Source organism: Petromyzon marinus, chromosome 29, assembly GCF_048934315.1.
Source record: "Petromyzon marinus isolate PM22_M1 ecotype Great Lakes invasive population chromosome 29, UKy_Petmar_22M1.pri1.0, whole genome shotgun sequence".
Taxonomy (NCBI): Eukaryota; Metazoa; Chordata; class Hyperoartia; order Petromyzontiformes; family Petromyzontidae; genus Petromyzon; species Petromyzon marinus.
Genome location: NC_133695.1, coordinates 9,395,841 through 9,540,019, shown reverse-complemented (window position 1 = coordinate 9,540,019; position 144,179 = coordinate 9,395,841). Strand labels below are relative to the sequence as shown.

At 44.5% G+C, this 144,179-nt stretch overlaps 1 protein-coding gene across 1 annotated transcript; it reads right to left on the bottom strand.

Moving 5' to 3' along the window:
• Positions 1–43,573: 43,573 nt before the first annotated feature.
• LOC116947095 (uncharacterized) lies at positions 43,574–44,608 on the bottom strand. Its single transcript, XM_076070435.1, has 2 exons — positions 44,074–44,608; positions 43,574–44,009 (listed from the first exon to the last, which is right to left on the bottom strand). The coding sequence occupies exons 1-2, from the start codon at positions 44,391–44,393 to the stop codon at positions 43,574–43,576; spliced, it is 756 nt and encodes a 251-aa protein (XP_075926550.1). The 5' UTR covers positions 44,394–44,608.
• Positions 44,609–144,179: the final 99,571 nt, after the last annotated feature.

Here is a 144,179-nt window from a genome sequence, read left to right as displayed (position 1 = left end):
GAGTAAATTACAAAATAAATAAGTATGCAATATACCTCATACATGTATGTCTCACACAACACATCAGTCACACAGCCTTCCGGGAGTATATATAATTTAAGCAGCATTGTTTGAACACGATAAAAGCTCCGGTCCGGTTTTGACAAAGCGTTTCTTCAGAAGCAGCCCTTCTTGAATTAATGCTAGTGCACTGCCATTCCTACAGGCAAGGACTTCTCCTATTATGCTATGTGGTGCCAGAGTGGTGAAAAATTATGTAATAATGAACTTTAAATAATCATAAAACGTGATTTTGGAAAACATAACAAAATAACTAAGTATACAACACGTCTCCTTTACGTGAAAAAAAATCGCACCTCTGATTAGCACGGTTGGCTATGTACGGTGGGAAAGAAGTTCAATATGCATACATAACATTTTTTAAAATATACACCCACTAAGCTGCACGTCCTTCTGGGAGTGCGTAACTTTCAGCAGCATTGTTGCAAGACCGGCAAAATCTCATCTGTTATAGAATCACCATCAAATATGCTCAATCTGTATGTCCTTACCTGCTAAGAAAGGTGTAGTAATGATCGTATTAATTTGGTGATAAATCGCATACAACGTTTGTCCAAAATCAGTTTTCGTTTGACGAGGTTTTTCCAATCAAAATACTGTTACACGAGTGTGCGCACAAGGCTTAGTTTGAGTGCAGCCAAATCATTTAACTAACATTTAAAACAAATTGTTTATGCACAGTCTGCGGTGTTCCATTCAATGAATGTTTAATTATTACTTTTTTATTTTACCTGCCCTTCTGGCTACAAATGTTTATGATTATGCATGTCTCATATTTAAGGGTGCAGTTTTGCCAAAAATGTTATTTCAAACATTCCTTTCAAAAAATGTCTTTTATGTTCCAAATGGGTGGCCCATGAGGTTAAGATGCGGATCTGGAACCGGATGCAAAAACTCAGTCCCGTGACTTTGAGACCATTCGTTTTGCTGTTGTTATTATAGTAATTATTATTATTTTTAAAAACACAGCACACATACCAAGTTAAGTGATTCAGTCACCATTTCACATGAGGGCCATAGCTGCTCCCTGCTCTAGTGAGCAACAGTAATGGCCCTGAGCCAGCAATGGAAATTACACGTTCCCATGGCACGAGGGAGGCCACGTGTCTTCACAAGACGATCACTGCAGATGTCTGCTCACACATGAGAAGCTGAACAATGCTACAGTGACCACGAACGCCTTTTGCGCAGGCCTCCATTTTTACGTCTATCCGAGTGTAAAGGTGTTCATTAAATGGTCTGTGAAAAGAAGGTGGCAACTCAAACTCAGAGACTAAACCGTGGACTACACAAAGGCTGCCAGCCGCATCTCGCACTGCCGGTAGATGTGCGCAGTGTAAATGAAACGCATCTCGCTGGAGACCCCGAGCGGCGATAGGACGCACAAAGGCAGCGAGAAGGAAGTCGGATCTGGCCATCGGAAGTGGCGATATCCGCACGACGGAATGAATTATTTTTTTCGTCTTTAGTTTCCCGAAGAAAGAAATTAAATGGACAGCGAATGGACGAACACAGGTTGTGCAGGACACCGTGTGGAGCGGGCCGCACCGTTTTATAGTGTGCTGTTAAGAGACAGCTCTCTCATCCGCAGTGTGCTTAGCTCTTACTCGCTCTCGTGTTTAACCTCTGGCGTCATACCTTGTTACACAATCATCTTGCACCGTGTGTCCGTGTAAATGGTATAAGAGCTATAGTGGTCATAGGTTATCTTGGAAATTTGGTCACGTGGCGCTGTGGTTAAAGCGCTGGCAAATCTTAGAAAGGAAACAGCTCAGCCCAATCAGCGCTCTTAGGTCGATCAATTCGTACGACTTTGCGGGAAGTCAACATTTGTCAATACATGGAGTGACTGACTCCTGTAGTAACCTAATGAACGTTAATTGAAGGTAGCTATTTTGACTCTTGACTGTTTTCGTTAACGCTTTACAAAATGGAACGCTTTGGCAGAGTTCCAAAGGATTATCTGGAACTTTTGTGAATAAAACCATTGAATCCATTAAAATATGATCACTGGGGAATGTGTTAACCACTAAGCTTTTCATACATTGATGTTGCTTTATACCATAACATAAAATTATACAATTTGCAGCAATGCACCATCCATTGCTGTATGAATCTGAGTCGCACTCTTGATATAAAACTTAACTCACACTTGGGAGCTTGTACGTTCGAATCTTGGTTTGGGGTATATGCAGCCTCTCATGCATCCCTCCAGGATCAATAAAATCAACAACACTTCATGAACAGTCAACAGTCAACTTCCTAGAGACTTGCGTCTGCCATTGGAATGCAGAATTTCCACCCATGGCTGATAGCTGCCAATGAAGAGGAGCTATCCAATGAACCAAAATTACATTTTCTGGGTTTCCCTTGCAAAAGGTAAAATACATCTAAATGGGATCTCACCTGGTTAAATAAAGATGGGGTTAATGGATCATACAGAGATGCAGCGATCACAAGTGTGAATCACGTGTGAATCACGTGTGAATCACGTGTTTACATGGTAAAATGTGGTGCTTGTCTCCCTCGTCGGTCCTAAAACAGCGAAAAAAAACAAATTCCACATTAAATGTTGATTTAAAGCTTTCGTGACTGCAGTGATTCATATTCTTGGTTCTTTCGGTAAAGTCACGTTGAAGGGAAACAATCAAATTATTGTTTTATATATATTTTATTATTTTATTGTTTCCCTTCAACGTGACTTTACCGAAAGAACCAAGATTATAAATTCCACATTCTCATGGCGCAGGTCAGTTTATCTATAAAGGATGACCAATGTTGACCCCCCTCCCCCCACCCCGCCATGTGGTACTTATTTTATCAACCCTCTAGCGATGATGGGCTAAATTGTTTCTCAACTGTACCCCGGTACAAAACAATTATTAAATGTATCCAAAAATCATACTACTATTTAACATATTCCATGCCTCGCCTCGAGCTTCCTGGATGACTGCTGTCTTGGCCATCGAAGCCAGCTGGGTAACCGGCTAAATGGAATGTTCCGTGTAACAAATAAATATAAAATTGTATTAAAATAACGGAAGACGTTCAGAAGACGTAATAAATTGCGACACTGAAGAGGTGAAAGTAACGGATATATAATGTCTGCTCCTACTAATGCAATTATTTCACCAGAATATCCTTAAAATCCTGAAGACTATGAAAAAAAAAATCACAAGACGTATTGTCATTTTATTTCGTAAAAAGGCAGGTTACTTTTTGTGCTTGAGTACGGAATTGTGAGAAGAGTCTCGCAAATTACGGCTCTTATTTTTTTCCCCTTGAATAGCAATGTGTTCTCTACTGTAACAACAATAACTATGACAACTTGTGAAGTTACATCCCTTTGTAAATTCACCGCCAAATGGCATGCTTCCCCTTGGATGTCGGTCACGGGGGGGTTTTATGACCACGATGGTCAGTGTGGCCTGGTGTCGTGGGGGCACGCCGAGGACCGTTTCAGACATCACTTCACTTGCCACTGATGTCGACCATGCCCGGGCATCTAACTCAGGTTGACCGAGTTCACAGTGTTGTTACGATATGCTGCACCCCACTGTTGTTAATGATGCCAAAACGCGTTCCAGTATCGACTGAAGCTACCGGTGGACCGCAGTGACTCAGTCTGTTATTTATGTCGCATTATAGCATCGCCTATCATTTGTTTTAAAGATGATAACAGAACTGGTGACCTTAAAAGGCAACTTAAAAACTTACAAGCAGCCCTCCCCCCCCTCCTGTTCTGTCGCGTCTTTGTGTGTGTGTTGTTGAGAAGGCCTTATGAATTATGCAACGCTTTTGAATGTGGGGGTGTTGTTTACTTTTGTAGGGTATAAAACAACACGAGCGGTTCCAACGGCCACGGAAGCAAATACGACACGGCGATTTGCACAGGTGCGCGCGTCATTATTTTCGGCCAACAATGAAGCCCTGTTTCCAATCCCAAGTGCCATGACTTCACTCCCGCCGCTCAGGCAGGCCCGGCACGAGGCGTGCACTTACAGGCACCGCCGGTATCAGGTGGTCGAGGAGATGGTTTTAATTTTACTGGGCTGTTTACGTTGGTGTTCCCAGCACGGAAACTTGAAAGTTGACCCACTCCGCTTGGCATCCCTTGAAAGTGTTCTTTTTTTTTCTTCACGTAAAGATCTGCTTTGTTCTATATCCCTGATGCTTCCTGCGTATTACAGTCTTCTGTGAATGCTCTACATATTTCGTGGGGTGGGTTTTTTTCACACTTTCCTGGAAATTGGGGCATTCTGAAGCTGTGTTAAATAAATATGTACATTTTTACGTCGGATCTTTTTTTGGGGGTGGATGGGGGAGATTACAGCCCAGTGGTCTCAACGAAGACAGTCGATGGGAGTGGAATTGCGTTGCATTTATTTCACGATGAAACATCTCTATTTTGTTTCCTACGCCATTAAAGTATTAGACGAAACATTGCATTCGCTCGTCTGTGGTTTCCCACTCCTTCGTGTGAAAATTGCATGCGTTAAAAGTTCTACGGCATTCTGAGATGCAATTTGACACTACGTAAAACATGAATAATAATAATATATTACTGATTTTTGGAGGCAGGAGGTCAGCTCAGCCACAATTTTTAAAGGAATCCGAGTAATCAATCGCAACAAGTATGTTTTTTAACACGTTCGTTTATAGTGTTGCCGCCTTAATTAGAAAAAATATATATAATCGATGACGTTTTGGGCAATGGGTCCTTCTTTGTAACACATAACAAATATTTAGCAAATATTGTATTTTCCTTTCAATGCGGTGTTGTTGGCTTTTGCGTAGTAATTTTTTTTTGGTAATTTGTGCTTGTGCACCACTGCCAACGCAGCATCACTGAATAATTTGTACAAAATGCAAGTTTCATCTTCTTTGGTTCTTTCGGTAAAGTCACGTAGAATGAGAATAAAATAATAAATTGATAAAATAAAATAACACAATAATATTCTCACGACGTTTCGGCCACAACACAAGCGGCCTTCATCAGGTGAAGGGAGCGAGACTGTCTGGTAGGACAGCGCTGGAGTGAGAGAGCCACGTTCAGATCACGGCTTTTAAGCTTAGAGTCGTGATCTGCCGTGATCTGAACGTGGCTCTCTCACTCCAGCGCTGTCCTACCAGACAGTCTCGCTCCCTTCACCTGATGAAGGCCGCTTGTGTTGTGGCCGAAACGTCGTGAGAATATTATTGTGTTATTTTATTTTATCAATTTATTATTTTATTCTCATTCTACGTGACTTTACCGAAAGAACCAAAGAAGATGAATCATTGCAGTCACGAAAGCTTTAAATCGAAATTTAAAAATGCAAGTTTGTTTAACACGGAGGCTTTTTGCGACAAATATTATCTATAATGGAGGTGTTTTGGGTTAGATCATGTAAATATACATGTGTAATTAAACCCGCCACTGCCCGACACAGCTAATTAGTAAGGTTTTCCACGTAAACAAAAAATGCCAACACGTTACTAGATCATCACACCGGTGTGTTGGAGAGTAAACCCACAACATTTACAATTTGAGTACGACGTTTCGCCGGTAGGTAAAAAAAAAATGTGATCATAATATATACATTATTTTCTAACAAGTGACTGAATCAACGAATCGTCCCAGCTCTACTCCCTGACAATGTGCTGACAAGGGAAGTGGTCCAACATGTGACCTGGCATAGGGCCCAGATGCTCGTAATCAGGGCCTCGTCGCCACCTGTGCAAAGTGAAGGTCCGTGGCTGAAGTGCACTTGGTGATTGCGTTTTGGACGGCTGAACAGAGGACGCTCTGTTTCTGCAATGTTTGACGCCTGGTAGCTGTGGAAAAGAGAGCGAGAGAGAGAGAGAGAGAAAAAATCATTATATTGACGCTGCAGTAGTTGCCGGACAATTGTCAGCTTATATTTTGAATGTTTGTTTTGAAGCCTTCTTCATTCGATGGTCCGGAGTATGCACCGCATGTTGATCATGTACCTGGCTGGCAGAGCTGGTTATAATTGCTGAGCTTCTTGGCAGGTGCTTAACCTTAAGGAGTGACTGGTGAAGCCTACTGCATCGGGACACTTTTTATAGAAAGGCATTTGGTTTAGATGGCTTTTTTTTAATAGGCTTGTATTCATTTTAAACTTCCTACAATTTGTAATAGACAGCTAGATGGCACCGTGTCATGAGCGCTCAACTCAATCAGAAGGTTTGCAAGTTGAGATTTCACTTAGCCGTAGGATTGCCACGTGTATCCACAGATCAAACCCGTATATATTTCTCAGACAGCCAAGGTCAATCTGAACTGAGCAGTATACTGGAATAAAATCAATACACTACCGGTACCAGATATTGGCACAAATTAATTCCTGCTCACCAGAGCACAGATCCTAAGTCCCAGGACTGTCCACGTCAAACATGGACAAGTGGCAACTCTAGTGAGGAGACAACTGAGCCAATCATCCCTTCAGGGTTAATACAATAATTACATGGTCGCATGTTTAAAAGTGGTTGTTATTGTGGTGAGCGGTAGTGCAGCGGTTAGCGCTACGCTGCGCTATGAACCCGGCGACCCGAATTCGATTCCCGCTAACGGCCAACACCAGTGACGATTATCTCAACCAGTTCTGGGCCTCCCCTCGGTCGACTCAGCCTCAATTGAGTATCTAGTGGGATGTGTAAACACGTGAGCACTCTAGGGAGACAAAGGCGGCCGGGCGTGGTGCTGGCCACCCACCTCTTCGTGTGCCATTCCGGACTTCATAGGTGCTTGCTAGCAGGACTTTCCCCAACAGTCTGTTAAGGCTATGCTTGGGGGATCTTTGTCTTTGTCATATTTAGGACTTGACTCGGCACCAGAAATTTGGGATTTCCACCACTGGCTCGGGGCAAATGACAGGAGATGAATGCCTCCCGTTGCTTAGTTGAAACACGAGGGGCATCGTGGCTGCGACTTGAATGAAAATGCGCACAGAAGCACGTCGCGCGTGTTATACGAAGGGAACGGCTGGATGGAAATATATATATACGCAAGCAAGTATGTTTGTGCGACGGATCTGATGCATAAATCGTCGGGCAAATGAATTAGAATGCGCACACTCACGTAACTTGGGTGGACTACACAGGGCTGCAGTTTTGGCAAGCAATGTTCATTCCACGGATTGCATCTCTTGATTTATTCTCTATTTATTCACTTTGTACGTTCTTGTGCTGGGACACCTACTTGGAACGCTATGTTGGGCAGTAGGGTACACTTTTAAGAGCAGATTCCTTAAATTATAGGGAATAAATTATAACATTATTGCTGGCAGTAAAGTTCACAATGAATCAAAATCTCAAATTAATTTGTGGGCAAGCGTTTAATTAACTTTTTACATATTGTACCACCACGAGGTATATGTTGTACTTACTTTGCGATACTGTACTTCTCTACGAGGATAGAGTCCTATTATACCTTCAATCGTGCTGTTTGTTGCTGGCATTGAGGCATACGAGCTCTGTGATCAGCAACCATGAGAAAAGAAAATAACTCATAATCAAAAAGTTGCAAGTTCCAACACACACTGACCGGCGTGGTAACGTAAGGTCAAATAACTCACGCAGTGCGGGGAGGCCAACTTATCCAACAGTACTTGTGTATTACAGATAAGTAATTATAATGGGGGTGGTGGTGGGTATGAAGAGCTCTCTTGCACAAGATGATTGTGAGCACACTGATTTACGATGGAGAGATATGTCTTCTGGAAAATAATTATGATTAGCTCATGCTGGTGGTCTCGTGCTCTCGTGGAGGCAATAAAACATATTACATAACGCAACATATTCTCCGGATTATAATATGCACCCCTCAAACTTTTGATAAAAAAATCTAGGGGAAATGTGGATCTTATAATCTGGGTGGTGCACGTGGCCTGGAATCGATCGAACACGGTGGAGGCGAGGTTTGGTGGATCGCATGAATGTTGCGAAACTCATGGTCATTGAGGAGGCGCTTATACTCTGGCTCGCCAGGAGAATGCTGTACAGCAAATGCGAACGCCACCTGTTCCGTCGGTGTGAGACAGAGTGTTGCCCTCTGGCATGTGTGGGTTTTCTCCGGTTGCTCCGGTTTTCTCCCACGTGTAAAGCGCTCATTCTTTGGCTGAAAACATCTTAATATATATAGAGAGAGAGAGAACCGCAGAGCTTGGGCAATTGTTGGAGCTGGCTCACTACGTACAGCTGCTGCCGCCTTCCCGCTTGCCTGTGTGGCTCCTCGCACCGCTGAGAGTCGTTCCCTCCGAGAGCGAGTGGATGCCGCGAGGCACGTTGCAAGCTCGTTATTATTCTTCGTACGATGATTCTTGGAAGACGTGCACTGGGGGATGTAACGGTGACGAGAAGGGGTAGACGGCGCACTTGAACATGCCTGCAACACGTGACTCTACCAAAGCTGAGATAACAAATAATTAGATAAAACATGTTTTGACTGCTGTGCCAAACTTCCACTCGGCCGACAAAACACCGCAGGTTTCGCGTTTACCATGACCACATCTTAAAGGAGGAGCTAAAAATAGCCCCGTGTTCTGTCTTAATATTAGCCGTGCATTTGCTCGATATAGAGATATCTAACGACGTCTAAATACTCGGTGGGTGACACTTATCAAGGATGAGCCGGTCACACAGAGGCGTGCCTTCGCGAGTCACTTTGGCCAAAAAAAACGATGGTAGACAATAGACAAAAGCGTCGAGGAAAAAGTGAAGTGTGCAAACGGCACAGCCGGAGTTTTTGGAACCGGCCTTGTTTTGTATCCACCGCACCGATTTTGGGTGGCCCTGTTTTGTAATACTTCAGTGGACTGCACATTCAGATGGTGGATATCTGGACAGTGGCACCGCAGATGTATCATCGTGGAGAGACCGATTAGGTTATAATCTCGAGCCTATCATTACGCCTCCAGGATCGACCAAAAAAAAGTAACAATTCTTGAGACGTTAAAAGTGGTTTTCCTATTCAACGGTTTTTTTTTAAACTCTCCTACCTTAGGAAGGTATAATTAGCGCCACTGGCTCAGGAAGACCAAGAATATGCCCGTTACTTCACAGCCATTAAGCAGGGAGGACACGTTGACCTCTATATGCGTATTTGTATATATAGCATTTCTCTTGAAAATGTGCGTGCCTGTCCTTTTCTCACAGACGAAGAGTTGATAATACATCGCATGTAACAACAACTCAACGTATGCGTGAGTAGCACTGCTCGAGGGAGTACAACGTAGTTAGTAGACAGCCATTCGGAGCAATGGCTCTGCTTCGTAGCAGCAGGGCCAATGACCAAAAAAAAAACATGTTTTTATTATTTGTGTTTGTACATTATGTGTACTGCCAATGCAGTATAATAAAAAAAATTTTTTATAATATATCAGCCCATCGTAAACAACGTTCGAGCCGGGTCAGAGTGTTTCGAAGTATTTTTATTATTGCTTGTAGTTTCCAAAAATAACTTTGCCGCTTGTGAGTTTAAAATAATTTGGCTTCGTTTTGATGAATGTACGGACGACATTCGTGAACGTTGGAAAGAAAGTGTGCGATAAATGGGGTCCCTCTCCCTGCGTCCACCAATCGCCCTGCAACTGGCCACGTGAGTTTGAGAGCATTTTGCTTTGTTTCAATAAATGTGCCGACAACATTCGTGAAAGTTGTGAAAGTGTGCGATAAATGGGGTCCCTCTCCCTGCGTCCACCAAATCGCTCTGCAACTGGCCACGTTGCAGCCTCGACCACTTTGAAAGCAGCCTCCTTCGTTCCCATGCCGACAAGAGCTGGAAGCCTAAACACTCCCAAGTCAGCACAACCGCGCCCTCCCCAGCGAACTGGCGTGATTTACATAACTTAATTTGGGACTGTATTTTATGAGGACGTCATGCAACCCATACTGCAGTGACTCTTTGGCAGGCTGCACAAATGAGAAAAATAGGTTCATGCCAGTGCTCTGCAATCAATGCAAATGTGTGGCCGCGAGTAAGGCAAGACACTTTGTGGGGTTTATTATGGCCCTGTGTGGATTTACGATGCGGGGGGGGGGGGTGGTTAACGCTGGTGCCTAGCTGGAATTGGGGGTCCCCTACCAATGCTTTGAGTATGGGCTAGTGACAGTTCATCTGGAATTAGTTATGTATAATATAGGAGAGGGTAGTGACCTACGGCCAGTTTATGCTGTACAGCTGAAGAGCACAGTCTCGTGGCTGCTGGTAAGACAGAACCCTTGACGAGGTGTTGGCTCGAGCCACTGATGCACCTTCAAGGATTATTTCCCGATTGTGTCCTCCAGTTCTGCTGTCTGAGGAAGATTCAGCAATCATGTTTTTTCCTATTATAATTTTTTTTTTACAAAAATTAGGAACCCACTGGAGCTATGCGCTTTTAAATCTCTATTGAAAACTCGTTTCTTTAGAACTGCTTGTTGTGATTAGTTTGTTATCCTTCCCCGCACCTCCGATTAGTACTGCTGGCTACGTACGGTGCGAAAGAAGTTCAACATATATGCATGAACCCGTTGGGTCAAGTGAAAAGAAGTCAAATTATCTGATGTGCTGTCGGGTGGTACCGCGTTCTGATCAGTGCGATGCCGTTTCGCTTCACGTGCTTAATAAGCTCCCAGCACGTGGAGCGAAGCGTCGGACATCGTGCCGAACTACATTCGCTAACAACCCTGAAAACAAATCGAACAGAAATACAGCACGACCCACAGTAGTAGCAAGTCTAATGGTCTCCCCCCCCTGTTACACTTATTTCTGCTGATTACCTGGAACCATTCGTGAAAATTCCACATCCCCATGATGGAGGCAGAACTCTTAACAAAGATGAGAACTGCCAAACTGCCATGGAGGGATACTCATGTTGTTGAGCTTGCAATATCGGTTAGGCTGAGTCGACTCCCAAACGGGATTTTGAACTCATGACCTTACGGTCGCTCCAAACAGTGCAGCACTTGACAAGCAACTCATTTTGAGTAAAGCCCACACACAGTGTCGTGCGGGTTCTGTTTTCGTATATTCACATGCAGCACTCCACTTGGAGGAAACAATTTAACTCGGTCCAGATTTTTCAAATTTTCTGTAACAGGTGCGGCCTCAACTGCCTAAACATACCAGTGACGATAGAAAAAAAGATTTCACGTAATAAAAGAACAAATCTGCAGGAAGCAGATCCTTCTCGGTTATCTGAATAATTCAACACCTGTTGCGATAAATGTGAAAACCAGTACATTCCCCCCCTCCCCCCTCTACGATTGTCACTCTGCGATGTTGTATCTAAAGGATCTTCATAGTGAAAGAAGGATGCAGTGTGTGACAGAGCCAAATGCTTCCTCTCAATATCCTTAATGCGTCCAGTAAGGGACACCCAGATATTCAGAGTGGCCCAGGACGGAATATCACATGTGAAAGACAAAGTGATATCCTGCCGAGGCAGTATTCAGCTCCGGTTTACATTCCTAAGCCAGTGATGGAAATTCCACCTTTCTATGATGGGGGAAAAGGATTATCCATTAGACAACCCCCAATTGACTTCCCCACATTGTATCGACCCCTGGAGAGATGATCGGCTGAGTTAACCAGCATTTGAACGAGCAACCTTGTGAGCCATTGCGAGCCGCTCGCTCTATCCCTGACCCACCTGGTCGATCGAGACCATCCACCACGCCAAAACACCTACATCCACATGCCTTTAGACCAGTGGTTCTTAACCTGGGGTGCACGCACCCCCTGGGGGTGCGAGATGCTCTTTCTAGGGGTGCGAGACGTGGAAAGATGATTTTTTAGAAGGTAAATAATCGAAAAACTAATTAAGTACGGGCACGTAAGTGCAACTACTTTTGATTTCAAGCTTTCGTGACTGCAGGGATTCATATTCTTGGTTCTTCCGGTAAAGTCACGTAGAAGGGAAACAATAAAATAATAAAAATATAAAACAATAAAATGTATTGTTTTTTTCCAAATTTTCTTGCTGTGGGTTTCACACCTGATGATGATTGCTTGTGTTGCAGTCGAAACGTCGTGAGAATTTTATTGTTTTATATTTTTATTATTTTATTGTTTCCCTTCTACGTGACTTTACCGAAAGATCCAAGAATATGCAACTACTTTATATCCTTAGCTCTTTCAACTACTTTGTTTCTTTAAACCTATGTATGAATTAACATTATACATCTTTTTTTTACGATTGCAAACCAGAGGGGTGCAAGGCTGCACGAAAGGTTAAGAATCACTGCCTGAGACAAAGACCACTTATTCTATAATTAAACTGCGAGTTGGCTTGTCGCCGCGTCTGTGGCACTGACGAGGCATGGTGCCTGTCGCGGAGTATTTAATCTTCAGCTTTGACCACCTGAACTCAAGAGGAAAGGTTCAACCTCTGTATGCCCTGCCCCTTCTTCTTCAGTCACTGCCCCCCCTCCTCCTCCTTCCTCCTTAGCCTCCCCTCCCCACCCCTTCCTAATTTGGGCCCCCCTTTAATTTTGGCTCCGCACTTTTCCTTTTTAAGACCCCCCCCCTTCTCCCCTCTTCTATAGGTCCTGGCATCTTCCTGTTCAGGCCCTGCCCCTTCCTACGAACACAAGGTTGGGCTTTGTTCGGATGGTAGTAGGCGATTGTATGCATGTAAGTATGTATGCATGCATGTTGAACTTCTTTCGCACCGTACATAGCCAACCGTGCTAATCGGAGGTGCGGAAGGTGGAGGGAGTTTTCGCAAGCAGCAGTAAGGGTGCGGTGGCTTCACCACGTCGACGGCCGAAATTTCTGTTAGAGCAACATAACAATAGACGCATTTATTACAATGCACACATCAGTGGAATTATGGTAATAACGCTTTAAAAAAAAAAAACAGACCCACGGTGTGGACCCTTTCTTGTTTGAGGCCCAGGGAAAATTTACCATTTGGCCAACCCCCCCCCGGCCACGCCACCCCAAACTCTGGGCAGCCCCGTGTGTCCCTGGTCAATACAACAGGAAACCCGCTCAGAAATCCCAGCTGAATGTAATATCCAGTGTCCCACAGCCTGGCCCATTAGCGCTAATGGCAGGGGCATTGCCTGGCCACCGGCACGCAACTGCCGCAAGATCCCCTGAGCACGCATACACATCTCAAAGTTGGATGACAGCTCATTGTTTTTTTTTGGTGAAACGCTGTGCTTTAGGGACATCTGACTCGGAGACAGGTTGTCCTTCCCACTAGACTGGGGGGGTAGGAACATGATGCTTACTGTATACCATCGTCCAAGTCGAGACCTGTTCCAGATTATTATTGCTGCTTCCAATGGGCTAAACCAGCCGGAAAATCAGCCAGTGACCAACAACCGCCAATATGCCACTAAGTAGCGGTGACGCCACCACAGCGCTTGTGCCAGGCTAAGTGCACTTTAAGGCGGTGTGAGGTGTCGAACTCGCGCTTGCAGGAGGTCACGGGACAGACCCAGGTGCCATGGGTTTGACTGACCGAGATGACTGGCCGATGCATCACCTGTGCCCCCTACTGTGTCAGTGACCAGCGACACACACACACACCACTTTCATGGGACCCGAAGATAATGTGGGTGCGGCAGGGGGGGGGGGCAGAGAGAATGGGTATTTCAAATAACGCAGTGAAGTGCAGTCGTTGCATTGCTAATTTAATTTCTGAGCCAAATGCTTCCAAATGTTGTCTTGCTATGAGTGATCAATGGCCAGTGTGGTTGCATAGATTAAAGCAGAATTAATATGCAGTAGGTTTTTTTTTTACAATTGTGCATATTTTTAACGTATTACTCTGTGGTGGGGTCACACTGGACTTGGAATTACGAGGTCGAACGGTGTGATCTCCCAGCAGATGCATTTTGAACTTCGTTCGCACCGTACGTAGCCAACCGTGCTAATCGATATATCAGAATATGTATTTACCCTGGAGAAATCCGATGAGCTATGAAGCTCTTCTCCACAAATGTCCAGTTGGGACGGGGCCATAAAGTTACGACAACAGTTTTGGAAATGGAGCAAGCTCGTTAAATCTCCGTACCTCTGTCCACCAAGCAGGTAAAAGTGAGTTCACTGCAGTTAGTTGATTGGCAATTCACATGCGGTGGGGATAAATTGTGGGTACTCCCACCGCTAACAAGATGTCTGGCCAGCGTGAAAGAGTAGGCCAAAATACCCTCGATTGAGGCACTCGCTGGAGCTCCGTCTCGTGGAGGCCCTTCTGCCAGCAGTGGCATTAGCAAGCAATTTCAGGACTGCTCCCTTAACTTTTAGTCCACTATAGCTCATTTCATACGGCACTTTGCGATCGTCTCGCATGCTGAAACGAAACAAACATAAACTGCCATCGAGAAAGGTTTGGGTAACGCCCATATACATTACTGAGGTGCAGTGTTAATTTCCCATAAATAATACATTCCAAAATCATATGGTGGGGTGTGGCCACAGTCCCCAGGACAATCACTGTTTGTTTGACTTCTCACGAAGTGGTACCCGTGGCTACACACCGAAAACTATATCGCACAACTGGCATGATGATATGCTTTTAATGATGGCCTTCCATGGCATGTTACATGAACCCCTTTGGGATTATTCCTTACAGGACACAGCCATGTATTCCATTTTGCACAGCTTACACAATGCCCCGAGGACGTCACCGCACCGTAATAAGATTAATGTGCAGCTCTGACATCTGTTGCATCTGTTAAAAAAATAAGGGTCACCGCTCACAGCGCGATTTGACAGAAATGCGGAAAAGTATCTGCGAAGGTGATTGGCAAAAACTCATCTGTGGATGGAGTTATTTCACAGGCTCTCCTCCACGCAAGCAGTAACGTGTATTTTTTTTTGTGTTCTCGTGAACTCATGTGGAATGGGGTAAAACGATGATACAACGTGAAGTAATGTTTCCATCGTACTTACACAATGAGGGTTTGTTTGTTTACTTTTTCACTGAAATGACCATCCGTGGTCTTGGCTCGTAACTGCTATTCTCAGAGAGGGTTTTTTTCTATAATTATTATTACACGAAATGAGACAGTAGCCTGATTTTGAGGAAGGCAATTTTGTGGAGGTACACTTTTTTTACGCATTGTTCTTTCGCGGAACAGATAGGAATGAATGTCAATGTTTGGTGACCAAGGGGACATGATGAGTATAAAGGCTAAGCTTAAAATAGGGCGATTATTATGGAGGAAATGCTCATGTTTGGGAATCGCGATGAGGTTCACATTGCCACAGCGTACGTGTGTGAAGCGTGTCTGTGGAAATAAATGGCTTGGAATTCTCTATCCTTGAGAATTTCTAAAATAACATCCTTTAGATATTTTTTTTAAAGACCATTTTTGAAGCACTGGAAGGTTAAGAATGTTTAAAATATAAACATTCAGAGGATGTGTTTAAGGAGATGACTTTTTAAAACGTTGTCAAGAGCAAAAGCCACGGGACATGGGGTTGTTGTTTTTTTGCTGCAATGAAAAGCACGGAGAAAATGTAGTAGTACGAGCTACGTTTTAATCGTTTAATTCCAGAATGATTTGTGTCAGAAGGCTGCGAGTTCAAGTCGTGATTGGATCAACTAAGCCCATCATCACTTTTGGCCATGGAGAAATGGGTACCACATTAGAGGATATCGACAGTGATCGTTCTACCGTTGATGCTGATCCCCACCACAATAACATTATTATGTTTCAGTCACTGGCTTCGGTTTTCTAATGGAGATGAGCACCACCCTGCATGGAGACACTTTCAATGCTCACTCTTTGAGATATCTCTCCAATTGCATTCTCACTCTGTACCGCACAATGTCCGACGTTTTATTCCACGAGCTGTGGAGAGCTTCTCCAGAACATCGTGTCATCACGAACATGATGAGCTTTACGGCACGACCGCGGAAACACACTCAATACAGTGCTGTATTCAATCTATGATTGTCGCAATGTAACACTTTAAATGGCCCGCTTTTAGAGCAAACGAGAATTTGGTAGACAAAAGATCCCGTCCGTAGCTGCTGGTTAAAAAAAAAAAAAATAACCATATATCCGTCGGGAGAGGATCCCGAGGCATTGCCACAAACGTTTAACCTCATCTCCCATGCTTCCCTGAAATTATGACAGCTTCGCAGTGCACGCATATGTGTCCCTGGGCAGTGCTGCTGCTGCTGCTGCTACAGCAGATTGCGTTGAACTTTTTTGGACTCCAGCCTGGCTCATGATCAACCTCCAGAGGTTGATTGTGAGCCAGGCAAGCGTGTAAGCGCAGATGGGCGGTTATGTGTTTTATATCATTATTATTGTTATTTCTGGTGTTTTCTAAAGTCAAAGTGAATAACTAGCTTGGATATTAAGTGGGGTAACGCATGCCACATTGCGATAACGAGCTATTTGCCACAATGTCATGCAGCCCGACACAGGATATTTAGAGGCAGCTGTAAGTTTTTTTTTAGTAACCCATTCAGCAGAGGCATAGGACAATTAAAATTGAAACAGCGAAGAACAAACAGCTGTATGACGTATGCATGCAATATTCAACATTTTACAAACTTTCATAATTTTATTATTTGGGTCTTCCGGTAAAGTCACGTAGATAGGTAAAACAAATGACAAAAAAACTACGACGTTTCGATCGGCCTGAGACATGTCGTTTCGTTTCCCCAATGTAACTGCTGCCGCAACCACAACTCAGTTTGTAGAAACCAGGGTATTACATGTCAGGGATCCTTTAGGACCAATACATCTAACCTGTATAGGCATGCATTTAAACAATGTATTATTTGATTATTCGCTTCCAAGCAGTACTAAGTTTGTAGCTATCTGAATGGTTACAATTATTTTTATTTCTCTCAGTGTCGATAGATTTTTGAATTAGTTTTGGCCAGTAGTAAATCGTTTTGCACAGAACTTCAACATTATCAAAATCGATTGAGTGTTCTTGTTGGCACGCGTGTTTTGCCACTGCCGACAGTTGTATTTGGGAGTATTTTATGTTTCTTTGATGTTATTTAAGTCTTGTGATGATCATTCTTCCTGTCTGTCCAACATAACATTTGCCACAAGTGCGATTAATCCGGTACACATCTTCTGTTGATAGCTTCGGTAATACATCTTTAGTACCAGATATTAGTTTCTGTATTTTATGTACCGTGCCAAATCTGACTCCAATGTTTTGTTTATCCAAAAATATGTCTAGTTTATCAGTTACTCCCCCAATGTAATGTATTTTAATAGTTTCAATTACTTGGTCAGTTTGTGTGTTGCTCTCCAACACACCGGCGTGCTGTACTAGTAACGAATTGGCCACGTTCTGTTTACGTGACAAACCTTACTTATTGGCTGTGTCCGGTGGTGGTGGGTTTAACGAACCATTTATATTTACACAATATAACCCAACAAAAACCTATATTATGGATGATATTGGTCGATAAAGCCTACATGCTAAATTTTACAAACTGTTATTTTGTAATTCATGAACTGACTAAATAAAATAGACTACCTTTACCAACATCCATGCTCAAATAAGTGTTTGTTGGTGCTCATGTCCATTGGAATGTCCTGACACAAACGTGGAAATTCCACATTCATCTAATGAGAAGGGGGGGGGGGGGCAGTTAATTCGTTGAATGACCTCTCTGAACTTCTCATGTCTTGTCAAAGTATATGGGTGATGGTCTCACGTTTAGCAATAACGGCATCGTAATTATCATACCAGTAAAAATCTTTATTTAAATTCACATGAGAGCCCTTTGAGACTACAAGTCTCCTTTTCAAGGTAAAGCTGGGTCACAAAAGCTACTTGCAAAAAAAGATGACATTGAAACAAAAATATGAAAAAAAACGAAAACCTAAACATTTTAATTGCGCGAGACATCAGTTTGAATATTTGACAGTGCAAAATCGCAATGCCAAACCACTGTATATTGCAAGACACATGCCAGGTGAGTTATGCAGCAACGCTAAACAACCGTTACTTTAACATTGCGCATGCAGTGAATGCAGCTCATCACGAACGATGCACAAATGGCGCATCAAAGATTCGGCGGCCCAAGAATGAGGTCACCAATCCCAAGCCGTCGACCGCAATGTAAGCAGCTACTCTCTTCACTCCTGTAAAGGAAGAACGGACGAGATCCACTCTGCGTCTGAACAGACAGGTGAGTGGATAACAAATAAAAATACATCTTTAATCTGCTGCTGCTGCTGCTGTGAATCCATACGAAAGAAGAAGAAGAAGACGGACGACCAAAGTGAAGAGGACATCGTCATTCAATGTATTATATATTGCTACATCTAATGTATATATATACACATGCACTCATTTTCCGGAGCGCTTACGGTACGGATAGGTTACACCAACGTAATTGTAAAACAAAAAATGTCCGTGTTTATTTTTTAACAAATACTACTACTGTCATGGGTAACTGGATCTTAGCCAGCCCACGACCCACTGCAATGTGTTAGCGCGAGGTGTTGCGAGGTGTTCAAGGCTCGAGCCCAGAAGTTCAGAGAAGCTGCTGACTGAGTACCCACACAGATATAGCGTGAGCACCCCCAACCCCCCGCCCGGCCCTGAGCCGCTCATCCACCTTTTACCCCAACATTTAAAATACAACAATATGAACCAAAAAAATGAATCCAGCCTTAAACATCCCAAGTCTATATATTATCCCTTTCATAAATCAATGCCAAGATTTGCTGATCTGCCGGAGAGTTTTTTTTTTCGACTGGGTGCAGCGCCTCGATGTATCTTTGATCCAATTTTCCATCCGATGCTTCGAGAAAACACGCGCGCACTTGTGGCTCGATATACCCTAATGGGAATTCGGCTGTTTGTTTCTATGTAAACCTTAGCAACAGTAACCTCCAGTGGCGATCCATTCCTTTCAATAATCCCAATTGGCTCCGCTCACGTTACACACACTTAAAATGTGTGGCCACACCAATGCACAGCATGCCAAGCAGAGAGAACATAGCTTGACGAGCCTCGCTGTTTTGCGTTTTCCAAGCCTTTAAAAGCAAACAGAGGGGAAACATCTACATTCAAAGATAGGTTAACGAGACACATTGGCGTGACCAGTTCCATGACGAGCGTGTTCTGTGTGCTCTTCGCAGACGGCTGGTTTCATTGCTCTCTGCCGCAACACTCACGGAGCCTCTGCGGTCTGCAGCCTGACATGCTGGACTCACAATATCTCCCACGTCAAAGTTAATTAAACGGTTTTCCTCCCCTCCCAAACTTGCGGTCCAACTGAGACTCATACGAGTGCCCTGAGTTAATTTTAATTTGATGCTATTTTTTTTTATATTACGGTTGCGAAGCAAAGGCTCAAAGGCCCCGAACACGAAGTGGCCAGCAACAAACAGCACGAGAGTGGGTTTTTTTTTAAATCAATAAAAGAGTAAATGTGTTTCTTGAATTGAGCAAGGTAGTGTGAACTTGGGAAAAGAGGCGAAGGGAGAGGATTAAAACATTCGAACAATGCGAGGCAAGAAAGCAGGTTGAGTGGTGTTGTGGCCTGGAGCGTGGCGGTTGAACCCAATACGGGTGAGAATTGACAGTCAGCCTTCCAGACTCAGTCCTCAACGTTGGTGCATTGCCTCGAGGAATGGTGTCCGCCCAAGCAGTACTGCTCGACTCACAATTGGAAGCCTGCAAGTTCGAATCCTCGTTTTTCTTTTTTTGCTTGAGGGGGGGTGGGGGGCGAGGGGAGGGGCGACTCCGGTCACAATTCCCCTTGGGGTCAATACAACATTTACCAATTTTGTTGCGATAACAACAAAGGTATTACATCTTGACTTAAAGCTTTCGTGCCTGCAGGAATTCAAATTCTTTGGGTCTTTCGGTAAAGTCACGTAGATAGCTGCTGAGCTAGCTCTCACCTGATGACGATTGCTTGTGTTGCGATCGAAACGTCGTGATATTTTTATTATTTTTATCATTTAATTATATTTTTTCTATCTACGTGGCTTTACCGAAAGACTCAAATAATATTAAAAAAAAACAAAGGTATTATATATTTTTGTTCTTCCATGTGTGGATTTGTGACCACAGGCCGTGGCCCACCAGTGCAGCTAAGAGAACCGCATTGATCACTGGAGCATGGAGAGAAATTAAATGGGATTTTTACATGAGTGGAGTTGGGGGGGGGGTTGCACGGGGGAGAGGGGGGGGCAACGCCTCATGCCCCAAACTCTCCTAATGTGAGGACCAAAGTGTACCCCGTTCCCCCAAATATAGCAGTAAAACTCCACCTCTAGATTTTTATACAATGGGTAGCCACACGTGAAATGGATTCTGGCCATTATTGCACAGTTGACTATATTTCCTTATAAATATTCTGATTCTGAACTTTGTGCACGCACAATGCATCAACTTACACAATAACCAGCGATGCTACTCTCTTCAATATTGTAGTCAACTTCCTGAACAGGATGCCCCTAAGTAAATATCCTAAACTGGTTGAATTTGAACCACTGATTTCCCTTTCATGAAGTGCTTCCTAACAACACTTGTCCCAACAGACTATGTAAGCTATGAAAGACAGTTTTTTTTTTATATTTTATATAAGCAGGTGGACACACTACTAGATAATCATGCTACTTGCTTGTTTAGCTGAAGCAATGTAGCTTAATACATCAATTAATGTCTTTAATTTAGCCACGACATGTTTTTTTTTCGTTTCTGAAATCATTACCAAAGAACACAGTTTTTTTATGAAAGACTGACGTGTTGTCAGTCGTCTAAAGAAGCAAACAGCAGTCGCCATTATCCGCTCTGGAAAAAAAATGTTTTGCTGTTCGTGGAATCTGTGACATTCGTGGAATGAAAATTGTATCACGCAGCGGCCAGCAGAGTAAGTAAACATTTGGCAGTGCTTCTGCTGCTAATATCCACTTACACACCCCTCCAGCCCCATTACCCCACAAACCCCGCACTCTAAAATTACATTTCTAGAGGCAATACGACGGATTTTTGCTGCGGTTGCACTGAGCAAAATATTTTATCTGAAATAAACATTCCTGTAGCAAAAAAAAACAACATTCCTACATTTGACACAACAGCAGTATGAGCTTGGCTGCGCCGTGTTGTATAATAAATGCTTTACCTACAATCCATATGCTTGAGAGTTTAAATCCTGGTCAAGGGTTGACTCCGTTTGCCATCCTTCCATTGTCAATCAAAATGAGAAGTGCTTTGTGGGAAGCCACCGTGCACAGGCTGACCTCTGCTAAAGGAAATCGGCAATTTGCAGCGCGTGTCACAGGGTGTCCACACACCCCCAGCGCCCATTCCTTTCTTAGCCATGGATAGCCCCACTGAGGCTATAGCCTAACTGAGGCTATGCTGGGTAAATAATTAGCATTTTCATCATCAGATATTGCATGTGGTGGGGTAAAGTGTGAGTACTCTCGAGAGGTTTCTCTAGTCGAGGACCTTCTGCTAGCAGGATGCATGGGCAAGACATTGCAGGGCTGCACCTTTATACCCTTCACCAATTATAATTCTATCGTTATCTTTTTTGAGCAGAGAGAGACGTTCATTGTTGAGTTGTGACTCCCATAATGTTAAAGGATCCCATAGACTTCAATGTTAAAGGCTCTCATATACTGAAATGCTCCCATAGACTTTAATATTGAAGGCTGCTATAGACTTCACTGTTAAAGGCTCCCATAAATTGCAATGTGAAAGGCTCCGTTAGACTTCAATGTTAAAGGCAGCCGTATACATCAATGTTAAAGGCTGCCAAGACTTCAATGTTAAAGGCTGCCGTATACTTCAATGTCGAAGGCTGCCATAGACTTCAATGTTAAAGGCTGCCGTAGACTTCAATGTTAAAGGCTGCCATAGACTTCAATGTTAAAGGCTGCCGTAGACTTCAATGTTAAAGGCTGCCATAGACTTCACTGTTAAAGGCTGCCGTAGACTTCAATGTTAAAGGCTGCCGTATACTTCAATGTTAAAGGCTGCCGTATACTTCAATGTTAAAGGCTGCCATAGACTTCAATGTTAAAGGCTGCCGTATACTTCAATGTCGAAGGCTGCCATAGGCTTCAATGTTAAAGGCTGCCATAGACTTCAATGTTAAAGGCTCCCTTAGACTTCAATGTTAAAGGCTGCCGTATACTTCAATGTTAAAGGCTGCCATAGACTTCAATGTTAAAGGCTGCCATAGACTTCAATGTTAAAGGCTGCCGTAGACTTCAATGTTAAAGGCTGCCGTATACTTCAATGTTAAAGGCTGCCGTATACTTCAATGTTAAAGGCTGCCATAGACTTCAATGTTAAAGGCTGCCGTATACTTCAATGTCGAAGGCTGCCATAGGCTTCAATGTTAAAGGCTGCCATAGACTTCAATGTTAAAGGCTCCCTTAGACTTCAATGTTAAAGGCTCCCTTAGACTTCAATGTTAAAGGCTGCCGTATACTTCAATGTTAAAGGCTGCCATAGACTTCAATGTTAAAGGCTGCCATAGACTTCAATGTTAAAGGCTGCCGTATACTTCAATGTCGAAGGCTGCCATAGGCTTCAATGTTAAAGGCTGCCATAGACTTCAATGTTAAAGGCTGCCATAGACTTCAATGTTAAAGGCTGCCGTAGACTTCAATGTTAAAGGCTGCCATAGACTTCAATGTTAAAGGCTGCCATAGACTTCAATGTTAAAGGCTCCCTTAGACTTCAATGTTAAAGGCTGCCGTATACTTCAATGTTAAAGGCTGCCATAGACTTCAATGTTAAAGGCTGCCATAGACTTCAATGTTAAAGGCTGCCGTATACTTCAATGTCGAAGGCTGCCATAGGCTTCAATGTTAAAGGCTGCCATAGACTTCAATGTTAAAGGCTGCCATAGACTTCAATGTTAAAGGCTGCCGTAGACTTCAATGTTAAAGGCTGCCATAGACTTCAATGTTAAAGGCTGCCATAGACTTCAATGTTAAAGGCTGCCATAGACTTCAATGTTAAAGGCTGCCATAGACTTCAATGTTAAAGGCTGCCGAAGACTTCAATGTTAAAGGCTGCCGTATTCTTCAATGTCGAAGGCTTGCGAATACGTACGGAGCGAAGCAGTGCCTTTGGCGTGGCCAAAAGTCACGCAGTGAAAGTTGCTCCCCGCGGAGCAGCCGGCGGGGGCTTGGGTGTTAACCTCGGAAGCGATGGAGAGCGTCTGTATGGCAGCTCCCTCCCGTTTCAGGATCAAGCTCGCAGCATTGACCCCCCCCCCTCCCCATCGTTGATGGCATCGGGTCAGGTGGACGAGGCGCAGCTCTTCACATACTTGCTCACTGCTGGCTGGCGGCAGGGCCCTCCTCGAGAGAGAGGTTGCTCTAGGAAGTGCCCCTCGAGTCCAGGTGTCGGCAACCTGCGGCTACGGAGAGGCATGCGGCTCTTTGGTGATTGCTTCGTGACCGTTATTCATCAAGGACCGCCGTCTCGTGTGGTCCACCTGCATTGCGGCTCTGGAAATATCAATTTTAGTGTTTTTACCGAATTAACCGAAAAATTGTTCTTTTTTGTATTTTTTTTTTTTGGGGGGGGGTGGGTTTATTTTGGTTTATTCTTGATTTGAAGCTTTCGTGACTGCAGTAATCCATACTCTTTGGTTCTTTCGGTAAAGTCACGTGGTTAGAAATAAAATAAAATAAAACAAATCACGACGTTTCGATCGCAACACAAGCGACTGCTTGTGATTTATTTTATTTCATTTCTAACTACGTGACTTTACCGAAAGAACCAAAGAGTATGTTATTTTGGTTGTCGACCCCCTTGCCCTCGAGCAGTGGTTCTCTTCATCTTTATTGCAGCCTTGCACGCCTCTGGTTCTCAATCGATTTTTTTCCATAATCTTAATAAATACATAGGTTTTGATTTAAAGCTTTCGTGGCTGCAGGGATTCATATTATTGGTTCTTTCGGTAAAGTCACGTAGAAGGGAAACAATAAAATAATATTATTTGAATAAAATATAATATTATTTAATTGTTTCCCTTCTACGTGACTTTACCGAAAGAACCAATAATATAAATCCATAGGTTTCATGAAACAAAGTAGTTGTACTTAAGTGCCTGTGCTTCATTTGTGTTTCGATGCTTAACCTTTTTTTATATCTGGCCATGTCTCGCACCCTCAAGGGGTGCGTTGCATCCCAGGTTAAGAACCCTTCCTCAAGTTGGTATTTTTTTATCTACTCCTTCACATTGCTCGGATTACTTAAGTGGAGTTGTCCTATTAGGCTGGTAGGGGCGGGGGGATATTTGACTAACTCTCCAACATCGTGGCCACTCATCAAATATGCACCGTTATTGACTGGTTAGACAAAACATCCAATGCAAATGACTATTGGTTGTAAGGCCCAATGAGCTATATAGCTCTTTTTCAAAAGCGACCGGGCCACAAATGAAAGCACAACTTCGTGGTTTTTCATGCGGAAATGTATAGCAGCCAAATACTCTGCACGGATGTTTCTAAATGTGCAGGGATGAACCGGAGGACCCGGAGAACAAGCCACGCAACCGCGGGGAGAACGTGCAAACTCCAAATATAGAGACGTCAGGGTCGGGATGAGCTAGTTAACGTCTCGCCACCGTGGCGCCCTAGATCAGTAACTTATGGAATGAAAATGATTACAATTTACAGCCCTCACCCATTCCACCGCTGGATGAAAGCCTCCCCAAATGCTGAGGGTCGTTAAACCCTACTTCATCATGCTGGTCAATGTGAGTAGATGAAGAGTGGGGGGGGGGGGGGGGCAGCCTAGGACCAATTCAGATGTCACTCACCGCTGATGTTAGTTTTGGCCAGGAGTAAAACACAGGACACCGGGTTCATAGTGCAGCGTGCTAATCATACTGCCACCACCATCACCACCACTCAGATTATGGCCACTAAATGTAAATTACGGCAACATAACGTATGGCTTCTTCATTTTCTCATACATCCTTCTGTTTGCATAGGCTCGCAAAACATATTTTTTTAAATGTAGCTTCCCACGAGGGAATGAGGGCTAAGAGCATTCTTGATTTTCTGAAATTTACCGAAGCTGTAAACTCATTTCCGGATTGGCAGCGTTGAGTGTGAAACAATTAAGCTATTTCTGCAGTGAAATGCAGCGGCACCGGGGTTGATTAAGGCAGCAGAGTGATGCGCCATAATCAATCAGGTGTAAATTATGGTCTTTAGAAGTTTTATGACCATACTATTAGCAATACATTACCAGAGTTGACAGTGAAATATTGCATTTACACGCGGTGTATTTGTGTATGTCAGGGTGTGGGGAGCGGTTCGCGTGCTGTGCTACGAACACGGTGACCCAATTTTGATTCCCCTGCTCACGGCCAACATCAGTGACAATTATCTGAACCGGTCCCGGTCCTCTCCTACCTCGATTCAGCCTCAAAAATTACGTGCAAACATCGCCACTGGGGAAACAAAGGTGGCCGGGCGTGGAGCTGGCCACTCACCCCCTCATGTGCCGTGCCGGCTTTCATGGGTGCTGCTCGCTAACAGCACTTGCCCTTACAGTCTATGAAAGGCTATATCAGAGATCTTTGTCTTTGTATGTAAGGGTGGGTGGATATGTATACGTGTGATCATAACTGCGTGTGGACTTTTCCCCTCTTTCTTTCACCTTTAACTTCACCCTCTTCTGGAAAGTACGATGAGAATAAAACGAGTTTTTGAAAGCGTCATGTCATGTATGCATTCAGGGCCCATCGGAACCTCTAAATACTGGCCTGTGACTTCCTTGAAAAATTAAAACATTTCAAAAGTTTGACCCCAATCTTTTCCCAGGCCCAAAATATAAAATTGCGTTGTTTCAGATTGTCCTTGTTACAAACATTGACTATGCTGTATTTGTGCCAAATTCAAGCTCTATAGTCGTCATAGAACACCATCAGCGTTAACATCAATCACTCACACTCACTCTCACAGATGTCACCCTGCCACTGTTAAGAGTCAGTTTTTGTTACAAAACACTGTGAAGGACAATGGTGGTGAGGCTTACTTTCCACGTCTGGGCTTGTACACCGCTGCCAATGCCATTCATTGCATTTTATTTGATGGCAGGATTGATGGGCATTTGGGAAGAGGAATGTCAGTAAAACAAAGTGTTAAACATTCTCTGCCAGGCGGTGTGCTCCTGCTGCAGTTAAAATAGCGTTCATATGTCCAGAGAAAGTCAACATTGGCCTGCCCGAAAGTGCACACGTGAACGAGGGCCATTTGACTTGTAACCGTAACCTGCTGCATACGAGACAGAAACCCAATCCATAAGCCACCGGACCTGTCACCCATGTCACGGCTTAATTTAAAAATCACATTTTCAGTATTTAAGCCGATTCGGCGACTGTGGCAATTTGAAAGGGTTCTTTCTTCAGGTGCATTCTGAGCTGGCCTGGCCAAAAATCAAAGTCCCTTCTCAGACGAAAATTTATCGGGCATGCACCAGCCAGATTAAAAGATAAACGCAGTCGCATACCTGTCCTGCAAATTGTGAATAATTGAAGGATTATAACGCACGGTCGCCAAGCCTGAATGCGGGTCCCCCCTCTGCGGCTTGGTGCATTAAACTGACAGCGGTAACTGGAGGGGCATTCTCCACGCCACAGTTTAATCACAGATGCAGAGAAGCATGCAGGCGGCGGTGGCTCTGACATGGCACTCTGCATGGCAAGGGGCGCCACTGTGGCGGCATGTTAACTACCTAGCCTGGCATACAGGAGGTCGTGTGGGTTCAATCCCAACCCTGACACCTGTATATTTGGAGTTAGCATGTATTTATCCCGTGGTCATGTGGATATTTCTGCGGGTCCTCCGGTTTTCTCCCTCCACATTTAGAAACGTGCGTTTAGGGCATTTGACTGCTATAAATTTGCACATGATAAGCCACTTCGTTGGGCTACCATTTGTGGCCAGGTCGCTTCTAAAAAAGAGCTATACAGCTCAGTGAGCCTTACCTGGTAAAATAAATAAAACTGTTTACTTTTTTGGTTTAAGTATATCACCCCAGAATGTTGCATGGGTCAGCCACGCCATACGTCAAATTGTATCCTTTTAAAATACAAGACGAAATAATGCCACACAGCTTAAAGGCCGTATCTGAACGTGGCTCTTTCACTCCAGCGCTGTCCTACCAGACAGTCTCGCCCCCTTCACCTGATGAAGGCCGCTTGTGTTGTGGCCGAAACGTCGTGAGAATATTATTGTGTTATTTTATTTTATCAATTTATTATTTTATTATCATTCTACGTGACTTTACCGAAAGAACCAAAGAAGATGAATCATTGCAGTCACGAAAGCTTTAAATCGAAATTTATCAATATTTTAGTGTGTATAAGCGGTGGCGTGTTTTATCAATGAGCATGTTACACCATGGATGGCGTTAACTTAATACGACTGCCACCTTCTGACATTCTAAGGGCTCTCATCAATTACACGTTTGTTGTCATATTATTGTTGTTATTGGGCGGTTCCATGTGTTGCAATGTTTCGTGTGCAGATTGAGGGCTGATGGCTGTTACTGACATTGAGTTAAAAGCAAAGAGTTTTGATTAATAATCCAAGCCAGCTGGTAGTAGCATAATTACCGTAGCAGATGTTTCATATTCATATTCGAGTCTGTCCAAGTGTGAGCTATTCAGAAAATTGTACGGCTCGCCATAGACTCCCAACACTCGAGCATTTTTTTGCAACAAAAATTGTTTTATTTTATTTTGCTTTATCTGGACCCCATTATTAAACCTTCTACAAGTCATGACAGCCAATTCTTCTGATGCCACCGCACCTCGTGATTGCTTCCTTCCTTCCTTCCTTTTTGCCAGATCCCTCAGCTGTTGCACAGTTGACACCTGACGTCCAAATTTCGACTTAAAGCTTTCCTGACTGCGGGAATTCATAGTCTTGGTTCTTTCGGTAAAGTCACGTAGATAGAAAACACACAATATAAGAAATTAAAATAAAGTAAAAGTAATACAATTTAATTAAAAGAATAAAAATAAAATAAAAAGAATACATCGAAAAGAATCAAAGCAATTTTGCATTTTATTTTTTTATTGTTGTCTTTTTCATTTATTTACGTGACTTTGCCGAGAGAACCTGACGTCCATTGTAGTGTTTTGCAATGTCTTCCTGTCTCAACTCCTCAGGTCTTCTCTTTGCTCGTAACCTCCGTGCATTGACCCCCGATGACTGAGAGACACGCCTGCCTCGAAGTGCGTTGTATGTTGAACTTCTTTTGCACGGCACGTGCTAATTGGAGGTGCTAATCTACGCTGCTCAAGCACCCCACCCAACGATGCCTCCTCTTCCAAATCACCCCCCCCCCCCCCCCCCCCCATTGCTCCCCTGCCATGTCACAGTGCTGACTATATCCAGCCACGCAATTCCTCGCATCTTCCACATATACGTTTCTATTAAATGTCAATGGAATCTGACAAAACAACGGTAAACACAAAATGAATAAGCTGTAGGGGACAAGCGTGGTTTGTGAGTACAGTTCCTCTTAAGGCTGGTACATCATCATAATCATCATGCAAAATAACAAACAAAAAAAGCAATTGGATAAACCCACATAGCAATCTCGCTGCCTACTTTGAAATAAATTATTGCATGTGGTGGCTCGTTAAGGACTGTAGTACGGCTCTTTTGAAATTCCAAAAAAATGTCTCTTCTTGTTATTTTGGTTTGCCGACCCGTGTCCATGGAAGTCCCAGTTCACCGTCGGAGTCCAGTTGATCATGGGCAGGGTCTTGTATTGTATTTTACATGCATTGGCGGCTCTTGAAATATTGAGGGTTTTCCTCTTTTTTTTACCAAATTCCAAAGAATGCCTCGTCTTGTTGTTTTGGTTGCTGATTCCTGTGCTAGAGGAATGGTGCAACCACCAAGTGTACAAGAGATTTGATTTGATATTTGGCTGTTATCGTCTCCCCCGTGTTGATAGTCACGCAATGCACCAGGTGGTCTATAACGTCTGGGGGCCTAATCCACGTTCAAATACAATCAACCACTGATGCTGCACACATTCGGGTGTAGTACATATGCTGAGTGTGAAACCATTGCTCTACAAAAAAAGACAACCATCCCCCCCCCCCCATGTAGCCTTTAATAGACTGTTGGGGCGAGTGTTGCTAGCTTCTTACAAATGCGACTGGATTGCCAGATGTTTTGGAGCCAGAAGATGAAAACCGGTCCGGAGTTGTGTTGCTTAAACAAATGCTGCCGCTGCTGCTGTAGCTGGATACGTATGTGCATGTATGTTGAACTTCTTACGCGCCGTACGTAGCCAACCATGAAAATTGAGGTGCGGAGATGAAACGCAACAACATGCAGTTCTGAGCACCTATGAAGGCCGTGACCAACAACATTTTCTCCCGGGCGTTGATGCTTACACATCGCACCAGGTAGTCATTTAAGACTGAGCTGAATTAAGGGAGGCCCGGGACCGGTTCAAACGCTTGCCACTGTCTTGCTCGTGAGGCGGGAAACCAACTTGGGTCGCCGGGTTTGGGATGCAGTTGCAGTGCTAACCGCTGCGCGACCGCTCCCCCCAGCAACAGATGTCTGATTTAATGAGATGTGCAATCATTTTAAGCATTCAAATGTATTAGTGTTTCGCGTTACGCTGTAAGGCCACATCATATGCCAGACACAATCGGTATGGCATCTCAATGCATATGAATAAGATTTGCAACTGTTGTGTATTCCACCAAAGTAACACCACACAATTAGGAACACATGCATTACGATGCGTTACAATTTGTGCGTCAATTATGATTCGGTAGTGGAGGCGAATACTTCTTGGGGCCAAAATAAAACTAAAGTGCACTAACAAGGACACGGGTTCAGTATGGACAGATCATTACAGCTGTGTGCAGTGTGGCTACGCGTTTGCTGTAAACTAATTGAGTTTGTTTTTACGAGGTTTCGCAGTGTGTGTAACTTGTCCACGACTTCTCAATGCTGGTATGGCCTGCCAAACCTACTTGACATCATGAGTAACGCTCGGCAAATTAATGAAACATGCTCCACATCACAAAATAGTAAAAGCCGCAGAAACTCGCCCACCCATGGCTAAATAAGTGAATTTACACATCTCGCGTTATGATCCACAGCAAGAAATGCATTTGTAGCCCAATGGGAGCATCCATTTTGTTAAATGTTAACTTCCAAGCTCTCCGATGCGTTTCTTCGGTTTTGATACCGTGTGCGGTTCGGCAAGTTGTCCGATATTTCACTGCACGTGCCGGAAGCGTCTTCAACAATTGAAGGGGAGTAACGTGAGTTACTCCCTCGACACATGGAGCATTGCCGGCTGCTGTTGCTGCCGGTGGAGGCCAGCCGAGGTTTGTCTGCGAGCTTCATCCGTGACTCGTGCTGTACGAGGTGAAAACCAGAGGAAGCTCATCATGAGGCATACGATGATCTATGTTTTCTCAAATTATAATGGTCCCCTCTTTGATTGTCTTAATTCCCTTAACACCTGACGCCTTTCCAGACTGTTTTTTTTTAATAATCTCCTCTATTGTCGGAAGTACATCAACATGACGTGGAACGGAATACTCTGAGACCCTCTGAAGTGCAGCCTCCGAGATTTTGCTTGGCCTACTAAGAAGATCAGATAAATTCTTCCTCCAGTGACTAAGGATCTTGCTGATGTTCTTGATTCTTTCGGTAAAGTCACGTAGAAGGGAATTAACAAAATAATACAAATTAAACAATATAATTTTATTGTTTCCCTTCCACGTGACTTTACCGAAAGAACCAAGAATATGAATCCCTGCAGTCACGAAAGCTTTAAATCGAGGTCTTATTGATGTCCGTGATGAGACATAAAGAAAGCTGCCTTCATTAATTGAAGGACCGTAGATTTCTTGCACGGGCCCATAGAAGCCCTGCACCTCCGATTAGCACGATTGGCTACATACGGTACAAAATAAGTTCAACATACGTACGTACGTACATACATTCTGGCCATGCAATTCCACCAAGGCCTGAATCTCTACTGCCGGGGAACCAGCCCATATCTTATGATGAAGCAGACTTCCGATTCTCCACTGCTATTAGCTGGACAACCGCTCTAAATGAAGGTGTAGCCGCCCCCTCCCTCCTCTCACAACTGCCATCTGTTCTGGTAGCCGAGATTCCTGGAGTCCTGCTACGTCCAAGCCATATCTCCTGCGACGTTGCCAGTCTCTGAGAGTTCTCTGAGTCCAGTAACATTCCAACATTCCACGTTGCCATTACCATTCTAGGTGCACTTCCTCGAATTTTTACCCCAACATCGGAGCCAACTTTGACGGTGGGCAAAAACGATGCGTGAGCATGCGCTTGAATAGTTTTAGGTAGTCTGGGGACGACGCAGTGGCCCAGCACGCCCCCCCCCCCACCTCCTTTATGCAGTGGCACGGAATTCAATGACAGGTGGAGGATGGTGAATAGCCTTGCCAAAGTCTATTGGCGGTGATGATTTATCCGTGTTCTGCAACATAGTTTAGGCCATTGGGATGTCATAGACTCATAGAGTAAACCTTTTTCCAACCTACCCAGTGCTTCTATATATTACGCAATGACCGCACGCACCAAATTTAATTTTGCCTTGATAAATACAAACGTATAGAAGGAAACCAATGCCACTGTGATGATTCTCCGGCAGTTCTGGTTACCAGTTACAAGTGCGTGCGGTGTGTTTCTGCACTGAGGCCATCAGAGACGTCGGTAGAGCATCGCACGTTGTCTCAAGTTCGGTTATAGCTGCGGAGTGCCTCGTTAAAACCAGGCAGGGATGTGGCCCTCTGCATACGAGGAACAGCCAATTGATTGCGCACGCTTCCGGTAACGTCAAGCGGAGCTCACCAAAACGAAAATAAACTCGTGTCGAGGCCAATTTGGCCTCACAGAGCCTCGCACCAACATGGACAGACGTCAACGGTGCATTGCGCATCCCTCCCACCAGCTAGGCAACCAGCAGCAAACTTTCGAACAAATCAAACACGGGAATATATGTATGGCATAGCGTGTACAAGAGTGGAGCGGTAAATTTCGATTTAAAGCTTTCGTGACTGCAAGGATTCATGTTCTTTGGGTTCTTTCGGTAAAGTCACGTAGAATGAGAATAAAATAATAAAATAAAACAATACAATTATCTCTTCAGGTGAAAGGAACAAACCTGTCGGGACGACAGAGCCACAATGAACGCTACTAAGATTCGGCAGCGTCTATTAAGCTGGTTGAGAGAAGTGAGGCACCTTGACAAAGGGGTTTACATATCAAACAGGAGAATTTAGCATTGGAACAGTTGAGGGATTAGCTTGTGACTGGTCAAAGCCTACACATCCACAGAGTGCGTCCATGCACTAGGTGCCTCTGTGGATGTGTAGGCTTTGACCAGTCACAAGCTAATCCCTCAACTGTTTCAATGCTAAATTCTCCTGTTTGATATGTAAACCCCTTTGTCAAGGTGCCTCACTTCTCTCAACCAGCTTAAAAGACGCTGCGAATCTTAGCAGCGTTCATTGTGGCTCTGTCATCCCGACAGGTTTGTTCCTTTCACCTGAAGAAGGCCACTTGCGTTGTGGCCGAAACGTCGTGAGAATTTTATTGTTTTATTTTATTATTTTATTCTCATTCTACGTGGTGACTTTACCGAAAGAACCAAAGAAGAGTGGAGTGGTAGCCTAAGCGTTCAGTGCACCAAACTATGAATACAATGACTTGAGTTTGATTCCCGGCCACCGCCAATAGGTAATACCTGCACCACTCCTCTACATATGTATACATGTATGTATGTTGAACTCTTTTCGCACCGTACGTAGCCAACCGTGCTAATTGGGGGCACACCTTTATCAACATGCTCTGACGAGCACGGGAATGTACGGTCATATAATTCCCCCGCAAAACCCTCACGGCGTGGGTTATTGAAGGCCGGGGGGTCATAGAGGTAGGGGGTAGTAGTACAGTACAACAATTTATTTTTCAGCACCGTTGCTCCGATTTTCAACGAAAAACCTTGCAGTCTACAACAGCTCGCTGTGGATAGTGGTCACCCATCCACGCACTCTCCAGGCTCCAGCCTGCTTAGCTTCCGAGATCTGACAAGATTGGGTGCGTCCCAGGATTTTAAAACTACCACTTAAACAGTTTTAACTCAGCATGTACCACGGAGATCCTCGCCAGGGATACACACCGGGCCCATATGATCGCCACAGGCTCGATACTGGATAAACATATGGCTGTGATGGCAGTGCACAGGAAGATGGTAGAACAGTCGTAATATCTTGACTTAGGGGCCGTACATAAATGACGTCACGCACCTGGGGGGGGGGGGTGGGGTCAGACATTTGTGACGATGTGTGACGAGGGGGGGGGGGTTGAGAAATGTGACGTCACATCAAAATGCGCAACTTTAAATAAATATAGACAACACGTTCTACTTAATTAAATATACTTTTTAATAAATGTTTTCTCCTACAACATCAGAGTGCAGCGGCACATTAAATACGCACTACAATCACAATAGTTTAAAGCGATTTGAAGTATGTTCTATTTTTTTTTGGGGGGGGGGCAGAGCTTTGTGACGTCATATTTGAGGGGGGGGGGTCTGACTTTTTGTGACGCCGTGTGACGAGGGGGGGGAGGGGGGGTTCAAAAATCGTCCAAAATCGCGTGACGTCATTTATGCACGGCTCCTTAATTAGAATCACATCTCAATGGTTCTCAACTCGAATAAGTTCAAAACGTTCAGCCAATGCATTTGCTTGCTTGAAGCGAAGAGCCCAAACGACCCCACGTGAAGCCATCTCATTTGACGCAGTGTACGGGCATTTGCACAGCCAATCTGGACAGACCGCGCGGAATTCTGGACGTGACAGCATAGAGCGACACGGGTGAAGTAGAATCCGCTTTGCATTATGTAAGCGATTTGCTCAACATAAGCCGTGATTTTATTTGGTCGTAAAGTTTTGACAAGCATTGGAACCTCATCAGCGATGCCTCTGCTCCAAGGCTCTCGCCAGACTTGCAGACATCTTTCCTTCTGCTGGGTCCTCATTGGATGAATGCATGACAACTTGTTTTACACGACTGTTGAGCGTGGGCCCAAAGGCACGTAATTTCAAACAGCCAGCGACAAACAGCAATGCAAAATTTGGAAAAGACAAGAGTTGTCCACATTTTGCGTTGGGAAAGGTTAAGAAAAGAGAGACGATGGGAGGGAATTTGAAAGTTTAAGCATGGGAAGAAGCAGCAAGAGAAGCGTTGTGACCCTGCAGTGTGGTGAGTTAAGTGGGTGGGTGAGTGAGGCAATGAATGGGTGAGTGAGTAGGCGAGGTGAGTGTGATGTGATCTACATTGTGGTGGTTGAACAGTGTGGACGAGACGGAAGTAGCCAGTCTGGTAGACAGAAACCTAAACACGGGTGGAGGTCTCATGGGAAAATCGCCACAATAGTAGTAGCGATAAAAGGGTGATAAGGAGGCAACTGGTTGCTGGTGAGTGAGTGGCTGCAAAGAATCAGTGAACGTTGTATCCTCAATCAACCTGATTGCTAAATCTTGAATTCTATCGCGTGAATGATACAATAATTCACTTAAAAGATCAATCAAAATGTGTTCTACGTTCTGTTAGTGTAATGTTTTCGGCATTAACAATTGCTACAGGTTCAAGTGGCCCCTTTATATATTTTTGTACTTACCACATTCATGTTCAATACTTTCGAAACGTATACAAATGTATTGTAAGTGTAATGTACAGACTTCAAAAGTGAAAATGAAACAGATTTGTGTCCACATCTTTCAAGACATCTGACCAGTGTGGAAGAGGAGGAAAATGATACCATCTAGAGCGGCTGTTCTGGAGCTCCCTCGAGTGGAAGCTGTTCTACCAGAAGTGGCGCAAGCAATTGCAGGTCTGCACCTTTACCTTTGTGTCCAAATCATATTCTTGGTTCTTTCGGTAAAGTCACGTAGAAGGGAAATAATAAAAGAATACAAATAAAACAATACAATTCTCACGACGTTTCGATTGCAGCACAAGCAATCAGCATCAGGTGTGAAAACTACAGCAATATATATTTTTTTTAAAGTGGCATTTTTTTCTATTTTTTCGAAACGTCGTGAGAATTGTATTGTTTTATTTTTATTATTTTATTATTTCCCTTCTACGTGACTTTACCGAAAGAACCAAGAATATGAATCCCTGCAGTCACGAAAGCTTTAGATCGAACCTTTGTGTCCAAGTAACCATATTTCATATGAGCACCTTATTTGCATTTTAAGTAGTTGGTCATATAACTTTTTCTGAAAATGTACGATTCTTAGGCTCAAATACGTAGTGTGTGGTGCCCTCTATTGATCAGATATTAGGTCATTGTAAAATAACGTGTACTCATCCATGGATATTGCACACTGAACACAGTAACGTGATGTATATACAATATGAGGTAGTTTCATTCTGTTAAAATTTTAAAGTAGTAACGTTTTGGTCATGATAATTTGGAATGTAGAATACTTATTTAATTGTGTAATACGCAGTGTATAGAAGATAGCAAAGTGCTCAGCTCGTAATTATAAGGTTTGTTTAGTTCAAATCCAATCAGGAGTTTGCTCACCCCATCATCCTTCTGCAGTTGACAGAACGAGTATCACTTTGTGAGAGTCCAATATTGGTCATCCTATACTGGGTGGAGTGGTGGCATCGTGGTCAGCTTACTCCAAGATGAACCCAGCCTTCATCCAGCAGCATATTGACAAATGGCCATGCTGGCCCTTGCTATGGGAATATCTAATTTAGACCACTGGCTTAATGGGTATCAGTTAGGATAAGTACTGCACCAATATTAACTTGTGATGTGTGGGGAAATTTTCACTGGAACGTTTGTTCTTTTTGTTGGTGAAACTTGGAAGAATAAACACCTCCGTTTTGTCGAATACACTGTGGCGAGATGTATACAACCTCATGTATACCTCTTCTGGTATACAGGAGGTTGTGGGTTCTATCATGGCCCTGACGTCTGCTGTATATTTGGAGTTTGCGTGTTCTCCACGTGGTCACGTGGATTTTTTTTCCGGGTCCTCCGGTTTTTCCTTCCACATTTAGAAATGTGCATTTCGAGTGTTTGGCTGCAATAAATGTCCACGTGATAAGCCACTTCGTTGAGCTATCATTTGTGGTCAGATCGCTTCTGAAAAAGAGCTACATACCTCAGTTAGCTTTACCTGGTAAAATAATTAGTAAACAATAATGCGGCAGGGTGCAGGGGGCAGTTGAATTGAATATGAATGATGTATATAGCCAACCGTGATAATCGGAGTTGAGGTGTGTTGTGCACACTGTGGTATAATTTTGCTATTTTTCTTGCTACCGATCACGAGCGAGGGATAAAAAGCCCTGGTTAATTCTTCTTACGAGGCATAGATTTACTTGCAGCATGAAGTAATCTCCGAGAGTCCGTTTTAGTTTGAAAACATCGGTATTCTGGTTTAGTTTTGCTGATAATCTGCTTCTAATTCCGCACATGTGTGCGATTAAGTAATTTTCATTTGGGGTTGGGTCGACTTCAGAAATGGTGAGAATCGGCTGACAATTGGAGCCGAATTGGTACGAAGGCAATGTACGTGGAGGTAGAAACAAACCGCCGTCAACAATTTGGATTTAATAACACAGTCATGCCTTCCTAACGATAGCTGCCCCGGGACAAATTGTGGAACATGTTTAAAGGCCCACAATCGCCGGTAGTTGTATTTGTTTTAACTCCGCTTTGTGCACGCGCTCGGATGCTCGTAAACATCACCCTACAGAGGCCAATCCATGCGCCGTTGCACCTCATTCGTCACCGGGTCCACGCGCGAGGCGATCCCAGTTGAATGCCTTGACATTATCGCCTTCGCTTTTGTTGGTGCCAGCGCACGGCGCTGTGAAAGAGGGAACACGGGTTGCCAGACGCGGGGCTCGCGGTGGGTCCTAAGAAAATTTTTTGGCGCCGTTGCGTTTGTGCAGATTACGGCCATGCCCTGGCACCCCCCCCCCCTCGTCTCCCCTACCCTCACTTTTAATAATATGAATAATAATAATTTAATTTTATATGGCGTCATTCATGCAATTGCATGCCACAACGCTGCACGTCAATTGGCAAGTCCCTTCCACGGATGATACAAAAACAAAACCGCACTACTTAGCAAATGCAAAAAAATTAAGATGAATACGTACATAAGGGGAGAGAGAAAAAAAAAGCACATCACAAAAAAATGACCATCATAGAGAAAATGAATTAAAATAAATCCGTTCGTTCTCCATACCCCAAACCACAATCCCAACATTGTGTTGAATTTAAGAGAACAATCACAGAAAGGGTAGCTGAGTGGCCAAAAGGTCATGAGCCACCTGGACCGCTATATAAATGCTTATTTTGAAGCGTATACCCGGACAAGTAAATAGGCCTTTAGTTCAGATTTGAATAAGGTAATTGATTTGATTTGTAGGATGTGTCGCGGGAGAGTGTTCCAGGCGGTGGGGGCTGAACATGTCAATGCTTTTCCACCAACCGATTTGTTTAAAAAAAAATTGGTGGACAGCAAGTCTAGTGAAGAACCCGAGGTGGGGAATAAACTGAAGTGAGAGGGGAAAGATAGGGAGGGGCTAGCCCATGAAGAGTTTTCTTCTTGTTAGAAATGAATAATGTAAGAGATTAATTTCCTGCCTCCGTTGTCTTCCTCCTGCTTTAAATTTTCACTGCCCGTTAAAAAATAAAATCCCCGTGTTACATTCGGGGAAGAGATCGCACGCTTGGATAAAGAGTACAAATGAAACGGTGATGTGAGCCCACGAAAACTGTGATGCTCTAATTTTAGAAAGTAGCAGGATTGGGGGGATAAAAAAGCCCACGTTTCATGTACTTGTAGTGAACAAAACAACGTTGCATTCTGGTGAAGCGAGCATTCTGTGGCTGAACATGAAACTCAGCACGCGCTCCAAACTAAGTAAAAGCCCTTTGTTGGCATTTGCTGTTGTCAGTAGTAAGACACGAAGCAGGGCCCTATGATAATTTGAAACAAATGGCATAATAGACAAATAAATGATTACGAAGTGTATAAAACATGTTATAGTTATCATAGCTTGATAAAATCGCGTAAAAAAAGTGTCCACCAGATAATCTGAACTTTGTTCCATTTTTACTTTGTCTTTAGGAACGACACAAAGCAACAACAACAACAATAGTACACACACGGTACCTAAGCTTTGTCGTTCACTGTTCGAAACAAGTTTGAAATTCCCAATTGAGACACGTGAATTTACTGCGGAGTGTGTCACTATGATACTTCAAGCAACCCACATTGCTACATGTCAAATTAAAAAAAAACGCAATGCGCGTCATAACTGGACCACTGAAATTAGACACCAATCCCCTTGCTCCCTATGCTGGCGAACAAGCTGCCACTAAAGGTCCGCAGAGACGTGCAAACTACGAAGGAGTCGACGCGTTTTCTTGCCAATAACAATCGACCCCATCGACCTCGACCTCAAAAATGCACCTCACTGCCTACTCAAGTCCCAGATCCCCCCATTCGTGGGTCCGTGCTCTCACCGAGATGCGCAAAAATGCTGGCAAACGGAGTGGAACAACGCGCGCGTCCAGAATAAACACCTCATTCGAGACCCAAAAGAGCATCTCGCGCCCAGGCTCTGGCATTCCTCGAAGACACCGGTGGAACCATCAACCGCATCACAACATTAACATGCCGATGTGCACCATTTTATTCATTAATGGAAAATTAAAGACGCAAGCCACGTTAGTGCGATTGTGGCCATTCAACCCAAACTGTGGACCACGAGGTTAACCCCACTGTAGTGATGTGCTCCTTCAATGGAGGAGGAATTTAAAAACTACATGAACACTCTCTCCTGATGCCATCTCGTGGTTAGCAGACCTCGACATTGGCATTGAGCCCCTGAACCACATTGCCACATCACTCCCATATAGAAATTAACTAATCGATGCACTGACGTCACTAAATCACTGGAGATTGCAAAGTATGTCCTCAATAACGAAGCTTCAAACCCACGTGGAACAGTCCAGGGACACAGCATAGCTACATTGCTTTGAGATAAGAGCCGCTTGTTTTTAGGGTTACGTCTTACATTCAGTTAGGCAGGCTGGGCTGGGATATGCATGATATGTGCAATGTTAATTTGTCAATGTTGAAAAGTGCACCAATGTGGGCGAGGGAGTACATGAGCTGGTAAACGCTGCATTTTGGCTTGGGTACAAAATAGGGCCAACATTTGGCTTAATATCCTTCAGAAGCTTCCTTGACCAAAAGTTTTAGCCTTTTTTGTATTAACCGTAATATGCGCAACACATATTTAAAACATATTATCTCTGTTGAATACCAAACCGTTAATATTTACATCCCTTTACAGTATTTATGTACTTATGAAATTTGAATGTATATACTTTATTCATTTTTTTATTATTTAAAGGTCGCCACGGTGGCATCATGCAATCTTCCTCCCGCGGTGTGCTTGAGTTCATAGGTTCGATCCTGATCATGACACCTGAGTATTTGGAGTTTCATGTCTCCCTCCCTGTGGTCATGTGGATTTTTCTCAGGGTCCTCCAGTTTCTCTTCGACATTTGGAATCAACATGTGTTTAGAGTCCGTGGCTGCTATACATTTCCACGTGATAAGCCACTTCGTTGAGGTATCATTTGTGACCAGGTCCCTTCTGAAAAATGCCTAAGAGATCAGTGGGCTTTACCTCGTAAAATAAAACAAATAGTTTTATTGTATTTTTTTTGTGATTTGCTAACCTTCCTATACTCTGCACTCCTGTCGTGTTGTTGTATTGCTTGTTGTTGTTGCTGTAACTTTCCGACCCACCCCTGTTGGACAGCTGTGAAAAAGAGCGACAAAGCTCATCGCATTTCTTCAGGTATAAATAAAGATCTGGATTATGATTCATTATCACGCCACCACTAGACTTAAGCCCCGGCCATGCCGCCGCAGCCTTTGTGAACAGACGGCATTCAGCCTTTTTCTCTACGACCCTGACCGACGATGGGGAAGAATTTGTAATGAACCGCAAGCTTCATCCTCAGCTTTGTCACATACTCCCGCCTTCTTGGGATGCCGCTCGTGCCATGTTGGTTAGAAACGGAACCCTTGAATCTCTTTCCTGTCAATCGGGTTTCTTAAACTGTAATCTCAGCAGCATTCCAGGCAGGGTGATACACAATGCTCCACTCGGCTATGGCCAAGAAAGATATGAGTGGCAGTGGTAGCTTAGAATAATAAACACCATTGTCCCGTGCACGGGAGCTGGAGCCAACGCTAACATCAGATATTCCTGCAAGGAGAATGCGTGACCCGTGCTCAATAACGTTAACTGGAGGAGCGGTTAACGCGCAAATAAAAGCGCTATTATTAAACCAGAATTGGCAAATGTACAACGCGTTACTAATTTGGCTGGAATGTGGTGGGTGGCAAGTAAGGAATGCGAGGATTGTTTAATTGATGTGAATTAAAAGCCAAGTTCAATCATACGTCCAGTTGCACACTGACGCCTGCAGGGTAAGCATGACTTGGCAAACAAGGAATGCGCTGCTTGTTAACGGAAACTTTCAATGCATTTGAGTTGCATTCTATCCGTTACAATTGCTCTCTATACTACGCTCCATACATATACAATGCATTATTATGATTTTATATACTGTAGTTCTATGCATTATATAAATAGAATTCCGCGAAAAGTTAAAGGTGCAGCTCTGCAACGACTTACCCACACCACTGTTAGTGGAAGGACCTCCACTAAAGGGAGTTCTACAGAGCCCACCCGCAGAGAATATTGGCCTCCTCTTCCCCGCTGGCCGGATCTTCTTGGTTCTTTCGGTAAAGTCACGTTGAAGGGAAACAATAAAATAATAAAATATATTTTAAAACAATAAAATTCTCACGACGTTTCGACTGTAACACAAACAGTCATCATCAGGTGTGAAAACCAACGGCAAGAAACATTTGAAAGAAGTGGCGATACAGATATTTGTCTCGGCAGTTGAGAAGCGCTCAGGTGTTCATAGTGTTCACCCAGACGTCATCAGAGCAGCTTGGATCGTCAACAAGGATGTGATTAGGCTTGCTGCCAATTATGAAGTTGGTTTCAGACTACAGAAGAGGAAACCTCGGTTGTCAGATGTTACTGTTCATATCCTTGGGCCTTGAGCTGGTGCTTGTTATCAGGGAAATGGAGCAGAATTTCGAAGGTTGAAAAATGTATTTCTCGATCAACGAAGCTGAAGAGGGCTTACATTACAATAAGGTGCACTCCTCCTTTCAAAGCAAATCTATTGTCTGCAGAATGGACTCGATAAATCATCTACTACCCCAATCATTAAGGCAGATGGCTCCCCCTGCAGCTCGACTGATGAGATTTTGGAACGATAGGAATATTCTAAGCTTACCCTCAACCTTGCAAGGAGCTGCAGGATATGGTCATCTACGAGATAACAGGCATTGTCACGAAGACTGACCCACATACCCTGAACAGGTTGAACAGGTCAACCGGAAGCTCCACAACAGTGGAGCTGCAGAGTTGGATGAATGACTTCCTGATTGGCTTAAATGCATCGTTCATGCTGTGAATATTGCTCTTAATCCACTCCTCCTGCGGGTCTGGAAGGCAGAAAAGGTACCATCGGAGTGGAACGATGACATCATTGTGTCCTTGTACAAGGGCAAAGGTCCTCGCGCTGAATGCGATATTTTCCACCCTCTCTCCCTTTCTCCCTGTGCCTGGGAAAGTCTTTGCTCACGTGCTGCAAGGCAGGCTCACTCCACTTCTCTCCCAACACCGCCGACCACAGCAATCGGGAATCACTGCTGTCCGCTTGACAATGGATGCGGTGCTCAGGCCCTATGCCTGCTTTCCCAGTTACACGGTGAGTTTAATAGCTCATTCGATTGTGTAGATAGAGCGGCAATCTTTCTGGCACTAAAGTGTGTGGGGGGGGGGGAGGTAGGCACCCATGCCTCCTTCTGGACCTGATTTTTACCTGCACAGCAGCACAGAAGTTCGAGGTCACATCGGCTCCAGCTTATCACCGGGCTTCAGTACCACTTACGTTTTTTTTGGCACGGCTGCATTGTCACTCCTGCAACTTTCTGTCATGCAACTGACCGGCTCATGAAGTTGGCATCTCCCACCCTTGGAGTCAAAGGTCAATGACCAGTTTTCTCCGACCTAGACTATGCAGGTGGTGCTGCTTTGTTCGTGCATGCCACCCCCAGTGACTAGCAGACTGCTTTCCAGCAAATTAACGATGTGGCGCATACGGAAATTGGCCTTAACATATCCTGGCAGAAGACAGAGGTGTGGAACATCGCAGCTGAGTCCCCCTTGAGCCAAGCATTGGTGTGGACACCAACACTAGAGGGTGTTGAGGACTTCATACACCTTGGATATAAATTAACGGCCATTTTATGGTCGCTGACATCCTCTGCCGGATTGGCGTTGTGGCACTGAGGATGAAGTCATTGCGCCACATGCAGGCGCGGCGATGGTTCAGCACGTGGTTCACAGATCAGAGTGTATGACCCCAGAATCCTCCAACCCGGATCTGACCTACCGAGAAAGATCTGGTCCTCCTTGAATCGGAAGATGTGAACACTTTCTCTGTCCAGTTTGTGACTGTGGTGTGATTTCTCAGACCGTGCAACATATGAAGCAATTGGCGGGACCCCGGGGTCCCATCACTGCCCCGGGGTGGGAAAAACCGCGTAGCGACACGAGTCTTGCCCTACCGACAACAAAACTAGCGGTCAATCGATTGGCCTCGTCGAGAGCTACTCGGGGCACTAAGTTTCGTAAAAAGTTGAAAAATTACATAAACACGTTATATTCACTGCGGGGGCGGGCTCGCCTTGGCAAAGAAGCTGAGGATCGATGGCTGACCGGAGGGAGTTGTCGCCGCGCGCGACTGCGGCGGACGCCCGGGCTTGCGTTTGGCTGGTGAGGTGGCGCCCATCGTTTTGATCGCCGCCTGCTGGCGCTTGTTGGCGCGAGTCTGGGCGGGCGGCACGTTGCTGCCGTCGTCCAACTCGGCGACGAGATTGGGCGGGATGGCTGGATAGTAGTCGAGGCAATCGGCGGGGATCGAAAAGTACTTCTTGGCGAGCGACTTGCGCTTCTTCGTGGTGATGGTGCCGACAGGCGCCGTCTGCAGCACGACGGGAAGCTTTGTGTGCGCGGCTTGGTGGATCAACGTGACGCTGGGGCCGAAGAGATCACCGAGGAGCGCCTTGCGGATCATGTTGTTGATGTTCGCGCTATTGACCGTGCGGGCAGCAATGGCGTCCTCATCGGCGGTCGAGCAAAGCCAGCGCTTCGCGGTGATGCCCTCGTCGATTTCGAAAAAGTAATTGAACATGTAACGGTTCGGCAGGCGCTTGAAATACTTCGAGAGAACGGCGTCCCATCTGACGTAGAAAGGACGCCGCGCGTCGTTGTGATCGACAAAGTCGACACAGACGCTGTTGATGTCGTTGAGGTCGCTTGCGAGCAGCTAGGGGGTGAAGAAGTTCTTGCCCTTCATCTTGTTCCGGCACCAGGCGACGACGCGATCAGCTTCATTGTGTGAGTGGCCAGGAAGGAGTTCGACGAGGACGACCTTACGATAGAACAGAATCGACAGCGTCGCAAAGAACTGCATTACGATGTGCGACTTGTTCTGCCCGACGCAGTTGTGGAGGACGACGAGGAGCGTCTGCGGCATCGCGGCGCCGCGCTTGATCAACAGGTTGTGGTGGTACTGGAAGCGCAGGCTGCACCTTGCTTCAGCTTCCTTGTCTTGGGCGCGCTCCTCGTAAAGAACGACGTGGTCGATGCCTCTCGTCACGTCGGCCGTGATAAAGTTCTGCATCATCGGGTTCGAGTTGAAGTAGTCGGGGGACGGACGCTCGTGGCCGTAGTGCGGCATAGAAAAGCTGCCGCCAAAAATCCTCAATTTGGATTTGAATCGGCGGCATGCTGGAGCTGCAGTCGCCGTCAGAGGCCCCGTCGGACGCTTGATCGTCGTCGTAGACGGCGCCGTCGACAGTGTCCGGGATGATGATGCTGCACGGAACACGTTGACCGGGGGCATGCTGCGCGACGCAATCCTTGACGAAGCTCGACACAGCTCGGCGCTGAGCTGTGGCATCGTGCAGGTGCATCTCGAGCTCCGCTCCGAGGCGTTCGCGCTCGTCGGCGGCAATGCCATCGGAAGCGACGCAGCAGTTGCAGACGTCCTCGGCAGAGCGAGCGAGGCGCAAGCCAGGGTACAGCTGGTGGACGTACCGAGTCCACCTCGAGAACGAAATCACGTGAGCGTCTTGCTCCTCCATCTTGGCTTTGTAGCGGCTATGCAGCTTCGTCCACGTGATTGTCGGATCGAGAAGGTGGCCGCAGGCAAACCCATCTTCAACCTCCCACGAAGCGACGTCATTCCTGAGGGCCGTCAGATCGGCGTCGGTAAGTGCATGAGCGGGAGTGGTGGGAGCGCGTCGCGTGTGCAGGCTATCAAACCCATCCGCGGCGACTTTGCGCAAGCGGGCTAGGCGAGAGCCGCCGACAGGGAGAATCGTGCGGATCTCGCGCTCTGACAGCTTCATCTGGACTAGGTTGAGAATGATTCCCTCCGACTGCTGCCACTCCGATCCAGCACGCCCCGTCTCCATCGCATCCCAGTCTTGACGGATCTTGACGATCGCAGCAGCGCCGAGCTTCGCCTCGGCGCGGGCAGCGGCTTTCGCCCCCCGATCGCACGACGGGCGGACATTGCGCTGCACGACGTTTTGTTGGGAGCCTCCAGCTCCGCCCGTCTTGCGAATGACGTTTGCAGCTGACATCGTCGTCGATACGGACAGCGCGGTCGACCGCGGCAGAGGCTCGCTTGACCCCCCCGCAGACGGAGCTGCGACAGGCGGTGATGCACCTGCACCCGTCGGCGTCCACCTGGCGAGCTTGTGCATCTCGGCGTTGAGCTCTTGCTCGTGGCCAATGAGGTGGCGTTTCTCGGACGCCATTGCTGAACGGGGGCCGCACGCAAGAATGTACAGCAGCCCTGGCGGGGTTCGTCCGGTGCCCTTGCGGGATCACGAGTGGGCGGACTGAAATTTAATAATTATTGACCTGATTTTTGCGAGACCCCGGGGTCCCGCCAATATAAAAACATCTAAATATTCAAAATATTCACAGATTCTCCTGAAGCAGTGGAATGGATATCAAATCTCGACAATAATTTGTAATCCATTGCAATCCCTAAAAATGGCAGAAGAAGAAGAAGAAGAAGAACAAGAAGAACAAGAAGAACAAGAAGAAGAAGACATGACCAACAGCACCGCTGTTACCCGAGGTTAGACATCTGGTTGGATGCAACGGTCCTTATTAACCCTTTCCCATTCCGATGATGTACGTTTATGTACGTGAACATCATCAGTTTTTCTTCCCATTCCTTTCCGATGACGTATGATAAAATAAAAATAACTTAACCACGGATTCATAGCGCAGTGTGCTAACCACTGTAACACACCTGCCCCCCGAGTGTGTATAGTGGAACATCGATATATAACTTCAGTATCCGCTTTGTGACATCATCCTCTGGGAACCTTCTCTGAGACAAGCAGCTGCACTACTTAGCTGTGATAAATCATTTTCATCTCATGACGTAATGCCAATAGCGTATCTGTTACACCAATGGTGCCACTTGTCGCTGGCTGCTTGACATTTTCGCTCTCTGGGCCTTGCCCTTCGTAAGCATACTTTTATAAATAGCACATTGGAATACAATTGTTTGGCAGTTAAAAACAAATATACCTTTAAGCCTCCATGCCATGTATATAACTTCAACAAGAGCAGAGATGAATATGTAGATGTATACGTGTATGGTATTGTACTCATTATTGTCCATGGACAGTGTCCCTCCGAACATAATGTAAAATTTACACAGCTGGCATAATCACCCCATCTAAGATGTGCCCTGCCAAAGCCCAATTACACGAACAGCCAACACGACGTCTGCGATATCGGCCTGTCCCCTGACCCGTTGCACCATCTGCACATCTGTTATAAAAGAGCTTCATAGCACATCGGATTCCTCCAGTCTAAACAAAGATCTCCTGCGGCGCATTCCCTCCCTTGGCTGCCACTCCATCATTGAGCACCACCACGCCTCGTGCTCCTGAGAGCACGGTGACATTGTGGCTTGATTGGGCAGTTAACTTATTTTTCAATGACAGCTTATCCCGCGTGCTTTTACCGGTTCCGCACGAGACGTCTTGTCTCATTGGGTCATAACTACAGGTCAGCGCGCACTGCATGTGTTTCATTATCCGCAGCACTTTGAGTTGCTTGTACAAAGATTCCCCCGTGGAGCTTACAGCAGACAGTTAGGACAAGTGCTCTTTGCGAGCACCGATTAAGGCTTGCACAGTGCACAAAAAGGCGATGGTGTGGTTAGTACCACGCAATGTGGCTGCTGTTGTAACCCCAGCGCTGATAATTGACCTCCTCATGAAATGCTGACTCGACTTACGTGTGCTCAGGGCTAGTTCAGAAGTCACTTTTTCCCCAGTTTCAGCTGTGGGTGGGCATCAGAACCTCAGGTTGCTGGGTTAGCAATGCATTTGGATCCATTGCAGAGGAGCAATTAGGTGACTAAAAAAGAATTGTGTTAAAATTTTATATTTGGAATTGAAGCCCCCATCCCACCATTTTACATGAGACCATCGTTCTGAAATAGAAAATTACCTCACTGCTCCCTAGAGAGAACCACAACATCTTTAAAATACATCCCTAGAATATTATGGGGGTTTTTTTCTCTCTCTCTCGTATGAATACAAGGGTAGGAAAGTTAATAATAACAATAATAAAGACCGTCATATACCCCGAGACAATCTGTGGTCATACGGCAATGCCATGCATTGTAAAACGTTTCCATTCAATCCTACAAATCTATGATGAATGCCAACGTACTTTTTTCCCTTTTGTGATATTGAGTAATAACCACAAATTTGCTCACGATGAGTAATTCCTACAAGAATGCTTTGACTCGCAAAGTGCGTTTGATGGAGCCCTAATTGATGATGCCTCTCAGACACCGTCGTCTTTTGTCTAAGCATTCAACTTTCTTTTCACTTTTTCCATCATGACATCATGATTTGGCCAGACCCAAAAAAAAATACTTACCTCCTCTGGCACGTCAGAGCTAGCTCAGCCCAGATTATCCCTGCAATATATACACGGAGATGAAATTAAAACGTGTTCAAAACGTTCAATGTGAATTCCCGGGGGTTTGGCCTGGTGGCTTATGGGACGAACGCTATGCCCATGACAGAATAACTAAGCTAGTACCAGCGAGATCCTGGTTTGAATTTGAGCCACCGCACAAGAATTAAAAACAGGTTTGCACGTGAGGCAACTTAATGTTCTCAGCAGGTTGACCATCAATGGCTGCACACACACACACAGAAAAAAATGCCGCATAAATGTGGTGTTCTACTTCAGTTTTTTTCCCAGTTCAGGGGGATTTGTTTTTTCTTCTGAAGATTGGAACGTTGTGAAGTGCCGTACTCAACAGAAACAGCTAAAGGAGTGCAGTTTAGAGGCTGTGGTAATAGAGGTCATGTAATGGACACCATTGAAAGTTATCTGGTTAATGGGTGTGGTAACACTTCCAGGTCATTCCCCACAGTGAAACGCAGCTCGCAGGTTGTGGAGAGATCCAGAGAGGAAATTGATTCTCTATGTGCCACAACGACTGATAGCTCAATTTAGATGTAATTCGTGAATGGAGAAAAGAATGAATAGCACACACTGGAACCTGGTTACTATACACCACTCGTAGTTGTGTTATTGGGGTTTTTTTCAATCGCTTGCTGAAAACAGGCCCAAAGCCACACATTGTCAAGTGGACAGAAAAAAAACAGTCTTATTAAATATGTAATCGATAAGTGTTAATACGTGTCGCTAGAAAGTGCTTTTTTCCATTGGTGAGTCTGAGCCAAAGGCAAACATTCTATGTTATTATTGTTATTGGGCTTGTTTACCCAGGAATTACAGCCTAAATTAGTCTCAAAACTTTATTTCACGAGAAGCCCTGCCCACATTTTCCCAATACGGGGCACGGTTGCTACGTGCTATCTATCCCACATTATTTTCAGGTAATGTTTAGCATCGGGATGTTTGGCCGATGCCAGTTACGTAACATTTAGATTCATAGCTATGAGAGGAGACCGGAGAACCCAGAGGACACAGATGTATAAAATACAAGCTCGATGCAGAAAGGCGCCAGAATAAAGAATCACATCCAGGCCAATCTTGTTGTGGAGGCACAAGCGTCTCCACTGTGCCACGCTGTTGCCAGTGGCATGGATAATTATTCATACATTTTATGTACTGTAATATTATTTATGTTTTCATAAAGCTCAGCAGACGATTGTTTGTTTGACCTATAAAGTGGTACTCATTTTGTTGGGTAGATCTTCAAATACGACCTGATTGTGAGTCGGGTGTTCCACTGACACATTCATCCTAAAAATATGAATTGTTGGAGAGACAAAAATCCTCACACCGAGCTATAGCAATCGAAATTACTTCAGATTATATCTAGATCATAAAAACACCACATCCATATGCATAAGCCATACTTCAGATAATAATTACGTATCGCGTTAAAATGTTACATTAAGTAGCAGTGCAGCAGATTAAAAAAAACACAACTGCTGTGATGTACTATCAAAATATGGGCCAAGACAGATGAATGCATATGCCATGACAGCAAAATATGTCAACGTACGTAAATGGGTGGTTTGAGATTAACTTACTACGTATACACAAAGCAGCTCACTGGAATTATACAAACATAGGTCTCATATTATGAGACCTCCTTTGCCAGAAACAAGATATAGGAATAGGTTTTACCCTTTGAACTGGCACAAAAACTGACACCTTTATTCAAGGCATCATGTTTGCAATGACCACAACACAAGCAGTCAAAATGCAAACAAAAAAGACAACTCTGATAATAATATGCACTGTCCTTGAATTTGATTGGTCCACACCCGAGACAGCTTTTCTTAGAGCCTAGTCTCCATTGGTGTTGGACCAGAAGACGCCAAAAGGCGTACAACTCAAAAACAGCGCACTATCAGAGTATTGAGGGCTCGGGGTGAGCATTAACATTATGAGACCTCCTTTGCCAGAAACAAGACATAGGAATAGGTTTGACCTTTTGAACTGGCACAAAAACTGACACCTTTATTCAAGGCATCATGTTTGCAATGACCACAACAAAAGCAGTCAAAATGCAAACAAAAAAGAAACATTTTGACTGTTTGTGTTGTGGTCATTGCAAACATGATGCCTTGAATAAAGGTGTCAGTTTTTGTGCCAGTTCAAAGGGTAAAACCTATTCCTATGTCTTGTTTCTGGCAAAGGAGGTCTCATAATGTTAATGCTCACCCCGAGCCCTCAATACTCTGATAGTGCGCTGTTTTTGAGTTGTACGCCTTTTGGCGTCTTCTGGTCCAACACCAATGGAGACTAGGCTCTAAGAAAAGCTGTCTCGGGTGTGGACCAATCAAATTCAAGGACAGTGCATATTATTTTCAGAGTTGTCTTTTTTGTTTGCATTTTGACTGCTTGTGTTGTGGTCATTGCAAACATGATGCCTTGAATAAAGGTGTCAGTTTTTGTGCCGGTTCAAAGGGTAAAACCTATTCCTATAGGTCTCATAATTCTAGATTTAAAGCTTTCGTGACTGCTAGGATCCATACTCTTTGGTTCTATTGGGTAAAGTCACGTAGGTGAAAATAAAATAACAAAAAATCACGACGTTTCGGCCACAACACAAGCGGCCTTCATCAGGTGAAGGGACGAGACTGTAAATCTGTCATTCCTGTAAATCAGGAATGACATCCTTCACGGATGGGATCAGATCACGAATTTTGTGTACTGTATTGAACCGGACCTGGATCTTGTGTTTGTTTACAATTTTGGAAATCTTTTTAGTAACGCCTGCTATATATGGAAGTGTGATGGTTTTGACCGGAGTATCAAGTGGTTGTTTCTGTATGGAGGGAGAGACAGCTTGGCGGATGGTACGGTCAGAGTAACCATTCCTTTTGAGGGCCAGGTGTACATGTTTTAATTCACTGGTCAGGTGGTGTTGGTCCGAAATGCAATGAGCCCTATGGTATAAAGTTTTGATGAGAGAATTATTTTGGGCTGGGTGGTGGTGGGAATCAGGTTTCAAGTAGGAATCTGTGTGGGTGGGTTTCCTGTAGACAGAATGCCCCAATGAGCCATCAGGTCTCCTCTCAAACATTTCAATGCTAAATTATATGCTAATTCCTTTGTCAAGCAGCGCTAATTCCTTTGTCAAGGGGTACCTCTGCGGATGTGTATACTTTAACTTAGCTATTTAAATGAGCCATTTCAATGCTAAATTATATGCTAATTCCTTTGTCAAGGCGCGTGGTCTTTTTCTTCTCACACAGCTTAAAGGTCGTGATCTAAGCGTAGCTTCTTCCACTCCAGCGCTGTCCTCCAGACAGTCTCGTCCCTTCGCCTGATGAAGGCCGCTTGTGTTGTGGCCGAAACCTCGTGATTTTTTTGTTATTTTATTTTCACCTACGTGACTTTACCCAATAGAACCAAAGAGTATAGGTCTCATAACCCTACAGCTCGTTATACACTGGGGCGTGATGCAGCTTATATATTATTTAGGGTGCAACTGTGGTGAGATGTTACTGTAACTACCCCACCTGGTATACAGGAGGTCGTGGGTTTGATCCAGACCCTGACACCTTTATTTTTTGAGCATGCATGTCTCTCTATTTGGCTGTTGTACATTTCCATTCGATAAACCACTTCGTTGAGCTCTCATCTGTGGCCAGATCACTTCTGCAAAAATAGCTATATAGCTCAGGGGGCCTTACCTGGTAAAATAAAAATAAAATTACATATATAAAAAAAACAAACAGGTACGGTGAAATCTCCCCCCGTATTTGTGGTCAGGGAACAAATCATATATTGATAAAAAAAAAGATCATTGTGATCAAGCCCCACAATGTCTTCTTGGTCAAAGGCGCTGAAGTCACCAGACCTCGCCAACGCGTTCTACACTGTCAGGTCCCGCGGCTGCTGCTGCTGCTGCTGCTGCAGCAGAAAGGCAGCCTCCTGGATCTGCCCTAACACCATCCCGCCATCTTGTTTTCAGGTCTTCCCCCTTGGTCGCCAAATTCTTGGAGACCCTTCCAACGTCGGTCTCTCCTCCATCCTGTAGACTAGCCGAGTCAGACTAATTGTCCTGATCAGTTCCCCAGAACACCCACACACAAATTCCCTAATCGCCTCCATAAAACTTTATTCTTAAGAGAAAGAAAGGTGAGTCACCATTCATTGCACACACCTAGGAGAGCACAGGGCTCACCTGAACCTCAGGAAATCTACGGACATCACGTGAGGAAGGTACGTCTTAAATTAGGCACCCAATTTTAAAGTGGGTGCCTAATTTGTCACCCCGCTACATCTCGGCTGAGTTGACGCTTGACCTGGATTTGGCATAACTGTGACGTTAAGGTGGCGAGATGTTAATTCCCTCTTCTGGTGTGAAGGAGGTCATGGGTTCGTTCCTGATCCTGACGCCTTCATATTTGGAGTGTGCATGTGCTCCCTATGGTCGTGTGGATTTTTTTTACGGGTCCTCCGGTTTTTCCCACCACATTTAGAATCAACATGCGTTTAGAGTGTTTGGGTGCTTTAAATTTCCAAATGATAAGCCAAATGCAGTGTGTCTATACAGTTCATAGATAGTTCCACCTTATGTGATGGTGCGATGCTTGATCCTTATGGGGGTACCACGGGGTACCAAATAATACAAAATGGCCGAGGCAATTAAATATTGAATTTCTGGGACACTATTTTTCCAATGGGTGTACTTAAACTCCGCGACTGGGGTACCAATCAATCCGAAATCGGTGGTGCTACTCCGCGATGTCGAAACGCAGCGAGGACGATTGTGCTGAAACCCTGAACGCTCGCGGTACACACTGTAGTGGTGGTGCATCGTGAGTACAGCTCGTCGAGATGAGTCAGTTGCCGTATCGCCGACCATCACCAGACTAAAAATGACTGCATCACGGACATTGTGCGAGAGCCGGGGAACTATGGTTCCCCGGGGTACCGCCATAAGTTTCACCCACACCTGGTATTTTGTCTAGGCTCGTATAATTATTCACACCTGCTCCATCTAGTAGGCATTTAGCTCATGGCATTTGCCTCAAAAGCAAAACTAAAATGTGACTTTGCAAACATACATACACTTGCCACAACAGCAAAGGTAAATATGATTTGTTTTATCTATACATAGAGTAAGCAGTGAAATGGGATGCTGCCATGGTGTACTGTTACACACTTTACTTAAAATCCAGAAGTCGTCAGGCTTGACGACATATGAGATTGGTGCCAGGAAGATGTGCTCACTACTTGATCATATTGACGCAAGGCAGAGAGGAAAGTGGAAACAAATGAGTAAATTCGCAGTGGACACCAACGCGCTATCTGCCTATGGACCGTGATGATGATGATGACGAAACAATTTGTAACGCGCACATATGTCACGAAACGGACACATTTTTGATCGGCCGGCCACATTTCTGATAGGCCGGCCACGAACTCAGAGGCACGGAGCACAGGCTCATTGTTCCTCATCTGATCCAGTCTCCCAGTATGGCCATTTCAAACAATGGTTGCAAGTTCCTTATTTCCCACCGCCCCTATCCACCCAGCAGCAGTAATGGGTCATCTACAGTGAGTCTATCAGCAGATCGCGTGTGGTAGTGTAACGTGCGGGTACGTCCTTGTCTTCCAAGATATTTGGCCAGCATGGAAGAATAGGCCAAATACCATTTTTTTTGAGCGGCTCTCTAGACCTCCCTCTAGTCAAGGCCCTTATGCCAGCAGCGGCATGAGAAAGCCCTTGCAGGTTTGCAACCTTACCTATATACAGCGAAACGCCTTCCATCTGTATATCCTCTTATGTGTGGTGACACGAATGCGATTGATAGAGAGGGCCTCTCGACAGTTATATGGACATTTTGGTTACGCAATTGCCTTTGAAAACACCAACAAATTAGAGGTATCGCATGCCTAGTGCAACCACACCGTGAAGTAGAACATTTAATGAGGGAAAACCCTAACCAACCAGACAAAAATACCATCTATTTAATCCAGAAAATGATCAAGCTTACGCACCACCACCCTTGTCTGTGGTTAATAATCTGCCTGAATGCGCTATCTGGAAACTTTAGGGAGATTCTTCTACTACACCCACGCACATGCCTGGAGGCATTCCTCTTCTGTGTACTACAATTTGTTAGTAATGGGCACGCAGGTATTTAGGGAGAAAAAAAAAACACAAAGAGATTGGTCTTTCTATAGAACAAGGCCGTCCATTGCTGATGTTACATCTAGCACAATGAACGGGCTAAACTTGCTCTGTCCATCTGCATTGGATAATCCGACTGTTTATTCAGTGCAGAATGTAACTTAAAGCGTGGCGAGTTCCAGCGTCTCGGTTCATTTGTCCACGGGCATCCCTCCCTACCCGCTGCACACAGGCAAAAAAAAGGCCGTCCCGCAAACAGCGTTTATTGGCCCGCTCAAATGCGCACTGAGCATAGAGACGTAATGGGACACAGACCCAGTGGAAAATGTGTTACGGAGATGCATTCTGGGGAATGTACATTGACCGGGGGATGCTGCCGTGGTGGTAATGGTTCGCACACCACACTTGCAATGCAGTAGATCGCTGCTTAAATCACGTCCACACCCCCCCCCCCACACACACACACTTCTGTTTTAGCCATTAGTATAAAATGGGTACCCCCATCGTGTTTAGATTGGCAGGTCATATCTAGTGGGGTAAACTAAACCATTTTTTTTTCATTTTACCAGGTAAGGCCCACTCTGAGCTACATATCTCTTTCCACAAGCGACCTGGCCACAAATTATAACTCAACAAAGTGGCTTATCAAGTGGACATGTATAGCGGCCAAATGCTCTAAACGCATGTTCGTTCGTTCATTTTTCAATCCGCTTGTCCTGGTAAGGGTCGTGGTGGCAGCGTGTTGAGTAGGGCGGTCCAGACCTCCCTTTCCCTAGCGACAGACTCTAGCACTACAATACTATACATTACATTTTACACTACTCTACTATACACTACTATACACTACACTATACACTACTCTACTATACACTACACTATACATCAGTTTCCACTAAACTATACACTACACTATACACTACTATACACTACACTATACACTACAATACACTACACTATACACTACTATACACTACAATACACTACTATACACTACACTATACACTACTATATACTACACCATACACTACTATACACTATACTATACACTACTATACACTACACTATACACTACTATACACTACACTATACACTATACTATACACTACTATATACTATACTATACACTACTATACACTACTATACACTATACTATACACTACTATACACTACACTATACACTACTATACACTACACTATACACTACTATATACTCCACTATACACTACTATATACTACACTATACACTATTATACACTATACTATACACTACTATACACTATACTATACACTACTATACACTACACTATACAATACACTACACTATACACTACTATACACAGACTCTAGCTCTTCCTGGATAATTCCCAGGCGTTCCCAGGCCAGCCGAGCGACATCGTCCCGCCAGCAGCAACAGCAGCGAGGTCCTGGGCCGGCCCCGGGGGTCTTTGCCCAGTGTGCCGTGCTGCTGCTGCTGCTGCCCGGGAGAGTTCCAGGGGGAGTCTACCGGGGGACATCCTTACCAGGTGCCCGGACCACCTCAACTGGCTCTAAATGTGGAGGAAAAAACCGGAGGACCCACAGAAAAATCCACGTGACAACGAGAACATGCAAACTCCATATAAACAGGCATCAGGGTTGGGATCGAACCCACTACCGCCTGTATACTAGGTGAGGTAGTTAACATCTCGTCACCATGGTGCCCAGTGTCGTTACTCCCACCTCTTCCAAGATGTCTGGCTGGCGTGTATGAGTAGGCCAAACTACCCTTGAGAAAAGCTCTCTAGCGCTCCCCCTCGTGGAGGTGACTCTCACCAGCAATGGTGTGAGCAAGCAATTGCAGGGCTGAACCTTTATATTAACTGGACAGTGGGACAACGCGTTGGTGTTGGCAATTGCATTACATAATTCACTCGGATAAACGTGGACGAAGTTGTTCACACCAAGTAAACTGTGGTCTAATTGTTCTGATTATATGGCTGCAACTGAAGTAAAAACTGAAAGCTCAAACACGCATTGAGTAGTTCTCATCTCCGTCGGGCACCCAAGAGCCAGTGGTAGATATTCCACATTTATTACCACACCTTCGATTAGCACGATGCAAAAGAAGTTCAACATACCATTGGAGCCTCCTTTGCCAGTAGCAAAATATGATAATTGTTTTTTTACCCTTTTATCTGGAAACAAAACTGACACTTTTTTTTTAGTAAGACAAACCAATTATCATATTTTGCTACTGGAAAAGGAGGTTCCAATGGTGTGAATGCTTGCCCCAAGCTCTCATACTCTGATGGTGCATTGTCTTTGAGCTGTGCGCCTTTTGGCGTCATCTGGTCCAACACCATGTGAGACTAGGCTCTAAGGAAAGCTGTGTCGGGTGTGGACCAATCAATTTCAAGGACAGTGCATACATTATCAGAGTTATGTTTTTTTTGCATTCCGACCGCAGGTATTGTGGTCAATGCAAACATGACTCCTTGTAAAAAAAGGTGTCAGTTTTGTTGGCAGATAAAAGGGTAAAAAAAAACAATTATCAAGTTCAACATACATACATAAATTCCTTTAATGGGAGCCAAACTCTCCACAGGACAATTAAAGTTGATTTTCCACAAAATGGTACTCAAATCATTGGCCCTAAATGTTGTGTAAAGTCAAGTCAACTCAAAGCTATCATGTAAGCTCTTGTGGTTGTGAATTAAGTGCTGTGCTGACTTGCCACACGGATGAATAAATGAGAATTAAGTTATTGGATGATAACTTAAGGTGAGCGTCACTCAATCTGGTGAAATTGAATCACTCCTCTCCTGTTTTGTAGGTTTTTTTTGTTGCTGTAACGTTCTTACCCATCCCCGACTGGACATCTGTGAAAAGTATAAATAAATATTCAGATTCTGAAATACCTGAAGCAGTGTGTCTATACATCTCAGTAATTGGCACCGTTTAAATGAACAAAAAATTAAAGAAATATTTCAAAAATGTCACGGCAACATACTTTTACATTTTCACATCCGGAAGGAATGTAATTACATTTTACACCAAATGGAGAGCATTTTTCTAGAGTTTCGTAATAAGTCTCAGATTATATAAGAAGCCGCATTTCATATCAGATCAAATCTTCTGCATAAAGCAAAGATACATAATGAAATGTGAAATCATGGAAAAATTGTATCGGGAAATGTGAAAAAATGGGTTTATATTTTTTTTGTCAGAGCACGTTTTTTTTTTACCCCAAAAAAATAAACGGCTGAAAGGTTTTGATTTTCAAAGACTGATGCCCTGTGTTTGTTCAGGCCTCGTATTTACTTTAATAAATTAGTCCTTAGCCAAAAACAGCCAGCTACTGGTATGCTCCGAGTTTTGTTAAATTTAACGTCTGGCGCTATGAGTCATTTTTAAATATTCGAAATGCAACCTCATGTAACATCAGTTTCGCACGTAGCCTTTTCGCGACCAATATTATCTATAATAGATTGCGTAAATATAAATGCGTCGTTAAAGCTGCCACCGCCTGACAAAAATGCTGGGTTTTTCCTGATGAAGCTGGTTGTTATCGCCGGTGAAACGTCGTACTTGATTTGTAAATGCTGTGGGTTTACTCTGCAACACACCGGTGTGCTGAACTAGCAACGAAGTGGCACGTTTGTTTAAGTGACAACTGTTTAATTGGATGTGTCGGGTGATGGCAGGTTTAACGACATTATATTTACTCGATCTGACCCAAAGGCCTTTATTATGGATCATTTGTCATCATCTTGTGAATAAGAAGGAGACGTTATAAATTTGTATTGCACTTCATTTAGCTGTCGAGCAATCCCAAATATGCTTGCCTTGCGCTGCCTGTCTGAGACGTGGCAAGGGCAAGAGGCAAGGTGACACTTGCAGAGGAAATTTAAACGGACTTGCGGTCCTAAAATTCAACTCTTGTGCAAGCGCCATTGTTTCCATTCGTGATTTATAGTGATTTGGCTGGATTTCCAATTTGTTTCAGTGGAACACATATTTGTTCATATTAGCCTTTCATCCAAACCAAAAAATTTAAAAATTCCACGCCAAGGCACTCAGAACATATGCATGAGCTAATGCATGAACTTTAATTAACCTATGGATCGTGTGTGTTGCAGTTATTTGCATCAATACGTAATGCACGCATTGACCTTCTAACCAAATCAACCAGAATGAACCCCAACCGTGTGATACCCCGTAAGCTAAACAGGGCTGAGTTATGGATAGTGCTTTGATTGACGTCGACCTGCTGCTCTATTTAAGACCGGAAGCAGGTGGATTGCTTTACTATTCTGGCAAATCGCCTGATTGTGCTGGATGTAATTACCAGCGAAACGTTGTATTACTCAAATTGTAAATGTTGTTGATTTACTCTCCAACACACCGGTGGGTTGAAGTAGTAACTAATTGGCGTTTTGTTTACGTGACAAATCCCTTACTAATTGGCTGCGTCGGGTGGTGAAGGGTTTTGACACATTTATACTTACGCGATCTAACCCAAAAATCTTATTTTTAATAATATTGGTCGTGAAAGCCTGCTACGTGTTAAAGCTTTGATTGATGACCACAGCAGCAAAAGTCAAGCACAGTAGCCATCGCGGGCAGTAGAGGGCAGAGCAGCAAAATGCATTCCTGTTCTGCACTCCTCCCACCTGATCAGTGTGGTGACGTAGGTCCAACGAGGCAAGGAGGCCCAAATCTAGCAGAGGGATTGAGAAAAAGTGCTTAGCGTGACGGTATAAGCTTGCAACTGCACAGGCCACTGCGATGTCACGTAACTGTATTGTTATGCTCTGATGTCTGGTTTAGGTGGCTCAATCCAATTGGTTACAAATGAAAAAAATAACTTACATACTTGGCTTCAGTACAATGAAACTAAAATTGTGGTTGGGAAACTAAACAGTTATCGTTGTTTTTAATTAAGTCTTGGCTAGGTAAAGTCACGTAGGCAGGAAAAGAAAATAAAACAAAAAATAATGTTTCACGCAGTTTCGATCGCAACACAAGCGGTCGTCCTCAGGCGGAAAAAATAATCCAGCAGTGGAACTGCTGAACCAGCGAGAGAGCTGTTACAACAAGAGGTTATTTACATGGCGATGGGCAAGCAACCGGGGTCTGAGCTGGAAAGGAATTCCATCCCAGGACGCAAGCACGTCAGTTGTGTTAATGGGGGAGTTTAGGGAGATGAAGATTAAGGACAGAAATCAGCATGAAATGAGCTTCCGTCGCCGCATAAGAGTATCGTCTCCGCATATGCGCACAACAGCAGTGTTAATGGGAGATTAGCACTATGTTGATGGGAGAGATTAGGCAGAGAGATTAGGAGGATTAGCAAGGTAATATCATGTCTATGTGTAACACAAGCTGCGGCACTGCCAACTGCGCTGTGAGAGGCAAGCACGTCCACGCAAGAGGACCACCGCAATGGTGGTCGCGCCATGAGACACAAAGCCCATCACACAGCCGGAACCATCGATACATCGAGGCTAAGGGAGCAAAGTTGGTCATGTTAGTGAGACCCCAGCCCATTAATCCCACTCAGAGAGTCGGAGATAACAGCCAAACGGCAGCGAAGAATGGAAGCACCACAGCAAGTTACGACTTTGCTTGGTTAATAACATCCTTACAATGATTGCTCAGCTTATACCTAACTTCTCGGTTGAAATTATCTCTGTATTTATATATCTGGATGGTTTCATGGACAAATCTTTGATGGTAACCTGAAGGTTTGCAGAGTACCTTGGTCTCGAAAAAAACAATATCGTGCGAGCCCACTGTGTTATAACAATGATCAGCCACTGCAGAGGTATTGGTTCTGCCATGTTTCAAATCTGCCTTGTGTTCGCGAACACGGTCCGAGACATGTCGTTTCGTTTCCACAATGTAACTGCTGTGGCAGACACAACTTAGTTTGTAGACACCAGGGAATTTCATGTTAGGAATGACATCGTTCACAGATGGGATAAAAGCATGGATTTTGTGTACTGTATTAAATCGGACCTGGATCTTCTGTTTGTGTACGATTTTGGAAATCTTTTTTAATAACACCTGCTATGTATGTCAAGGTGATGGTTTTGATTTGGTCCTCCGATGGTTGTCTCCCCATTGTTGGGGATACAGCTTTGCGGATTGTGCGGTCTGAGTATCCATTTATCTTGAGGGCTTGGTGTACGTGCTCCAGTTCACTGGCTAGGTGGCGCTGGTCGGAGATGTTGCGGGCCCTATGGTGTAGTGTTTTGATGAGGGAGTTCTTCTGGACCGGATGGTAGTGGGAGTCAGGCTTTAGATAGGAATCCGTGTGGGTGGCTTTCCTGTAGACAGAATGTCCCAACGAGCCATCAGGCCTCTTCTCGATCAAAACATCCAGGAATGGTAGCTTGCCATCATTTTTTTACTTCCATTGTGAATTTGATGGATGGGTGTATGGAATTGATGTGGTTGAAAAACTGGTTCAGTGCTGGCTGGCCATGTGACCAGATGACGAAAGTGTCATCTACGTCTCTCTCCCACAGGGACAGGCGGAGTGTGGGTGAGGTCCTTCCAGCCTGCCAGCCAGGCACTACAACTTTTATTTTTTAATAATATAGCATGATTTAAATATGTTTACACAAAAAAACAGCGAATGTGAAAATAAATAGATATTTCTTAACAGCCAGCGAAAAATTGCAGAAAAAAATCTTAAAGGTTTCTTTTTCCACATATATCAGGACACCTACAGTATTTAAATATTGTAAAAGGGTCTACATTCACAAGCACACATTTGATTGATGCTCATCTCTGTTGGCAGGCCTGAGCCAGTAGTAGCCATTCCACATTCCCCTGGTAAAGGCTAGCTTACACCCAAAGCAGAGTAACTCTTAACTTTCCACAACATGGTACTCACTGCATTGACCATGGATGAATGATAGACTTGTGTTGACCCCTAACCTGTATTTGAACTCACAACCATCCCAATCAGCAGACAAATGCTCTAACAACAAAATGCACCGGGCCATTGACAGAGGTGTCACGTCATGTGATATGAAGGCAGGCCCATTGCCTTGAATGTCAACTATTAGATATTTGTTTTCTTTTAGGGCCGTGTCATTGACGAATGTGTTCAGTTTTTTTTTTACAATAAAAAAGGCCTTTGCAATAGCTTGCGGGAAAAAAAAACAATTTGCCCAAGCAGTAGTAAAAGAGCAGATCTCGGCAAAGAATGTGGGAGCACTTAAACCCACCCTCCCCCACCCACCGTTAATGTGGCTCTAAAGAACATTGGCGGATATGCACTGGAGCATGGATGCAGTCCGCCCCAGCTGTCTGCTGCCACAAGCCGACGTCTTCCTCTCTTGGTGTGCTCCCTCGCTTGCGTTTGCGACCAGCCTGTGATTTCAGAAACACACCGTGATGCACGGCCACAATGCCATCCCACCTCAGTGTCTATGGACGGCATCACAACTCTGTGACTGTACGTACTGTGACGACATACAATGGTGAATCTGATTCACTATCTACATAATAATAATTTAGACTTGTAACTCGCCGCACGAAATTCTACCACTGCTGCTGCCTTCTCAGATCGAGTGAGAAAGTGAAATGTTCAATTCCGTTTGTGAAAAAAACTCCCCAATATGTGCAGTGAAACGTTGGACATCATGCTGAGCAACACGCGGTACAATCGTAAAACACATCGGCAAGCGTGCCAGAGAGCTGTCTGTATTATTTTATTGAAAACAAACCCAAAAGTAAGTAGCAGTGCTTAATTCATAACGTGTTAAAATGAGAAAAATATTGTCATTAAATGCATAATATAGGCAGGCTGGCTGCCGAAGTTTAGACTTTGAAATGGCTATTAAATGGGAAATAATGCAATATAAAGTAAATGTCACGGTATTTCTCAACGCTCAAATGCGTGACCCAACTTATTATTTCATTAAATGAAGTTGTATTGATATTATAAATATTTACACTTTTGTATTATACTTTAATAATATTAAAGTAAAATATTATACTTTACTCTGATAATAGAATAAAAAAACAAATACCAGGAATGTTCTTCACTCAAGGCTCCTTTGAAAGAGGACCCTGCATTGCAAAGTTTGGCCAACGGCCTTCATATGTGCTCGCTAACAGCACTTGCCCCAACAGTCTGTTAAGGCTATATGGGGAACGTTGTCTTTGTCTCTACAGATGGCAATGTACTGCACGCTCTGGATAGCCATTTTACAAAAGATAATTATTTGAAGAGCTAGATTAAAACACGTCTTCCGTAACATCTCCGGATTATACGGCGCATCCCTCAACTTCTGATTAGAAATACAAGGAAAAGTAGATCTTATAATTATCTGGGTGGTGGTGGCTTTGCGCGTGGCTTGTCATCGGACACTGAAGGTTGGTGGATCGCATAAATGTCGTGGAACTCCCATCCGCTGGGCGTCGAGGAGATGCCATATCCTGGCTCGCTAAGAGAAGTCATTACAGCAAATATGTGGACTCCACCTCTTCCGTTTTTGTGGGATATACGTAGTGTGTCGCCCTCGCATGCGTGGATTTTCTTCAGGCGCTCCAGGTTCCCTTCACATGTAACACTCATTAATTGGCTGATAACGTTTGATATATATATAGATGACCGTAGAGTTTGGCAATAGTCATAGCCGCCTTTGTGGTTCCTCCTCCGGCCTCTGAGTCGTTCTCTCTCTCTTTGAGAGTGAGCGAATTATACAGTATCATTATTTATTATTTATAACACAGTACATTCTCCATAATAGAGTTTTTTTTTGGGTTAGATCGCATACAAATGTAGTGAGTTCAACTGAGTCGCAGACGTACTTCTTGGAGGCAACACATTTATTAAAACCAACACACCAGGTACTACCCCTTAATAAGATAACAACCAGTGGCGGTGGACCACCAGGCTGACTGCAATCATTACACTCGAACTAGCTACGAAGGACCGGACCTTAGCTTGTAGGCATGCATTTAAATAATGCATTCTTTGATGATTCACTTCCACGTAACACTATGGCAGTAGCTATCCGAATGGTTAAAGTTATTTTTATTTCTTTCAATATCGATAGATTATCTCATTAGTCTTGGCCAGTAGTAGCTAGTTTTGCACGCAACTTCAACATTATCAAAATCAATCGAGTGTCCTTGTTGGCACGCGTGTTCTGATATTTCTGACAGTTGTATTTGGGAGAAATTAATATTCATATGATGTTTTTTAGTCTCGTGCTGATCATTCGTCTTGTTTGCCCAACATTTACCACACGTGCAGTTAATCCTGTACACACCTTCTTTTGATAGCTTGGGTAATACATCTTTTGTACCAGATATTAATTAACGTATTTTATGTACCATGCCGGATCTGACTCGGATGTTTTGTTATTCCAAACATCTGGCTAGTTTATCAGTTACTCCCACAATGAACAGTATTTTGATCGTTTTAATTACTTGGGCAGTTTCAATGCTCGTGTTATTTAATTTGGTTTTGGCATTCAATGCCCTGTTGATGTGTGCATCATTGTAACCGTTAATTTGCAGCGCTTCTTTAACATGTTGAATTTCACTTCTCAGACTGTCACCATTTGACACTTTCTTAGCTCGATGAATGAGCGTCTGTGTGGGGTGATGGTGTGACTGCATTCAGATAGGCGTCAGTATGCATTTTCTTTCGGTAAACACTGTGTTATTTTACCATTTCGACCCCGTCCAAGCAGAATATCCAGAAATGGTAGAGTTCTAACAGCTTCCACTTCCATGGTGAACTGGATGGATGGGTTTTGTGAGTTGAGATGATTTATAAATGCGTTCAGTGTATCTTTCCTGTGTGGCCAGAACACCAATGCGTCATCCACATATCTAAACCAAGCAGATGGTTTTAGTGTGCTTGAAGCTATTGCTTTTGTTTCAAAATCTTCCACGTACAAATTCGCTATCACAGGAGACAAAAGAGAGCCCATTGCTGCTCCTTCCTTTTGTTTATGTAAATCACCTTGCCACAACAAGTAGGCGTTCTTTAGACAGTGTTCAGCTTGTCGTGGGATATCTTTGGCTAAACATTTGTTCATTACCAGAGTGTCAAGTAATTAAATTTAATCATTGACCAGAACCCTCATAAACATAGAAGTCACGTAAATTTTTACGAGAATATCATTATGGTTAAGCTTAAAATATTTGATTATATTTACGAGATGTTAACACGAGCATTGAAACTGCCCTTGGTTCTGGTGACAGTCAGAGAGAGGGCAAGTAGGGACGTGACAGTCTGGATGAACCGCTCGATGGACACGTGATGCTCGCTCGAGAACCTTCTGGTAAGATCCAGAAGGGGGCGTGGTCGAAGGCGGAGCAAAACCACGCTCGGGAGCATAAAAGGGGAGTCCCGAGAGCAATCGAGGCTGTCTTCTGGAATCAACCCACCGGGCTACGTCTCTTCAATCTTCGGTCGTCACGTTCGGCATCGTGGGTCAGGCAGTGTGTTTGCCTCCAAGTTCACACACAATAGACAGGAAGGACAAGTTCAAAGGGCTCGCATAATGCATAGTCTACGTTGCATCAGTAATCCCCCCCCACCCCCCCACGTGGCCATACTCAGATTGTAGATGTTGTGACTTGGGTCTCCAACACAACGGTTTTGCTGTACTAGTGCCGAATTGGCCACGTTCTGTTTACGTGATAACACCTAACTAGTTGGCTGTGTCGGGTGGTGGCGGGTTTTAATGAGACATTTATATATTTACGTGATATAACCCAAAAGACCTCTATTATCGATGATATTGGTCGCGAAAGCCTACTACGTGTTAAACAGTATATTCTGTTGGTCGCCTTATGCATAGACTTGCCACTGCTATAGGAGTAAGTCTGCCTGGCTCTGAGCCACCGACAGATATAAGCACCACCCAGTGCTCATTTAAACACAGGATTGCATTGACTTTTGCCTTTACTCCATTACAGATGTTTCATATGCCATAATGTTCTCCAGACAGAATATTTTTTTTGATCTAAAAATATATATCTTTGCGATTATCTGACGTTAATCTTATCGGCGTGTGAAACATAAAAAAGCAGATGCAATATGGTGATCGTGAAGTGCAGTTTGTATTACCGCTGGAGAAAATTTAAATGTATCAGGCAAATCCCTAAAACTCCGGGGAATGAACGTGAGATGAAGCTCCGTGTCGCTGTGAAACGTTACAAAGGCTGGGTGACCCAGGATTTCATGCTGCTTAAAAAAAAAACCCTGGCGATTACGCCATTGGCTGTGATACCTCTCATTTCGGTCCAAGCCAAACACGCCAGCCCTTTTCCCGTGCGATGACCACGTGCTTCTGGACAATTATAAACACACAATGAGGATGCCTGGCCGTGGCTGCGAGATGGCAGCAGCATGCTCACGCTGAGGACAGTTGCTTTAGCCATTAGCCAGACTGTGAAGTGAGCTCATGCAACTCTGCTAAGACTGCCGAGCAAAAGAAATAGCCGGTGCATGACGTAATGGCCCTTTTTTCCCCCCCCTTGCAGGCAAAAGTGGCTTCATGCGTGAGACTTGAGTGACTTTGACTGCTTTCCTGTGCATTTTTTTACTCCTTTGTCATCGGGGGTGGGGAGGAGTGGGGGGGGGTTGGTTTTCCAGAAACCTTTCTAGGTTGTTTTTTTTGTTGAAGTGGAAAGAAGAATAAATGTCACAGAGGATGTTAAAAGACAAGGCAGGTTCTGCTCCTCGCAGTCACGCAGCCTCTGCCGTGCGCTGGCGGCAGTGCTGAGCCTACCAGGGGGCCCTCCGCATATTTTTTTTTCAATCCCACGTTTAGAATCAACGTCCAGAGTTTAGAGCATTTCGGTTGTTTTGCTGCTGTAAAATTTTCCACGTGACGATATGCCACTTCGTTAAGCTATCATTTGTGGCCAGGTCGCTTTGGAAAAAAAAGAAGCGAATGCTCAGTGTGCTTTACCTAGTAAGATGCAAAAAAAAACGTTTATTTTTATGTATATGTTTTTTTTAAGTGATGTTTACCTTTCCTATACTTTGCACTCCTATCCTGTTTTTGTACTGTTTGTTGTTGGACGTTCTGAGCTGCTCCTACTTGACATTTGTGAAAAATAGCTTTAGAGCTCATCAGATTCTTCCAGTATAAATAAATAGTCTGATTCTGATACAGCTTAGCAGACTGCAAGCCACTGCCAACACGCAGCTAAAGAGCCCCCCCCCCCCCCCCACACCATATCAATGATGAGGATTGTTTGACCATACTTCACCAGTTTGGTCAGTGTGTGATCGTAAATAGGGGCCCATTACCACTTCAGATTTAATTTCCCACTGATGTTAACCATGGCCGAGAATACAACTCAGGTCGCCGAGTTCATAGGCCTCCCCACACCATAAAAATGATGAGGGATGGTGAATAAGGGTCCTGGACCAGTTCGGATTTAATTTTCCACTGGTCTTAACCATGGCCGAGAATCCAACTCAGTGGGCCGGGTTCATGGTGCTCAGCTCTGATCCCGAATGCATGTTCAGCTGGTTCTGTTCTCTACAGATATTAATCTGGTTGATTTGATCTTGTGGATAGAGCATTTGAGTGATATGCATGAGGGCAGCGATTAACATCCCAAGGCGGGGTTTATCCTGGCTCATCATCATTATGGGGGTCAATAAAATGAGCGCGATAGTCAACAGTGGTTGACGGTAATGGTTCTACACCGGACTCGTTATCCAGAGATCAGCCGTTCGGTTCGACCTCCCGGCGCGGCAGCTGAAACAAGGGTGCAATTTTCTTAAAGCCTCTGAACCGCGCCTCTGTCCACCCAGAGAGTGTAAATGGGTGGGGTAAAGCGTGGCTACTCCCAGATCTCCAGATACGTCAGTGCAGCGTGGGAGAAGAGTGAGTGGATGATTACAGGGCCATTCTCGTATCGAGCTCCCTCTGGTAAAGGGCATTCTGCCAGCAGTGGCATGAGCAAGCAGTTGCAGGGTTGCACATTCACCTTCTACGGTGTATACATCACTCCCGAGATGCTGCAAGGGCCTTAACTGTGTTGGTATAAAAGAAGGACGGAGAATACGGTGCAATACTTTGGCATATTTGACATGCGTTTCATGTCGCTCTCACTTGATACTAAATGTTGAAACTGCAGTCCCAATGTAGGAGTGATCGTCGAAGCCTTTTGTGAGACCATGTACCTCAATTGGCAGAGACACGTCCCTTTAAACATATATTTGAAATATGTACGAATAAATTAGTAGACTGATGAAATTATACACGGCGCTTTTTCGATCTACCACTGAAATGAATGCTTCTCCTTATCCCAGCGTCAGTTGCAGGAGGCCATTCGACCATATTTCACCATCTGGGTCAGTGCGGGTTTTTTGAACGTGGGGCCAAGGACCAGTGCAGATATCCCTCACCAACTGATTTCAGCCTCGGGCCAGGAATCAAACTCTGGGTCACCGGGTTAACAACACATCGCACCAACCACTGCACTACCGCTTCCCAATTGTATATTAAGGTAAGAGGTCAACTGATGTTAGCATTGGCTTGTGTTGCCACTTCAAACTCTGCCCGGGTCTGTTTATGATAGTTCGGCTGTGTTTACTGCCAGCAGCAATTGCACACGCATTATAATGCACTGGCTGCCGACTGTTTACACGCTAAGTCTGTTTTCCTTCTACGCTCTCTCTCTCTGCCGCCGTCCCCCACCACGTCAATATCACACGCGGCCGCTTTGTGAAGGGCACACAATCTCACTCGGTGACCGCCACATCCCTTCCAGCCCATTGTTAATTCTCTCACTTCTTTTTTTTTGTTTCTGATCCTTCCTCTATCAGCAGGGCGGCCTGTTTCCTCCTCCGTGGATGAGAGGCGGCCTCTGGTCTCTTCTCGTCGTGAGTCAACGCACGGCAGCGCTCCTCAGATGGCTCGCGTTTAGAAACAATTTTTTGAAGTGTAAAAAAACAGGACACCTCCCCCCCTCCCCCCGTTGGTTCTGTTATCTTCACAGGGCGTTGTGCGGCACTGCTTTGTGTTTGAGAAGCTCGGCAATAGAGAATAACAACTCATGATAAACGTTGTTGGGTTAGATCGCGTTATGTATGAATGTGTCGTAAACCTCCACCACCCGACACGGCCAATCAGTAAAAAATGTGTCACGTTGACAAAAGACAAAGACACTAAAAACTGTTGCACGTTGAACGGTCAATGTAATGCACGCAACATTGAGGTTTATTTGATTTCTGTTGCAAAAAAAACCCAACGTATATTTTAATACACGTACGCGTATTTAAAATGTCAAAGTGTCTCCGTAAGTGTTATTCGTCTAAGAACAGGTTCTGAGCTATCGGTAGAAATTCCACATTATCATGGTATGGGACGACGATCTTTCCACAGGAACGCAAAGCGGTACTCGTGTTATCTGATGGGCTAAACGATTGATTAAGTCGATTGATTAAGTCAACCTTCAGATAAATGTCACGATTTCGCAGTCACGTGGTCAAGCCAGATAACGGCGTCAGGGGCAGTAGCGGAGTGCGACGTCTCCTTCGTATTTGTGGATCGAGACATTGCGTCGCTGCACGTTGTACGGGCTGTCCTGGATGGCCACAGTCACACGCTGCGCGAGAGTTTTTCATTGTCTATATGTGCCATGGTTTGTGCGGATGTGATTTATTTAGTGATGCCGCATTGCCAAGGGTAAATATTGAAACATCCTGCGATAACTTTCGATTTAAAGCTTGCGTGACTGCAGGGATTAATATTCTTGGTTCTTTCGGTAAAGTCACGTAGAAGGGAATTAATAAAATAATAAAAATAAAACATAATAACATAGATTTCTCACGACGTTTCGGCCACAACGCAAGCAGCCGTCCTCAGGTGAAGAACAGAGCTATCGGAAAGACAGCGTCCTAATGAAGGATCTCAAAGTTATGTGGAAATCGGTTAAATTTCGATTTAAAGCTTCCCTTCTGCGTGACTTTACCGAAAGAACCAAGAATACGAATCCCTGCGATAACATCTTAATGCCAATTTTTGAAGGTGCGTCCCAAAAAAAATAATGAGTTTACATAATTTACAGCGCCTTTGGTGATACACTGTTGGATGAATGTCTCCCCATGCGTTCTTGGTCATGAGGGTTGTTTGACCATATTTTACCACTATGGCCAGTGCGGGTTGGTTAAGGGGGTACCCAGAACAGGTTAAGAAAAAATCACTCGCCACTGATGTTAGCCGAGGCCGTGAAGCCATGAATCAACTCGGAGTACACAGCAAAGTGCACTCATCACTGCTCCAGCACTCCATCAAGATACATTATACCCAGAAACAATAAGACAGGAATGTTGAAAGTCAGAACAATGTTGCCCACACATATTAACACTCACTGAGAGAGAGAGAGATTAAAAAAAAAACCCATCTGAGCTCCCCAGTAGCTAGAAGTTGAAGATTGTACTGTTGGGAGGCCTGTGAATTAATTAGCTTGCCGACTGGCACTGGAGTTGATGTGCATGACTCATGCTCATGCAGTTGCCAGATCAAATTCCAGTCAGGGGTCAATTCTGTCATTCATTCATCCGAAGTTGATGAAACGGGTAGCACGCGATACGCTCTTCTACGTGGAGAACTGGTCCCTACCATACGAATGTAGAGTTTCCACCACGGGCTCAGGGCCGTTATTTATGTATACATATGTTGTTGTTGTTGTTGCACAAAACCTATGTAAATTCATCGCTTACACAGCACCTATATGTTGATGGTTGTTTTTGGTGGGGGGAGGGGAGTCTTTATTAATACAGTACCAGAAATAAAGTCAATATGTCAACCCAAATCCAGCTCGTAAGTATAAATAAATGTCGCAGTACAACGTAATAATGGAATATATATTGTACTGCAGGTTGTTTTATAATAAAAATAATAAAAGAGATCAAGTATACTACTTGGTAATGTACAATTTTTCTTCAGTGCCAGTTTCAACTCTGAATAGAATTGTGGATTTCACACTTAAATCACAGCGTTTGGACATTTAATACAAACACTACTCAATGAGTTCATGGACTTGCAACGTTTTAATTCAATAGAACAATTATACAAATGTCTGGTATGTCGCATATGACGAGCCTGAAATGAGTCTTGCAGGATTACCGCAGCTATCTTCAGAGCCACCCTTCTGACACGTGGACAAGTTTGTGTAAATTTGCAGAACATTTATCGGAAAGTCTCATGGATTAAAAAAAAAATTCACAAAAGTTAAGATACTGTCGACAAAACATTCTACGGAAATAACACTGAATGGTTCCACCCATCCGTCCAACAGAATAATGAAATGCATTGTTGATGATAATAATAATGGTGTTCTGTTATTTTTTTTTCTTGCTAAATAATCAAGTGAAATTGGCACTTTATGGCACATGCTGTATTCTACTGCATTGTGCAGTTCAGCGTATTAATATTCATAGCCCTTCTAGCCTTTGCCACAGGAATATCTCGACAGGGTGGATATTTGTGTAATGCTTCCCTCTTTTGTGCAAATATTTATAAGTGTTCAGATGTTTAAGTCACCGGTGTTTCTAATATTCCAATCATCACACCGGTAAATTAATTATTCGTAGTGGAAATATTAGACACAAAGCTGATGCCTCTTTGCTGGTGCAAGCCACGTGGGCAGATTTATGCAGGTTTCCAAAACCTTAAGCTATTGGCTAAGAAGGAGACATGGAGGGTTTATATGAATTAATTTCCATCGTATTTATTCTGGGGAGAATTATTTAAATATTATACCTAATATACAGAGAAGCCCTGTCTTCATAAGAGAAATTGAGTTTCCATAATGTCTACATCACTGTGATCATTGTGCTCCTTTATAAAAAGAGCAAACGCAGATGACCTCGTTACACAAATGGCATTGCATTGTCTTTAAAGTGACCCATTACATTACCTACCACATCTCGCATTTGCGACATTCTCGTTGCAGCAAGGCTCTCACGGAGGTGCTAGTTTTCACAGCACACTTGCAGTCTGCTAACAGGGGGGGGTGGGGGTGATGCTGCTATGTGGTTTGACACGATCAAGTTATTTACAGCATATATAAATATTTTTTTTTTAATTTGGAATAAATAAAGTGTCACGGAGCCACATGGCCTCCTCTTTTTCAAATGACGTCAGAAAATCTTGACGTTTACTATGAAGCAAATGGAGCATATGTATTTGTTTGTGCACACTGTGCATCCACAGTGCGCACCCAAAGTACTAACTGTGCACCCGCAGTAGTCGCCGGAGCCGCTGCTAGGCTCGAAGGACGAACCTCTGCACCAAACTAAAAGCACGCTAACGCTAGGCCAGGTAATTTTCCCGCTAACGTTGCAATTTATTTTACGTCCCTTGCCATTAACTGAGAGGTTGGTTGTACGATTTCAATCATTGGACCTTAGCACACTGGACTGGTAATAGTTAACAAATCTCAAACATTTGGCCATCCAACGACTCGTTTCTGGCGAAAGGGCAGTGTGAGGGAATGACCTATAGTGTCTGTAATATTCATAACAATAGCATTCCCACATTTTCAATGAATCCATCATTAGCCTGCACCCCGAGAGGATGACCACCACAGAGATCGGCTTGCGTGCAGGAAGTGAGCTGAATTTTGGCAATACCGTCATGGATGGCAGCAGTTATGGGAGTCCCTTATCCAGCAGTGGATACGCAGTGGCTGATGCCGATGAACGCCGTGCCCGCCCACTCAACTCGGTGGTGTACACGTGTGAAATTATCAACATTGGAGTTGGTTTATCTCAAATGTTAAAACCTCCTTTAAATGGTTTGCTTGTGGAACGACCGACCCCATAGGATGTGGAGATCACAGCCTCAAACAAGTGGCTGGCTGACGGAAATATACTTACAGTGTCCTCGGTTTTTTTTTTACATATCGGAGGCTGGGGTTTATTTAAGCCTCTTGCTGACTTGTAGCATTAAGGAGCACAAAGCTGGCATTTACAGCTTGCCTGCCGGTAAGCCTGTTTACACTGCATAGCACCTCAGTGACAGCTACGCGGAGCATCGCAATGTTTGTATTAACCATTACTTCGTGCGGCGAGCAGTGGGGGAGGGGGGGGTACAGGGTTAGAGAACACAGATGGATGAATGAAGTTTGGCAGCATCGCTAAGCCATTATACCCAGGGCCAGAAGATTTCAGTTTGAGGGGCGGCGGGGGGGGCTGATTGTTGTTGTTTTTTTTTGGGGGGGGGTGCACTCTTTGTATATTTTATTCCTTCCCTCGACTGCTTTTACCGCAACCCGTGCCTGATGATGCAGAACGATCGATTTATGTCGCATTGGTTATTTAAGTTCTAGGTTTGTGGTTTTTTTTGTTTGTTTGTTTAAATGCGATACACGAATTGTAAAGCTAAAATCGACGTTAAAACGAGCGAACATATTTTTGTTATTAAAGCTCCCTGGAAAGGGCGAAATTTAAATCCTAAACAGAATAGAAATTCGGCCTGTAACTGGCAGTGATATGCGTCGCAGTGCTATGGATTTAAATTAGCAAATTAGTACTGCCTTGCCACCACCATGAATGAAAATATACTGTGTGTACGTAAAAATATATACACGGTATATTTTGGGGTCCCCTAAAAAACAACGACTTGCCAGACTGCAGCCCCTAAAGACCCCGTGTTAATCCGGCCCTGATTTTTTTCTTAACCGTTGGTTGAGTTGGTGTGGAAATGTGGGTTCTTCAGTGATTCAACTTTTTGGCCCCAGCCCATCGAAGAATGATGGCTTCATTAGTCCTCGATATTAAAATATAAAAAAATAATAATAGTATTAACATGGCCAGCAGGTTGCGCAGAACTGCCACTCCTCCAGCTTCCAACACAACTGGTTGAGTCTTTTATTTTCATTAAGCTGGCAGGCATACCTGTGGAGAGGCATGACGATGGCACGCAATTACTTATTGGCATAATTCCACGAAGTCAAAAAACCCCATCAACATCCACGAGCACACCTTTTAATAAGCAAGAACAAGTCATTATTATTAGATTAAACGCCCATTTTCCATCCACAGCTGGATTAGGACATTTCAACGTTGGTGTCACCACCTGCAAATACTTTGCAAACGCGATCATTTTCAGGCTAGCAAGCTCTCAACTCTTTGCTCACTGTGAGTCGTTTTTCTTGTACGCGCTGGACCTGCAAGCTGCCTTATTGGACATCACTTATCCTCCCATCTTGGTCAATGCGCGATTGCGTGTTCTGTATCTAGCTGGGTTGGATTGTGTTTAATAAGACTCATCTAACAATCACAACGTTGCACATTTTCACTTCTACATAGTTATGGTCTTCATTCGGGCACGTTAACATTAACCATTATTACTTTGAACACTTAATTTTTGTGTGGCATAGATTGTGTAGACGTCATTTATGTTTTGTTTAACATTTACATTAACTGTAGCTTCCACCATCTGAGAGAACCAATTAATTACAATTGTCACGTGATGAGCAAATGTGCCAATTTTCAGTTAGAGGAATATTGAAAACGAGCAGAAGTGTTGGCAATGTATTTGTAAAAATATTGCTACTATACCTACAAAACATAACCGAAATAAACTAATTATAAACCATAACATTATTCGTGATCAAGCTTATGTGTAAGATTTAATAAGTTTTTCAACATCTCAACATATCCCTACATGAGCTATATTACAGCTTACAGCTCTAAACACTAAAACCTGTTCATGAATTGACTTTTGACTCGATACATCTACACTGCCTCTGACCAAATCACCCGGACTGTATCCGATGCCATCACATTTCAGAAGCTAAGCAGTTTTGAGCCTGGATAGTGCTCTGATGGGTGATACCTTGCCCAAGAGACAGGTTCAAGTAGACGATGTGGGCATTGCGACTCCCCCCTCCCCCTCATCTCCACCTTCACAAACCTGCCCAAAGTGCTTGCCACAAATCAACCACAATACGTTGCTGGTCTCATAAAGGAGAGTAAAGCATCACACAAACTCCGGTCGTCCTCGCAGCAGCGGCTTTAGGCTAGTCGTCAAACAAAGGCGGTCACCGCTTCGAGCGTTTTCAGATGCTCTTCGGCAGCCGTCTTGAACGCTTTTCTTTCCGAAATCAGGAAGCCACTGGAGCTATGCACTTTCACATCATATAGATTGAAAACTAATTTATTTAGAACTCCACCTCCGATTAGCAGGATTGGCTGCGTACGATGTGAAAGAAGTTCAACATGTTCTTTGATTCTTTCGGTAAAGTCACGTAGAATGAGAATAAAATAATAAAATAACACAATAAAATTCTCACGGCGTTTCGGCTACAACGCAAGCGGCCGTCTTCAGGTGAAACGCCCGGGTACTGTATGTCTGGAACAGCATCTTTTACAGATGGAACCAGATCACGGATTTTATGTACTGTGTTGAATCGGACCTGGATCTTGTGTTTTTTCAGGATTTTGGAGATATTTTTAGTGACCCCTGCAATGTAGGGCAAGGTGATGGATCCTCTTGTGGAGCCACTCAAAACCATCACCTTACCCTACATTGCAGGGGTCACTAGAAAGATCTCCAAAATCCTGAATAAACACAAGATCCAGGTCCGATTCAACACAGTACATAAAATCCGTGATCTGGTTCCATCTGTAAAATATGCTGTTCCAGACATACAGTACCCGGGCGTTTCACCTGAAGACGGCCGCTTGCGTTGTGGCCGAAACGTCGTGAGAATTTTATTGTGTTATTTTATTATTTTATTCTCATTCTACGTGACTTTACCGAAAGAACCAAATAAGTTCAACATGCACACGCACACTGAGCAGCATGGTGAAGTAGGGCTCACAAGACCTCATCTAAGCATTGTATTGACAAATGATGTGCAATGGTACACGGAGTATATCCTATGTTGCTGGGCTGTTCTCGATTGTAGTTGTTCAAAATGATGGCAGCCTATAGCCTCGCTAGAGGAGCATAACCAGTGAAGTCGAGGGAAGAGAAGATTTAAATGAAAAAAAAGAGCGTACAACTTTGCTTAAAGGTATTGGGAAGAACAGAATGCACAGAATTATTGTTGGAGAGGGAGACGTGACTTAGAATTTAAAGTTGTAGGGGAGGGAGAGACAGGAAATGAAAGAGGTAGATGGGTGGGTTTTATTATTTTACTCATAAACTGCATCCCTTACGATGTGGACTGGCAATTGAGAATTATTTTTTTTAAGTACGGCCCGCTGTCAATCAACTGATGAAGGCCTCCCAATGGCTTTTTGTCATGGGGGTTATTTTTCTTCCCATACCCTCACCACGCTGATCAGTGTGGGTTGGTGAAGAGTCGAGTGGAGCGTGGGGAGAGATGCGACTGGTCGTTTTAGATATCGCCCACCACTCGGTGTTAGTTGTGGCTGGGAATCAAACTCGGCTCGCCAGGTTCACAGTGCAACACGCCAACCACTCGAGCAAGACATTTTTTTGTTTGTATGAGCAACCTTGTTCAGTAAATCATTATTATTATTATTGTGGGTATCTCAAGACCACCATGTGAACATGATAAGTAAACGAAAACATATAAATGCATGGGCCATTAAAACAAATCTTGAACAATAATAACAAATCTGAGCTGGAAAGATTGAGACAGTCATGCCACACACCCAAAATTACATCTCAAACCACAACCCCAAAACCAATACCACCGGGAACTTGCGAAAGTTATTCTCGATATGTGGGCATGAAGCGGTGGTGCAGTGGTCGTCACACTGCTCTATGAACTTAGCCACCTGAGTCCGATTGCACGGCAACCGGCAGTGGTGACAGATACCAGAACCGGTCCTGGACACGTCACCCTACACCTTCGCCACCCTGTACTGACGTGACATGGTGAGGCCTTCATCGGGAAGTTGAGATCGGCACAGGGCTATACATTATTATTAATGACTATTACATATTGTGTTTATTCTGTGCTAATGATTGCCTGTCGCAAAATAGCTGCCTTTGTATTTTTCCTCCTATGAAGAGAGACTGGTCACTGCCATGGGCATGTGGAATTGTCACCACCGGTTCTGGGCCACAAGCAGCAATGGCTGCTGCCCCATTGATAATTTTACGAGGGAAATGTTTGTTTTAAGTTTTCACATTATCATCTTGGGAGTCACCTGGATGTGTGTGGTGTGTTCCACCGACCTATACTGAGACCAATGCTAGTTCAGCCTGTGACACAGGCCTCAGTCAGCTGCAACTCTGGTTTCATTAAATGTCTTGAACGAATGTCTTGAGAACTGCTTTTTGTGTATAGTTTGTTGTCCTTGCTCCGCACCTACGGTTAGCACGGTTGGCTACGTACGGTGCAAAAGAAGATCAACATACACACGTACATCATCGTCATCATCTGACCCTTTCCTTAGTTCAGTAGCAATGATAGGGCCAAAACAACTTTCCACCTGGGTTTTATTTCATGGATCAGTATCACGCCTTCATTCACTCTCATTCGCTCTTATTCTACTTCTCTTACGTCTGCATCTATCCCCCTGGTCTTTCTCTGCTCCCGTTTTCTTCCACTATAGTGTCGAATCACCAAATACAAGATCCTGAACAGGCTCACTTTTGTAACACGTCTGGACAACTGGAGCCTTCAATCAGAGGCAAAGCTAGAAACGAATTCTCAGGAAGGAGGGCGTTCCTGAAATGTCAACCTTACAACAAACACATTTTACTTTCGCGATCTGACCCCAAAGGATGGATTACGAAACCTAATTTCACTCGCCCGTTCACTTTTTTAAAGTCTGTATAAATACATTAAAATGTTTTTTTTTACACTGACACAGAATTTATATTAAACTCCTCTGATTACACCATTGTTTGGCGTACATTCGACCGTTTGTCAACGTCCTACGTGCATGATTTCAATAACGTTGATACGTAGAGCAGCATTCCATTCGTAAATGGGATATTCTAGAGTAATGAAATTTTCATGTAGTGCAGCTGGTGCTAAAAGAGGAGCTCTGCCTTACATCTGTTCTTTATACGACCCCACATATCTACAAGACACCTAAAATGGCTAAATAGTTTATCATGCGCACGGAAGTACATGCGGATTGCAAGATTCAACTTTGGCAATATGTGCACATGGTTTGCGAGTTTGAAATCACAATCGGTGATATGCTTCTGGCCAGAATAAAAAATAAAGTGTTCAAAATATGCTGGCATGTCCTCCCGGCAGTAAAGGAAAACAAGCTTTGAATATTGAGAACAAAACATTTTTTATGTAGTGGGAACGATGGGGTCACCTTGATGATGTCATACGATATCTTTCACTGCATCGCGCACTTTCAGATGCGCTTGTGCGGCCGTGTGGAATTCTCATCCTTACTATATTAGGAAGCCACTGGAGCTATGCAACTTTTAAATCTCGATTGAAAACTCATTTCTTCAGAACTATTTTTTTGTGTTTCGTTCGTTTTCCTTCCCTGGCACCTCCGATTGACGCGGCTGACTATGTACGGTGCGAAAGGAATTCAGCATACTTAAATACAATATGGCACGTGTATTTTCATGTCCAGATTGACAGTATCATCACCAGCCATGGTCAATCCACTGCTGGATGAAGGCCTCCCCAAGGCACCACCCGCACACAGGAGGTCATTCCATCACTCTCGGTGGATGTCCCCTGGAATGCGTTCCACTCATTGGCTGCCACTCCATCGTTATCGATGACCATTGGCCCGTCATCCCTTCGAGCGATGTGTCCAGCGCAAGACGGAATGTCCGACGGTGCTGCAAGCTTCAGTTACTGAAAAAAGCTTCAGGTCATGAACAAGCTCCCAGGTCATGGAGTGAAACGTCGGATATCAAGCCATAGTATCTGTAGGTATTACTCGAAAACACATCAGAGCCATTCCCAAACACTGTTTTACAGTATTTTTTTCTAGTAGAATTTAACTACTAGATGTAATTAATGCTAAATAATTACAATTAACGCTAAATAACCATGCAATTACATATGTAGTGTAATAGCGCCGGCTGGTGGACAGCAGCGGCAACTGCGGTGGACAGAAAGCACACACACACGGGAGGAACTGGAGCAAGGGTCATGCAGGACCCCATCTGGAGGTCCCTGGAACCTGCTAGCGGGTTCCAGAAGGGAGGCGTGGTCAGGGCGGAGCCAGGCTGCGCTGGCAGCGTTAAAGGAGCCGAGAGCGGGGGGCTCGAGGCTGCAAGTTCTAGGAATGGACTCGTCTCGTCGCTAAACGTCTCCGCTAGATATTGCGCTACGAAGGAGAGCAGTTGGCTATCTCAGCGCCGTCAGTGTTAGACGGCGAGAGTCGTGCACAGGCTCGGCTGAGCTCATGGCGTTTTTGACCCCAACTTTGATTTTCGTACAAGAATGCTGGCCATGCGTGTACGGTGACATCTGAATAATGTCACTGGGCTTGCAATGCAGATGTCGCCAGTTCAATTCCATCTCCCGGAGTGGAAGTTAAAAGGGTGGAACAAGCTTTTTAACCCCCCCCCCAACCCGAACTGCCTCCGTGTGCTCAGCAGTATTAAAATGTATTATTTTACCACGATAAGATCCACTGAGCTACATAGGGTTTCTTTTTTTTTAGAAGCGACCTGCCTATCACAAATGATAGCTCAATAAAGTGGCTTGCCACGTGGGAATTTATAACAGCCAAACATTTGGCTGCTATAAATTTGAGTGTTTGGCTGCCAAATACTCAACGTGCATGTGGACGGAAAAAGAAACCTGAGGACCTGGAGAAAAATACACACGGCGACGGGGAGAGAGACAAGCAAACTCCAAATATACAAGCGTCAGGGTTGAGTCCGAACCCACATCCTCCTGTATACCAGGCGAGGTAATAAAACATCGATAGATCGTTTGCGGGTGGGGTAAAGTGTGGCTACTCTCGTGGCCAGAGTTGAAGAGGAGGCTAAATATATAATTGAGAGGGGCTCTCTCCAGAGCTCCCTCTAGTGGAGGCACTTCTGCCAGCAGTGGCGTGAGCAACAAATTGGCTTCACATTTTTTTTTTTTAAAAGGCGTCCAATTCTGACTCAAATAAATTGTGCATCCTTATGTAGTTGCCGTCCTATCGTGTGATGACTAGCCCCTACCATGAGAAAGTAGAATGTCGACCACTTAACCAGGGCTGCCACCAGCGGAGGAGGTGGTGTCCGTGCCAGCCTTTTATCCAGAACTGTAAAGACAGCGAGGTTTGGTGGATCGCACAGATGTTGCAAAACTCCCGTGGGTGTCGAGGTACCATAATCTGGTACGCCAGGAGAAGGCAGTGCAATGGGTGTAGATGATTTGTCATCTGTTCTTTCCCCCAAAAAGTAACCAACGATGAAGCAAGAAAAAGGTTACGCGTAGAAGAAGGCCTGACACGGGAAGCGATGCAATGGAAACTGGCACTAGTTTATCTGGACACGTGTAAGGTGAACAACAACAGGTAAATTAAAAGGGTGTTGCTCGGAAAAATGGAAGGAACCGGAAAGAGAGGGAGACCGAACACAGAATGGCTTGATGACATTAAAGATTGGTGCCAGATATATGTGGCCACTACGTGAGAATATTGGCGCAAGATAGAGGAAAGTGAAAATAAGTGACGAAATGTGCAATGGACTCCTACAGGCTATCTGCCCATGGACCGTGATGATGATGATGTGACTCCCCCTGTATGGCGTGAATGGCACCACACAAAGACGCTTGTTACAACTATTAGCAATGATGAGCATTACCCCAAGCTCCATTGAGCATGGAGACACTTTGGACTGTTATAACCGTTATAATAATCATTCTAAATAAGTGGATTGTCACCATAGAAAAAAAAGGGAAAACAATATTCCCATTTTTGTTCGCATATTTAACAATACACACTTTCATCATAATTGTGTTACCTATCAACGCATGATGAATGTTGCATTATACAATTATTATTATTGTCATACACAGCCCGGCATGGCTTTCCTGTTACAATTTGAGCAGCTAAATGCTGACATCTGTTGACGAGACACCACATACGTGCAAGCGTGTGCCGAAGTAAGGTACAGATTTCTTTTGCTGTCATTGATTAAAAACAATTCGTGCAAACCAAGGCCGTAGCCATGGAGTCAACATTGGGGGGGGGGACCAAATCTTCCAGGGGGTCTGGGGGTCCCAACCCAGAAAAATATCGAAATTTGAAAACTAATTTCCTGCCTAAAATATTTAAAAATTCACTAACACATGGGATGGACTTTGTATTTGTTTTTTACAATAATGTCTAATAGTGTATTGTATTACATTGCTCTGTTTTCACTTTTTTTACCATATTTTGTTTCATTGTATGTAATGGCAGAGATTAGGGATTAATTAAGTACAACCATAACCACAATCATATACTCTAAACAGAAATCTATGCATTGATTTATATGAAGACAAGTCCAGATATTGTGGCCAAGGTTTAGCAAATTGTTGTTTTTATTTATATAGCATAGCCATTTTTATTTTTTCAAAATATTGTTTATAGCAATATATTGGGGGGGACATTTTGAGCATATTTGAATATGGGGGGTGCCCCCCCCAATATATATTATAATTACAGCCTTGGTGCAAACGTGTCAATCTGATTTCTTCCCCTCACAGCGTGTGCCTTGGAACTACGTGAAATGTAAATATTTCTGAATTTCAACTGAAGTTTTACAACGTAGTTTTTTTTTCTTCCCGCGGCTGTGCTGTAACCACACTCTCCGTTCGGCGCAACGCTTTGACGTTTGTTTCACTCCGCGTTCTCAGCCTTGTCGGACGCTTATTCAGGAGCCGAATATGTTCATAAACGTCAGACATCGTGCCAAACAACGTGAGGTGCAATCCGAAGGAACATCGGAGAGCTATTCACAAGAGCTGCTGCTTGGCTAAATAGAATTAGTTCCTTTTGGGTTGGATCATGTCGGATTCATGTCAATTGTTTAATCGATTTTTTTTTTGTTATACATCATACCTACATAATCTAATTCAAAATAAACAAATTACGAATATTCATATTGGGCGTAAAAGAATACGTGTAAAATTAGTTGAACTTAACTTCTTAAAATGAAAATGTGGGTATTGGAGATTTGGGAATATAAGTTGCAATAGAGTATGAGCTGGGATTTATAAAACCAGTATAAAATATTTTATTTTAAAATTGCATATATAAGCCATACAGATAAATCAAAGTTCTTGGAAATATCCTGCTATCTCTTATTATCAACATATATATTGGCCATGCCCGACTTGAGGAATTTTAAAACAAAAAATAAATCCAGATGAAGAAATGGCCTTCTATGACCCAATCATTCCATCCACGGAGCAGAAAGGTTCGTGCTTTCACAATAAAATTAGGTGACATTGCAACAAATGTTCTGCCAATTATTAAATATTTATTTGAAAAGGACATCATGACCAAATGTTCATAACTCAATGTCAAACAATTTGTGCACAATAGAGAAATTGCATTGGGGATTTTAAATTCATCACATTTTTTTTCTTCTCAAATTCCAAGCCAATTTGCATATGAATTTTATTTCATGAGAGCCCAGTGGTGTTGAGAATTCTGAACTCGTGATTTTTTTCGAGCCTATGATAATAGAAAAAATAAAACCTGGCTACATTACTGCCTATACGTAAGAAGGAAATATTTAAATTTAAAATTGTAATGGTTCCCAATGATGTGTTTCCGTGCATGTTTGCAAAAGGAATTTTGCTTGGCGTATGAAAATAAAATAAATACCTTGACAGTTGGTGCTTTCCAGCGCTTTAATGATACTGTATCACAACATCTATGGCCCAGACCTAAGGCTGGAACTCATTAAAGACATGAAAGACAATTTTTTTTTACATTTTTGGGCATCTGTAACACAATGGCAAAAGATCAAACAGATTACAACAATCTTTTTTTGTTGCCCATAAGGCATGAAAGGAACTCGATATTTTACTCTGCTAAAGCCAAATTTCAGTCAAAACTGGCTGACTATGCAAAATCTGTTGTCTTTCCATTAGCCAAACCAGAAGCTGTGTATGTTAAGAAAATAAACTAACAGTCAGGGCGGCTGTATCTGATTCTGAGATGAAATCATTGTTGGTTTCTTTACCCCATAAAATATATTTGTGTTGATGAGTGTTTTAGGTCAAATTAGAAGAGAATTGTTTTTGGGTTGAATATGAATGTCCTAATTTATTTGTTCATGTTCTGCTTGTAACATGTTGCTTATCAGTAGACTATAAATAAAACACGTGATGGCAGATTGAATTACATAAAGAGGGCATGGCAAATTGGCTAATACTGATTGTTTGATACTTGGGCAAAATGCCACACTTTTTTGCAAGTTGTTATTCGCGACAATGTACAATGCAGTTCACACATATAGTGAGAACAAAAAGGTGTTTTTATTCAAAAGGCAGCCAGGCCAAGAACCAGCAGTGAAATTCCAAATTTATAAAGCGACGGCCACTCTCTTAGTAAGCTCGCCAATGCTGCCTCCCTTAAAAGTGGTTCTCAATTTATTTACATCGGAGGAATTATGCGGCCTTAGTCAATCACTGAAGGATCTGCATTTTCACATTTCCATTATTGAGTAAGCTGCCACAGCACCACCTGGATAGACTTAGCATGCTTGTGATTATAATAACGGTTTAAAAATATTTAATGTAACCCCCCCCCACCACCCCTATAGGCCGACAGCCCCCAGGCCAATATCCCTGGGAAACCCCCCTTGTCAACCACGTGAGACCCCCTTCAACGCAGCTCATCACTCTTCCATATGTTAGCCCCCCTCCCCCAATCTTTCAGCGCCCCCAAATCCCCCCGCCTCTTCCCCGCACCTCCACCCTTGGCACATTTTTACGTAAAAAAATGTTTACCAACCCTAAAAAAAAAGCTAAAATAGACGTTGAGATCAACTATGTTTACGATGTGTAACTGTGGACAGCATGTTGATTGTCGGAAGTGTACTGTGAAAATTTACAACAAAAAAATAATTATTATTATAATTTGAAAGCCTTCGTAAATCTACTGCTAGATGAAGGCCTCCCCCATGCCATGTCAGTCATGGGTGTTTGACCATACTTTACCATGCTGATTCGTGCAAGCGCTTTGACAAATGGCTGGGAATTAAAAAAAAAAACCTTACCACTTTGTGGGTCATTAGTAGCTCGATCTTGTGGATGGACTTGCTCTTACCATAGGAACATGGAACTTCCTCCACTGGCTCAGGGCTTCCAAAAAAAATAGTGCTACTAATAGTAATTTAAGTGAGCAGACCGGTTAACTTCTATCCTTTCAGTTGTGCCATGTGAAAAATACCATATGTATTCCCAAAATTTTTACAAACAAACATCGCACGTAAATTATGATTATGTTAATTATTATAACAAGGCCTATGACCAAATCACGCGAAAGGCACCTAATATTCTGAGATCTCAGAAGCTATGCTAGGGCTGAGCCCGCATAGTGCTTGGACGAGCGTGGTGAGGTATGGTCAAACATCCATCAAGGCCCTGAAGGCGTGGAGAGATGCCCTCATGCTGCAGTCAAATTACCAGAAACAACTGCGCATGGAGAAATTATAGTCTAACTTGGTTTGTTCTTCTCGGTCAAAGGACGATGCTATAGAAAACCCAACCGGTGACACTTGATAGCGGATTACGATGGAACGGGGCCCTTGGTGCGGATGGAGAGCAGAGAGCCCCTCTGCTCTCCGTAGCCAACGTCAGTATCAACTATTGCATCCCTTGATATTGTGTGGACAAGCTGCAGGCTCCAATGGGAGACAGAGAGCAGAGAAAGGAGCATTTGGAGACGCGTTTTCATTAAACGAAAAATCCTGCTGCAGCATTTCTCATTGACCCTGAAGCATCCAAGAGAAGCGAATAACATCGGGGAAGAGTATTTATTTTTATTTGACTTGATGAATGGTCGTTTTTCATGGTCATGGAAAATAACTGCAAAATTTTCACCAAATGTTTGACTCTATGATTTTTTTTTTATTACGTATGTTTAATATACCTAAAAAAAAATAGCGTCTACGTTATCAAGTGTGTGGTGCTGGAAAATTGTTTCATCGCAAGAATTGTGACAGATGGCAGTGGCTGCGGGCCGGCCTTTATCCAGCAGTGGATCGCTGCTGATTTTCAAATGAGTGTTGGATAACGCTCTGGTGGTGGCCATGGGCCAGAATTAGAAAATTCCAAATTTCTAAAGCATGATCCATTATCTGTAATATATATGAAGGACATGATGGCATGCATGGTCTGTGTATGATCTTTGACAATGCCCCATGTTAATAAAGAACATTCAAACTGGCCTGTTGTCCTTCACTGCTGCACAATAACCATTACACGCACTCGCCAGCACCTCTGTCAAAGTTAATTTCACGGTAAAATATATTAAGTTGACTTGCATGCATTAAATGTATTGATAAGCTACTAAATGAGGAAATTATATAAACTTCTGCAAGTGCAATTACATCAGATTACTGCACTTCATGGGTCAGTTAATAATTGTTTTCCCTTGCATTCACGAGCGTTGTTTAGCAAACGCAAACATTAAACAAATTGTTATCTAATATATCGGCAGTTTTCAAACTCTGAACCTTCACAATGGTCACCGGCAGACATGGTCAATCGACTGCCGGATGGAAGCTTCCCCAAACCGTCGCCAATTTTCACGCATCCAACGACGCAACAATCCACCCGGGACCCGCTCCATCTCCCTCTCCAATTGCGTTCCATTCCTTGGCTGCTACCCCGTCACTACTCTCAACCAGGTGCCGTCATCCTGCCCGAGGACATTTAACTGTTCTTGACAGTGTGAATGATAATTTTAGCCTGCGTGTGTTTCATATTTTTTTCTTGCACGGATTGTGTTTTTCGCCAATATTCAGTCTGAATTCCCTACCCACCGACCCACCCCCTCCCCGGCATTTAAATTATTTAGATTATTTGGCTACTATAAATTTCAACACGTAATAAGCCACTTCGTTGAGCTGTCACGCGTGGCCATGTCGCTTCTGAAAAAAGAAGCTAATAGCTCAGTGGGCTTTATCTGGTAAAATAAAAATTAAGTTTAGTTTTTGTGTTGCGTGATTTCCTTCATTTTTCCACACTTTGCACTCCTATAACGTTTTTGTACTGTTTGTTGTAAATTTCTAACCCCGTGCCCCAACTGGAAAAATAGATTTTAGCTCATCGAATTTCTCCAGTATAAATAAAGATTCTGAATCAATTGCATCCTCAGCTGTTAGTAAATATAGTATTGGTTCTTTCGGTAAAGTCACGTAGAAGGGAAACACTAAAATAATAAAAATATATAACAATAAAATTCTCACGACGTTTCGACTGCAACACAAGCAATCATCATCAGGTGTAAAAACCACAGCAGAAGCTGGCTGTTGTTTGTCAGTAAATATGTTAACCTTCGCAAATGATGGTTTATCTACGTGAAACTCTCCTCCCCCCTGCCCCCCACCACCCCCATACTTGAACGACTAAATTCAACCCCGTACCACAATTAAACCAAATGCAGATGCTGGGCTGTTGGTTTCTCGCAGGTCAAATACAGGCCAGTGTTCTTTGTTTATTGAACAGGCCCAAGCTGGAGTATATTACCAGAACAGATCAAAATCGGTCCAGTCTGAAACCTCTTTTTTCAGTAGGAAACTATATTAGTACCCTAAACCGCATGCGTATCGCCGTCCAATTTAAGAAAATGCAATTGTCATGTTATGCAAATGGCCTGGAGCTCTTATTTTAGGCTGGGAGAGCAGTGTTGGTATTATATGACCTGTAGTCTGAATATATGCATTGCATCGCAAAAAGAAAAGTGTGTCCGTGGGTAATTTAATACCGTAATGCATTTAAGTGTGTGTTATTTAATAATGTTCTTTTGTACTGCCTGTAACAATATCTTTACTGGCCTTTACAGAAGGGCATGCGAATGAGATGTTGGCAACTCATTTGCATATTTAAGAGTGGGAAGGTCAGCATGATGCACGTTGCATGCATATTTCCTGCGAAAAAAAAAATTATTCTTATTCTGCCATACTCTTAAGAAGGGTATATGTGTGTGATCATGTTATTTAAACCAATGGGGAGCGATAGTGTAGGGGTTAGCGAGCTGCGCTGCGAACACTGGCGGCTCGAGTTCGATTCCCGCTCATGGCGAACATCAGTGACGATTATCTTAACCGGTCATGGGCCTCCTTTAGATCGATTCAGCCTCAAATTAATACCTGGTACGGGATACAAACATTGCCACTAGGGAGACAAAGGTGGCCGGGCCTGGTGCTGGCCACCCAACACCCCCGTGTGCCGTGCCGGCCTTCATAGGTGCTCATGAACAGTCTGTTAAGTCTATATGAGGGATCTTTGTCTTTGCTGTTTTTAAATCAATGTAAATTCATTGTTATTTACGTGCGAAATTAATACATGAAGTATTTTTTTTCACACAGCTGCACAAATGTACGAACAATTTTATTTTAAAAATATGCTCGTTGGAAAAAATTGTAACATTTATTTGCTTCTCTTTTCCAAACGTATCCCCTGGAAAAAAAGAAAAAAAATCCCCCTCCCTTTTTTTTAAGCCCAATTAAAAGTAGGAGAAAAAAAATATCCTTCTCGTGTGGATTTTTTGCCACAGCCCTGAACATTCATTTAACCTTGATCTCAATGTCTGCACTGCATCATTTGCCACAACCCAAGACCGGGAGGTTTATTTTACCTCCAACGAGACCGCGATGCCTGTCCAATTAGAACATCATCCTGAGAGCAAGATTCATTTCCAAGAACCTGCTCTGATGGTTTCCTTCACTTCCTCCAAACGTGGCTCAGCAGCGCCTCGCAATCTACCTTCAGTCTCTCCTGGCTTTACAGTTTCCTGCTCTCCCTGCCAACTCCTCGGCATCAGAATGTGTCTCCTTTCGTCGTTATACACGAATGGTATTCTTCCACCAAAATTACGAGGTTTGTTTTAACCCATTTGCTCCTGATATGTTGGGACATTGTCCAGAAGAAAAAAAGGCTTGTATATGTTTGTTTTTTTCCCCCTTGTCGCGTAATAAGTTCCCGTGCCAATTTTTAAAAAAACGTAACCTATCACAAGCAACGCAATTCATCATACGTTGTTTCTTTTGAGTTACATTGTGTGTGGGGTGTAATGTCAATGTTTTAATTAGAACCCTCCACCACCTGACAGACCCAATCAAACAAAGCTGGCACCTGATTTGGCTTGGCAGCAAAGATCAAAGGAATTCTTGAAAACCAAAAAAATAGCTCGACTTTTGTTCACACCCGATGATGCTGGATGCAATCTCCAGCGAAGCATCGTCCAAACATATGTCAAAGTTTGTCTTATCAACATGCAGGTATTTAAACGCGTGGAACAAAACGCGGACAAGCGGGGGTTTGGGATGTCACGGAGAATGCCATGGGTCTCTTGGCCAGAGGGAGTTTCGCACAACTCGAGAAAGAGTAGAGTTTCGATTTAAAGCTTTCGTGACTGCAAAGATTCATCTTCTTTGGTTCTTTTGGTAAAGTCACGTAGAATGAGAATAAAATAATAAATTGATAAAATAAAATAACACAATAATATTCTCACGACGTTTCGGCCACAACAGGCCGCTTGTGTTGTGGCCGAAACGTCGTGAGAATATGATTGTGTTATTTTATTTTATCAATTTATTATTGTATTCTCATTCTACGTGACTTTACCGAAAGAACCAAAGAAGAAAAAAAAGAGTAGAGTTCCAGCCTCTTTTATTGTTGTTGTTGTTCCACGTCACTTGGTCAACCTCTGATGGGAACGGTTGCGGACCAAAGTAAACAGGCATCCTCCAGCAGACTGGTGTGCTCCATGGGATCCTTGCATGGGAGACCGTGTTGATCGTTCTCACAGGGCCAATGAGAAGTGGCACGTGAATCTAGCCCCAGTTGTCGCACTCTCCGTTGGGGAAAGGTCGAACTGCGGATCCTGAACGTTGCCGAGCATTGTTCCATCTGGTGTTTTTTTTTGTTTTTAGCCAAAGGGCCCTGATAAGTGTCGAGGCCTTTTCATAGAAATTTGCTTCAGAAGAAAGGCAATGTGTAGAACCACTCGCCATTGTGTACTTATTGAATCGCGCAGTGGTAAACATTTTTATATCTCTACACAATTGTCGAGAGCATTTTGTACGTTGTACCTCATTTCATGCATTCATTTCTGGGATCACGCGAAATTTTTTGTACGTCGATTTCAAACACTGCGTACAAACTCGTGAGGCGTCGTTGTGGAACTTTACCATTCACATCTTATGCAAGCAGGACTCCGTTCTCTCTCCGCAAATGAAACATCTTTGGGTCCATCTGTCCGTTGGCTTTGAATATTGTTGAACTTCCACAATCAAGTGCAATGCCATTTGTCCCGAAGAACATCCCTCCTGTTTGAATATGAATGAAATACAAATGCGAGGAAGTGGTTTAACCTCAAACATAACTCTTTAATAAACTCTCGTTCTGCAAGCAATTCAACACATTCACTATTCGTCTAAAGAGTTGCGGGTATTCGAACATATTTACAATGACATATAACAGTACATAGGGACCTAATCTCATGCTTTAATATAATGTTCTAATGCAGCATCCACACGTTAAGGTCACATCATGGGACCCAATCTAAGACGTTTCAAAAATTGGCAAGTGTTTGCTGAATTGGGAATTAATTATTATTATTATTGTGGTGCCGTGGTGTGATGGTTAGCATGCTAGGCTTGCAACCCAGAGGTAGCCGCTGGTTGGATTCCACCTCCCTGTTTGGAATCTGAAACTATGGGGCAATTTTCCTACAATTCTCCCTGCCACACTACCATCCCACCTCTGTCCACCCAGCATTATGCATGGGTACACGACAGGTGATCAGAAAGTCGTGTGTGGGACTCCCACCTCTTGTAAGACGTTTGGTCAGTGTGGAAGAGCTGACCAAAAACACCTATAATCCAATTTTTATTTTACCATGTAAGGCCCATTGAGATACATTATATAGCTATTTTATTTAAAGTGACCTGGCCACAAATGATTGCTCAACAAAGTGGCTCATCATGTGGAAATTTATAGCAGCCAAATACTCTCAACGCGTGTCAATTCTTAACGTGGAGGGAAAAACCGTAGGACCCGGAGAAAAATCCACGCGACCACGGGGGAGAGCATGGAAACTCCAAATATGCAGGCGTCAGTGTCGAGGATTGAACCCACGGCCTCCTGTATACCAGGCGAGGTAGTTAACACTACATGACGCTCTATCGAGCCTCACCCTCTTACCGTTGAGAGGGTGAGGCTCTATAGAGCGTCATGTAGTGGAGACCCTTTCACCAACCGTGCAATGAGAAAGAAATTGCAGGGCTCCACCTTTACACATTTTAAATAACACAATTACGGTATATGTATGTATATATATAATCTAAACTGGTGTTTTCTTGTTGTTCAGATTACCATAATATGTTACTTTCACGTGATTTTCATCTAATCAAGATGCCGATTTGGGTGGAGATGGTGAATGAGTGTAATCTGTGCATGACTCCTAATTCAATCTTGGTTAGATAATTGTGTAGGTATGTCAGTTTTTTTTATTATATCCATCTACCACCCGCCCGAGCCAATCAACGCAGGTTGATACGTTGGCAAAAACGACAACCGATTTGGTTTACCAGCAAAACTTTGTTTTTTGTGCCTACAAAATCTAACCCAAAATAAACGAATCATGAATTGTTATTTTTATCGTGAAATCCTACGCACATATACAAAACAAAATACGTGCATAGTCCATTGCACGTACGCTGTGCTGCTGAATCTAAAAGCCAATAGCCTCATAGGCCCACAACGCCCCCCCCTCCTCCTCCACCCCGCAACCCCCCCCCCACTCCGCCCCAAACGTTCTCTCGTTCTCACAGGAGCGGTAACAAAGTTTACGAAGGCCCTTTAGACAGTGGCTGCCGTGCCAGGGCACTCACTCCCCCGGCAGGACGGTTAATACCGCTGTGCTTTTGCGGGCCACGGAGGGATATTTTGCACATTTTAAACACAGACTTGCTGGAGCCCCCACAAATGACTTAATGTTTTATTAACAAATGAGTGGATCGGTTGGTGTCTCTTGGACTGTGCTCTGCTCTGGAATCCTTCCCAACTTACACCAAAAAAGCCAAGATTAGAATGGGATTTTTTGGCAGCTTTCTTACAAGCATATTTTTTTTTATTGCAAAAATATATATAGAGGTATAGAAGTATAATAATAATAATCATTGTGAATATACGGTCCTTTACATATATTTTGCGGTATAGTGGGCTGTAACGATGCACTGGTATTTAGTTGTCCTGTGAAAATGGCCTTGTCATGGGAACGTATAATTGCCACCATTTGCGTTGGGGCTGTTGATGAAAATGGTCACCATCATAATTTTCGGTTAAGTATGAAGATATTTGACTTGTTACAATGTATAGTTTGATGTCCGTGACCCTGAAAATGACCCGTGTGTTTATACGGAGAGATAATCTCTCTGTATGTGTTTCTGTGTGTTTTATTTACGTTATTTCGATTGTCATTTACATGACCCAGGCCACGGTTTTGCAAATGAGACTGCCCTTGTTTCTTGAGTTCTCACTTTGTCCAACAAAATAAACGTAAAACATGAACTCTGCTATGAAGAAGGGCCATTACCTAAAATGCCACCTATCATATATACTGTATACAGTTATATTTATGGAAGTGTTATTGACGAATACCTTCAGTTGTGTTATTCCTGCTTGTGCATCACTGCCAACTAAGTATCACAGCAACACGTTTGTGTTTCTCCAGAGCTCTGTACGTATTGCAAAGTGCAGGGTATATGAGAAATAGTCATTGTTTTATGCAGCATTGGGGGTTGGGGGGGTTAGTAGCTACACAATCAAACGTAAGATTTACTTAACGAGTATCTCACTTTCTGTGCATCTAAAGAATATTATGTTCAAACGAATGCAATAATGGAAAGTCAACAGTGGTCCTACTATGGATAGACTAGACCCCATCAGAGCAATGTGGAATTTCCACTTCTGGCTCAGGGCCCCCAATGAAGATCGACACGGTCCCAGTCGTAACCATGTAAACGTGGAGCTACTCAGACGTTAGACTTTCATTACAATAATAATTCAAGCAAGGGGGAGAGAAATCATTTGCACATTTACGATAGCGGTTTATGGCTCCACATGTGACTGTAAAACTGGCTCCACAAAGTATATATTAAAAAAATCCTTCACAAGAAATACCCTTAATTTCTAATCCCAGAAAAGTAATGCCACTGATGTGCAGTTTTTACTGTTTCCCATGAAATTAACAATTCTGTGGTTTATTTTTAAAACAAGGACTGTAAATACGTAAACATTTCAAGATTGATTTGCTTTAACGAAGCACTGAGTAATGGACGATTTTAAAAACGGCTACAGAGAGAGAGATGTTAATGATAATTGTAAATGATTGATTATAATAATTATGCAAGCACAACTGTATATACAAAATTATGTATTTTTGCACATTTTGATGTAAGATATATTGGGTTACTTTCCATATTCCCACTTCTGATTTCATATTTCTCGGGGGGTTTCTTTCCATGGTTAGGCTGCAAAAAAATTGGAAAGGACAAAAAAAGCCATGCGCAAACACCTCATGGGACTTACTTGTGCAGTGTCGTCAGCGTACGTTTTTGATTGAACTCTTCACAAACAAAATATCTGAAACTACGTCACGCAATTTAAGCAGGGCGAGTTCTGTTAGCGAACGCTGCACGATGAACAGTGCTTGCATTCACATCGTACGGCAACATTTGGATCGTGCCACTACGTTGTGATGGTTGGCAGCACACTTCCACACCAGAGGTCACGGGGGTCAATCAAATCTCTCGTCGCGGCAGCTGAAACAATGGGGCAACTTTCTTCAATCTTTCTAACCCCCCCCCATACCCCCACCCCCGCGCCTCTGTCAACGCAGCAGTGATTAACGGGTACACCGGTCGGTTGATTGGCAATTGGCTTGTGGTGGGGTAAAGTATGGGTGCTCCCATCGCCTTCCAAGACGTCTGGCCTGTGTGGAAGGGGATCCTCTCAAGCTCCCATTCCTGGAGGCCCTCCCGCCAGCAGTGCCGTGCGCAAGCAATTGCGGGGCAGCACCTTTGATTTTGAGCTACAATACGTTGTGAATGGTTTAGTCGGAGGACGTTAGGCTACGCTACGGTTCGAAATAAGTTCAGCATAAATACATAATGCGTCGTGGTTGGGGGATGTTTTTGCACATTTGTGCTGTCATTGCTACGATGTAAAGGTTTTTCCCCCTCCAAAGACAAAAGACAAGGAATAATCATTTATATTTTAAAATATGTGGGCACCCCGAGGTAAACTCAGCAAACAATATATAACTGATATATTCACGTGGAAAATTGATAAAAACAGAAGGTCACAAGTGGTTCTGGCCACACCAAACCGTGTCCTGTCAATCTTAGTTGATGCTCAGTGATAGAACATGCTCTAGTAGTTGATAAGGCGATATATATATATGCAGTGCCGTGAATTCACTCGGACGACAACCGTCTCTTTTATTCCATCGTTCCGTACACACAGTAATTCTCTCCGTGCTCCGCCAACTCGGACACTCCGATTTACTTCAGCATCGTCCGTGCATCCCCTTCCACACACAGTGTTTCTTCGCCTATCTCTTCACACGCAGTGTCTTCCCTTCCACACACAGTGGTCCGTCTTCTATCTCCTCACACACAGTATCGCCGCTATCTCTTCACACGCAGTGACTTTCCTTCCACACACAGTGGTTCGTCTTCTATCTCCTCACACACACAGTATCGCCGCTATCTCTTCACACGCAGTGACTTCCCTTCCACACACAGTGGTTCTTCTTCTATCTATTCACACACAGTATCCTGTCAGCCTATTCACACACAGTGACTCCATCTATCTATTCACACACAGTATCCTGTCTGCCTATTCACACACAGTGACTCCATCTATCTATTCACACACAGTGACTCCATCTATCTCCGCTAACGCTGACTCTCTCTATCGCTATTTACTGTCTTTGGGGTCCGGCTCTCTATCTATTCTTCCCAAACATTCCAGCTGTCTTCTTCGTATCTCTTCACCTCTCGCCAACAACTGCCCAGCAACAACTCTCCGACAACAACTCCCCAGCAGCAACTCCCCTCCGCTCAAAACCACCTCGCGTTTTATCCCCTCTCGCATTAGCCTTAATTAATTGCCACGTGGCTCGCTGGCCGTTTTCCGCCAGCTCGCACCTGTCCCCTTCATCGGACATCCAGACGCCACCACTTAACACTAACAGCCTCTCGACCAATCACAGCCCTCGTGCCACGACTCCCTTAATTACTTGGGGTTGTTTACGCCACCCGCGACTCAACCACCTGTTCAACCTCATGTGACCCGTTCTCCTTGTCTGTCTGTATGTACTGTATATGGCCAATTCCTATGCGTATTGTTTACTCCACTACATCACCCCCCCCCCCCCCCCCCCCCGTGATGAAAGAACCTAGCCGTCCCCGGCTACGATATACTCGAATTGGAGTAGTGGAGTGAAGCGGACGGAACGATGACAACATATATACATTACGCATTTGCAATATACAACCATTTTGTACAATCACGCAACGACACGCACACAACACCTTTATACAGAATTTGCAACCCCCAAAGTCAATGTATTGTATTCCTCCTGGAACGGGTTCCCGATACCGGTCCATCTCCCCTGCACGGGATACCCTGCGGTAAGGGAGGGCCTCGCTCGTCTTGCCAATGAACCCTGCGCCCATCCCTGTCCCAGCGACACTCAGCTGGCGGGGCTGTCCGTCGTTCACGGTCGGGACGGGCATTGGTCTGGATCTGTGGCCGTTCAATCGGCGTCCGGTCGGTAACCCTGCCCAAAAAGGGCGATCCTGCAGGCATACGGGGGGCAGATCTCTGGGACACGTGCACTTGTGACCTCCCCACAGGTTCGTCGGACACATCCAATACAGGCCGCTCTCGGATGGGGGATGACGCATCATATGGTAACACAAATTTCTTCAGGCGCAACGGGTGAACAAACCATGTCCGACGACCGAATTTTATTCGTACACTCTGATCCAGTAAAATCTCCACAATATCAACGGGCCCCTGCCAGGGGCGGTGAAATTTCGGGAACGGTCCCACCGGCATCATGGGGCAGTGCAACCAGGCTTTATCTCCAACACTCCACTGCTTTCGTGGCCGCTGCCTGCCAAACAATCTTTCGTTAGCGGCATGTCGTCGTGCCGTATTTTGCAATGCAGCCTGCATCGGAGCAGGCACCGTCGTAGATTTCTCCCGTTTTCGAATTCCCAATTTCACAATAGCCTGCGCTTCCGGTTCCCGTCCATACATCAGAAAAAATGGCGAGTACCCCGTTGAGGCATGCGGGGCCAATCTATACACGGCCAGCGTCGCTGCAATATGCAGATCCCAATCATCTTGAGCGGTGTTTACTTGGTGACAAAGCATGGACGTCAGCATCCTATGCAGCCGTCCGACCATCCCGTCAGTCTGCGGGTGGTACGGGGACGTCCGGATATTTTTGGTCCCCAGTGAGTCACACACGTCCTTAATCAATTTCGATGAAAAATTTCTGCCTTGGTCAGTAAGCAAATGTTCCGGGGCCCCCTTATCTAATATGTATCCATTCAAGAAAGCCTCAGCGATCGACGTCGCTGACTGGTCTACTAGCGGCCATGCCATCGGCCAACGAGTTAAGTATTCCACTCCGACGAGCAAATATCTGTGCCCTCGGGGGGTGACGGGAAATGGACCCAAAATATCCAGTGCCACAATTTCGTTCACTCTCGAAACTTGAATCGATTGCAAAGGGACACGATATGGCCGTGCCGGCGCTTTCCTCCGTGCACATTCCTGGCACGCTTTTACATGCTGTTTCACATCGTTAAACATTCCCGGCCAGTAAAATTCACTCCCCACCGTCAACGCGGTCTTCTTCTCCCCCAGATGCAGCAATTTCTCATCTACCTCGTTAATCAGTTTCCCCCGCAACACCTTCGGGACAACAATGCAAAATTTTTGTGCTTCCACATCCCAGCGAACAAGCAACCCCTCCGTTAACATCAAAAATGGGCGATCCTCCGATCCCCTTGAACGAGAGGCACGCAGCCTCATCCTGGTCAGCGAGGAATCTTCCACCTGCAATTGCTTCCACTGCTTCAATGACAACCCCAACAGTCCAATTTCTGCTCCAGGGATTATCCCTGGCACCCCCAAACCCGCTGCAGCGACCATTTGCGGAACCTACTGCAGCGGCGGGCAAACGCAGCGAGCCCTCTGTGCACCGACATGTCTCAGCCGGTCGCGGCAACCTCGACAAAGCATCCGCGTTTACATGGTGCGTCCCTTTCGTATGCTGGATCGTGAAAGAGTACTCCTGGAGGGTCTCAATCCAGCGAGCCATTTGCCCCGATGGCTGATCCACGCGCAGCGAGTACTGTAGCGCCGCGTGATCAGTGCGGATCAAAAATTCCCTGCCGTATAGATATGGTCGGTACTGGCGCACAAAATGGACAATCGCCAATAATTCCCTACACGTCACACAGAATTTTTGCTCCGCCGGCGATAACACCCGGCTGCCATATGCCACCACTCTCTCGACGCCATCAACCATTTGTGACAAAACCGCGCCTATGCCCGTATCACAGGCATCCGTGTCAAGTATAAATTGCTTCATAAAATCCGGGTATCCCAATGGCGGTGCATCCGCCAGTGCAGCCCGCATCGCTTCAAACGATTTTTGTTCAGCAATCCCCCATTGAAACTTTACACCTTTCCCGGTCAGCATATGCAATGGTCGAGCAATCGTGACAAAATCCTTAACGAACCGCCGACAATACGACGCAAAGCCCACAAAGCTACGCACTTCCCCTGCTGTTTTTGGCACTGGCCATGTACGCACACAACTCGTCTTTTCCGGATCAGTGGCCACTCCTGATGCACTAACGACGTGCCCCAAATACTTCACCGATGTTCTCAACAATTGGCACTTTTGTGGTTTAAATTTCAATCCAGCGCGCCGCACTCTGCCAAAAACGGCAAACAATCACATCATCTAAATATATCAAGCATGACTCCCACTGCAGGCCCGACAACACGAGTTCCATTAATCGCTGGAAGGTCGCCGGCGCTGAGTGGAGTCCCATTGGGAGCACGTTAAATTGATACAATCCTTGTGGTGTCCGACATGCCGTTTTAGGTCTTGACTCTTTATCCAGGGGCAATTACCAATAGCCCGACAACAAATCGAGGGTCGAAAAGATTCTGGCGCCAGACAGGGCGTCCAGCGAATCATCAATTCGTGGAAGCGGGTACGCTTCCGCCACCGAAACTTTATTCAATTTCCGATAGTCAACACAAAATCGCATGGTTCCATCACGTTTTTTAACGAGGACAATAGGGGCTCCCCACAGGCTGGACGATGGGGCAATAATATCCTGCTCTAGCATTTCATCAACAGATCGCCGAATACATTCTTTCTCAAGAGGACCTACACGATGCGAATTTGACCTGATCGGGGGTGCGTTCCCCGTGTCAATACGATGCTGCAACAACGTCGTTCGACCCACGTCGTATTTCCCTGAACTGAACACATCCTTAAATTCCACTAGCAACGCATGCAAACTCGACCGTTGCACAGGCGATAACTCTGGGTTTTGTTTGTAAAGATCCCTTAACCATTCCGGATCGTCCTCCTCCCTTGACAACATTTCATCCTGCCCCGTAGAAAAACATGTTTTTGTTTCTGGACCCGGCGCACCCGTTGCGTGCGCCAACATAGTGCCCCCTTGAATAACAACCTCTTCGTGCCCCGCGTTTACAATTTGAATGAAGGGATCACAATAAGTTGGTATTATGGTCAAAGCTCCTACCACGGTGGGCATTCTCGACACAGCATTTGAGGGTGTCAACAGCACTCCCTCCTGTAGCTCATCCCAAGGCAATTCCTTCTTTAACCGTAGCGGTACCAATATTTGCGATGCAGGCGGGACGCGCACAGTGCGGCTCACCACGGCCTGCACCACAGCGTTCACCACCGCAAATTTCGAAGGCGTCCCCAAAAACTTCATACATTTCCCCGACGGTAATTCCAAACAACCTTTTTCCACTGAAATCTTAATTGGCATCTTTTGCAAAAAATCCGTGCACCAACAAACACGGTACCGCCAAGGCCGTTGAAACCAACACACTTCCTGTCACAATAACCTCCCCAATTTGAATTGTCACAACCACGCAGCCCATAATGCCCAAACTACCCCCGTTTGCCGCTACACATGGCCCTTCCACTGGCGCTAACGATCCAGGCGACGCCGGCAGCGACCGAAAAGTTTGCAACGAAATGAGAGTTGCCGACGCCCCGGTATCCACAATAACCCGTACCATAACACCTTGAATACATGCCATCACATCCGACGATCCCGGCGCGGCCCCCAACACACGATGTACCAACGCGCCCCACATACCCCGGCCATGCGTACTATCCGAACCCGATGAATACGGTTGAGATGACGCGGATGAGTGATGTAGATAGGGCGGCCATGTATTGAATGCATCTCGACTCACCCGGGATCCTTGGTCTTGGGGGAACCGCCCGCCGTAGTTGTTCGGCGCCCACGGAGGACCACCTCTTCGTCTCCAGCAGTCGCGGGCGAGATGACCCCTCCGCCCGCACTCGTAGCATGTCCGATGCACGCCGTCTCCATATGCCCCGGGACGACGCCGCCGGTCTCTGGTCGACACTCTGGCCGCCGCTGCCATCGGCGGCGCCTCGTCCACCACCACCGCCACCGTGCTCGCAGGGGTCGTCAGCGACGGCTGCGCTACCGCCACCGCTGGTTCATCTAGTATATCAAGGTTGATTTGTATGTTCCTGGCGATCAGCAACGATGACACGTCGTCGTCATCATCCTTGTCCGGGAGCGACAAGACGACTTTCAGTTCCTTCGCCAGCTGTAGCATCTTCTCTTGCAGCAGGGAGTCCCAGCCCTCCTCGTCCATCGCCGGGTACGCAACCTGGGCGAGGGCCAGCAAGGCGCTGCAAAATGCCAGGGGGGACTAAGTGGCCTCCCGTTTCCTCTGTTGAAATCGATGTTTGGCGACTGACCGCGGCTCGTAGACCTTCCTCATTGCCGCAATAGCACCGTCCAATGTTTTTTTGACAGCGGCAGGGAGTCCGTTAAAAGTCGCCAAGGAGTCATCATCCAATGCCGTCGGCAGTGCTCGTAATGCGGCACTCTCCGTCCACTTCACGGACTCGTAAGCCGCACGGAATCTTCGTATGAATGCCGTCCAATCTCCCACTTTGGCCTCAAATCGTTGTACGTGTAGCCGTCGTGGCGGTCCCTCCGACTGGTCGTCTTCGTCGTCAGAATCTTCCAACCGCTCCGGCTGAGCGGCAACCTCCGGCGGTGGACCCGGTACGGGTAGTTGAATGCAGTTCTCCGTCAAGAAGTTCTGGAATTCCTCCGACAACTTCTCCATTCTGGCCTTCCACTGGGTCATGAGGACTCGCCAATCCTCTGGCGATCCCGGGCCTTCAGCACCACCCGAACCACTGTCACCGTCCGGAGTACTGCCGGCCATCTGGCCGGGCTGCAAATCGTCGTTGTCGCTGTCGCCGCCCGAGTCCACTGGCACATTTCTTTTCTTTGCCACTTTCCTTGACATCGTGGCGTGTTCCGTACCTTTTCTGACACCAAATGTAGTGCCGTGAATTCATTCGGACGACAACCGTCTCTTTTTCCGCCGTCACTTTTATTCCATCGTTCCGTACACACAGTAATTCTCTCCATGCTCCGCCAACTCAGACACTCAGATTTACTTCAGCATCGTCCGTGCATCCCCTTCCACACACAGTGTTTCTTCCCTTATCTCTTCACACACAGTGTCTTCTCTTCCACACACAGTGGTCCGTCTTCTATCTCCTCACACACAGTATCGCCGCTATCGCTTCACACGCAGTGACTTTTCTTCCACACACAGTGGTTCGTCTTCTATCTCCTCACACACAGTATCGCCGCTATCTCTTCACACGCAGTGACTTCCCTTCCACACACAGTGGTTCTTCTTCTATCTATTCACACACAGTATCCTGTCTGTCTATTCACACACAGTGACTCCATCTATCTATTCACACACAGTGACTCCATCTATCTCCGCTAACGCTGACTCTCCCTATCGCTATTTACTGTCTTTGGTGTCCGGCTCTCTATCTATTCTTCCCTAACATTCCAGCTGTCTTCTTCGTATCTCTTCACCTCTCGCCAACAACTGCCCAGCAACAACTCTCCAACAACAACTCCCCAGCAGCAACTCTCCTTCGTTCAAACCACCTCGCGTTTTATCCCCTCTCGCATTAGCCTTAATTAATTGCCACGTGGCTCGCTGGCCGTTTTCCGCCAGCTCGCACCTGTCCCCTTCATCAGACATCCAGATGCCACCACTTAACACTAACAGCCTCTCGACCAATCACAGCCCTCGTGCCACGACTCCCTTAATTACTTCGGGTTGTTTACGCCACCCGCGACTCGACCACCTGTTCGACCTCATGTGACCCGTTCTCCTTGTCTGTCTGTATGTACTGTATGTGGCCAATTCCTATGTGTATTGTTTACTCCACTACATATATATATAATTGGAGTATACATGTAACTAGAATTCGGTATAAGTTTAGCAAAGACAGTCAGTGATTTATCTCTCAAAAGTCGAAGAGATTTGCTGCTTAAATGAGCATTCAGGCAGTGTTCATCTCCTGTTTACAGCCCCTGAGCCAGTGATGGAAATTCCACATTCTTTGACGAGAACGAGTCTCCATATGTCCACAAAGTGATACTTATTTTACTATCCTCGAAGGAATGATGGGCCGATTCAACCTCTAATCAAGATGCGAACTCGCGACCTCCTGATTGCGAGCCGCTCACTCTACCACTCAGCGACGTGGCTCAATTCATCTCTAAGTATCCCAATTAATGTGAGAATGCGTAGCTCTACACATAAACTTTATGGAAGAATATGCAAACCATTTTACATATCAACTTGTGAAAAATAGAATTGTAATCTATAATTACAACAGACTCATAAACACTTTTAAAGACTTGTGCATGTGTTTCATATATGCTAAAAAGTGCATTACATAGTGCATTTTCACTATATCACTCCCATCACATCGGTGATTTGTTTAGCAAATGTTTTCGTGTTTGACTTCGTGCCAAAACTGGCACTCTGCTGGACATATTTGACCCAGGTGCTCCTCGTGCACATGATCCAGTGTGTGATTCCGTGCTGATAATTAATGGTTCAAGTGTGGTGGTGGTGGTGGTGTTCACAGTGATGTATTCCGCTTGTCCACCACCTCTGCGAGACACACTTAACATTGCTGTGCACTTACCAATCAGGCCCATTACTAGTTGGCTGGGATTTGGCCCTGGTACAATGTGCAAATCCCTAGGTACGTTGAAACCAGTTCATTGGCTACTGCCCACTTGATCCCATCAAGAGAGCAGTAGCCGAGTTATTACGACTGCTGTGAGCACACAAGCTGCGCTAGATACTCTCGTTGCAAGATGATTGATGAGTCCTCAAGATGTGCATTATATTACATCTGCGAATGTGCTTTCTGAGCAGAACGGTGGTAGTGCAGCGTTTAGCACACTGTGCTACGAACCGGTGACATGAGTTCGATTCCTGGCCACAGTTGACATCATTGGCAAGTGACATCTGACCCGGTTCTGGGTCCCCCATCATCAACCTGCATTGACCAATGTGGTGAAGTATGGTAAAAAAAAACACTCCCATGGCCAACACGATGTGGAAAGGGTCTTCATCCAACAGTGGATATATAATAGGTTGTAATTCTATATTTATATTCTTGGTTCTTTCGGTAAAGTCACGTAGAAGGGAAACAATAAAATAAGAAAAATATAATACAATAAAATTCTCACGACGTTTCGACTGCAACACAAGCAATCATTATCAGGTGTGAAAACCACAGCAATAACATTTTAAAAAGTGGCGTTTTTTAACGTTAGCACCACGGAGAGCTATTTGGCAGTTATTCAGATGGACGAGTCCATCTATGTTCGGAAAAGAGGAGGGGGGAGACGAAAATAATGGATGCGGTCTGAAAGCCACCTGATGATGATTGCTTGTGTTGCAGTCGAAACGTCGTGAGAATTTTATTGTTTTATATTTTCATTATTTTATTGTTTCCCTTCTACGTGATTTTACCGAAAGAACCAGAAATATGAATCCCCGCAGTCACGAACACTTTAAATCAAAATTGCATGTTTAGTTACGTATTTAATTACAGGTCATGAAAAATATCAGCACCACTCCCAGGCCTCCCCTAGGTCTACTTGGTCTTAAGTAAATATATGGTGCATGTGTAAACATCAACATTGGATACAAAAGGGGCTGGGGCGTGGTGCATGCAGCACCGTGCCAACCTTAATTGGTACTTGCTAGCAGCATTTGCCCCAGGTCTTTATGGCTATAGGATGGGATTTGTCTTTGTATTGCACGGAGCCAAGGAACTCTGCTATGAGGCCATTTCAGCTCAAATTTCCAGCAAGTGAGTAACATTTGCAACTGATATCTGAGCCGCTTATGGACTTCGTATGATAGGCTCAGCTTTAAATGAGTGCATTTTGCGGTGTGTAAACCTATAAATGGTAGAGTCATTTCTGGGCCAACCCTACCCCCTTATATTTATTCTTGACCTTAATAGCTGTTCGCTAACAGCATTTGCCACAGTAGTCTGTAAGGTGATCCAGGGCATCTTGAGTAGTTTTACCCAAAATAATTATAATCATCATCAGCAATGGTCAACCCACTACTGGATGAAGGTTTCACCAAGCCACCACCATCGCTCACGATCCTGCGATGTAATAGAGTACCTGTATTTGTCATAATCAGCATTGTGCAGAGACAATATGCGTATTGCATCTTTAACCCGTTGAATGTCGATCCATATAATAACTCTCCTTTGTGTTTTGGGATTTATGTACTCATTCTCTGAGTACATCATTTCATTTTTACTCACTTCAGGCATATATCTTAAATATATACAGTGTATGTATATATACACTCACGCAAATACATGCACACACACACACACCATAATCCTATAAGAAAAATACAGGAAATTAAACGACATGCTACGGGAAAATCCATTTTGTTATTTTGTGGGGTTGGCACACTGCCATATAATCATGCATCTGGCTTTCATCCCAAAGTACCCCCCTGCCCACCCCCCCCCCCCCCCCATTCTGAGAACGATGTTATGGGATGGTCAGGCGGTTGAGCGAGAGTTGGAGAGGGAGTGAGGATTGGACAGACACCTGTGGGTTCCTGCGGCCCTTTCCTAACGACCTCAATGCCACTCGTGTAGCCGTGAAACCCTTGAAGGGACCTCGGTCTCGGAGGGCCTTGAAACAAAAAGAAATGTCCACGATGGAGAGAGAGAGGGCTGTTTTGTTTCCATCCTTGCGTGTTGATCTTGGACAGCCCCCTGCGCTTGGCTGCGGAGACGCAACGTGAGTCACCGCAAGGGGTTTCCCAATAAGATGTCCCACGGGAAGTGGCGGTTGGGGGGGGAGGAAGGTTTTCAAAATCATAAATGTAAGAAAACTTGAGAAACACGGTGAGTGCATGCGTGTGCGTCTGCGTGCTCACATGCACACAGAACCGGCATCACCCCCGCTTCTCCCCCCCCTCCCCCCCCGTTAGCCGCATGGACTGCAGGGGATATTGCCATGATCCTATTAGTGAGCACCTATTTAGGTGGGTATGACACATGATGGTGTGGTGTGTGCGTGCGTGTGGTTGGGGAGTGGTGGTGCGCTGCGCAACTACCCCAGTGACCCGAGTTCGATTCCGAGTTCAAACCGGTAATGGGCCTCCTCTAGGTCGACTCAGCCTCACATGAGTACCTGGTGTGGTGTGTAGTAAACATCAGCATCGGGGTTGGCCTCCCACCCTCTCGAGTGCCCAGCCGGCCTTCCACAGGTACTCGCTAACAGCACGTGCCACAACATTTTGATAAAAGCTATATGGTGTATCTTTGTATTTATCTCTGGCGAGCACAGCACCTAGCCAACTGTTCTCTTACTAATGGGGATGCTGACAAGTGGCCAAGTCGACCTATGGGAGAGGTCCAGGAAAAGGTTCTGGTATCACTTGTCACTCATGCGTTCACGTAGCAAGGCAATGGACCCAGGTCATCTTGGCCATGTGCACACAAAGCCGTATCCATATTTATCCATGTAAGACATGGGACAAATCCTGTTAGGGAGCACCTCTGCATATAGGAGGCTGTAAACTACCTATCTATGTTTATTTTGCCAGGTAAAATTACCAGGTAAGGCCTGGCCACAAACGATAGCTCAACGAAGTCGCTTATCATATGAACATGTATAGGCGGCAGCCTAATATTCTAAACGCGTGATGTTGATTCTAAATGTGGAGGGAAAAAAACCGGAGGACCCGGAGAAAAATCCACACGACCACGGGGAGAACATGCAAACTCTAAATATGCCGGCGTCAGGGTCGGGATCGAACCCCACGTGCTCCTGCGTACAAGGCGAGGGAGTTAACATCTCGCCACTGCGGCGCCCCAGTGGATTATTCCAACACAAATGCCAAACGTTGTAACACATGAATGTCATTTAAATGAGTCCTTCGACCCGAAGCAGGCTTTTGGCATAAACAAGAAATTGAATTACGTAGAAAAACAAAATAAAGCACAAGAAAAACAACTCCCACGCAAAACGTTTCTGGAATGTATCTTCATGTAAACTGGCCAGGTTTAACGTCTTTTGTTTTAACCGTAAACTACTGGGGCTTAATTTGATGAGCAATAATGGCTAATTGGAAATGACCTGAAGCTAATAATGAGGAGATTATGTGTCCCCACACAACCGATCTGCCCTTGCTGTGCGACATAACAGTTGTTCGTATTTCAGTCCCAAAGATTTTAACTGTTTCTTTTCATTAATCTTTCTTTGCACACAATACAATCTGTTTCCAAGCCCTTAACAGTAGACTCATTCATGCTTAGAAGACTTTGTGTGCCCCCTTATTTTCAATATAATTTCATAGTTCTTGCCTATGACCCAAATCACCCAGACTAAACCCGATCTCAATAGATCTCAGAGGCTAAGTAGTAGGGTGCCGCGTGGTGAAATGTTAACTACCTCGCCTGGTATACAGGATGTCGTGGGGTTGATCCCAACCCTGGTAGCTGTATGTTTGGAGTGTCCATGTTCTCCCCGTGGTTGCGTAGCTTTTTCTCCGGCTCCTCCAGTTTTTCCCTCCACATTTAGAATCAACGTGTTTCCAGTATTTTCCTGCTGTACATTTCCACATGATAAGCCACTTAATTTGGGCTATCATTACGTGTGGCCAGGTCGATTCTGAAAAAAGAGCTGTATAAAGCTCAGTGGGCATTACCTGGCAAAATAGAATAGAAGAACATTGACTCAGGAGAGTGCTGAGATGGTTGACCACCAGTCGCAAAATTCAGGTGCGGTAAGCTTCTGTGGGCAGTAGAGGACATTGCAGCAAAATCCATTGCTGTTCCTCTGGACTTCCCCTCCCCTTCCCACCACCTTCATCAACCCGCCCTTACCAACATGGTGAAGTATGGCCAAATATCCCTTACAGCCCGCAAGCTGTGGGGAGGCCCTCATCCAGCATTGGGATTGTAAAATAGGGGCTGTATGTATAAATTAACATTTTTGCTTGCTGAATACGAATTGGTGCTCGCATATGGAGGGAAATATTCCATGTCTAGCACGTTAATATGTTTTGAGCGGGGTGGCACTCACATTGCTGAATTATTTTATGGCTTATAAAATACATCCAATTACTTAACCCATCACGAGCCAGGACCATCGCCATCATTACAAGCTTCAATTCGCGTGAGTCTCCGTTAGTCTCCAAAAGTGCAATAGCTTTGCGCAGTGATAGACAGATACTGATAATGATGTGAAAATGATTGAGCACGTTTAAGTGACGTCAGAATTATCCCAAATACATTAATATAAGTTAAATACGATAGAAATCGTGAAATATATACATGTATACAAGACAAAGATCCCCCGTATGTCCTTATCAGACTGTTGGAACAAGTGTTATCCGCGAGCACCTATGAAGGCCGGAACGGTACACGAGGGGGTGGGTGGCCAGCACCACGCCCGACCGCCTTTGTATCCCTAGTGACAATGTTTACACACCACACCAGGTACTCATTTGAGGCTGAGTCGACCTAGGGGAGGCCCGGGACCGGTTCAGATAATCGTCACTGGTGTTGGCCGTGAGCGGGAATCGAACCTGGGTCGCCAGGTTCATAGCGCAGCGCGCTAACCGCTACACTATCGCTCCCCACATACACACACATACACACACACACGTACATACACAAAGATCCCCCGTGTAGCCTTAACAGACTGTAGGGGCAAGTGCTTTTAGCGAGCACCTACATACACACAACAACAACAACCGCCATTCGCCACTACATGGCAGTGACGTCACCACGACGCTTGTGCCAGGCCATGTGCACCTTGAAGCCACGTGAAGTGTCGAACGCCCGCTGGCAGGAGGTCACGGGGCAGACCCAGGTGCCACGTGCCGACTGACTGAGATGACTGGCTGATGCACCACCTGTGCCCCCTACTGTGCGCTCTGCTCGTTGTTGTGAGCGTCGCTCCTCCGCTCTCCATTGTTGTTGGAGGGCGACTGCCTCCAACTGCCCAGTAGCGTCCTTCACGAGCCTCCTCCACAGAGGCCGATCTTGACACCGCTGGTACCAGTCATCGGCAAGTCCACTCAGCTCCACGTCCTCCTGTACCACATCACTCCATCTCTTCTCTAGCCCGTGCCGTGCCCGTTTAGCCCCTTCGATCCGGCCGAACAAAAGCTGTTTCGGCATGCGGTGGCTGGGCATGCGGGCTACATGACCCAGCCAACGCAGCCTTGCCTGCCAGAGGAGCTCACCGATGGGACCTTGCCCAGATCTTTCAAGGATTTGTGAGCTCCTCACACAATCCAGCCTGGTCAAACCCAGGATGGATCGTAGGCAGGCAAGCCTAAATGTTTCCAACCGGCGAAGATGCTTCATTAAGGGGGTCCACGTTTCACAAGCGTAGAGAAGGGAGGGAATGACCGTGGCCGAGAAGACCTGAAGCTTAGTGCGGAGCGACAGACCAGGTAGCTTCCACACAGCGTTACACAACCGATGAAAAGATATTGCCGCTCGACTGATTCGGAGTGAGACCTCTGCTGTTAAACTGGAGCCAGTCATAAGCACACTGCCCAGGTATGTGAAACTCTCCACTCTCTCCACAACTGCCCCATCACCGATTGGGAGTTGTGGGGGTGGAGTGTCCGATGGTACAAAATACCCAGGCAGGTGCTTAGTTTTGGTGGGGCTGATGGTAAGGCCCCATCTCTTAGTGGCACTCTCCAGTCTCAGCAGCAGCGTCTCCAACTCCTCCTCTGAATGAGCAGCTATTACCAAATCATCGGCATACATAACGTGGTTGAGCAATAGGGAGCCATCCCTTGACCGCACCCGGGCATCGATCAGCCTCCTATTATATCTGTACCAAATGGAGATTCCTCCGGTACAGCTACTGAAGGCTTCACGAACTACGTGGTCAAAATAGATGTTAAATAATGTGGGAGCCAGAGAACATCCCGGTCGCACCCCAAGGTGTACAGGGAATGGCTCTGACTCCTGGCCACGTAGTTTTACCCGGGCCTACTAACCATCATGAAGGTTCTTAATGATCGTGAGCAGAGGGTCAGGGACTACAAAAGCACGAAGAACAACCCAGAGCCCAGGCCTACTGATGGTATCATAGGTCTTGACCAGGTCAATAAAGCAGAGATGTAGGTCTTGTTGGAATTCCCTACACCTCTTCTGTAGCTGACGGACAGAAAATATGGCATCTGTGCAGGACCGCCCTTTCTTGAATCTGCATTTGGGCTCCGCAAGCCTCTCCTCAGCGTGCCTGGCGAGGCGATGTTGAATAATCCTTGCCAGGACCTTTCCCGGCACACTGAGGAGTGAGATGCCCCTGTAGTTGTTACAGTCTGTGCGGTCCCCCTTCTTAAAGAGGGGGACCACCAGGGCATCCTTCCAATCCTGCGGAACCCGTCCAGTGGTCAAGACTGTTGTTATGATGTCATATAGGGCAGTCTGTGCACAAACGCCACCCTCCCTCAGCACTTCGCTTGGGAGATCATCTCTGCCCGCTGCCTTTCCTGGTCTCAGACTCCAGATCACCTTCAGTACTTCCTCAACAGATGGTACTTCAGCCAGCCACTCACAGGGGGTGACTTCTTCCAATATTTGAGGCATTGCAGCCTCAGCAGGGTCATCCTCACTTTGTGTGTCACGATGTTTTCCTGGCTGAGGGATTTTCCCTCCCCCAGGACCTCACAGAAATGCTCAGAAAATCTGCAAACCTGTTCCTGGGGGTCGGAGATTGGATCACAGTTTTTTCCCCTCATGATTGTAATAGGTGTGGTGCTGCAGGATGCTTTTTTGATGGAGTTAAATAGAGATTTGTGATCACGGGCCACTGAGGCAGACTCCATCTCCTCAGCAACCCGCGACCACCACCCATCCTTGCAGCGCCCCACGGCTCTCCGAACCTCCGAGCGAAGGCTGTGGTAAGCCTTCTCATTCTCTGACATGGGATTCTGTAGCCGATGACAGTGGGCCTGTCGCTTTTTCTCAACCATCCTGAACACCTCCTCTGTCAGCCAGGGTCTCTGAGGAGGTCTGGACCACGTACCCAAAGCAGCCATTGCTGCTGCATGAGTCACAGTCCTAAACCTCGCCCATTAACCCTCGACATCAGGAGGAGTGGGGGACGATGCCAATCCCAGCCGCAAGCGATGATGGAATTCTCGCTTGCAACTTTCATCAGATTACTTAGACAAGGCCACTTTAGGTTGGAATGGGGTCCTGGGTGTACACCCACCACCGGAGTGGAAGAATGGCAGGCGCATCTTACAGATGACTAGTCGATGGTCAGAGGGCAGATCAGCTCCACGATAGGTCCTTGTGTCAAGGACATGGGCTCGCATCCGCTGGTCCGTCACTATGTAGTCCAGCAGATGCTCTTGCTTGGACCCGGCATGCATCCATGATGTTGTGTGGATACACTGATGCCGGAACAGCTTGTTGGTAATTACAAGCCCATGGGCTGCACAAAAATCTAGCAGCCTCCTACCGTTGTTATTGAGCTGATCTGGCCCATGCCCTCCAATCACTCCAGACAAGGTGCCAGCATCATGACCAACTCAGGCATTGAAGTCACCCAACATGATGACTCTATTCCGAGGTGCCACTTTAGCCAGCACCTGTGACAGGAGGTCATAGAAGGCATCTGGCTCATCGGCTTTGCCTGCATCCCTCCACGGATGTTCGTCTTCGGTGGGGGCATAAGTAACCACGACCACCACTCCTCGACTCCGGTTGATGGGAAGGCGAGCCCAAAGTAGCCTGGGGCTTACAGCTTCCCACACCTCACCGCCACGCTCCCATGCCCCCTTCATTATTTTGTTCAAAAGAAGAGCCACACCCTGTTGTTTGGCAGTCTGTTGCCCCGAGTAGATGACTGTCCACCCCTCATATGGTGGCAGGAGCCAGAACTGGTCCACCGGACCTCCTGAATGCCACAGAGATCCAGGCGGTACCGGTCCAGCTCCCGACAGAGGAGTGGCAGCCTCTCCTCTGCAGTGAGCGTTCGAACATTCCACGTTGCCATCCGTAGTGGCTTTTCGTTGTTTCTGGAGGAGCCCCGAGGGTAGAGATTCAATCTCCTGGCTCCACCAATTGGGGTTTGGCCAGGAGACGTCATAGACGCCTGTCCCCCCGGGGCCTCCGGCACAAGCTTATTAGTTACATATTTCAGTTTAACTCGTGGTTGAGTTGTAATTAATTGAAGGTGGAGGGGTTACCAGCCCCTCGCACCCGTCCAGAGCCCCCGTTTAGCCACTACGATGGACACAGACGCCATGAGGGGAGGAGCCAATCGCAATTGGCTCTCCCCCCACACCACTGTCCACGACAGAGTTGCCCGTCCGGCACCGCGAGGAGGTAGGGGGTTGTTTTGCCGGACATACATACACACACTGACACACATACACACACTGACACACATACACACACACATACATACACACACATACATACACACACATACATACACACACATACATACACATACATACACACACTGACACACATACACACACACATACATACACACACATACATACACACATACATACACACATACATACACACACACATACATACACATACATACACACATACATACACACACATACATACACACACAGGGGCGGAGCCAGGGGGGGGGGGTGACAAGGGTGACATTCTGCGTATAAGTGTACGACACTCGGTCTGGCGGATTCCGTGCAACTGCATTGTCAGAGTGTGTCGCCAACCGATGGCGTCTAGTTCAACAGCCTGACTCTCTAATCATTTCGATTTAAAGCTTTCGTGACGGCAAGGATTCATCTTCTTTGGTTCTTTTGGTAAAGTCACGTAGAATGAGAATAAAATAATAAATTGATAAAATAAAATAACACAATAATATTCTCACGACGTTTCGGCCACAACACAAGCGGCCTTCATCAGGTGAAGGGACGAGACTGTCTGGAGGACAGCGCTGGAGTGAAAAAGCCACGCTCAGATCACGACCTTTAAGCTGTGTGAGAAGAAACAAAGCGCCTTGACAGAGGAATTAGCAAATAATTTAGCATTGAAATGGCTGAGTGATTAGCTTGTGACTGGTCACAGAAATGCCTATGTTAAAGTTAAAGCATACACATCCGCAAAGGCACCCCTTGACAAAGGAATGAGCATAGAATTTAGCATTGAAATAGCTAAGTTAAAGTATACACATCCGCAGAGGCACCCCTTGACAAAGGAATTAGCATAGAATTTAACATTGAAATAGCTGCGTGATTAGCTTGTAACCGGTCACATAAATAGCTATGTTAAAGTCAGAGCATATACATTCACCGAGGCACCTAGTACAAATCAAACATCATTCTTGAAATAAAAATTTGTTGAATGTCACCCCGGCCTGAAATCCTGGCTCCGCCCCTGCACACACACATACGTACAGTACATATCAAATGGGAGCAGTAGTGCCTAGGTTCTCGAGTTGAATTACTTGCCACGGCTAACATCGGTGTCGAACAATATCTGAACCCACGCTGAGCAGTGTACTGAAGTATGGTCAAACTACCCCCATCGAAACAAACCTGATGCGGAGAGACGTGATGCTGCTAAGATCCAGAGCCCACCTCCGAATTCCTCTGTCATCTGGGTTGCAACGTTCGGTCGCTTAGCTCAACTACAGTGAGGGAAAAAAGTATTTGATCCCCTGCTGATTTTGTACGTTTGCCCACTGACGAAGAAATGATCAGTCTATAATTTTAATGGAAAGTTTATTTGAACAGTGAGAGACAGAATAACAACAACAAAATCCAGAAAAACGCATGTAAAAATTGTATAAATTGATTTGCATTTTAATGAGGGAAATAAGTATTTGACCCCCTCTCAATCAGAAAGATTTCTGGCTCCCAGGTGTTTTTTACAAGTAACGAGCTGAGATTAGGAGCACATTCTTACAGGGAGTGCTCCTAATCTCAGCTTGTTACCTGTATAAAAGACACCTGTCCACAGAAGCAATCAATCAATCAGATTCCAAACTCTCGCAAATGGAAGAAACACAAAAGAACTGTCAATCTCCCTCGGCCTGGGGCTCCATGCAAGATCTCACCTCGTGGAGTTGCAATGATCATGAGAACGGTGAGGAATCAGCCCAGAACTACACAGGAGGATCTTGTCAATGATCTCAAGGCAGCTGGGACCATAGTCACCAAGAAAACAATTGGCAACACACTACGCCGTGAAGGACTGAAATCCTGCAGCACCCGCAAGGTCCCCCTGCTCAAGAAAGCACATATACATGCCCGTCTGAAGTTTGCCAATGAACATCTGAATAATTCAGAGGACAACTGGGTGAAAGTGTTGTGGTCAGATGAGATCAAAATGGAGCTCTTTGGCATCAACTCAACTCGCCGTGTTTGGAGGAGGAGGAGGAGGAGGAATGCTGCCTATGACCCCAAGAACACCATCCCCACCGTCAAACATGGAGGTGGAAACATTATGCTTTGGGGGTGTTTTTCTGCTAAGGAGACAGGACAACTTCTTCGGTTCTTTTGGTAAAGTCACGTAGAATGAGAATAAAATAATAAATTGATCAAATAAAATAACACAATAATATTCTCACGACGTTTCGGCCACAACACAAGCGGCCTTCATCAGGTGAAGGGGCGAGACTGTCTGGTAGGACAGCGCTGTCCTGATGAAGGCCGCTTGTGTTGTGGCCGAAACGTCGTGAGAATATTATTGTGTTATTTTATTTTATCAATTTATTATTTTATTCTCATTCTACGTGACTTTACCGAAAGAACCAAAGAAGATGAATCATTGCAGTCACGAAAGCTTTAAATCGAGACAGGACAACTTCACCGCATCAAAGGGACGTTGGACGGGGCCATGTACTGTCAAATCTTGGGTGAGAACCTCCTTCCCTCAGCCAGGGCATTGAAAATGGGTCGTGGATGAGTATTCCAGCATGACAATGACCCAAAACACACGGCCAAGGCAACAAAGGAGTGGCTCAAGAAGAAGCACATTAAGGTCCTGGAGTGGCCTAGTCAGTCTCCAGACCTTAATCCCATAGAAAATCTGTGGAGGGAGCTGAAGGTTCGAGTTACCAAACGTCAGCCTCGAAACCTTGATGACTTGGATAACATCTGCAAAGAGGAGTGGGACAAAATCCCTCCTGAGATGTGTGCAAACCTGGTGGCCAACTACAAGAAACGTCTGACCTCTGTGATTGCCAACAAGGGTTTTGCCACCAAGTACTAAGTCATGTTTTGCAGAGGGGTCAAATACTTATTTCCCTCATTAAAATGCAAATCAATTTATAACATTTTTTACATGCGTTTTTCTGGATTTTTTTGTTGTTATTCTGTCTCTCACTGTTCAAATAAACCTACCATTAAAATTATAGACTGATCATTTTTTTGTCAGTGGGCAAACGTACAAAATCAGCAAGGGATCAAATACTTTTTTCCTTCACTGCATCAACCGCTTATACCACTGCTTGAGTTTTTTTTGCTGGAGGTTTTTACACTGACTCTAAATAAAATAAAACCTTCAGTGGTTGGATAAATGCACTCATGTTGAGGGTTATTACAGACTGCAACGACAGCGATAGGTGTGAGTTTGTGAATGCCGTTTCACATTGGGTGAAAAAAAACTCCTAAGTTTTTGACCATGCGTCAAATGCAGTCATTTCCTGTGGAATGCACTTATTTCTGACGGTTATCTCTCGACAAATCAGATTACTGTGCACCCTACAACTGAGGCATTAGGATGCCTGTTACACAGCACGAGGCATTCTACCAATATAAACATCCGGCCAATTACAGCAGAGAGTGTTTATAGTCAATGTTTGTCCTGCTGCTGGAGCTCAAAGAGATTATTTTAAAAAACGTTACTGTTATTCCCTTAATAGACCTTAACAAGAAAATGCGATGCATTTCAACGTTCTGAAATTACAAAGTGTGCATTGCCACTTCATGTATACCATGGACACAATTTATACTCCGAGGTTTAAAAATAATGTAGTGCCTTCATGCTAAAATGAAAAACGAGGCAATGTTGATCTTGTAATAATAGGGTTTTTTCCCCTTTTTCTGGCAACAAAACTGAAACCTTTTTACAAGGATTCATGTCTGCATTAACCACAATACCTGCAGTCAAAATGCAAACAAAAAACATACGCCTTTTGGCGTCATCTGGTCGAGCACCAATTGGGTCGAGGCTCAAAAGAAAGCCGTCCCTTGGTGTGGACCAATCAGTTTCAAGAACAATGCATATATTATCATAGTATGTTTTTTTGTTTGCATTTTGACTGCAGATATTGTAGTTAATGCAGACATGAATCCTTGTAAAAAGGTTTCAGTTTTGTTGCCAGAAAAAAAGGGGAAAAAACCCTATTATTACATTTTGGTACTGGCAAAGGAGGTCTAATGATGAAATGTTCATCTTCATTGCAAGCTCGAAGGCAGCGGTGAAAATGCCATATTACCATGGTAAGGGCAATCCTTCTGTTGACCCCTTACAAACTGGCACTTTTTTTATCCAACCCGCAGGATGGGCTGGGTCGACTCCCAACTGAGATCCGAACTCATAACTCTACAATCGTTGCGAGTCAAGCACTCTAACCACAGCACCGCTCAGCCCGATCACTTTAGAAAAGTAATTCGGCATTTCATCATGATAATGATAATAATGAAGAACGAAGTTCAATGTTTTAAGTCAACACGAGATGTGGTAAGTGAAGTATATATTTAATGGGGGCAATGGTGGGTGTTGTGAGGGATCGCAAGATTAAAATCGGATAATTATCAGTGTGACATATTGTTGTTGTTGTATATCTTGCTGTGTGTGGGGCGCTCAACCAATGAACTGACAGGACCAAGTGCATTCCCACTTGTATGGAGGAGATAGCTTCGCTGTAAGGCCAAGACTAATGTTTCGGGGCTACAAATCCCTCTGTAGAACTTTAGAACATTGTGCAGTGGCGAGTGAGGAAACACTTTCTCCAGGGGGACTTGCATCCCAACTTCTTACCTCCTCCCCTCCCACAGTTTCTGCATCATACAGTGAGAGTGTGGCTTATCCTTTGAGACAGACCAGATTGCAAAGATCGTTGCATGCTGTTGGATGACCTACAAGGGAGAGAGACAAGGCGATGAAATTATTTGCATTAAAAGTGCAGCGATAATTGTTTCCATCAGTCATTTAGGTCATTGCTATGTTGTGCATTGTAATGGATGTGCATCCCATGCAAAAATAGTGTCGAGGTTTGCAGGTATATGGGCTGTGAGATGTGCAAGTGAGATATGATTAATATATGTCGTTCCATGATGTGGGAAATATAATCCAGTTCAATTAAATGTGAGCCACCTAATGAGTGAATGAGCGAATCAAAGTCATACAATCCAAGTGACTCGTCGCTGAAGTTAACAATGGGGTAAATGTTTATTTAAGTCAGGAGTAAAATGTCCACATTCCTACGTTACAGCACATCTATAAGATGAAGACTGTCAATGTGCTACAAAATGATACAAATCCCCCAGAAGGGTTAATTGGTCAAGGGGACCCCTTGACTAGGATTTGACCTCGAGATTTTTTAAGTATGAGCCAGCCGTAGGCTTTGCCACAGTGCCATCCAGCGATAAGCATGGCTAAAATAGCACGCCTGCACGACAGCGTGTCTGCAAACTTGAAACCTTGCACGAGAGCGCCAGTTAAATTGTTGAAAGTCAAACGCAGTTTACCCTTTTGGTGAAAAAAAATACCATTTACATTCAAAATCAACATCCTCTTTTAAATCCATGGTTAGATGTGGGTATCCCCACACTGTGTCAGGCATGAGGATGTGTTTGACCATACTTCACTAATATGGTCAATGCGGGTTGGTCAAGGGGGTTGTGCCAAGAGCGATTCAGATATCACTCACCATTGCTTTACCCCATGCTTGAATGCTATAATGTAAAAATTGTAATTTAATAGACGTAATATCTGTTTTTAGCCAATAGGCCCTAAAAACAGATATTGCAAGGAGATTGACACAAATCTTGACCGAAATCTTTCGTGACTGCAGGAATTCATATTGTGTTTTTTTGTTATTTTCTTTGAACCTATCTTCGTGACTTTACCGAAAGACCCAAATAATAGGTTAACACAATGACTTAAATATCTATAATTGTAGTTGCTGTTCCTGCTGCTATATAAAGCTTAAACGATTACACTTAGAATAGTGTGATCTCGCTAAATAAATAAAAATACACAAGAGAGAATAAATGTTTTTACAAGATTCTAGTTATCAACGACTGTATGATTATCAACAATAAACGCCATTCGCCAATTAGTGGTGGTGACGTCACAATGGCGCTTGCGCCAGGCTATGTGCACTGTAAGGTCACGTGAAGTGTCGAACGCTCGCTGGCAGGAGGTCACGGGACGGACACAGGTACCATGATTAGCAAACACATCAACACATACATTGAAAGGCAAACTCAAAGTGACTTCCTGCTCAGTTGAGCATGGAGTGGTGCTTATATCCTGTTTAAAGCCTTAGCCAGTGATGGAAATTCCACATTCCTATGGGGGGGGGGGAGATTCTTCCCAAAGGACACCATAAGACAACCATTTTTGACTTCCCACAATGGATATGGAATATGTATAATCGATTTTTTTGAGGACCTTGTGGAAAGGCGATTTTTAAATGTAATGTATAATTATCGCGAGCAGATAACCCTGTGCTCTGCAACGGAATGGAATTTACGAGACAGTGATAATTGTTTGACTCTTCTTACAATCCTCCTGGACTCGGAGCACGAAAAGTAATCAACATTTTTTACGTCACAAAATGCCAAGATAATATTATTGTGAGGTGTTTATAAATATCTTATGGGATTTTAATAATACTCTGGATAAATCATTACATTGATCAGAGGAACATTTTAAAAGTTACAGCAATTTTAAATAGACAGTGTCAATCTTCCGTATTCATTACAGAATCAGAATCTTTATCTTCGGTGTATCTATCTATGATTCACGTCTTCCAGGAATTCTACCGCCGTATTACATCAACGCAATGTTTACACGTCGCAAAGAACAATCCCGTGTAGCCAGTTACCCAGTTAGTTTCGGTGGCAATGGCTCGTCACAGCCACGAACAACAGAGTTACTGTTGGGGTGGCCAGCAGCCAGGCAGGAAAATTTAAGCATTGATTATTGTTTAGCAGTAATATGATAATGATAGACAAAATTGACCCTCGGATTGTTGTGCTATAATATTTTACGATGTGATACAATATTAATATTCAAGACGTGTAAGCGTATTTCACAATTGCATTGCGTGCTTTACTGGACTTCCAGTATAAATAAGCACTACTTAGACGTTCACCTGCAGTTCACTGAACGTAAGTTTCCCATAAGTATTTGAATTAATGAATTGCAACTTTACAACCATGTAATGCGTGCTGCACACAACGCTGTAATTTTGCACAAGACATGGTATAATTAAATTAACTACAAAGATGAGTATTATTGGTTCTTTCGGTAAAGTCACGTAGAAGGGAAACAATAAAATAATAAAAAAACAATACAATTCTCACGACGTTTCGACTGCAACACAAGCAATCATCATCAGGTGTGAAAACCACAGCAAAAAAATTTGAGAACAGTGGCGGTTATTTTTAACGTTAGCACCACGGAGAGCGATTTGACAGTTTGTTCAGATGGACGAGTCCATCTATGTTCGGAAAAGGGGGGGGGGGGAGACGAAAATAATGGATGCGGTCTGAAAGCAACCGTAAGCGTGAACAATCAATTAAGACCCGAAATGGTTGATCAAATCCTTCCAACGATTTCTAAGCCAGAATCGAACATAGATGGACTCGTCCATCTGAACAAACTGTCAAATCGCTCTCCGTGTTGCTAACGTTAAAAATAACCGCCACTTTTTTCTAATTTTCTTGCTGTGGTTTTCACACCTGATGATGATTGCAGTCGAAACGTCGTGATAATTTTATTGTTTTATATTTTTATTATTATATTGCTTCCCTTCTACGTGACTTTACCGAAAGAACCAAGAATATGAATCCCTGCAGTCACGAAAGCTTTAAATCAAAATTTACAAAGATGAGGTCATAATAACAACCGTGCCGCCAATAACTGTGGACAAACATATTGCACAGCACCGATTTAAATGAGTCACAGCCTATTTATATTATTATTAAGAGCAGCGGTAATTACGAATTAATTAAATTTTGCAATTGCTGTGGCCCTTATATAGTACGATATATCGAAGCATCATCATGCCAACCTTAGCCAACTTACAAAGCCCGTTTCCCTTAATAAGCACAGCGCCACCCCCGGGTATAAGTGCACAAAGACAAAGAGCCCCGTATAGCCTTTAACAGGCTGTTGGGGCAAGTGTTGTTCGCGAGAATCGATGAATGCTGTCACAAGCACGCCGAAGGCTTGGGTGGCAAAACACCACGCCTGGCCGCCTTTATCTCCCCATTGTTGATGTTTACACACTGCACTAGGGTATCAATTGAGGCCGAGTCGACCTAAGGGAGGTCCAGGACCGTTTCAGATATTCGCCACGGTTATTGATCGCAAGCGGGAACCGACTGGTTCATCGAACACTGCGCTAACCACAGCGCCACAGCCCACCACAAGTACACACACTAACACAGTTATATATTGTTTGTCACAACTGATAAAGGGGAATTGTGAAAACCCATAGCAGAGTACCACTGCGTCTGCCCGTACTTCAGTCAGCATTCCGTTAAACCAACGGAGCTAATGTTCGCATTTCCAAGGGTCACTATTGTACAACATCAAGTTTAAATTTTGATTTAAAGCTTTCGTGACTGCAGGGATTCATATTCTTGGTTCTTTCGGTAAAGTCACGTAGAAGGGAAAAAATAAAATAAGAAAAATATAAAACAATACAATTTGAAATTTTCTTGCTGTGGTTTTCACACCTGATGATGATTGCTTGTGTTGCAGTCGAAACGTCGTGAGAATTTTATTGTTTTATATTTTTATTATTTTATTGTTTCCCTTCTACGTGACTTTACCGAAAGATCCAATAATATAACATCCAGTTTATTTAATGCCCACTCCAAAACCTCTGTGAACAATGCCTGTTATGCAAACACCAACCCGTAACTTTGAATTATTTTTTTTACAAACGTGCAAGCAATTTCACTGGTTTTATTTAACCACTACGTATGTGGAATATTAACGCATTAAACAATTTCTCAAATATTTGTTGTTTATTTATTTGCTTCTGCTATGAGCACTTATTTGAAAATACAAAATATGTGTATCGTGCTATATCAATTGACTCTGAACCAACCTAAGTGCATAATTTTCCATGGAACAATTTTTTTTATATTATTGCCATATGTTGGGGATACGTCCTTGCAAATCTTGGCCTGAGATTTTTCAAAGGGGGAAAAAAGCAGCGTGTCATTAATACAAAGGCAATAAATGCAATTTTCCATTAAAATAACTCACATTGTTGGCAGCACCATGATCAGTGAGTGGCATGGGGCTATTATTTGGGAAATATTTTGGCCATTAACTTTGCTTTACAGGATTCGAGGCTCTTATAATTTTCAGTCTGCACCTAATGCCACCAGACCTGGGAACAAGTTTGTGTTATTGCAGGAGTCCCTCTATGCTGCAGGTTTCTAGATGGTAGCAAATGTAAATAATGTGGCTGAGGCCAAACCCCTTCATGGTGGCCACTTGAACAGAGCTGTTCATCATCGCAAAGCTGTTCAACAAATACTCATGCGGGTGGGGCTGCCACACTTTCTTGTCCCCCTAAGGTGCCGTCCATAAATGACGTCACACACCTAGGGGGGGGGGGTCAGACATTTGTGACGACGTGTGACGAGGGGGGGGGGCGGGGGTTTGAGAAATGTGACGTCACATCAAAATGCGCAATTTTAAATAAATATAGACAACACGTTCTACTTAATTAAATATACTTTTTTTTATAAATGTTTTCTCCTACAACATCAGAATGCAGCGCCACATTAAATACGCACTACAATGACAATAGTAATAAAGCGATTTGAAGCATGTTTTATTTTATTTTTTGGCCGGGGGGGAGGGGGGCGGGCAGAGCTTTGTGACGTTTTTGTGACGCCTTGTGACGAAGGGGGTGGGGGGGGGGTCAAAAATCGTCCAAAATCGCGTGACGTCATTTATGGACGGCCCCTAACCAATTATTTTTTCAGAGTCTCATACCTTGCCATAACGGAGGGAATTCGTGGTTACAATCCTTTTGCTGTGAGAAGCTCGGCCAAATATATAGGTGCAGGAGACCCACTCGTGTTGACTCCTGGCTTTTTTTATTGGTACCTGGCTGAAAATCATCGTAGCTTTGCTGAGCGTGAGTGTATATTGTAATCTGGGTGGTAAATTTAGGTGGACCCTGGTCTCCCCTCCGATGCCCTGGGACTCGCTCGTGCCGCGCTAGTCTGTCCCTTGGGCTCCGTTGTTGTTGTTGTTGTTGCTGGGCCCCAGGAAGCTTCACCCCGCACTGTGTCGCGGTGTTCTCTCTCGCTCTCTCGCTCTCTCTCTGTTTTTACGATCAGAGGAAACAAGATCGGTGTCGTCGGCACTTTGCTTCGTTCATCATTTCGTGTTTAAATGCTTTACTTTAAGGAAAGATTTCACAAAATATTTCACGTTCTGCTCTCCTTACCCCTTCGCTCTCTCTCTACCCCCTTCTCCGCCCCCCCCCTCTCCTACTATTTTCCCTACATGTTTACTCTCCACCCACCTCCACCGCCCTAACTCGCCCCCCTCCCCAACCACCGCCGTCTTGGGATGCAACTGAGTTTATAAACTACAGCCAGACTTGACTTTTAAACAACTTTTAATGCCGCCAGCAGCAACAGCACTGGAGGCGATTTCGATATGAAATACACAAAGTCACCAGCAACACAAATGGAAATAAACGCTACAAATCCACGCGCAGTGGCGCTAAAAAGCACCGCGCACAACATGCAAGAAAAGTCACGTGGTGGTGGTGGTTGTGGTGGTCATTCGCGCACGCCACGTTGACGAGCGAGCGCTTCAGAAGGTGAACATGAGGGTGCCGTCCACGCTAGTGCAGAGGGCGGCGGCTGCGCACGTCCTTTATTCCAACACTGTGGAAGCGAGAGTTGGTGGATCGTACAAGCGTTGTGAAGCTCCAATCCAGTGGGCGTCGAGGAGGTGCCATATCCTGGAGAAGGCAGTACAGCCAAAAAAAAATGTGAAACTCCACCTGTTCGGTCTGTATGGGATAGAGCGTTGCACCCTCGCAAGCGTGGGGGTTTTCTCTGAGTGCTCCGGTTTCCTCCCGCATGTAAACACTCATTGAGTGTCTGATGACGTCTTAATATATAGAGAACCGCAGAGCTTGGCAATAGTTATCGTGGGCTCACTGTATAGCTGCTTTCTGTGGTTCCTCCTCGTGCCTCTGAGTCGTTCTCTGTTCATGAGAGAGCGAGTGAGTACTCTGCGGTGCGTTGCAGGGAGAGCAGGCGGAGCGTCGGACGCCGCCCACGTTAGTATCTACAGAGATGCAATGGAGTAAAAGCTCCACATTACACGAGGTGCAGGTGATGACAGCTCCAGAGGCGAGGAAAGGTCGCATTTACAAGAGTGCCCTGGGTCACCAAAGCGACAAAATAAAAACAACTACTGAAAAAAAAGGACAGCATTAAGCGAGTAAAAGATGGCACTGAAAAAAATAGTGGATGCTGCAGCGTGTATCTTATCATATATTTATACAGCACCTTTTACTCAAGGACACGAGTGGTGCAATGAGGGTAGCTGAAGGTGATATGGTGAATAGAGATGGGGTATGGGGAGGGAGGTGAGTGCGTACGGGAATTACGGTGGGCACCTAGGGATGGAGGAAAGGATGGGCCACGGGGAAGAGGTGGGTCTTGAGGGAGGAGCGGAAACTAGACAGGGAGGGTGCTGTCGTACATACGTGCAAGTTAATTTGTGAATATTGCTTATCATTGGCGAATTATCACATTTAGTTCCTGAATAGAGTTCCGTTGTAAATAAAGGTCCTTCCATCTTTTGTCAATTCTGTCCCAGTGGATGCCCAGAGTGGAGATCATCTCATTTGATGCGTGTACTATTACTACAACTACTATTTTTGTATTTTACAAGGTGAGACCCATTGAGCTACATAGCCCGTTTTTCAGAAGGGACCTGGCCGCAAACGATAGCTCAGCGAAGTGGCTTATCACGTAGAAATGTATAGCAGCCAAATACTCTGAACGCCTGATGATTCTAAAAGGACCCGGAGAAAAAAAATCCACGTGACCACGGAGAGAGAGATAGAGAGAGACACGCAAACTCCAAATATACAGGCGTCGGGATCGAGCCCACGACCTCCTGTATACCGGGCGACGTAGGTAACATTTCCTAGCCATCTAGGCATCGCAGGACCGTGAGGAACGGTGGCAATGTGGTTGAAGAAGCATTCATCCATTTGTTCAATCGTCTCAAAAGACATCTCGAGTTGTAAAAGAAGACAATAATACTCAATATAAATGTAGCATGTCTATATTCAACGATATTCAGTATCCGTATCAAAAGTATACGAGTCGTGAGCGTGGCTGACCGTGATGCTGGTGTCAAATCTGAATTGAGATGGAATCGGTGTGCCTTTGAGTGGCACTTTGGCACAACACGCCCTGGCTATGATGACAGTGTCCACTGAGAAAGAAAAATCAAGAGTGTTCCCTTTGTGCCCCCCCCCCCCCCCCCATTTCAAAATCCCTGCGTTAAGCACTGCTTCGAGACTGTCAAAGTACTAACAGCAGCTGCATAGCACGTGTTGCGGGTTTGTCTTTTGGTGAGGTTTTATTTGCTGGGAACAGCTCGAAGCTCCCAGGATTCCCAGTGCCACCTCGCTAGTAAACTACATGAAACATGTTTGCAGGATATTGTCACTGTGCAGATGTGCGCGTGCGTGTTGTAGTACGTTTACGGTATTTACCCGCATCGCATGTCCTGCTTGAGCCAATAAAATGCATAAATCAGTCCCTAGCTTGCCGAGGCGCTCTTAACACAACACAGCACGGCAGTCTCCTTTATTGTTGTAAAGGACGTAACATATCCTGGGCTTTAATTAGGGAAAAAATAAGTCTGTTCAGGAATGTATGTTGAACTTCTAATCAGATGTGCGGGGGAAGAACACCTGCAATGTGGAGACACGTTTTAATGCGATTTGCACATACTGTACTGTGAATGTAAACTGTTTTGTTATTAGCTTATGTGAATTAAAATTAACTTGGAAACTGTTTTTTTATTGTAGCACCTCAATGTCAATGCATATCGTGGGAAAAAATAATATTTCCTAATGGTAGGATCCCTTTTATACTTTTGAGAACCAAGATTGGCTTCTGACAAAGTGATACCAATTTTATGCACCCCAATAGGATGATAGGTTTAGTCTATTTAAATAAAATTACAGACACTGCATTGGCAGAGGTGTAGAAGTACAATTCAAGTTATAACTCAGATATATATTTTACACTTCTAAAAATGATTAATGCCATACCACTGCCATCTATGGACCCACTTTAGTAAGTGTATTTGTATGTACGATGTAGCTTCTTTCGCACAGTACGTAACCAACCGTGCTATTCGGATGTGTTAAATTAATAAAAGAATCAACACATTTATCAACAACACTGCATTTTTGTTAAAGCAGCATCATCAAATAACCTGTTGAATATTATTCCGTACTCTAAAGCTGGTCCTTCTAATTCTTTAATTATGTAAGCAATGGGTGACTCTTCAGAATATCGGTTCGATCGATCAACTAATCGTATAACGTGAAAATAGCTGTACATAAATCATCACTATTGTTTCTCTATTGTGCCGCTGGACGGGAGGTGATGGTTGGGGCTTGGTCAGGTCATCGGCTTCATCACCCACATCACCCTGGGCGTGGTTTGTAGGGAGACACAATGTGGGGGCCAGCCTCCATTTGTAAAGGGGTGTAGGTCACCGACGTCGAAATGAGGAGCAGATTACAATTACGAGTTCGTTAGTCAACTCCATCGACTGACTGTCCCTGCTCTACAGCACTGCTTTCTATACAGGAGAACCCATCTGAACGACCACCCCTGTCAAGGTCTAATATCTTCACGACGGGTTTCCATAGAGCCCAATGTGTAGTGTATAGTAGTGTAGTGTATAGTGTAGTGTATAGTAGTGTAGTGCCTCCATAGAGCCCAATGTGTTCACTTACCGACCATTCTTTTGTTAACGAAGGGCTTTTGTAGGTACAGTAAATATGAATGAATACATTGATGAACCTCTTTTAAAACTATGTCTTTTATAATGTTGTTAGAATCTTAATGTATTAATATCCATTGTTTAAATATTATAAAGTACGTGTTTTGGGTGAAAACAAGTAACTTTCGATGCTATCGGAATGAATAAACTCTTTAACGTGTATTTCCTACACTCGCTTAACGAACCAATTACCGTCGTTCAGAGGGGTTCTACTGTACTTGTTTCGTACATTGTACGTGTGCAGGTTGAACTTCTTTAGCACCGTACGTAGCCAACCGTGCTAATCGGAGGTGTGGGGGAAAGACGCCAAACTAAACAACACTCTAAAGAAACGAGTTTTCAACCTATATTTAAAAGTGAATAGCTCCAATGGCTTCCCAATATCGGAAGGAAGAGCGTTCCAGACGGTCACAAAAGCACATCTGAACACATTCCCTCTGCATGGAATCCACCTCTGCCACTGGCACGCCTCTCAAATGAGCTTTACTAAAAGTAGCCGTGGTCTCCTCTTCATAGATCCTCCTTGCAAAGGAAATAACACAACTCAGTGGGGCGCTTTCCCCTTGAATATCAAGCCATGTTGCACCGGCAAAGGTGATCCAGTCGCAACTGTAAGAGTCTAAGTTCAAATCCCCTCCCGGGGGGCAGCATTAACACGAGTACCAAACTGTGTGGAAAGTTAACAGTGGTTGGAAAACATTCCCATTGGGCAACAGTGGTTGTCCAATAGGAACATGTAATTTCCACCACAAGCTCCGAGCAAGCAATAGATATGGACCACTTGCCCCATGCAAAAGATACTTTGACTTTGAAATAAGTCTGGATATTTCATTAACAATGGTAACTTTGAAGTGTGGAATTTTTTCGCTTATTAATATTCAATAAAACAGGAGTTGTAAAGATGTTCAAACACCAAATATAAACCTTTTGCAAGGAGTCGAGTCTGCATTGACCACGCGTAATTGTATTTATTGTCAGAAAGGGTAAAACCTATTCTTATTTTTCATACAATATTCATGAATTTGAAGTAGTTGTTTTTTTCATCAGGGGTGGCAGCCTCGACTCTTTCCGCGTGTCTCCTGCATTGCAATCGAAGTTGCACGTGACTAACCCATTGCGACTCTCCCATTGTGACGTACCCATTGTTGCCCACGAGGTGGCAGAACGTTTACAGCCTTTCCACTTCACCCCAGCAGAGCAGTAGCAATGCGTTATTGAATTCCAGTAATATGTCCTATAACTATCGGTGCTATTGACTAATATCTTTTTTTGGGGGGAGGGGGGAGGGCAGAAAGACCAGCATTTAAAGTTAATAACCGTTTACTGAAAGCTTTCGTGGCTACAGGAATTCATTTTATTTGGGTCTTTCGGTAAAGTCACGTAGATAGATTAAAAGAAAAATTACAAAAAATAACAAAAGTAGTTTTTTTGTTATTTTTGGTCTTGAGTTCAAGTCGCACTCTTATGAGTTGAATAGTCCAACCACTGTGCAACCCATTGCTTTTCCGACTATGAAAATAAAAAAATGCAATCACTTTGCACAAAAAGTATAAGCCATTTTGCATGAACAACAGTGCACTCTGTTTGGCCCATGTACTGCAAAACTTACAAAGTAAGAGTTTAATTAATTATGAATTATTATTCATAGCACATTTTTCATAATTGTTCAGAATGAGTTGTCTTTTGTTACCAATCCACTGTTGAAGCCCTTCAGGGCTGTTCACATCATGCCAGTCATGGGGTTGTCTTACAATGCTCCCCCAATATGCTCAGTATGTCTGTTGAACTTCTTTTGCACCGTACATAGCCAATTGTGCAAAGTGGAGGTGCGAGTTGGTTAAAAGGGAGTTGGAGGGAGGGTGGCTTTCAGGACCAGTTGAGAAGATATCACTCACCACTGATGTTCGCCACGGCTGGGAATCCAGCTTTAGTCTGCCAGGGTTGACGGCACAGTGTGCTGTCCACAAGTCTCATTGCTCTCCCCAAGAATAAAATGCGAGAAACTCATATAATAGCAGATCTCTATATCTTAAACACATGGCATGTGTAATGCTGCGCCGTTGCCTTTGCAAATCCGCAGCTGTATTTCAGGGGCATAATTGTATTCATCAAAGTACATCTCAAAATGCTTATACAGTGTAATTGGAATGGGTCTATGAATTTACAGAATTACGAGATGAATTTATCCCTAAAAGACCACGTCTTTCAGATACACGCGGATATTAAAAGACGTTAGGAATTTGAAATGGCAATGGCAATTGTTTTTTTCGCCAAACCAAAGCATGCAAAGTATTATTAAATATATTACATGTGCTTGTGATGCAAAAATAAGTGTTCTGATGCAGGAAAATAAAATTGCTGGCCTTTTAAAAAAAAAGTTTTTGCACAGGTGCAACAACGCGGCAAAGTTGCAGCGTTCAAAACTGCATTGTACAATGAATGCAAAAGAAAAAAAATAAAAAAAAATACAAGCGCTGTTGGACAGAATTGCATGAGACGGGCTTGTAATGTATCCAGCCACACACCTACCTTTCTGTTGCTTATCTCCGTTAGGCAGGTGCAGTAAGGCTCTGACTAATCCGAGCCACGTGCTGACATCGCAGGTCTCTCCACAGAGAGTCCTTGGTGTGAACCTTCGCAAGCAACAACGCATCACCAAAATGGCCTCAGCAAAACCTGAAGCGTCAACACGAAAACTCACACTCGTCAACAACAGCGTCCCTAACAGACAAATATATATATAGATAACGGAGCATAAATCGTCACGTGAACTCCGCTAAGCCTAGCAGCGGCTTTTGGCTACATATCGAACAAAAACGGCCATTGCATCGCGCGCTTTCATATGCGCCCATGCGGCCGTCTGGAACGCTCTTCCTTCCGATATTACGAAGCCACTGGAGCTGTGCGCTTTTACATCTAGATCGAAAACTCATTTCCTTACAACTGCTCTTTGTAAAATTTTGATTTAAAGCTTTCGTGACTGCAGTAATTCATATTCTTAGTTTTTTCGGTAAAGTCACGTTGAAGAGAAACAACAAAATAATAAAATATATATAAAACAATAAAAAATTCTCACGACGTTTCGACCATAACTCAAACGGTCGAAACGTCGTGAGAATTTTTGTTGTTTCTCTTCAACGTGACTTTACCGAAAAAACTAAGAATATGAACTGCTCTTTGTGTTCAGTTTGTTGTCGTTCCCCCACACCTCCGATTAGCACGGTTGGCTACGTACAGTGTGAAAGAAGTTCAACATACATACATGAGCACAGTCGCCTCCTCGTCACTCTACTATTGCTACGCACACGAAATGCGACGTTTCGGGCGAAATGCCTTCGTCATCGCATATGAAAAAGGGCCATTGAAGAAGGAGCATTTCCCAAAATGTCACTGTCTATTTCGAGTAAGGCGACAATACAACGGCATACGAAACCAAGCATCACACTGAATATAATCGACTGAAACATCAGCTTACATATATTATTGAGGCTTGTTCAACAAAGTGAATGCGCTTTAATCATTGATAAACAATATCCTATTCCTGACCATGATTAGTTAGATATTCACTTGACAAAGGCGCGCAGTTATACTGGTAGGAACCTCCTGGTTACACCAGCCCACAGGGGATTATTGTGTCCGTCCGTCTGTCCGTCGTGCATCCAAAAATGGGAGGGGTGGGGCTGGGTGGAGAGGGGAGGGTGGGGAGGGGCTGGGTGGGTGGGGAGGGGAGGGTGGGGAGGGGCTGGGTGGGGAGGGAGGGGCTGGGTGAGGAGGGGCTGGTCACCCCGTGGTGCCCTTATAAAACTCAACGATTAACCTACTCACGCTTGTTCCCGTCCTCACAGTCGGGCATATTTGCGGAATACACCACGCCGCCGTTGACCCTGGCCATTGACCGAGCAACCCAACGTTCCTACCAGCTCCTTCCGCAGGAATGTGTTGTGCATTGTGTGTGTGTGTTTTTAAGAAGAGATACTGTATTAGCATTCATTTCTCTCCAGCCCAGCAGTGTCACACCATGATTGTCATGGGCTCTGGTGCAAAGAATGGAAATGCCCTCTCACCCCCTGCCACTACCTCTCATTTTCAAAGTCCAACACCTGAGCCCAGACTAGTGGAGTAGTAAGTGACACACTAGTGGAGTAGTAAGTGACAGACTAATGGAGTAGTAAGTGACAGGCTAGTGGAGTAGTAAGTGATTGACTAGTGGAGTAGTAAGTGAGAGAATAGTGGAGTAGTAAGTGACACACTAGTGGAGTAGTAAGTGACAGACTAATGGAGTAGTAAGTGACAGGTTAGTGGAGTAGTGAGTGAGAGATTATTGGAGTAGTAAGTGAGAGACTAGTGGAGTAGTAAGTGAGAGACTAGTGGAGTAGTAAGTGACAGGCTAGTGGTGTAGTAAGTGAGAGACTAGTGGGGTAGTAAGTGACAGGCTAGTTGTGTAGTAAGTGAGAGACAATTGGAGTAGTAAGTGACACACTAGTGGAGTAGTAAGTTAGAGACTAGTGGAGTAGTAAGTGACAGGCTAGTGGAGTAGTGAGTGAGAGATTAGTGGAGTAGTAAGTGACTGGCTAGTGGAGTAGTAAGCAACAGGCTAGTGGAGTAGTAAGTAACAGACTAGTGGAGTAGTAAGTGACAGGCTAGTGGAGTAGTAAGTGAGAGACAATTGGAGTAGTAAGTGACAGGCTAGTGGAGTAGTAAGTGACACACTAGTGGAGTAGTAAGTGACAGGCTAGTGGAGTAGTAAGTGACAGGCTAGTATAGAAGTAAGTGACAGGCTAGTGGAGTAGTAAGTGACAGGTTAGTGGAGTAGTAAGTGACAGACTAGTGGAGTAGTAAGTGAGAGACTAGTGGAGTAGTAAGTGACAGGCTAGTGGAGTAGTAAGTGAGAGACAATTGGAGTAGTAAGTGACAGGCTAGTGGAGTAGTAAGTGACACACTAGTGGAGTAGTAAGTGACAGGCTAGTGGAGTAGTAAGTGACACACTAGTGGAGTATAGAGTGACTGACTAGTGGAGTAGTAAGTGACAGGCTAGTGGAGTAGTAAGTGACAGGCTAGTGGAGTAGTAAGTGACACACTAGTGGAGTAGTAAGTGACACACTAGTGGAGTAGTAAGTGACACACTAGTGGAGTAGTAAGCGACAGGCTAGTGGAGTAGTAAGTGACACACTAGTGGAGTAGTAAGTGATAGGTTAGTGGAGTAGTAAGTGACACACTAGTGGAGTAGTAAGTGACTGACTAGTGGAGTAGTAAGTGAGACACTAGTGGAGTAGTAAGTGACAGGCTAGTGGAGTAGTAAGTGACAGGCTAGTGGAGTAGTAAGTGACAGGCTAGTGGAGAAGTAAGTGACAGGCTAGTGGAGTAGTAAGTGACAGGTTAGTGGAGTAGTAAGTGACAGACTAGTGGAGTAGTAAGTGACAGGCTAGTGGAGTAGTAAGTGACAGGCTAGTGGAGTAGTAAGTGACACACTAGTGGGGTAGTAAGTGACAGGCTAGTGGAGTAGTAAGTGACAGGCTAGTGGAGTAGTAAGTGACAGGTTAGTGGAGTAGTAAGTGACACACTAGTGGAGTAGTAAGTGACAGGCTAGTGGGGTAGTAAGTGACAGGCTAGTGGGGTAGTAAGTAACAGACTAGTGGAGTAGTAAGTGACAGGCTAGTGGAGTAATAAGTGACAGGTTAGTGAAGTAGTAAGTAACAGACTAGTGGAGTAGTAAGTGACAGACTAGTGGAGTAGTAAGTGACAGGCTAGTGGAATAGTAAGTGACAGGCTAGTGGAGTAGTAAGTGACAGGCTAGTGGAGTAGTAAGTGACAGGCTAGTGGAGTAGTAAGTGACAGGCTAGTGGAGTAGTAAGTGACAGGCTAGTGGAATAGTAAGTGACAGGCTAGTGGAGTAGTAAGTGACAGGCTAGTGGAGTAGTAAGTGACAGGCTAGTGGAGTAGTAAGTGACAGGCTAGTGGAGTAGTAAGTGACACACTAGTGGAGTAGTAAGTAACAGACTAGTGGAGTAGTAAGTGACTGGCTAGTGGAGTAGTAAGTGAGAGACTAGTGGAGTAGTAAGTGACACACTAGTGGAGTAGTAAGTGACAGGCTAGTGGAGTAGTAAGTGACAGGTTAGTGGAGTAGTAAGTGACAGGCTAGTGGAGTAGTAAGTGACAGACTAGTGGAGTAGTAAGTGAGAGGCTAGTGGAGTAGTAAGTGACAGGCTAGTGGAGTAGTAAGTTACTGACTAGTGGAGTAGTAAGTGACAGGCTAGTGGAGTAGTAAGTGACAGGCTAGTGGAGTAGTAAGTGACAGGCTAGTGGAGTAGTAAGTGACTGGCTAGTGGAGTAGTAAGTGACAGGCTAGTGGAGTAGTAAGTGAGAGACTAGTGGAGTAGTAAGTGGCAGACTAGTGGAGTAGTAAGTAACAGACTAGTGGAGTAGTAAGTGAGAAACAATTGGAGTAGTAAGTGACAGGCTAGTGGAGTAGTAAGTGACAGGCTAGTGGAGTAGTAAGTGACACACTAGTGGAGTAGTAAGTGACACACTAGTGGAGTAGTAAGTGACAGGCTAGTGGAGTAGTAAGTTAGAGACTAGTGGAGTAGTAAGTGACTGGCTAGTGGAGTAGTAAGTTAGAGACTAGTGGAGTAGTAAGTGACAGGCTAGTGGAGTAGTAAGTTAGAGACTAGTGGAGTAGTAAGTGACTGGCTAATGGAGTAGTAATTGAGAGGCTAGTGGAGTAGTAAGTGAGAGACTAGTGGAGTAGTAAGGGACAGACTAGTGGAGTAGTAAGTGAGAGACTAGTGGAGTAGTAAGTGACAGACTAGTGGAGTAGTGAGTGACAGACTAGTGGAGTAGTAAGTGACAGGTTAGTGGAGTAGTAAGTGAGAGACTAGTGGAGTAGTAAGTGACTGACTAGTGGAGTAGTAAGTGACACACTAGTGGAGTAGTAAGTGACATGGTAGTGGAGTAGTAAGTGACAGGCTAGTGGAGTAGTGAGTGACACACTAGTGGAGTAGTGAGTGACAGACTAGTGGAGTAGTAAGTGACATACTAGTGGAGTAGTAAGTGAGAGACTAGTGGAGTAGAAAGTGAGAGACTAGTGGAGTAGTAAGTGACAGGCTAGTGGGGTAGTAAGTGACAGACTAGTGGAGTAGTAAGTGACAGGCTAGTGGAGTAGTGAGTGACACACTAGTGGAGTAGTGAGTGACAGACTAGTGGAGATGTAAGTGACACACTAGTGGAGTAGTAAGTGAGAGACTAGTGGAGTAGTAAGTGACAGGCTAGTGGGGTAGTAAGTGACAGGCTAGTGGAGTAGTAAGTCACAGACTAGTGGAGTAGTGAGTGACTGACTAGTGGAGTAGTAAGTGACAGGCTAGTGGAGTAGTAAGTCACAGACTAGTGGAGTAATAAGTGACAGACTAGTGGAGTAGTAAGTGACAGACTAGTGGAGTAGTAAGTGACACACTAGTGGAGTAGTAAGTGGCAGACTAGTGGAGTAGTAAGTGACACACTAGTGGAGTAGTAAGTGACAGGCTAGTGGAGTAGTAAGTGACAGGCTAGTGGAGTAGTAAGTGACAGGCTAGTGGAGTAGTAAGTGACAGGCTAGTGGAGTAGTAAGTAACAGGCTAGTGGAGTAGTAAGTGACACACTAGTGGAGTAGTAAGTAACAGGTTAGTGGAGTAGTAAGTAACAGACTAGTGGAGTAGTAAGTAACAGACTAGTGGAGTAGTAAGTGGCAGGCTAGTGGAGTAGTAAGTGACAGGCTAGTGGAGTAGTAAGTGACAGGCTAGTGGAGTAGTAAGTGAGAGGCTAGTGGAGTAGTAAGTGACAGGCTAGTGGAGTAGTAAGTGAGAGACTAGTGGAGTAGTAAGTGAGAGACTAGTGGAGTAGTAAGTGAGAGACTAGTGGAGTAGTAAGTGAGAGACTAGTGGAGTAGTAAGTGACAGACTAGTGGAGTAGTGAGTAACAGGTTAGTGGAGTAGTAAGTAACAGACTAGTGGAGTAGTAAGTGACAGGCTAGTGGAGTAGTAAGTGAGAGACTAGTGGAGTAGTAAGTGACAGGTTAGTGAAGTAGTAAGTGACACACTAGTGGAGTAGTAAGTGACAGACTAGTGGAGTAGTAAGTGACAGGCTAGTGGAGTAGTGAGTGACACACTAGTGGAGTAGTAAGTGACAGGCTAGTGGAGTAGTGAGTGACACACTAGTGGAGTAGTAAGTGACAGACTAGTGGAGTAGTAAGTGACAGGCTAGTGGAGTAGTGAGTGACACACTAGTGGAGTAGTAAGTGACAGGCTAGTGGAGTAGTAAGAGACAGACTAGTGGAGTAGTAAGTGACACACTAGTGGAGTAGTGAGTGACAGACTAGTGGAGTAGTAAGTGACACACTAGTGGAGTAGTAAGTGAGAGACTAGTGGAGTAGTAAGTGACAGGCTAGTGGAGTAGTAAGTGACAGGCTAGTGGAGTAGTAAGTGACAGGCTAGTGGAGTAGTAAGTGACACACTAGTGGAGTAGTAAGTGAGAGACTAGTGGAGTAGTAAGTGACAGGCTAGTGGAGTAGTAAGTGACAGGCTAGTGGAGTAGTATGTGACACACTAGTGGAGTAGTAAGTGACACACTAGTGGAGTAGTAAGTGACAGACTAGTGGAGTAGTAAGTGACAGGCTAGTGGAGTAGTAAGTGACAGGCTAGTGGAGTATTAAGTGACAGGCTAGTGGAGTAGTAAGTGAGAGACTAGTGGAGTAGTAAGTGACAGGCTAGTGGAGTAGTAAGTGACAGGCTAGTGAAGTAGTAAGTGAGAGACTAGTGAAGTAGTAAGTGACAGACTAGTGGAGTAGTAAGTGACACACTAGTGGAGTAGTAAGTGACAGGTTAGTGGAGTAGTAAGTGAGAGACTAGTGGAGTAGTAAGTGACAGGCTAGTGGAGTAGTAAGTGAGAGGCTAGTGGAGTAGTAAGTGACACACTAGTGGAGTAGTAAGTGACACACTAGTGGAGTAGTAAGTGACTGACTAGTGGAGTAGTAAGTGACAGGCTAGTGGAGTAGTAAGTGACAGGCTAGTGGAGTAGTAAGTAACAGACTAGTGGAGTAGTAAGTGACAGACTAGTGGAGTAGTAAGAGACAGACTAGTGGAGTAGTAAGTGACAGGCTAGTGGAGTAGTAAGTGACAGGCTAGTGGAGTAGTAAGTGACACACTAGTCGAGTAGTAAGTGACTGACTAGTGGAGTAGTAAGTGACAGACTAGTGGAGTAGTAAGTGACAGGCTAGTGGAGTAGTAAGTGAGAGACTAGTGGAGTAGTAAGTGACAGGCTAGTGGAGTAGTAATTGACAGGCTAGTGGAGTAGTAAGTGACAGGCTAGTGGAGTAGTAAGTGAGAGGCTAGTGGAGTAGTAAGTGACAGGCTATTGGAGTAGTAAGTTACACACTAGTGGAGTAGTAAGTGACAGGTTAGTGGAGTAGTAAGTGAGAGACTAGTGGAGTAGTAAGTGACAGGCTAGTGGAGTAGTAAGTGACAGACTAGTGGAGTAGTAAGTGACAGGCTAGTGGAGTAGTAAGTGAGAGACTAGTGGAGTAGTAAGTGACAGGCTAGTGGAGTAGTAAGTGACAGACTAGTGGAGTAGTAAGTGACAGGCTAGTGGAGTAGTAAGTGAGAGACTAGTGGAGTAGTAAGTGACAGGCTAGTGGAGTAGTAAGTGACAGACTAGTGGAGTAGTAAGTGACAGACTAGTGGAGTAGTAAGGACTGACTAGTGGAGTAGTAAGTGACTGACTGGTGGAGTAGTAAGTGACAGGCTAGTGGAGTAGTAAGTTACACACTAGTGGAGTAGTAAGTGACAGGTTAGTGGAGTAGTAAGTGAGAGACTAGTGGAGTAGTAAGTGACAGGCTAGTGGAATAGTAAGTGACAGGCTAGTGGAGTAGTAAGTGACAGGCTAGTGGAGTAGTAAGTGACAGGCTAGTGGAGTAGTAAGTGACAGGCTAGTGGAGTAGTAAGTGACAGGCTAGTGGAATAGTAAGTGACAGGCTAGTGGAGTAGTAAGTGACAGGCTAGTGGAGTAGTAAGTGACAGGCTAGTGGAGTAGTAAGTGACAGGCTAGTGGAGTAGTAAGTGACACACTAGTGGAGTAGTAAGTAACAGACTAGTGGAGTAGTAAGTGACTGGCTAGTGGAGTAGTAAGTGAGAGACTAGTGGAGTAGTAAGTGACACACTAGTGGAGTAGTAAGTGACAGGCTAGTGGAGTAGTAAGTGACAGGTTAGTGGAGTAGTAAGTGACAGGCTAGTGGAGTAGTAAGTGACAGACTAGTGGAGTAGTAAGTGAGAGGCTAGTGGAGTAGTAAGTGACAGGCTAGTGGAGTAGTAAGTTACTGACTAGTGGAGTAGTAAGTGACAGGCTAGTGGAGTAGTAAGTGACAGGCTAGTGGAGTAGTAAGTGACAGGCTAGTGGAGTAGTAAGTGACTGGCTAGTGGAGTAGTAAGTGACAGGCTAGTGGAGTAGTAAGTGAGAGACTAGTGGAGTAGTAAGTGGCAGACTAGTGGAGTAGTAAGTAACAGACTAGTGGAGTAGTAAGTGAGAAACAATTGGAGTAGTAAGTGACAGGCTAGTGGAGTAGTAAGTGACAGGCTAGTGGAGTAGTAAGTGACACACTAGTGGAGTAGTAAGTGACACACTAGTGGAGTAGTAAGTGACAGGCTAGTGGAGTAGTAAGTTAGAGACTAGTGGAGTAGTAAGTGACTGGCTAGTGGAGTAGTAAGTTAGAGACTAGTGGAGTAGTAAGTGACAGGCTAGTGGAGTAGTAAGTTAGAGACTAGTGGAGTAGTAAGTGACTGGCTAATGGAGTAGTAATTGAGAGGCTAGTGGAGTAGTAAGTGAGAGACTAGTGGAGTAGTAAGGGACAGACTAGTGGAGTAGTAAGTGAGAGACTAGTGGAGTAGTAAGTGACAGACTAGTGGAGTAGTGAGTGACAGACTAGTGGAGTAGTAAGTGACAGGTTAGTGGAGTAGTAAGTGAGAGACTAGTGGAGTAGTAAGTGACTGACTAGTGGAGTAGTAAGTGACACACTAGTGGAGTAGTAAGTGACATGGTAGTGGAGTAGTAAGTGACAGGCTAGTGGAGTAGTGAGTGACACACTAGTGGAGTAGTGAGTGACAGACTAGTGGAGTAGTAAGTGACATACTAGTGGAGTAGTAAGTGAGAGACTAGTGGAGTAGAAAGTGAGAGACTAGTGGAGTAGTAAGTGACAGGCTAGTGGGGTAGTAAGTGACAGACTAGTGGAGTAGTAAGTGACAGGCTAGTGGAGTAGTGAGTGACACACTAGTGGAGTAGTGAGTGACAGACTAGTGGAGATGTAAGTGACACACTAGTGGAGTAGTAAGTGAGAGACTAGTGGAGTAGTAAGTGACAGGCTAGTGGGGTAGTAAGTGACAGGCTAGTGGAGTAGTAAGTCACAGACTAGTGGAGTAGTGAGTGACTGACTAGTGGAGTAGTAAGTGACAGGCTAGTGGAGTAGTAAGTCACAGACTAGTGGAGTAATAAGTGACAGACTAGTGGAGTAGTAAGTGACAGACTAGTGGAGTAGTAAGTGACACACTAGTGGAGTAGTAAGTGGCAGACTAGTGGAGTAGTAAGTGACACACTAGTGGAGTAGTAAGTGACAGGCTAGTGGAGTAGTAAGTGACAGGCTAGTGGAGTAGTAAGTGACAGGCTAGTGGAGTAGTAAGTGACAGGCTAGTGGAGTAGTAAGTAACAGGCTAGTGGAGTAGTAAGTGACACACTAGTGGAGTAGTAAGTAACAGGTTAGTGGAGTAGTAAGTAACAGACTAGTGGAGTAGTAAGTAACAGACTAGTGGAGTAGTAAGTGGCAGGCTAGTGGAGTAGTAAGTGACAGGCTATTGGAGTAGTAAGTGACAGGCTAGTGGAGTAGTAAGTGAGAGGCTAGTGGAGTAGTAAGTGACAGGCTAGTGGAGTAGTAAGTGAGAGACTAGTGGAGTAGTAAGTGAGAGACTAGTGGAGTAGTAAGTGAGAGACTAGTGGAGTAGTAAGTGAGAGACTAGTGGAGTAGTAAGTGACAGACTAGTGGAGTAGTGAGTAACAGGTTAGTGGAGTAGTAAGTAACAGACTAGTGGAGTAGTAAGTGACAGGCTAGTGGAGTAGTAAGTGAGAGACTAGTGGAGTAGTAAGTGACAGGTTAGTGAAGTAGTAAGTGACACACTAGTGGAGTAGTAAGTGACAGACTAGTGGAGTAGTAAGTGACAGGCTAGTGGAGTAGTGAGTGACACACTAGTGGAGTAGTAAGTGACAGGCTAGTGGAGTAGTGAGTGACACACTAGTGGAGTAGTAAGTGACAGACTAGTGGAGTAGTAAGTGACAGGCTAGTGGAGTAGTGAGTGACACACTAGTGGAGTAGTAAGTGACAGGCTAGTGGAGTAGTAAGAGACAGACTAGTGGAGTAGTAAGTGACACACTAGTGGAGTAGTGAGTGACAGACTAGTGGAGTAGTAAGTGACACACTAGTGGAGTAGTAAGTGACACACTAGTGGAGTAGTAAGTGAGAGACTAGTGGAGTAGTAAGTGACAGGCTAGTGGAGTAGTAAGTGACAGGCTAGTGGAGTAGTATGTGACACACTAGTGGAGTAGTAAGTGACACACTAGTGGAGTAGTAAGTGACAGACTAGTGGAGTAGTAAGTGACAGGCTAGTGGAGTAGTAAGTGACAGGCTAGTGGAGTATTAAGTGACAGGCTAGTGGAGTAGTAAGTGAGAGACTAGTGGAGTAGTAAGTGACAGGCTAGTGGAGTAGTAAGTGACAGGCTAGTGAAGTAGTAAGTGAGAGACTAGTGAAGTAGTAAGTGACAGACTAGTGGAGTAGTAAGTGACACACTAGTGGAGTAGTAAGTGACAGGTTAGTGGAGTAGTAAGTGAGAGACTAGTGGAGTAGTAAGTGACAGGCTAGTGGAGTAGTAAGTGAGAGGCTAGTGGAGTAGTAAGTGACACACTAGTGGAGTAGTAAGTGACACACTAGTGGAGTAGTAAGTGACTGACTAGTGGAGTAGTAAGTGACAGGCTAGTGGAGTAGTAAGTGACAGGCTAGTGGAGTAGTAAGTAACAGACTAGTGGAGTAGTAAGTGACAGACTAGTGGAGTAGTAAGAGACAGACTAGTGGAGTAGTAAGTGACAGGCTAGTGGAGTAGTAAGTGACAGGCTAGTGGAGTAGTAAGTGACACACTAGTCGAGTAGTAAGTGACTGACTAGTGGAGTAGTAAGTGACAGACTAGTGGAGTAGTAAGTGACAGGCTAGTGGAGTAGTAAGTGACAGGCTAGTGGAGTAGTAAGTGAGAGACTAGTGGAGTAGTAAGTGACAGGCTAGTGGAGTAGTAATTGACAGGCTAGTGGAGTAGTAAGTGACAGGCTAGTGGAGTAGTAAGTGAGAGGCTAGTGGAGTAGTAAGTGACAGGCTATTGGAGTAGTAAGTTACACACTAGTGGAGTAGTAAGTGACAGGTTAGTGGAGTAGTAAGTGAGAGACTAGTGGAGTAGTAAGTGACAGGCTAGTGGAGTAGTAAGTGACAGACTAGTGGAGTAGTAAGTGACAGGCTAGTGGAGTAGTAAGTGAGAGACTAGTGGAGTAGTAAGTGACAGGCTAGTGGAGTAGTAAGTGACAGACTAGTGGAGTAGTAAGTGACAGGCTAGTGGAGTAGTAAGTGAGAGACTAGTGGAGTAGTAAGTGACAGGCTAGTGGAGTAGTAAGTGACAGACTAGTGGAGTAGTAAGTGACAGACTAGTGGAGTAGTAAGGACTGACTAGTGGAGTAGTAAGTGACTGACTGGTGGAGTAGTAAGTGACAGGCTAGTGGAGTAGTAAGTTACACACTAGTGGAGTAGTAAGTGACAGGTTAGTGGAGTAGTAAGTGAGAGACTAGTGGAGTAGTAAGTGACAGGCTAGTGGAGTAGTAAGTGACAGACTAGTGGAGTAGTAAGTGACAGGCTAGTGGAGTAGTAAGTGACAGGCTAGTGGAGTAGTAAGTGACAGGCTAGTGGAATAGTAAGTGACAGGCTAGTGGAGTAGTAAGTGACAGGCTAGTGGAGTAGTAAGTGACAGGCTAGTGGAGTAGTAAGTGACAGGCTAGTGGAGTAGTAAGTGACACACTAGTGGAGTAGTAAGTAACAGACTAGTGGAGTAGTAAGTGACTGGCTAGTGGAGTAGTAAGTGAGAGACTAGTGGAGTAGTAAGTGACACACTAGTGGAGTAGTAAGTGACAGGCTAGTGGAGTAGTAAGTGACAGGTTAGTGGAGTAGTAAGTGACAGGCTAGTGGAGTAGTAAGTGACAGACTAGTGGAGTAGTAAGTGAGAGGCTAGTGGAGTAGTAAGTGACAGGCTAGTGGAGTAGTAAGTTACTGACTAGTGGAGTAGTAAGTGACAGGCTAGTGGAGTAGTAAGTGACAGGCTAGTGGAGTAGTAAGTGACAGGCTAGTGGAGTAGTAAGTGACTGGCTAGTGGAGTAGTAAGTGACAGGCTAGTGGAGTAGTAAGTGAGAGACTAGTGGAGTAGTAAGTGGCAGACTAGTGGAGTAGTAAGTAACAGACTAGTGGAGTAGTAAGTGAGAAACAATTGGAGTAGTAAGTGACAGGCTAGTGGAGTAGTAAGTGACAGGCTAGTGGAGTAGTAAGTGACACACTAGTGGAGTAGTAAGTGACACACTAGTGGAGTAGTAAGTGACAGGCTAGTGGAGTAGTAAGTTAGAGACTAGTGGAGTAGTAAGTGACTGGCTAGTGGAGTAGTAAGTTAGAGACTAGTGGAGTAGTAAGTGAGAAACAATTGGAGTAGTAAGTGACAGGCTAGTGGAGTAGTAAGTGACAGGCTAGTGGAGTAGTAAGTGACACACTAGTGGAGTAGTAAGTGACACACTAGTGGAGTAATAAGTGACAGACTAGTGGAGTAGTAAGTGACAGACTAGTGGAGTAGTAAGTGACACACTAGTGGAGTAGTAAGTGGCAGACTAGTGGAGTAGTAAGTGACACACTAGTGGAGTAGTAAGTGACAGGCTAGTGGAGTAGTAAGTGACAGGCTAGTGGAGTAGTAAGTGACAGGCTAGTGGAGTAGTAAGTGACAGGCTAGTGGAGTAGTAAGTAACAGGCTAGTGGAGTAGTAAGTGACACACTAGTGGAGTAGTAAGTAACAGGTTAGTGGAGTAGTAAGTAACAGACTAGTGGAGTAGTAAGTAACAGACTAGTGGAGTAGTAAGTGGCAGGCTAGTGGAGTAGTAAGTGACAGGCTAGTGGAGTAGTAAGTGACAGGCTAGTGGAGTAGTAAGTGAGAGGCTAGTGGAGTAGTAAGTGACAGGCTAGTGGAGTAGTAAGTGAGAGACTAGTGGAGTAGTAAGTGAGAGACTAGTGGAGTAGTAAGTGAGAGACTAGTGGAGTAGTAAGTGAGAGACTAGTGGAGTAGTAAGTGACAGACTAGTGGAGTAGTGAGTAACAGGTTAGTGGAGTAGTAAGTAACAGACTAGTGGAGTAGTAAGTGACAGGCTAGTGGAGTAGTAAGTGAGAGACTAGTGGAGTAGTAAGTGACAGGTTAGTGAAGTAGTAAGTGACACACTAGTGGAGTAGTAAGTGACAGACTAGTGGAGTAGTAAGTGACAGGCTAGTGGAGTAGTGAGTGACACACTAGTGGAGTAGTAAGTGACAGGCTAGTGGAGTAGTGAGTGACACACTAGTGGAGTAGTAAGTGACAGACTAGTGGAGTAGTAAGTGACAGGCTAGTGGAGTAGTGAGTGACACACTAGTGGAGTAGTAAGTGACAGGCTAGTGGAGTAGTAAGAGACAGACTAGTGGAGTAGTAAGTGACACACTAGTGGAGTAGTGAGTGACAGACTAGTGGAGTAGTAAGTGACACACTAGTGGAGTAGTAAGTGAGAGACTAGTGGAGTAGTAAGTGACAGGCTAGTGGAGTAGTAAGTGACAGGCTAGTGGAGTAGTAAGTGACAGGCTAGTGGAGTAGTAAGTGACACACTAGTGGAGTAGTAAGTGAGAGACTAGTGGAGTAGTAAGTGACAGGCTAGTGGAGTAGTAAGTGACAGGCTAGTGGAGTAGTATGTGACACACTAGTGGAGTAGTAAGTGACACACTAGTGGAGTAGTAAGTGACAGACTAGTGGAGTAGTAAGTGACAGGCTAGTGGAGTAGTAAGTGACAGGCTAGTGGAGTATTAAGTGACAGGCTAGTGGAGTAGTAAGTGAGAGACTAGTGGAGTAGTAAGTGACAGGCTAGTGGAGTAGTAAGTGACAGGCTAGTGAAGTAGTAAGTGAGAGACTAGTGAAGTAGTAAGTGACAGACTAGTGGAGTAGTAAGTGACACACTAGTGGAGTAGTAAGTGACAGGTTAGTGGAGTAGTAAGTGAGAGACTAGTGGAGTAGTAAGTGACAGGCTAGTGGAGTAGTAAGTGAGAGGCTAGTGGAGTAGTAAGTGACACACTAGTGGAGTAGTAAGTGACACACTAGTGGAGTAGTAAGTGACTGACTAGTGGAGTAGTAAGTGACAGGCTAGTGGAGTAGTAAGTGACAGGCTAGTGGAGTAGTAAGTAACAGACTAGTGGAGTAGTAAGTGACAGACTAGTGGAGTAGTAAGAGACAGACTAGTGGAGTAGTAAGTGACAGGCTAGTGGAGTAGTAAGTGACAGGCTAGTGGAGTAGTAAGTGACACACTAGTCGAGTAGTAAGTGACTGACTAGTGGAGTAGTAAGTGACAGACTAGTGGAGTAGTAAGTGACAGGCTAGTGGAGTAGTAAGTGAGAGACTAGTGGAGTAGTAAGTGACAGGCTAGTGGAGTAGTAATTGACAGGCTAGTGGAGTAGTAAGTGACAGGCTAGTGGAGTAGTAAGTGAGAGGCTAGTGGAGTAGTAAGTGACAGGCTATTGGAGTAGTAAGTTACACACTAGTGGAGTAGTAAGTGACAGGTTAGTGGAGTAGTAAGTGAGAGACTAGTGGAGTAGTAAGTGACAGGCTAGTGGAGTAGTAAGTGACAGACTAGTGGAGTAGTAAGTGACAGGCTAGTGGAGTAGTAAGTGAGAGACTAGTGGAGTAGTAAGTGACAGGCTAGTGGAGTAGTAAGTGACAGACTAGTGGAGTAGTAAGTGACAGGCTAGTGGAGTAGTAAGTGAGAGACTAGTGGAGTAGTAAGTGACAGGCTAGTGGAGTAGTAAGTGACAGACTAGTGGAGTAGTAAGTGACAGACTAGTGGAGTAGTAAGGACTGACTAGTGGAGTAGTAAGTGACTGACTGGTGGAGTAGTAAGTGACAGGCTAGTGGAGTAGTAAGTTACACACTAGTGGAGTAGTAAGTGACAGGTTAGTGGAGTAGTAAGTGAGAGACTAGTGGAGTAGTAAGTGACAGGCTAGTGGAATAGTAAGTGACAGGCTAGTGGAGTAGTAAGTGACAGGCTAGTGGAGTAGTAAGTGACAGGCTAGTGGAGTAGTAAGTGACAGGCTAGTGGAGTAGTAAGTGACAGGCTAGTGGAATAGTAAGTGACAGGCTAGTGGAGTAGTAAGTGACAGGCTAGTGGAGTAGTAAGTGACAGGCTAGTGGAGTAGTAAGTGACAGGCTAGTGGAGTAGTAAGTGACACACTAGTGGAGTAGTAAGTAACAGACTAGTGGAGTAGTAAGTGACTGGCTAGTGGAGTAGTAAGTGAGAGACTAGTGGAGTAGTAAGTGACACACTAGTGGAGTAGTAAGTGACAGGCTAGTGGAGTAGTAAGTGACAGGTTAGTGGAGTAGTAAGTGACAGGCTAGTGGAGTAGTAAGTGACAGACTAGTGGAGTAGTAAGTGAGAGGCTAGTGGAGTAGTAAGTGACAGGCTAGTGGAGTAGTAAGTTACTGACTAGTGGAGTAGTAAGTGACAGGCTAGTGGAGTAGTAAGTGACAGGCTAGTGGAGTAGTAAGTGACAGGCTAGTGGAGTAGTAAGTGACTGGCTAGTGGAGTAGTAAGTGACAGGCTAGTGGAGTAGTAAGTGAGAGACTAGTGGAGTAGTAAGTGGCAGACTAGTGGAGTAGTAAGTAACAGACTAGTGGAGTAGTAAGTGAGAAACAATTGGAGTAGTAAGTGACAGGCTAGTGGAGTAGTAAGTGACAGGCTAGTGGAGTAGTAAGTGACACACTAGTGGAGTAGTAAGTGACACACTAGTGGAGTAGTAAGTGACAGGCTAGTGGAGTAGTAAGTTAGAGACTAGTGGAGTAGTAAGTGACTGGCTAGTGGAGTAGTAAGTTAGAGACTAGTGGAGTAGTAAGTGACAGGCTAGTGGAGTAGTAAGTTAGAGACTAGTGGAGTAGTAAGTGACTGGCTAATGGAGTAGTAATTGAGAGGCTAGTGGAGTAGTAAGTGAGAGACTAGTGGAGTAGTAAGGGACAGACTAGTGGAGTAGTAAGTGAGAGACTAGTGGAGTAGTAAGTGACAGACTAGTGGAGTAGTGAGTGACAGACTAGTGGAGTAGTAAGTGACAGGTTAGTGGAGTAGTAAGTGAGAGACTAGTGGAGTAGTAAGTGACTGACTAGTGGAGTAGTAAGTGACACACTAGTGGAGTAGTAAGTGACATGGTAGTGGAGTAGTAAGTGACAGGCTAGTGGAGTAGTGAGTGACACACTAGTGGAGTAGTGAGTGACAGACTAGTGGAGTAGTAAGTGACATACTAGTGGAGTAGTAAGTGAGAGACTAGTGGAGTAGAAAGTGAGAGACTAGTGGAGTAGTAAGTGACAGGCTAGTGGGGTAGTAAGTGACAGACTAGTGGAGTAGTAAGTGACAGGCTAGTGGAGTAGTGAGTGACACACTAGTGGAGTAGTGAGTGACAGACTAGTGGAGATGTAAGTGACACACTAGTGGAGTAGTAAGTGAGAGACTAGTGGAGTAGTAAGTGACAGGCTAGTGGGGTAGTAAGTGACAGGCTAGTGGAGTAGTAAGTCACAGACTAGTGGAGTAGTGAGTGACTGACTAGTGGAGTAGTAAGTGACAGGCTAGTGGAGTAGTAAGTCACAGACTAGTGGAGTAATAAGTGACAGACTAGTGGAGTAGTAAGTGACAGACTAGTGGAGTAGTAAGTGACACACTAGTGGAGTAGTAAGTGGCAGACTAGTGGAGTAGTAAGTGACACACTAGTGGAGTAGTAAGTGACAGGCTAGTGGAGTAGTAAGTGACAGGCTAGTGGAGTAGTAAGTGACAGGCTAGTGGAGTAGTAAGTGACAGGCTAGTGGAGTAGTAAGTAACAGGCTAGTGGAGTAGTAAGTGACACACTAGTGGAGTAGTAAGTAACAGGTTAGTGGAGTAGTAAGTAACAGACTAGTGGAGTAGTAAGTAACAGACTAGTGGAGTAGTAAGTGGCAGGCTAGTGGAGTAGTAAGTGACAGGCTATTGGAGTAGTAAGTGACAGGCTAGTGGAGTAGTAAGTGAGAGGCTAGTGGAGTAGTAAGTGACAGGCTAGTGGAGTAGTAAGTGAGAGACTAGTGGAGTAGTAAGTGAGAGACTAGTGGAGTAGTAAGTGAGAGACTAGTGGAGTAGTAAGTGAGAGACTAGTGGAGTAGTAAGTGACAGACTAGTGGAGTAGTGAGTAACAGGTTAGTGGAGTAGTAAGTAACAGACTAGTGGAGTAGTAAGTGACAGGCTAGTGGAGTAGTAAGTGAGAGACTAGTGGAGTAGTAAGTGACAGGTTAGTGAAGTAGTAAGTGACACACTAGTGGAGTAGTAAGTGACAGACTAGTGGAGTAGTAAGTGACAGGCTAGTGGAGTAGTGAGTGACACACTAGTGGAGTAGTAAGTGACAGGCTAGTGGAGTAGTGAGTGACACACTAGTGGAGTAGTAAGTGACAGGCTAGTGGAGTAGTGAGTGACACACTAGTGGAGTAGTAAGTGACAGGCTAGTGGAGTAGTAAGAGACAGACTAGTGGAGTAGTAAGTGACACACTAGTGGAGTAGTGAGTGACAGACTAGTGGAGTAGTAAGTGACACACTAGTGGAGTAGTAAGTGACACACTAGTGGAGTAGTAAGTGAGAGACTAGTGGAGTAGTAAGTGACAGGCTAGTGGAGTAGTAAGTGACAGGCTAGTGGAGTAGTATGTGACACACTAGTGGAGTAGTAAGTGACACACTAGTGGAGTAGTAAGTGACAGACTAGTGGAGTAGTAAGTGACAGGCTAGTGGAGTAGTAAGTGACAGGCTAGTGGAGTATTAAGTGACAGGCTAGTGGAGTAGTAAGTGAGAGACTAGTGGAGTAGTAAGTGACAGGCTAGTGGAGTAGTAAGTGACAGGCTAGTGAAGTAGTAAGTGAGAGACTAGTGAAGTAGTAAGTGACAGACTAGTGGAGTAGTAAGTGACACACTAGTGGAGTAGTAAGTGACAGGTTAGTGGAGTAGTAAGTGAGAGACTAGTGGAGTAGTAAGTGACAGGCTAGTGGAGTAGTAAGTGAGAGGCTAGTGGAGTAGTAAGTGACACACTAGTGGAGTAGTAAGTGACACACTAGTGGAGTAGTAAGTGACTGACTAGTGGAGTAGTAAGTGACAGGCTAGTGGAGTAGTAAGTGACAGGCTAGTGGAGTAGTAAGTAACAGACTAGTGGAGTAGTAAGTGACAGACTAGTGGAGTAGTAAGAGACAGACTAGTGGAGTAGTAAGTGACAGGCTAGTGGAGTAGTAAGTGACAGGCTAGTGGAGTAGTAAGTGACACACTAGTCGAGTAGTAAGTGACTGACTAGTGGAGTAGTAAGTGACAGACTAGTGGAGTAGTAAGTGACAGGCTAGTGGAGTAGTAAGTGACAGGCTAGTGGAGTAGTAAGTGAGAGACTAGTGGAGTAGTAAGTGACAGGCTAGTGGAGTAGTAATTGACAGGCTAGTGGAGTAGTAAGTGACAGGCTAGTGGAGTAGTAAGTGAGAGGCTAGTGGAGTAGTAAGTGACAGGCTATTGGAGTAGTAAGTTACACACTAGTGGAGTAGTAAGTGACAGGTTAGTGGAGTAGTAAGTGAGAGACTAGTGGAGTAGTAAGTGACAGGCTAGTGGAGTAGTAAGTGACAGACTAGTGGAGTAGTAAGTGACAGGCTAGTGGAGTAGTAAGTGAGAGACTAGTGGAGTAGTAAGTGACAGGCTAGTGGAGTAGTAAGTGACAGACTAGTGGAGTAGTAAGTGACAGGCTAGTGGAGTAGTAAGTGAGAGACTAGTGGAGTAGTAAGTGACAGGCTAGTGGAGTAGTAAGTGACAGACTAGTGGAGTAGTAAGTGACAGACTAGTGGAGTAGTAAGGACTGACTAGTGGAGTAGTAAGTGACTGACTGGTGGAGTAGTAAGTGACAGGCTAGTGGAGTAGTAAGTTACACACTAGTGGAGTAGTAAGTGACAGGTTAGTGGAGTAGTAAGTGAGAGACTAGTGGAGTAGTAAGTGACAGGCTAGTGGAGTAGTAAGTGACAGACTAGTGGAGTAGTAAGTGACAGGCTAGTGGAGTAGTAAGTGACAGGCTAGTGGAGTAGTAAGTGACAGGCTAGTGGAATAGTAAGTGACAGGCTAGTGGAGTAGTAAGTGACAGGCTAGTGGAGTAGTAAGTGACAGGCTAGTGGAGTAGTAAGTGACAGGCTAGTGGAGTAGTAAGTGACACACTAGTGGAGTAGTAAGTAACAGACTAGTGGA

What these genes read in the sequence shown, in the direction of transcription:
- LOC116947095 (XM_076070435.1), bottom strand. Translation starts at nt 44,393, where the DNA reads ATGGAGGAGCAAGACGCTCACGTGATTTCGTTCTCGAGGTGGACTCGG. An exon ending in GTCTACGACGACGATCAAGC is followed by an intron (nt 44,010 to 44,073) that starts GTCCGACGGGGC and finishes ATCCAAATTGAG; the next exon opens with GATTTTTGGCGGCAGCTTTT.